The 122865-nt window shown below is 42.2% G+C and overlaps 2 protein-coding genes and 1 non-coding gene across 14 annotated transcripts in view; 1 reads left to right on the top strand and 2 right to left on the bottom strand.

Annotated features, from left to right (window-relative positions):
- Positions 1 to 36707: 36707 nt before the first annotated feature.
- On the bottom strand, positions 36708 to 47050 carry LOC109022628. The gene is made up of 2 exons (XR_004497238.1): positions 46661 to 47050; positions 36708 to 46289 (listed from the first exon to the last, which is right to left on the bottom strand). It is a non-coding gene; the product is annotated as an uncharacterized LOC109022628 (transcript).
- Positions 47051 to 47149: 99 nt separating this feature from the next.
- PASD1 (PAS domain containing repressor 1) lies at positions 47150 to 98653 on the top strand. 7 transcript variants are annotated; one of them, XM_015626192.3, is made up of 22 exons: positions 47150 to 47554; positions 70297 to 70387; positions 71767 to 71823; positions 73154 to 73308; positions 74052 to 74143; positions 75933 to 76022; positions 77088 to 77208; positions 78389 to 78499; positions 79176 to 79294; positions 80101 to 80183; positions 83848 to 83954; positions 88255 to 88402; positions 90486 to 90567; positions 92057 to 92180; positions 92978 to 93087; positions 93559 to 93645; positions 94580 to 94738; positions 95218 to 95421; positions 96229 to 96431; positions 97009 to 97101; positions 97564 to 97771; positions 98437 to 98653. In XM_015626192.3, exons 3-22 carry the CDS (start codon positions 71792 to 71794, stop codon positions 98605 to 98607), a joined length of 2499 nt encoding a protein of 832 aa, XP_015481678.1. In that variant the 5' UTR covers positions 47150 to 47554; positions 70297 to 70387; positions 71767 to 71791; the 3' UTR covers positions 98608 to 98653. The 7 variants fall into 7 exon arrangements, with proteins under 7 accessions (XP_015481678.1, XP_015481677.1, XP_015481676.1 ...); XM_015626191.3 differs by having other exon boundaries at positions 47151 to 47374; positions 78386 to 78499; XM_015626190.3 differs by having other exon boundaries at positions 47151 to 47554; positions 78386 to 78499.
- A 7952-nt stretch (positions 98654 to 106605) lies between these two features.
- TBC1D8B (TBC1 domain family member 8B) overlaps positions 106606 to 122865 on the bottom strand; it is a 32956-nt gene continuing 16696 nt past the window's right edge. For 3 of the 6 annotated variants that reach the window (XM_015626188.2, XM_015626187.3, XM_033514038.1), the window contains 16 exons: positions 122091 to 122298; positions 120306 to 120473; positions 119601 to 119750; positions 118315 to 118465; positions 117871 to 118085; positions 117305 to 117422; positions 116315 to 116600; positions 114956 to 115085; positions 111401 to 111499; positions 110176 to 110244; positions 109732 to 109972; positions 109019 to 109084; positions 108816 to 108899; positions 107925 to 107981; positions 107520 to 107614; positions 106775 to 107185 (listed from right to left, as the gene is read on the bottom strand). In XM_015626188.2, coding sequence (XP_015481674.1) covers positions 106775 to 107185; positions 107520 to 107614; positions 107925 to 107981; positions 108816 to 108899; positions 109019 to 109084; positions 109732 to 109972; positions 110176 to 110244; positions 111401 to 111499; positions 114956 to 115085; positions 116315 to 116600; positions 117305 to 117422; positions 117871 to 118085; positions 118315 to 118465; positions 119601 to 119750; positions 120306 to 120473; positions 122091 to 122298 — 2548 coding nt within the window. Of the gene's footprint in view, positions 107186 to 107519; positions 107615 to 107924; positions 107982 to 108815; positions 108900 to 109018; positions 109085 to 109731; positions 109973 to 110175; positions 110245 to 111400; positions 111500 to 114955; positions 115086 to 116314; positions 116601 to 117304; positions 117423 to 117870; positions 118086 to 118314; positions 118466 to 119600; positions 119751 to 120305; positions 120474 to 122090; positions 122299 to 122865 lie in introns of all 6 variants that reach the window. The other 3 variants (XM_015626184.3, XM_015626186.3, XM_015626189.3) reach the window with 3 other exon arrangements.

Raw genomic sequence — 122865 nt, 5'->3', positions numbered from 1 at the left:
ATAGATAAGGGATGAAAAGGTTTTTCTAGAAGTTTATTCTGGTGTTCTTATTCTTGTTGTTTGTCAATAAACTTTCTTTATTCCTTTTAAGTTTTATGCCTGTTTTGCCCTTATTCTAATCCATATCTCACAGCAAGAAATAAGTAATTTTCTTAGTTATTGGTTTTAAACCACGACAGAAGGCTAATCCACCTTAGGGCTCTATCCAAAGTGAAATTTGGAGTCTGCTTTTCTCAAGAACACAGTTATCCCTTGGAAACTGTTGTCTCAGAAGCACAGAGAAAGCAAAGAACCTGAACAGGTATCAATTTAGCTGAATAAACTCCATCTGTGTGTCTGCTCCAGGTCTGCTAGACCCTCATTCCTGAGCAGTGATAAAATAAGACTTCTGAGGAACAGAAGTAACATGGAATTTGTCAGAAAACATGTCCTTGCACATTGCTTAAAAATGCAGCACAGATTTGGAAGCAAATCTGAGGATTTTCTTACATAGAAAATGTAATGAGGAATGAGACCTGGTCAGCAGTACTGGACGCTCAGTAAAGCTTTCATGGGTGGGAGCTGAGGAAGTTGCACACAAAGAAGCTCTTGGTTATCTCTTTCTGTTTTCAGTGCAGCCAGATGCCAGTTCCTAACCTAGAGACCCCACTGGGGTCTCTGCAGTGTGAGTGGAGTCCATGGACACTGTGATGGGTCTGTGATGGGTTTGGAGAGGCGGGAAGGGGTACAGCACCCAGTTCTGCTGACAACCTTCCTGCACCACCTCCCGGTAATGCTCAGCCCTAGGTTGTTCTTCCATGTTGCTGCATTAGGCATGACTGTCTCTTCATGCTTCTGTGGTAGGAAAGTAGTGTATTTCTCCCAGGTTTCTCTCTCTATTTTTACAACTGAGACTTCACCTGTCCACAGGATGTTTTTCAGAAACAATCCCCAATTTTGGCCTCATTTGGCCAAAGTGCATAGCAGTTCCTTGAATTTGAGTAGATAAATAATCACGTTGATGGAGTTGCTGCTTAATATTAAACTAAGTCTGTTGCTGAATCAGGTCCTTGATCTTTGGCAACCTTTGTGCTACAAAAGTATTTATACATGTAAACATTATATTGTAGATGCAGTTTCTTCAGATAACACTGCAGCATATGGGGCACAGGGCTGAATTTTATGGGGCAATAAAGTTAGTGCTGAACACTGAAAATTGTTTCCTCTTCACAGGCCTTTATAGTCACTTTTAACAACTGTTCCTCCATGGCACTTAGTAGTTTTTAAGAATATCTTCGTTCCCCTAAAACTGTCGTGTCACCTATGCAGTGCTCCACATGCAGAAGGTGTTTTCTGGTATTAAGTGTCTTTCCTGTGGTTGCATGAGAAGTTCCATATGAGATTGAAATACTGTATTAAACTGGAACAGTAGATCATGCGTAGGATTTGAAGGCTGTCGATTGCCTTAGGCATTTTGCAATGATGAGGCTGTTCAAAATATGCTTGCAGTGAGCTTCAGGAGATCCCCAACTTTGTGGTTCCCCACAAGGAGATCCACTACAGTCAGAAGTAGAGAGGTGCCTACATGACTTTACAGTTTAAGTAATTTCATCTTGGGAAAACAAGACAGGAAAGTAAGTTTAAATGCTATCAGAAATAGGAGATGGGAGATAAACTAAAATGGCTTATTAAAATCATTCAGTGGCAGTGGCAGGGATTCAGTGTAGAATTCCTGGCTGTCAGCCCACCAATGAGCTAACAATAATCACAAACCTCCAAGATACAGAGCTGAGGTCCCTCCATTTCCTGCAGATACTAGGGACCATGTGAGACTCATTGATGGCCATCACAGGCAATAGGTTGTGCCACCAAGGATAACAATTGTCTTGGGGTGACTATATGATACAGTATTCCCCTATCATGTGTTTTATGCCCAGACATGGGTCCTGTAACTTGAAGCTAGGGCCGGGAGAACTGAGGGGCAGGGGAAGCCGGAGGAAAACACCTCCCCTGATTTCATACATCTCCCCCATATTCGGCTCTGCAGGAAGGGAGTATATGCTTTGCCTTTAGCTAGCTTCTTGTTTGTCAGCTGAGGCAAGAAGTTTCTCAGGACTGCATACAGCTTCTCCAATAATTTCTATGACTTCTTCTGGAACTGTTCAGCTTAGCTCCGGTCCAAAGCACCAAACCTTCACTGGAGGCCTCGGCAAGGGAGGCTGCAGGCTCACCACATCCTCAGGACCTCAGGAAAAGCCAAGTAGGACTCTAATATCCATCAGCTTTCTCCGCAGTGAGAAGATTTTAATATCTAACATTATTAATTCATTTTCCCGTGCCTGTGTGCACTCTTTGTGTTAAATAAACATGTTTTTTCACTGCCCTCCAAGAAATTACTTTCATTTGGTGGGAGAAGGAAGTGCTGGAACCTGCCCCTTTTGGTAGGAGACATTCATTTCAGGACATTTCCTCCTAACTTGTCTCAAACCGACACAAATTCATGAGTAGCTGGTTTAAGACTAAAGAAGGCAGTTCTGTCTTCTGCTCCCTGCAATGTCTGTTGCATTGGCACAATAGAGGCAAAGTACTTGAAAGTTGATCTTTATAAAATGTCTCTCCAAGCATTAGCTTTCAACCATGCAAACCTGATTTTTCATGCAGAGGAGGAGGTTGCGAGTGGAAAATCTCACACCTTTCCAAGGGCGAGATTTGCTTGAGCTGAAACTCATGAACATCATGAAACTGCACCTTGAGGACTGCTGAATCAGGTTGCTTGTAAAAGTTAAGAGCATTTTGATGTACAAGATATTTGTGTTCCCTCTTGAAGTGTTATAACAAGGATACAGTGATAGCATCAGGGAAATGGGGGTCACAGAACAGCGCCTGTCAAAGCGTATGCTTGGCTTCTCTGGTGCTTACCTGAGTATGCATTTTAGTTACCGACTGCTAAACATAGCAAAGCTGGAGCTGCATTATCATTCTACTGAATGTCAAAAAGTCTGCTGCATCTTACTGGAGAGCACATCATTGTAGCCTTAACAAGATGTAATACAGAGGCTGTTGAGAAGTGCAGCTGTTACCATCAGAGAACTTTTATTTAATTTTACCTTCAGGAGGAAGTATTTGTTGAAACTAGGTTTTAGTTACCAAAGATGAAGATGTTTCTAGCTGGAACAGTGTCTATGAGTATACATAATTTTCTTTGGAGGGTAGAAAAATGTTTTCTGGTAGGGTTGTACATTTGGTTTGTATGTTCTCTGCAGTCTTCACCACCACAGAATTGGGGGAGGGGTTTTGGATAATTTTAGCAATTACTTCGGAGGTAATGGACAGTCTAAGGTTTTGAACACTCTTTAGATGATGCTTTGGTATGAGGCTTATGAGGATGAGAATGCTGCACTACTGCCAGAGAGATCCAATGAGGCCTTTATGCCTGAAAAAAACTCTCTAAATTTATCCATCTACCAGATAGGGGTTCCACCTTGAAGGCATTATTGGGAAACCCATGAAAAGCACTGGAGAGCACCCCAAACAAGTGATTTCTTGGAAACTGAACCCTTTTCAGGCATTTTAGCTTGGATGTCCTGAGCCGTTTGTCAGAAGTTTAATAGTATTTGTCTCAAGTTCATCTGGCTGTGGGTGTTGGGGTTTTTTTGAGGAATTTAGTTTTAAATAACATTTCCTCTGTCTAGATCTCTATCATTGTTAGAGGAGATCTCACTTTGCTTGTCAGTTATTGCTGGATCTCACAGGCATGGCTGTTTTTACACAAGTCAGGATTTTTTTCCTGGAAGGTGGAAATATTGGCATAGCTCCCACTGCACATTATGGGGAACGGTTCTGCAGCCTGACTTCATCTTGCTCGCTTACCTGTAAGTTCTCATTGAGCTCTGCTAGAAAGTATTTCTGCAGTTCTGACAGTCTGACATCCTCTATGTGAGGGTAAAGCTGTTAATTTTATTTGGGGTGGTTTTGTTTTGTTTGGTTTTGGGGAGGAGATCCTGGGGCAGGTTTGATCTTTTTGAGCTTGACACTGGGGCTTCTTCCTAAAGGTGCTAACCAAGGAATCTGAGCTATGTTAGAAAAAACACGGGTACCATTTGCAGTCTTGCTTCTGGTAAGGGATAACTACTGGAACACAAAACCTGTGATAGAATTTTTCAGTTGTGCAGCAGCACTTTGTTTGAACAGGGATGAACCTAAGCATGAGTTTAGTTTTACTACAGCACTTGCTGAATAAGGGTCTAAGTCAATTAAGTAGTAGCTGGTGCCAGAACTGCCTTCAGCTGTGTAGGAAATTCAAGGCTATATTTCTCAAACACACAAGCCAATTGTACTGCAATGCCAAGAGGAAGAATTCACTTTGCATTTGCCAAAGCTGAAATTTTGTGATTGTGATGGGTCTGCTTTGCAGTAACAATGCACTGGGTGGCAGTGCTGTTGGAACAGAAGCTACCATTGGTGTTTGGAAACAGCTCTTGTATGAAAGAAAAAAAAAAAAGGCAATTAGACATGCTTCTGTGAAATAGCTCCAGACAAAGCACTGAGTGTACAGTGGTGTGTAGGAGAAGAAAAATGTGCATTGTCTTCTTTATCTGTTTCATGAGTAATTAAAACTTATGTTAATATGCTTTCTTATAAACTGTATTTATCTTATTCTAATAGAGGAAGCAATGGTAATGCCTCTGTCTTTCAAATGTAGGTATATAAATAAGTAGCATTACATATCCATTATCCCTGTGGCTCCTGGAAGAAAAGAAACCAACTAAAAGCAACTTCCTATGACCGTTACTTGGAAACTTTAACAAAGTCCCAGACCCTGTAATCCAGGATGGTAATGCTATCAAGTCTGTATTTGAAAGACAGGTATGAGAGTGTGAATAACCTGTCAGTTTAAGATGACCTTTTTTTTTTTTTCTTTTTTTTTTTTTTTTTCTGGTACATTCTGCATATACTTCAATAGGGAGATGATGTTAGGGTTAGGAGGCTTTGCTAGTATAGTTGCCATTTTCTTGAAATGTATCTAAATGTATCTGAACTGACAAGTGAGAAAAGGATCTCACATTATGTTGGTTCAAATTCAGGAAAGTGCTGTGACAGCCTACCAGCATGAGTCATGTATTTTGGGAGTATTTGTACTTCATAGACTGTTCCCCAAAAGAAAACACTTCTCTTTTGGAAAACTTTAAGCCTTGTGCAATCAGTCCATCTGCTTTAAAGACAAATATATGTATATTAGTAATGAGAGGGATACTAACAAATTTACATTTCATAGAATTTTAGGGATGAACCTGTCTGCTGAAGTCAAAGGCAGCTTTGCCATTTACAAGTGTGTTTGGTCACTGCATAGTATAACAGTGAAATTGCCTTTATAGACTAGAGTTATCTAAAGGCATTCTGTAAATGTCAAACAATATTTGACTAGGGTTCCTTGTGCATTATTTTGGGAGTTACTAGGTTTGGAAACTAGATTTTAGAAATCTATCCATATGGGGAATACTTTAGAAATTAATGAGTAACAGACCAAATATTCCTAGATTTCCAGTGCCTGGATTTTGAGAGCTGCAGTCTTTTAAAGGGCTGGTGTCTCCAAAGAAAAGAGGATTTTTGCTGTCATGTACATTGAGGTTTGGAGATGGTTTTGTATTTGGACCATCCTTTCAACCACTGACATACCCCTATGCTACAACCTGTTAATCGCACAGGGAAAAGCATGACGTCTTTGATGTTGTGCAAAAGTTCTCTGGTGCCATAGAGCTCTGGTTCCACAGAGGCTGGCATCAGGCTTCTGAGTTTTATCCCAGCTGTCTCCTTCCTGGTGTGTTTGCCTGATGTTTGAACACTGCGTAAGTTGACTCAGAGGATCCTGGAGTTTCAGCTCTGGAGCCCAGGAGAGCAGGAAGGATCCCTACCTGGCTTGTCCTTTGTCTAGGACAGTGCAAGTTATTATTTCCAAGCAAATATTTACTAAGTAAACAGCAGGGAACAGTTTGTATATAATTTGTTGGCATTACGTCAATAAAGATTTATTCTGTTGTGTGTTTTAGATGTTTAATTAACATGAGCTTTGCAATCTGTGCTGGAAAGTAAATAACAGGCACATCTTTATTTACTTGGCAGAAGAGTAATGCTTCTTTAGAGAAATATATAAAAGCTTTTCCTAGTGCATGCAACTGTTCACTGGTACCATGCAGACAATTTCTCAGTGCATGTACTTCTTAAATCCCCTGTATATCAGGCTTAGGGGAGACTAAAGGTCTGTCTGTACAGATCTCACAGTGAGCCTTTGCACCGGGAATGAATTCTATCCCACTATCCAAATACCATGCAAACAAGCAGTGAGACCTGAGACTGAAGGAGATTATCAACTCCATCAGTTTGACTGTTGTGCAGAGCTGTTTATGGAAAACATATCAGATTCACAGGCTGATATAACTTTGCAGATTTTATCATGTTAGCTATCAAAAATATCCAACATAAGCAGAATCCCCACAGCTGAGCTGTTTTCATTTAGAAGGACTTCTTGGCTGAGAACTTGGCTGTCCACTGAATTATAAATCCCAGCCAGCAGCATTTTACAATAGAATCTTGATATAACCTTTAGCAGAGAACCACAGATGGCAAGCATGTGAGAAGGTTACTGTGCTTTTGATGCTGTCTTACCTGTAATTGCCACATAACTGATGTGTTGCATCCTGTAAGTGCTACATCATTCCCTGATGTCTCATCCATTGTCTGGTTCTGGGGCCTTGCAGATTATTTACATGTGAAGTTTCCATTGGGGATTCCAAGGTACAGTGAAGTCACTGCAGTAATGGGAGCTCTAGTTAGAGTTAAGAAATCACACTTTACTGGAGTTGTCAGCCCTTTGAACATTGCCCTATGAACTTTTAACTATCTGACCAAGGAACCTTTATTAGATTCCCTGGAATTGCCTGCATACTCCAAGCCAGTTATAGCTGTACATGTCTTCAGGACTTGGGTTCAGCTGTAAAGGGGGAAAGTCCAGTCCTGGCAGAGGTCTCTCCAACATGATCATATTCTGGGCTCACAGAGAAGGTCTCTTTTTACTAGACTGCATCCCCCAGTCTACTGGAAATGTTCTCATGCTTCTTCTGGTCCTTTTGATGTAAAATTTCACATCTGGGATAAGGATATCTTTGAACTCTCTTTTTTCCAAGACAACTTTTGTCATTTCAAATGCATAGGTACTAACTTCACTATTAACACAACATTTACGACAGGCTTGTCAACAAGGAACAGATTTCTTGTTCCTGGTCAGCCCTGTTTGGCTGAACTGAACACAAAAGTCAAACTTCTCTTACTTTTCTCAATACTACTATTAGTGTGTAACTGACCTTTCTTCCTCTTTCATTCCTATGCCTCTTCCTGTTTTGTTCTTAAAATATCATTTAAATTATATTTGATGCAAATTAAATTCTATAGAAACACTATTAATTGCTCTTCTGTTCAGATTTGTCCACTCTGTTATTATAAGACATCAGATTGATAAACAGGTTTCTAACACACTGATGCAATGACTGTTTTTCCAGGCTGACATTGCAGAAGAGTGGAATAGAAGTGTATTTTTTCCAAAGTTGTGCAAGAATAAGCACAGTATTTGTTAATTGTCCCGTCTCCCCATACATCTTTATTGCTCTCCCACTGTGACTAGGTTGTTCCTGGTTAGTTTGTTTGTAGCCATGCCCTGCACTTTGATAGAGAAATTGCAGTGGGTTTTTTCTCTGGACCTCTTTAAAAGACTTCTTTCATCTGCCTCCTGATTTTGCTCTGCCTATTGGAATTGCATGTATTCTGGGGGTCTGGCAGTCCAGATGTTTTCATGACAATGGTGTCTTTATCATCAGGATTTCATAATTAGGCAATTATTTTTTTACAATACAGTCATTCTAAGATTTTTGTGTAATAAGCAGTTGGATACTATAATTTGCTAGAAATTCCTTTTTTGTGTAAGTATGGATTAGAATAGATTTTAATTTTACAATTTCAGAGATCTAAATTAGACATTGTTGTAAAGAAAAATTACTTCATATGTCTATTAGAACATTTATGTTTGTGTTATGCCAGCCAGAGTAAAATAGTTCCATATGTTTTCAATCTTAGGTTAAGTTAAAACTGCTGTGAAAGAGATGGTGAGAAAATGGATTGTGATGATGTAAGAAAATGTAGCTAGAATTTCTAAGGTACTGCAGTGCCCTGTCCCCTCCTGCTCTACAAGTGTCAATAGAAATAAAATCATAATTAGTTTGAGCCAGCTGGAAGGTGGAATAACTTCAAGACACTTTTTTCTGATTATTTCAGCCACTTCTTTTTTGCATGGAGCTGAAATATTCAACCAAAAGTAATTTCATTTCTACCTCTTCCTATTTTGTGTGTGTGTATTTCAGCTGAGAGATGCAGTGGAAGTAATTCCCTGCAAAAATGGACATATTTTGGTAAAGAATAATTTCCCTGAGGAGCTCCCTTTGTAATGCATCTCACTCTGTCTTATCACTCTTGTTTCTTTTCCTTGTTGTGTAGTAAAATATTAATCCTTTCAAATGCTAAGCCTGAGTTTAGTCTTAATTTATCTTTTACTTCTCAATACCAAGTGTTAAAACACTGATTTCTAAGGATGTTCACAGTGACAGAGTTGCAAAGAATACTAGATGCATATGATTTCTGTTTCTGTGCTTTTTTTTCTTTGTAGTAAAGAACTGCCTGAAAACTTTATTTCTAGTCCATCTCCATTTGTGTTTTGATGGGAAAACTCTGGATGGCTTTAGGCAAACAAAATGCTCTGAAGATGTAGACATTTTGCTGAACTGAAGCAACTCTTAAGCTTAACTCTTAAGCTTAACCATTTCTTAAGCATCCACTGTCTGAGGATGTCAATTGCCACAGGTTTCTTCTCTGCAGGCTAGAAACACTCTGTCCAGGTGCATTTCAACCAGTGATGCCGCTCCTGTCACTAAAAAAGAAAGAAGATAAACTATAAGTTGCAGCAGACAATCCCTAGCAGCCCTTGAGTTGTCCTGGAGAAAAGGGATGCTGTACATCCTTGAGAAAATATCTTTTTCTGCCATATTTAGCATTCCCCAAAATCCTTTACTAACTTCATCAGAGGTAAAAAAGTATGTGAGCCTGTGGTTGGCTTTGCTGATTGAAAGAAAAACTGATGGGGGAAAAATCTGGGGCAGCAAAGAATGGAAGGGGAAGACAGATGCCATCCCAGAGGTAGTGGGTGTTAGTGGCTGCTGTTGTTGCCCTGTTGAAGGGATAACAGGCATAGAGAACAGTTTTGGCTGGTCACAGAGGTCCTTAAGTCTTTTCTGCCTTTAAAAACTAAGCTGTGTGCTCTCTGAACACATCAGTCAGACTGAGGGAGTTGGAATGAAAACAGCTAAAGCAGCACCACAGAGGTAAAACAGGGGTCGTTAATGAAGGGTTCCCTTGGACAGTTTCTTTGCCTGTGGCTATGAAGCTGATGGTGGCAACTAGTGCCGTAGACAAAATTTAAAGTTGCTTCATGTGGCAGCATGATGGACTCCACAGTCCAAACTCTGCTGCATGAAATGTGTGTTCAGATGGTGGCTGTGAATGACTTGAGGTTTGAAACCACTCACTCTGTGTCTTCCTGTCTAAACTAAACAGATCTTTGTGGTCAGCATGAAGTAAATTATGACTGTGTCTCACCTAACTCTTTCCACCCAGGCCCACTGTTTGCCTCTAAGAATTTAAGTAAGAGGTGACGTCACAGTCTGAGCTAGGGGTGGCTTTTATGTTACGTGGTGCTCAAAAAGTAGGTTACTGGGTCAGGAATAGCAAGTTCTGACTGTTTGCCAGCTCAGCCTTTTTTTTTTCCCCATGATGTTTATACTGCTGTGACCTGCCACACTGAAATGAGTCTAAAATGAACAGGAGCAATGCTTCAGACCAGCAAGATGGATTTGATTGAACTTGTCCTTCTGTCCCTGCATCTGATTATGTCTGCAGGATGCTTGCTGTATGGGGGCTCCCTTTTTGAAAAGAAAAGTAAATCCAGTGGCTAGGAAAAAAGACAGAAATTTTTAAATTATTAGCTTGAAGCCAAAAACTTTCTAAACTCACTGGAGAGTGAAGAGACATGGGCTCACAAATTCATTACTAGGAAAATTTACTCCCAGGGAAGAGAAGATCCCTTGGGAAATCTGGAAAATTTGAATCTACCTCACAACAGTGAATTTTGGGATAACTGAGTTTTGATTCCAGTTGTGATCAGTCTGAAATACCTCTGGCTGTTTGCACTACTTTGTCCAAAACTGGTTACTCCCTCCCCTCCATGTTCTGTCCTTTTACGCCTCCACAAACCCAGAGCTCAACCTGCTGCAGGGCATGGGGATGGAGGGCAGCTGCTGCCAGGATCAAGTCCCTGCAAGGGAGTGGAGTGCCAGGCTGAGGATGGGAAAGCTGACAAAGAATTGCAGCCTCCTTCCCATACAGAGCACAGGAGCAGGAGGGTAATGGTTGGCCTTAATAATGGTGATCTCATCTTGATAATGGTGATCTTAAAAGTCTAAAAGTCTGGAGCAGCATCCTAAATGCTGCTATGATTTTGAATTTCTATGACTGCAGAGATGAAGCTGACTCAGGCTACATGTGGGCGTGTACCTGTCCCAAGCATTGGAACTCCCCCCACAGCCTCTGCTGTGCTGGGTGATAGCAGCCTGGAGCAGATCACTCATCCTGCTGCTGCCATAGGCTTCATCACTCCATGAGTGGAGCATGAAGGAGCAGCAGTGGCTCCTTCATTTGTAAGGCTGGAACGAGCCCTTTCTAGTGCTGGTCACATCCAGTTGCCATTAACACCAGCTGCACTGTCCCACTGCATGCAGCTGGACATACAATATTATATCCAAAGGGAAATTCCTTTGGGTTGGAGGCAAGTTTTCCACTTGCTCAGGGCCTTTGTGCCCAGACTTCTAGAGCATGATACTGCAACTCTTCTCCCCCTGGTTAAATGCAAAGAGTAGAGTACACAAGGAATGGGTGGCCTGGCTTCAAATATTTGAATAATCTCACCAATAAAAATATTACTCAAAACAAAGCCTTGAGATGTGTTCAGTGGCTCATTGCCAAAGATGATTTCAGAGGAAACTATGTGGGCCATTCAGTCAAGTGATTCATCAAGTGCATTTCAGTGCTTCCAAAAATTCATTTAGAAGAAATTAAAGTTAAAAAAAAAAAAAAGCAGGAAACAAAAAGAGATTGCACCTCACAAAGTCTCTGTCTTAAGTCACAGATAGCTTTCTGCTGCCGGACCAGATGTAGCAGGACAGAGAAAGAACAGCATCTATTAATGCTTACTGACAAGTTAAAATGGCATCTAATCACTATGCATCAGCAGCACTCCCAGAAAATGGTCTGTGCAGCCTGCAAAAGCTACCCTCAGAACTATGGTTTGTACATACCTCTTTGTGTTCCTTGTCCATAAATTGAAAACATCTGCAACTGGAGGAAAACTGTAATGGACAAGGTGGGTAATGCAGCTAAAAAACACACAAATCTCCATATTAAAGACAAGGATCAGCTCATCTCCTTACTTTTTAATGAAAATGCAGTCAGACTGCAGTAACTCATAGAAGACCTTTTATTTATAAGACTGTCAAACTCTCAGAGCTGCAAAGGTTCCCCACTGGTGACGGCTCAGCAGGGCCCTGGTTATCACCGCTGACTTTCAGTTCCGTCTCTGCTGGCAATCGGTTCAGCCACTACCAGAGAATATATGTTAAGCCTTACCCCAAAGACCCCAGTCCTGTGAGGTGCCAAGTGTTTGGTATGGGAAGCAGCATTACAAGAGGCAGGAAGGAGGTGAACGTCTCACCCCCTACATGCCCCCTCTTTCTTTAGAAGGCTGGATCAGATTCTTAGCTGATAAAAGTAGACATGGCCCTGTTGCCTTCAGCAGAGATGCACTCATGTATGTTATTGTAGAATTGTTGCAGTCAGCAACCTCAGGATCTCGTCCAGGGAAGCAGCAGGATTCTGGGGACCAGCATGAAACACCAATGAGACGGGCTCCTATTCATTAAACCATTTATTCAGCATGGGAACAAAGTCAGGTCCAGAACAGAGAGCCCCGAATGGAGGCCGAGCAGGGGTTTTTGAGGGACAGAACCCCCGAGGGTCTCCACCTTTGAGGGTGGAGTTCAGGGTCAGGGACCAGTAGAAGCACACCAAGGGAGAACCCCCCAGGGACTCAAACCCAATCAGAACACCTGGGCCGCCCTTCACAAGGGGTTTGGGGTGTGACAATGTAACTCTTTGTCTCCCCTGAGGCAGCTGCCACACAGAATATGGCTAGGTGTCTGTTTAGAAGATAAAGGTTTAAGGAGAGGCGTGCATTTAAAATGGAAATTAAGTCATCGCTGGCCTTGTTTCTTAGGGGATTGTGTTGATATTAAAATGTCCTGGAAGTTGACCTGTATGAAAATCCACATCTTTCTCTGGTGTGCCATCCTTAGTGGGTTTGCAGGCACTGCACAGCTCAATCCTGCTTTACACTTCCCGGTGCAGGGTTAGCAAAGGAAGTGATGGTCTTTGCTAGAGAGAGCTGCCACACCACATGTGCTCACTTCTGCTTCTGCCCTTGCACCACTTCGGGTGTGATATTATACAAAGACTGTAGCTGTGCCTGGCCTTGATTTCTCTCTCTCAGAAAAACAATGATGGCAGCAATATCTGAATGCTTTTACCTATCCTTTTTTTGGGATGTAAAGTGACACAAAGGACCAGAAATCTGTGTCTTCCCTTCATTCCCTGCTGCACAAATAGCTTTCCAGCCCAGCTTTGTCACTTCAACAGCTGTAGCATTAAAGCAAAAATAAAGCCTGATATTGGGCTTCTGCTTTGGAACTCACAAACCATTACTACAGCAATGGAATGTCCTAATAATACTCTGCTTCCAGTCAAAGAACTGATGGAACTTGATGATCTTCAAGGTTCCTTCCAACCCAAACTGTTCTATGTGTAACAGTCCAGTCCCAACCCAGATAGTTGGACCGGCTGCTACTGTCATTGGGATTGTCAGCCATCGGCAACTTTGGTGAGAGAGATGAGTCTGATCCAGTTATCTAGAAACAGAACTTTAATAAAGCAAAAATAACAAACAGGATGCCATGCACTTGATATGGTATGGACTAGAAAGGACTAGGGTCCAGGGTCATGGCAGTTACTTATACATTTGAGAACAGGGAGGAGTTAAGACACGGTCTGAAGGAAGGATCCAATAGGGAAAGAGGATTAGGAATATTACAATCACTGAAGCAAAAAGTAGCCAATTGTAATAGGAAGAACAGGGATTTTTCTGATAACAATTTGTATAGAATAATTAGGGGAATCCCAAGGGTGAGCTTATAGCTCACCCAACTTAAAAGTGTTTTCCCACAGCCTTGAGCCAGGCTCTTCTATTTCACATAGGTCAATCCCAACATCTGTGGTTCCATTATATTCTCCAAGTATGGGGATTCTGATCTATGAACCTACAGTTACACTTAGTAAGATGTAACAGTTGCTCGGGGACTGATAATAGGATACAGAGTCCTTTATCTCTGTGTCATGTGTTGAAATCCAGACCAGGCCATTAGCAATTAAAAGATCTTACCATCTGATATCTGTCCAGTGACCTGTACAATATGAACCTCCACTCAACAGTGAGTTGTACTTGTTATTCAGTGCATAAACTCCTTTAGTTTAGGTTTTAGATTGCTGGATTTTTTTCTTTTTTTTTTTTTTTTTTTTTTTTTTTTTTTTTTTTTCTTTTTCTTTTGAAGGGAGGAAAGTGTATTTTTCAATCCTATCCCTGCCTTCTTTAGCACCATGACCAGCTGTTTGTAGGCAGGCAGGCATCCAGGCAGACATGGGGCTGTCATGTTTTCCCTCCCTAAAGATGGTTTTCCAAACCAAAGCTGAAGTATGTTAGACCAAGAATCTTGGGAGAGCAACCAGCACTGGCTCTAATAATAGCTCATAAAGTAAGATTCATGGGTTTCCTGTCTGTCTAGATGAAAAATATGCCAAACATTTATTTTCAAGAGTATCTGAAAAATGGAAAAGAAAGATGAAAACCTTTACTTATTTGCTGCATTTTCATTCAGACACAGACATGCTTGTATTCCATTAATTTATGGTGAGACTTTATGTTATATATTTATATCCTTCCCATTTATTTATACCTGCTAAGATATTTTTTCCATCTGAAAACTGACAACAAGCATGAAAGATTCCATAGTTACCATTCATTGTAACAAGTGTAGTGGGAAAGGAGGTATTTTCTTTTTGTGTCCTCAAAACAAGGCCATGCTAATGTTCATACAGAGATGTTTGTTTTTGAGAGAGTTTTATAGCAAGAAAGATTATTGTTACAATGGGTGGCCAAGCACAGAATTCAAATTCTCTGTGAGCTGAACCCAGATCTGTGATTTGCAGCTGGGGTTTGAGCAGTCCCCTCTAAGTGATGGGAGCTGGGGCTTCTCAGGGGCTGGGCAGCCATGGTGCTCATGTGTGACCAAGTTAAACTGGCTGGTTCCTCTGCCACCTTCCTTCACGCTTCTGGGAGCACAGAGGATTCAAACCCTTCCCTGTAGGACTCAGAGCCTGTCAGTGACCTCCCCAGACCACAGCCACCCAGGAAATAGCCTCTGCCATGGTCCCCACCAGGAAGGTCGACCCCCCACCTTCAGGTTCTTGTGAAACATCAACAGTTTTGGGGGAAAATGGAAAACAGAGGAGAGGACACGAGTGAACCCTACTTGCCTGGGATATTTTAGCAAACACTGCCACTTCCAAGCTGCTCTTGAGCCATGTCTTTCCTGGTGGAGATCTGAGTCCTGGAAGATTCCCTCCAATGGGAAATATTGCAGTGATAGGACATTGCTCCTTTTTCCTCTCATCTGAAAGTGCACCTACTCCCAAATACAGGTCCTAAGGAACACCTGCCAAATGGCATGCCAGAAGAGCAGGGGTAGGAATCTTCCACTTCCTTTTCTCATTATGTCTGAGAGCTTTGAATTCTTTCCTCAGAGTTTAACCCTCTTCGACAACCACCGACATATCCGTCAGCACAGCCTTTATCTCACAGGAAGGAAATGCAAACAGACTCAGTGAGCTGGGCTGCTGGCTGATGTGTATTGCTGTAGGTCTGCTCTGGTGCTTCACACCAATTGAAATCATGGCACAGCAGTCTCTGCAGCAGTCCAGTATTATTTACATATTACCTTTTAGCCATCTCAGCATCTAAAATTTTGGCCCAGAACCTTTAGTTTAATGAAAACCAAGTAGGAAAATTGGGGATTTCTACCTTTCCCATGCATGTATAATTACATTATGATGTTCCAAAAATTGGAAAGTGTTTTCTTTCTATGTTAGTATGGAGGACCTCTGTTAAACTAAGAGAAAGCTGGTAGTACAATCTCCCTAAGTTTGTAGAAGGCAGTTTGAAAAAAATTCCTTCAGGTTATCTCTTAATGAAAGTTCTGACCTGGTGCACCTTCCTGAGCTCCCAGATCCAGGTGGAAAGACTAGCTCATGTGCAGAGCATGGTGACTGCTGGAGCTACGTGAGCCGCTCTCACATGAAGAATTCCTGCCCAACATTAGGCTCCCAGAAGGAATCATGGACTCACTTGGAAACTTTTGCAGAAATCAAGGTTGGATCCAGCCTTGCTTATCAAGCTCAATGGTGGCCACACTAAATGCTGTTTCTATGCCCAGCACCTCCCTTATCTCTGCACTGTACCCACTCACTGGTCTTGTTCCACCTCTCTCTCTGTTCCCCAGGACTCTGCACTTGGTATAGGTAAACTCTTCAAAGAAGCTAAGTTGAACCTGAACCAAATATCTCAAGCAGACACCAGTTCTGTTGCCTCCATCACCATGGCATGGTGTCTTGGTTTTGGAAGACAGGTGTCTGCTAGGGAGGGCAGGAGCCTCCCTTGGAATGAAAATGTAGACACCCTCTCTCTGAAATACTATAATTTTGAAATCAAGGGGCTCTCAGGCAGAGATCTGGGGATAGGAATAACAGCTCTTTACTAGTATGTATAACAAGGCAAACAAACAACAATAACTACAGCATTAACAACAAAACAGAACCAGGGACCCTGTGACAGCCTTCTCAGCCGAGACAGGAAAGGATGGAGGAGAGGCTTTGCATCACAAACCCCTTCAGGCAGTTTTCCTTCCCGGTGCTCCTGCAGAGCTCTGAGGAACACTCAGCTGGAACACTCAGCTGGAACAGCAGGGATGAGCTGAGATCCTGGCCTGGTGGCTGAGGTGTATCAGCAGCTCCGTGGCGGTGCCTGGCACTGCCACACGTCCCGGCAGGACAGGGGGTGCGAGCCCACCAACGAAGAGGGAAGAAGGAGAAGAAGCAGCAGCTCCGTCTGGGTGATGGCGAATTCCCATCCCTCGGCAGCAACACCTCCCAGCAAAGTGTCCCTCTCTCAAACCGAAGAAACCAGCAAGCTGCCCCCGCCCTCCCTTTTTCCTGCCCCCTTTCCCCTTGGGCCCAGACGAACTCTGTCTTTTCTCAAGCACCCACCAAGTACCAGCAGTCAGGTTTTCCCTGCAACTAATGGGTAAAAATTCCACAGGTGAACCAGAACTAAAAGAACACCTAACCCCCAACACATCCCAAACCTGAAGGCACCTGAGGTGATACTGAGCAATGCTCCTGGAAGCAGGAATGGTGCTGATAGACTTCCTTATTGAGAGCCCAGGGGTGTCAGTATTGCCACTATGTCCATTCCCTCTCTGGTGTTTGAAATGCAAGTCAGCTAACACCTGGAATACCAGGTGACATGATCCACCATGAATGTCTGTGACCTGGGAAGTGGTTTGCAGAATTTACATTAGGGTATGATTAATATATTTGTGGGGAAAATTCCTTGAAGAATTTTTGTTTCACATTTTAGAACTTGTCAAAGGAGAGGCAAAGGAGAATCTCTACTTGAATGAACTAGAAATTTGAATTTTCTTCCTCTGTGGCTTTGCTATCCACCCATCCATACAGACTCGTCTTAGACTGTTCTTGTGTTTTTCCTTTTTTGTATTCAACAGCCTGGGCTGATGATGGACAGAGAAGCCATGTACTGTACACAGCAGGATCACAAGCATTGCCTTGAACGCCCTTAACAAAATGTGAAGCTCTTTCAAGGTTGAAGAAGGCTGTGATACAGATCAAATCCTTAGATCAGCTCTTGGCATGCTCACTTCTTAGCAGCTTCCCAAATGCTCAGTGGTGCTCCTCCAGGTGAATTAAGTGGCAAAGTCAAGCTTAAGCATTAGCCACCTTTTCTTAATTGCAGCAAAATATGATGGGTTCGTGTTTTTGGTTTTTTTTTTGTGAATAGGAACTAATAAAGGCAAATTAATTCTAGGGAAGGCTTTTTTTTTTTTTTCATTTTTCTCCACCACAGGGAGTAATTAACCTTTTAAATACTAGACTCACAGAAAAGTCCTAAGAGCTCACATCAAGCTATCTTCAAGCCTGTTGCTTCTGGCTATTTAATTGTCACCAATAAGCACCATGTTAGGTAGGTTAGCTGGAAATTGGGAAAATCAGACATTTTCAGGGAGAGTTTGAGCATGGTTGCAGCATTCAGTCACCTTGCCCCCAGATTTGCCAAAGCCCACAGTGAAGACGTAGTGGACAAGTGAGCACAGTGAGCCCTGAACAGCCTCTTCCCCAGGCTGTGTGGCAACAAAAATCAGTTTTATCTATATTTCACCTGAAATTACATGAATCATTCTCTTTTCTGCTCCTAGTTCTCACCCCTTTCAACTTTGTGTTACCTGATAACAAGGCTTGAAATGGGACTGGCATTACAGGGGGTATGTCCAAGGTAGGCTGCCCAGCTCTGGGAACTAGTTTTGGAGCTGCAGCCAAGCTGACATGCAGCAGCTCAGGGCTCTCTGACTGTTTGCAGCATTTGATGGCTGAGGAAGGGGCACTAATTCCAGCTCTGTGTCTGAATCCCAATAGGAATAATTGCACGACAGCTACATGTAGAGCCCCCTGTGATTTTGGTGGGCTCTCCTGCACTTCCTACCCTAGGTCAGTGTATCCTGCACTTCTGCTACTTCCCTGCTGCCTTTTGCCCCAGGCTTGGTTGGGCTTATCCTAGATGTGTGGTTGTCTGTCCATCCAGATTTTTCATTGCCTTCTGACAAAAGGCTCTGCTTCAGTCTTTTAGGTCTTTATTTCATTCCTCTATGGCTTGGGGCTTTTTGCAGGTAGGGCACTTGCCACTTGTGCTCTGACAGAAGTAGGCAGGGGTTACTTAACTACTCACATCCTCTCAAAGTAGAAGTTCACAGCCCTGCAGTACTTTAGACACATTTTCATTAGTGTATACAGTGAACTTTCTTCCAGCTATCCCAGTCTATTAATAACAGCTCCAAACCTTTTGTTTGCCCAGGCATTTAGGAAACTTCACTTTTTCCAGACAGGGGCTGTTGTATTTCTGTACTCTGAGATCAGAGATGCCATCCTGTTCAAATGCTTGGTGATGGAGAGAAGGGTACATGGCTCACTCACCCAGTTCTTTCTTTCCTATGATCTGCTCTTTTCCAAAGAAGATAATCTTTTACTTATCCTTTAACTAAGTTCTGACCACAAAGAAGGGGACAGAGAGGAAAATTTGGATATACATTCAAGTGTAGGAAATGGCAGGGAGATAGAAAAAATAGCAGAGAGACAAAAAGGTGGAAAGAAGGTGTCTTTTTGTTGTGAAGGGATTAGCTGAGAGTCAGCTTTTCAGATGCTTTTGAAATAAGGCATTCTCCTGGAAAATAAAGATCCTGATTGATTCCAAAAGAGAGGAACTCTGAGATTTTTGAGGTCAGAGGACCCCAGGAAAGGGGGCAAATTAAACTGAGCAGCAGTGCCATTTGCAAATGTACTTACTACTTTTCACTGAGAAATGCAACCTAAAGGTTTCATAGAGTTCAACTTGAAGTTTCAAGTAAAAATGTTCTTTTCTTATTTGTCCCATGGCAAAGGAGAGGTTCTTCAAGGTGGATAAAGAGGCATGCCTTGGACTGTTAATACAAGGAGAAATGAATGGATGATTCAGGGAGGACCAGCTCTGCAGGGAGTGTGATTCACATGGACCCTTCTGCTCCACACTGACAAGGGGCTATTCTGAGCATCCTGTGGCCCCATGGTACCTATGGGTCATTTGTCCCCTTTGCCTTTCCATGAAGTTCAGGCCACGAGCAGGGAACTTTTTAATTTCTCTGTTGTTTCACTGACACTTTCATAGAATCACAGAGTGGTTTGGATTCTAAGACACCTCAAAGACCACTTTGTTCTAACCCCCCAGCCACCTTCCACTAGACCAGGCTGCTCAGGGTCTCATCCAACCTGGCCTTGAACACCTTGAGGGATGGGGCAGCCACAGCTTTTCTGGGCAACTTGTTCCAGTGCCTTACCACCCTCACAGGAAAGAAATTCTTCCAATAGCAAATCTAATCCTGCTCTTTTTCAGTTTCAAGCCATTCCCCCTTGCCCAGACACTCCATGCCCCTTTCAAAAGTTCCTGTTCAGCTCTCTTCAATGACTACTGGAAGGTTCTATATTTCCTCTGTATGCTTCCTAGCACTTGCCATAACCCAGCCCTGAGATGTTTAAAGCCATGAAGTTCCCTCCCTCTCTGACCTTTCTTTTTTCTTTACTCACAGCTGGAAAAGTTTAGTTGACACACAGGCTGATTCCTGACAATCCAAGAAAAAGCTTCCTTATCCATTTGTCTCAAGGTCACAGTGCAGCCCCTGATCTAGCTTGGTGGTCCCGCTGCTTATTTGTATTTTTCTGTACATGGTTTTTCCATTTCCACACGTTAATCTTTCTTTGTTAAGACTCTACCCCATGCTGAACAGAGGCGGGGTAGATGGCTTGATGCAGGTTTAGTTTTCTACTCTAATTTCTGCAGTCCATTGAACAGGAGCAAAATTTAAGTTACATAAATATTAAGTATATTATTTTTAATGGAAAGTGCACCTACTTAGTCTAACCCTCCCTAGCCTAACCCTAACTACTTGTCTAGTGCTTAAGAATATTTCACCTTTATTTTCAGGTGTAGCAGTTGATTATGCTGAGGAAGGGATGGTGCTCCTTCTCTGCTATGGAAATCACCTCAGGCTGCTTGGTTCATTTCAGTTGGTTCCCCTGAGCATAATTTTAGGAGAGCCTTTGAAAGTCCTTTCTCCTTGGTACTTATTTAAAGAGCCTTCATGCCACCAGAGATGAACTTCAGTGTCTGCTACAGACTCTGTGTTTCAGTCTTTTAATGTTTAGTCAGTGGAGATACTCTGTGTACCTTTGATCTATAGGTGAACACTTAAATTAGCATATAGAGTATGTGCTTTGAGTGTATTTTGTGTCTTTGTTACTAAGCAGCCCTGGGCTAATGATTCTTTCAGGCTTTGAACAGAAGATGCCCAAAGCCTCACCACACTCTGGATCTGGGCCAGTGCCCCAAGGGAGGATCCCTTTGCAGGCTTGCATGGGTCATCCCTGACAGGTGACCACAGATGAGAGGAGATAGCCTGGCCACTTACACCTTCGCATTGAGGGATGGATTGTCTCCTCCATTTCAAACCCAAGACATGGCTTAGCCACATGCTGCTCACGAGCTGGGGCAGCATGTTTCAGAGATGGACCCAGTTTTGGGAATGCTCCTTGTGAGAACTTAGAGAACAGAGTTTAAATTTCCTCAGGCACTTTATTACTTGCCTGGTTGCAGTTTTCTCCTGTGGTGGGTAAGACAGGTAGTGACATTGTTCTTTCAGGGGGCAGCTGCTCAGGGCTGTTTTTTGCAGTACTCTGGTATGGTACCCCCCACCCCCATCCCACTCCCTGCTCACTGAGCTGCCACTGGCAATTGGGCCTGTTCCATAATATTTTAAAAAGCTGGTTAGAGTCCTGATTTATAAACCACTAATCTGTCACACTGACAATATAGATTTTTAATGTGCTCAAGTTCTGAAATAGTCTGTTTTGACTTTTTCCAAAGTTTTCTTTTTGGCAGCTCAATTGCAGTCCTCCTTACTGGGACTAATGGGGAAGTAAGGACACAATGTACTTACAAGTGTAAATGGTGTATGTTTATTCCCCTGAATGGAATAAGTGGCAACCCCAGAGATCGAGTAAGTTCATCAGCTATGTACTTGTAACTTTCTTTACATCAATTATGAAGTTTTGTACTTTTGTGTCAGTTCTGACGTATAATAATAGTGAGTAGTCATGCAGCTTTTAAACTAACAGCAGAGAGTATGGGCACTTATCCCAGCTCTGAAATACAGAGTTCATTAAAATGGGATTAAAGGCATTTAATATCAATTGTTGTATTTTCTAGTTGTATTCAAAATGGCCAGCTTCATTATATGCGGCAAATTCAAAATAGTTCTGCTGAAGTCACAAAGCCCAAATTTACACCTTTAGAAACACAAAATCAATCTTTCTGAAATGTTCTTGAAAAACTTGAGTTTCTTGTTTCTAAATGAGGTCATTTACATTATTTCAGAATATTTTTTTTACAAATACAGAAAAAGAGAGAGAGGGAAGGAGAGTTCGTCTTTCCTACCTCATAACTCCAAGAGAGTAAGTGCGAGCTGGATACAGCCCACAGTACATGGGATGGGTCAGGATGCAGAAAGGTATGGGGATTGGACACTGGCATGGCCCAAGATCACAGTGGAAGTCCCAGTGCCAGCTTGATCAGCCCCTCCATGCTGCTCATCCATCTGTCTAAGCCAGCGCAGTGTCCTGCCCACTGCTCCTATCTCCAGCTCTGCAGAGAGTTTTCAAGGAAAGCCAGCTGTTTTAGCCACTGCCTGCTTCTCTGGCCACTGCAAGGCTGCTCTGGCTCCATCCCATCTTCCATTCATTCATCCTCGTGCTCATCTTAGCTGTTGTGACATAGTCTCTTGTCATCTTGAACTCTGCTTGTACCTCTTCACTTCTGAGATTAGAGATCCATGTTTTGGCACATGCTCTTGAACAACTTCAACCAAGCATGAAGGGAGGCATGGTGTTGCTCTGCAGCGCAGCAGTGCCAAGGGACTCATGGCAGCAGACATGACCCTGCAGGGTCCCATACAGTTGGGTTTGCATCAGCTCTTCAATTTGCCCTTCTGCTAAGCATTGGAGTCCATCTTCTGCTGGGAGATGCTGACTGTGTGTAGTCCAGGCTTGTCTGGGACATGATGAACTTCTGTCCTCCTCAGTTCATTTGTAACTGGTCACTAAGATCTACACTCTCTTCTGGCAGTTTGCAGGTGGTTGTTTCTTAGCTCAGTGACCAGCTTATGGACGCTCTTATATGGGGAATTAAACAGAGAGCACAATGGAACTGATAAAGGAGCCTAGTATCTTAGGCCTAATCAAACAGAAACCGTGGGGGAGAGAGACACAGATAACTGATTCCTGGGCAATAAGTGACTAAGAGATATGTTGTGAAACTTCATGATAATATAATGTTACCAGGTGATGTCATGAAGAATATGTAACCAGTTGAAATTGCTACCAAAATAGAGCCCTGTATAAGTGCCATACAAGTAAAACCCTATATAAACACCTTGTATAATCAATAAAATTGGCTTCTTATCTCAACTTTTACGTCCCTGTCTCTCAATCACTGATACTCTTGGCTGGCTTTGGTTTTAGTGCTGAAGGCTTCACATCAGTCCCCTGTTATAGGAATTACAGTCATCAGGTGTCACACTATATTAGGAACAGCGAGGTAGTAACGACACAGACTCTCTTGTGAGTTAAACAGGTGAGCAAGGTTTATTACCCCAGATCTTCTTTTATAGACAGATACGGGAAAGTCTGGAAAGGTAAAACTCTTACTGGTCAGTAAACTAACAAATCACCATCATTGTTCAGTGGGGTACACCACCCGTCGACCTTCCCTTGCAAGAAAACAAGAAACAAGAAACCAAGAAACCACGACAACAAGAAACTGACAAATCTGCAAGGCTGTCTTCTGTCTCTAAGGATTATTTTGATTCCTCCTTATAATTTCCCAGGCTAGTCTGAGAAAGTTATGTGACTTGCTTTTCCACAGACACTGGGCTCCCTGCTTGCTGCTTGCATTTAGCATCCATAATCAGGCTCAGGGCTGTATTTTCCCTTCTGCCCTGCCATGAACACAGAAAATGTGGTTCCAGGGCACAGAGAAGGTGATTACACTTAATCCACAAAGTGCATCCTGCTCCCCTTCCCTGACCTGTCCCAGATAGTCTGTGCAAGAGCAGGAGTTGCTGGGTGCAAGTAGCTGGCAGAAGGGACTGGATCCATGAAGCACAGGGGGACATTCCTCTGAATTCCTCAGCATGAGATTTAACCCTGAGCCCAGCAGTGATATAACTCCAGTCCTTACAGCTCTCACACTGCTGGAAGAAGTCACAGTTATGGTTATAATTAAAAGGCTCCCGACCTTGAAGTCAATGCTGGCAGAGTTTGGGTGTCCCTCCAAAGGATGCTCTTGAATCTGGCGGCCTGCCATCAGCATGATGCCACTCATCCAGCCCTCAGGTGGATTAACCATCAAAAATAATAATAGAAAAGGCTTCTATAGCCTTTATAGGTACAGTCCCAAGGGTGGCACAGGGATGCTCAGGAATAGCTTCTGCTCCCATTTACAACTCCATGGAATATTTAGGTTGGTTGTTTCTATCAGCAGCTGAGAAAAATCTGCAGTCTCACTTGAGGCTTCTTTCATCTTCATGGTTGCAGCTAATACACACTTTTGTCCCTGTATCATTCACTGAGAATTTGATTAACTGAAGACATACTTTGCTGCCAGACCATCAGAATGAAACAAAAATTAGGATGTTACCAGTATACTCATTTCTTGTCTCTATGACACTGAATACCTGTGCTATGCTGAAGCCCACACACTCCTTCATTCTTTTACCTACCTGCCTGAAAACCTGTCTCTACTCCAGAAAAACAACCCCGAAGAAGGACACAAATTGTCCTTCTGCCTGCTCAAGCCCAATGACGCTGCTCTGCACTGGAACTCCAGCTAGCTCTATGGTGTTCTTTCGCATTCTGGCACAGACAAGCACCAAGAGTGGGGAATCACTAGGAATTTAGTTTTTCCCACAGTGAAACCTCCAGACTTGGACTGCCCCTAGCTCTGTGGTGCACAGTGTCAAGGGCAGAGGTAATAAAGCAGAGGAGCCTGTCTGGATCCAAGTTCCTAGCAATAGTTTATTGAGGACAAGGAAATTAGGGATCCACGTTGGATGGGGTCAGGTCCAAGAGAGCTCTGAGCACTGCTCTGCAAAGAGTTAAATAAAACCCCATCTCCAGGTAAGGGTACGAACAAATGGACTAATAGGGAACCCCGAGGGGAGGAGTTAGGGGAGGGGATCACAAGTTCAGACCCAATAAGGATATGCAGAGGGAGGGAACAAGATGCAATAACCAGTGGGACCTCAAGGGGCAAATGATTGTAAGGGAAGGATCTGGAAGATGGGGTGGGGCTTACAATGATGGACAGGGGAGTAGGGGCTGGACTGGGATGACAGACAAGGAACTTTTGAGAAGGAGGGGAGGCGTTTACTTTGACAGACAGGGTATGGGAAGGATAACAGCAGGTAGAAACCAATACATTTAACCCGGGGGGAAAAAGGAACATACCAATGAACAATTCAAACCTATTAACTTTTACAAAATTAAATAAACACACTGCAACAGACCAGCAACAGTCTTGTCCTCTGGGGAAGAATACTTGAGAGGTACAAAGGTCTGCATGCAAACTCCTTTGAAATTACTGGACTTAAAAGTTCATGAACAGGAATTCAGTTCTTTCCTCACTTTGTTCTTTATAATTTCCTCACTTTATAATTTATGTTATGTGAACATAGAGAATTGTGCTTAAAAACATATCTTAAACACCAAAAATCAAAGAGATGTAGCCTAAAAATGAAAGATCACAGCATTCAGCTGGGGCTGACTCATGTCCCATTTCCATTTCCCAGTTGCATTTTTAAGTCACCAACAAAATACTAGGCTATTCATTAGTTAGATGGCTTCTCTTTTTCTAGGAAGGAAATGCAGAAAAATAAGATGTTTATTCCTTTTCCAAATTACAGAAGAAAAACATGCTGCCTTTATGCAACCTGACTAGTAAAGTTTTGCAAGGCTGCTACTGCTCAAAAAGGGTACTCACAGCTTTGGTTGTATATGTATATGTATGTATATACGTACACGTATATGTATAGTACATGTATACATATATGTTTTATGTTCATTACCATTTAAAAACACAAGTGCAATATGCATTTTAAAATAAAATGCACCATCAAAGAACAATTTCCTGTCCATTCTGGAGGGTCTGCCGAGATAATGAGATAAACCCACTTGCAATGGTTGTTTTTCAGCAAGTGCTGGTACATTTTTTTAGCTACTGACAAGCCTGTTAAATAACTGGCCACCTTTTAAGCTCAGGCACCCTGGAGTGTAGGAGGCGAATAATTCTCAGGGGGGATTTAACACAGTTATGTAAAATAATCTGAAGCCATCCTGGTTGCTCCAGAAAGATTATAATTAAATATGGGGTTGTTTTTTAAATGTCTGCTATCAGTTGATTTTTCTTTGAAACAAAGCAGAACAAAAGTATTTTTCTCACTTGTTTGAGAAGCGGTTTCTGTTCCTCTCCTAAAGAGGAAGATGATTCGGACATGTTGCTGAATTCCCTGCTGTCAGTCTGGGTATTTATGTCACAGAATATCTTTTGAATAGTAATTTTTAACATCTGATTAATCTTCCATTCTGTTTGAGCAGAGAAGCTCTGCCATGCTGTGCTAGATGCAGAAGGCTCTCGGCACTGACCATTGTCATCCTCTGTAAGGGCTTGCAAGCAAAATCCCTGGGGTTGGTGTTCAGCCTTGCCAGTCAGGAGCTTGGCAGCTGCTTAGTTTAAAGTTGGGGGAACAGAGTTTTTTCCATAGGAGCCTATGACAAATAGGCAATCCTCTGGTATCTTAATATGTACCTAGGATATACACAGAGAGCAACCTGTGTACCCTTATGTGCTGTGTTCCTGTGCAGGGTGAGGAGGGGACCCCTGGACCAAGTTGTACCTTGTGCATTTTGTTACCTGCTGATTTAACCCATTTCTCTCCTGTGTCCCCTCAGTATGTGTCTTCTGCTTCCTTGTTCACATTACCCTGCCTTCCATATTACAAGTTTTTTTATATCCTGGATAAAATATCTTCTGAATTAACCTGGACGGGTAATGATTTAAAGAGAAAATCCATCTCCATGACAGCTGGCTGGACTGGGAGTTTGGCTATCTGTGCCATTGCATCAGCTGCCACCTGGGCCACACATCTGAGAAGGAAACCCTCAGCTTGTGTTTGATAAGCTCCTAGCCAAGGCAGATAAGCCACTGTGCTGCTGACAGTCTCCCACAGCTGCATGGTTTAACCGCAGTGGCCAGAGTGGAGGGAGAATTGTGGAAGTTATTAACTGGTACCCATTCTTTTTTAATGATGCTGTCATTTTTAATTTCACTACAACTAAAGCAGAACTTCTCACAGATGACTTGGTTTAGAGTCATTTGGGTGCCCTGCAATATGTTCACATATTTTCCACTGCTGAATGAAAAGGAGAAAAAGAGTGTGATACTTGTCAGTGTCTGTCTTGCTTGTGGATGGTCTAGATTTCTGCACAGCTCCTTCTCTGTTACGTGGGGCTTTCAGATTTCTATTGATTAGAGTGGTTTATTTGCTAATTAAGAGAATTCCCAAGTCTAGCTATTGACTTGAACAGTAAATGTGCTGGGTTATTAAAGATAAGAGGCTTTAGTCAGAAAATATTGTACCCTCTCTCACAAAAGAGGTCAGTGTAACTCGAGCAAAAGAGTGTCCTAAAAATCAGAAAACAAGCAAAGAAAATGAGAAAGTAGGAGCCAGGCAAAAGCTGCTTATGTAATCACAGTAAAGCAAGTAGGACAGAGGAGAGAGTGGGCAGCCAAACTCAGCTTTCGCCTGCCTGCTGCTCAGGGCAAGGCACGATTGCATGTGTGACTGGTGTTCCTTTTACAAAGCAGACTCACCCAGAGAGCCTGCATGGCTAAACAGAGAGTGGATCAGGTGAAAGGACAGTGATGGGAAATTTCATCTTTTAGGGATGAACTTTCACAGGGCCTCAGTATACAGCTGCTTGTGGTAGGTCCATGGGGTTTTGAAGGTACATTTCAACCCTTTTGTAAAATATTCCTTCTCAGCAATTTACAAAACTCCCCAAAATATTACAACAGCATAACCATTTACAGAAAACAGAATTTCCTGCAATGAGGTTAAAGTCTCCCATACCTTGCCCAACAAACTGCTATGGCAAGAGAAGTCGCATGCAATGTTTATGCCTTTGAGTCAAAGTCTTTGAAAGAGCCTTTCTCCCTCCACTGTTTCTAGAAGCAAGCCAGCACAATTAATTGGGAGTAAGAATTGAGTTCTTAAATAATTCAGTTTGGTTGAGATGAATCCTGCCCGGGGGAGCCTGAATTCCTTGAGGTAATGCATGACTATCCTTGTTGGAAGTTATTCACACCTCTGGGCATAGGTCTTGTATGTGGTTGTCGTGATAGTTACAGGAGTTGCAACATTTTATTTGTATACTCACATCCATTACCTGGAGACATGAAATTCCTTCTTATAAGGGTCCATAGACAGGTATTTGCTGCTGGGCAAACAGAAATGTGTGCAGTCAGCAATGATGATTCTAAGACCCAGCCTTGGCACTGGGGGTGTGATTTGTAGCTCTGCAGCAGGCAGGACCCACAGGAGTGTCAAGTGTAGGATGGTGCTGGAGGCAGTGGTAAGCAATGGGAGAAAAGTGGGATGACCAGAAGGTGTTGCCAGGGTGGCTCTGAAGGGTGTCTGAGCTTTTGTGATGCAGCTGCTTCTGAAATACTCATTCATAGTGACAGCAGGGTTGCAAATAGTAAGGTTTTAGTAAACACACACCCGTACATGTAAGAACCAAATGTGGTTTTGGTCCTTCTCTTGTCACATCATTAAGTGGTCTTTCCATTTTCCTCCTCAAATTTTTCAATTTCCATATGCTTTGAGAGAGCGTTACCTTACATCTGATGTTTTTTCCTACTTTCTTGTATAAATTTTACCCTTGTCTCCAGTCCTGAAGTATTTATAGCTCAATGGTACACATAACCATTTGGCACACAGTAATTTCTCTTTGAATACTTTCCATATCTCTCCTGTGTGTTTTTCCTCCCACACATGTTCCATTGCCTTATCCCAAAGGATGTCTTTATTCTTCCTTTGTGCTTCTGGTATCTCTATTGTTTTTTCATGTCTTTCTTCTTGATGGGTTGCGTGTTTTTGCACATCACACAGCTTGAAAAAAAATTCCCTTCAGACTCTTAAATTGGACAAAATCTTACATATCTGATATGCACATAGACTTAAATTCAGTCCTAAGTCAAAGAGCAACCTAGCTGCTGCAGAGAACCTATTTTTGAACAATTTTTGTGACAAAGGCTTCAGACTGGCCTCCTCACAGGGAATAACTTCACCCACAAGAATCCCACTGGCTACAGTACTGTTGTGACCTCGAGGTTCATTTAAAAAATTGTACCAAATTTTCTTGTAGGCATTTTCTTTCCTATGGATTTTTGTACCAAAGCAGAATTATTTATTTATTTTATTTATTTATTTTTAATGTTGACGATTTTTTTCTCATGGCAAAGCAAGTATAATGGTGATTCAAATTGTGCAGTTATTCTTTTGTTTTTATTTAGCCCTGTAAGGTAATACATAGGGACTATGTGGGCTGATAGAGAATCATGCATCTAAAGACACAGATGTGTCGGCAGGATCACAGGATTGAAAGTAATGACTCTGAATGAGACTTTAAGAGACATAGTTAAATAGTCACAGTGCATTAGGTAGAAGAACTACAGTCAGGGATACTAAGTTATATTATTTCTGTTCATACAAGCCTTCCTTTAATTCAAGGATGATGAAAGTCTGCAGAGGAACAAGAATGACAGAAAGATTGGAAAATGAGTAAGTTGGTAAAGTGTCCACAACTTCCACCAGCTATGCTTGCCAAAGCTTAGGGCTTAGGGCTGATTTGACTACAGTCTAGATAGTGCTAATATTCCCTACAAGGAACACATCTGAGTAGTGAGTCCTCCTATTTAGCACATGAAGTCATTGTGAGAGTCAGTGTCTGGAAGTTGGAGCTCTCAATTCAGTTTGCACAGATCATTGTGGCTCATCAGAGATCAGATCCTCTTGTGCAGGGCAGTTCCAAGTGCAGGCAGACTTTTTAATGTGCTTGTGGTCAGGTCAAATGTGCTCCAGCCAGGGACACTGGCAGCACTTCCTTGGGTACCTTCACATAAGGACAACATAGAGTGACCAGCAGTCACAGGCCACAGAAGCATATCTAATGGTCTGTGCTCAAGCACTAGTTCAAGGAGGAGTTACTGCAGATGTTGTATGTGCTGCATCAATGCCTAGAGCCCTGATGAGATGGTCAAGATAGATTTAGCTTTTAAGAGCAATAGTCTCTTTATAAAGAAATGCTGCGAGGAATATAACACTGTCTGGCCTTATTTTTCAAAGATAAAGACTGCAAAGAATGAGTTGAAATTTCCTTAGCATTTCTGAAAATCAAGCCATAACTAATTAACCCCTGTATGCCATTTGGCTTAATTATTTTTTTCCACTTGATTTAAGAGAGAAAAAGAGAAACTTTGGACTTCTCAGAACTTTGCAGCAAGTTTGTGGTCAGAACTTGGAAGATCTTGAATTATCACTCCATCACTACTTCTTCCCCCTTTCTAATTGAATGAGCTTTTACCATCACCAGTGCAACCGATTGTGTAGCACAGACCATATAAGCTACAGGACAAACTGCAGGAATACCCCTGACTGCATTCCCTTTGAGAGCTGGGATATGCCAGCCAGGAGCACATTCTGCCTTTAATTACACTGAAGAGGTCTTGGTGATTTGGTGTCCTACATCAGTATTAAGAAGCTTGGACACTGAATTGCTATGTCAGGAGCTTTGCTGCTCTCACAACAAGCCCAGTGGGAGCCTGACTTTCTCAAAGAGCTTAATAAAAGAGTGCTTATTGTCAGCTCACCCCTGTAGCCCATTAGAGCTCCACAGAGATTTCTGTTCTCTAACATCATTGTGAAAAGTGGGACAGTCCTTGCTTCTGAGGAAGCTCTGTGTTCATAATCACTACCTCACATGTCAATACAGTCCCGGTGATCTAATAGTCATGTTGCAATTAGTTGGTGATAGGTGTGAACAGAACATATCTGAATGTTTATGGAGATCCTATTAACTAGACAGTTATTCAACAGAGTAATTTTTATCTCCTAGTTAGTATTTTCTCTGGCTGTATCTCAGTGTGCTTGAAAAAGCAAAAGTAATGTGTGACATTTCCAAAAAAGCAAAAATTTTCTTTCTTTGGGAGCACATACAACCCTGCCCTCTGAAGGACACAGCCCCTTGTGATTTACAGAGAGAACCTAAGTTCCCCTGTCATTAAGGCCCTTCAAAACATTACTTACTTCTGGCTTGAAATCCATTATCATGGTAGAGTTGCACTGCAGTTAAATGACTTATTCAGACTGTAACCTCTGCTGCTTGGTAAAACCAGCTTGAGTTTTTTCTGTGCATAGGGCTAGTGTACTTGTGCCCCCATCAGTCTCATCCACCTTCCACGGGTTATTTATATGTGCTGTATTATTGAAAAAACAGCTGCTGTCAGACATCAGGATGCACAATTGCACAGTCAGAAGAATGGGTGAGAAGAGAGGGGTCATGTTACACCACACATGGTGCAAGGCCTCTTGTGGGTCAGTTCCTTCCTGGGCTTGTCCCACCAGCTTTCCAAGTTGAAGCCATCAGGCATAATCATCATCATGTGTATCCCAGGAGTGCTGAGAAGGAGTTTTTAAATTTGATTCAGAATAGGCACTTCTCCCCACTGCACAGGCACGAACAGCCACCTCCCTGCATGCTGGACTTGGGCAGTATTGCAGCCAGGCAATTCAACGATTGCACAATTTCTGGCTCTGCGGGCTAACCCACATCCCAAAGGAGCTGAGAGGACACATTGATTCAGGTTTGTCCATTACTAAGTATTATTTCCCAATGCATTTATGGAGCCATCCTACCTCCAAATTTCAGCCTGGAGAGGTCAGAGATATTAGGAGGGTTTAAAAGAAACTTTGGACAGCAAAAAATTAGAGGAAATTTCATGGATCTAGATTTTGCAAGTAGTTCTTAAAACTTTCACATCCTTCATGACTGCAGCTATAAATAGGTCTAGTATTAATTAAACCATGGCAAACTAAATGTGCCAATAATATTAAGGAGCAAAGTTCAGGCTGTCATCCTGCCAGTGGCTATTCCCAGTGCAAAACCAACTTTAACAGAGCCATCTGAGAGACCAGATTTTTGCAGTGATACAAGGAACTGACTGTGTGTTCTTTGTTGTTTCAAACTTGCTGAGTTCTTGTGTCCTTCACTCTGTGCTAAGCAAACCCTAAATTGTTTTCATTATATTGTGTCATTGTTGTCTTTCTAGTGTCTGCTTGCCCACCCAGGAAGTGTTTACAGAATCCTCATGGAGGAGTTTATCCTAGAGAATAAGTGACCCTGCTACAGAAGTTTTACTTGTCAGTAGGTGATATATTGTAATATGTAAAGCTGGCAGCCACTTGCTTATAGCTCATAGTTTGTCCATAGTCCCTCACCCTGCTGTTTCATCGCAATGTCTTCTGTGCAGATATAGATCTGTCCAAACACAAACTCTTCAACTGCCTTTTGGCACAAGTGAAGCACTGCAAACCCCACTTGCACACCATGCCTATTTCTGGCATGAAGCAAACCCTTTCCTTCTCTGGCACTCTGCAAACAGCAGATGCTGTGCCACAGGCTTCAGGTGGCAGCTGCAGCGAGCCAGATTTGGGAACCACCTCACCCTGGGCAGGGACACCTGTCTGTGTCAGAGGCAATGCCTAAGCAGGAACACTCAGTGAGGCAGGATTTCTCATGCAGCATAATCATTTTTCTCAGTGGAACTGTGGAGCAAGTTTGACTTACCAGGCACAGTGAGATGGAGACCCCCAGAGCCCTGGCAAAGGGAAAAGAAATGCAGATCCAGTCCTCCTGGTGCGAAAGTGGTCTAGTTTTACAAAAGAGGTGGGCTCCTGGCTTTGGAGAAGTGATGTGAAGCAGCAGAAGTTCCTGAGATGGGTCTGGTGGAGTATTCCCTGGGATGGTACTCAGTGACTGAAGGGAGCAACTTCTGAGTGATGCATGTAATGAGTGATGAAAATATAATTGTCAGCAGACTTGGGCATAATAATATATTTAGATAAAGAGCCAGCCAAACCAAGCCAGCCCGTTTTATCAGGCCAAACCTCACCCTATTCTCTGTTACCAGATGAAAGTATGTTCCTCTGCTTAGTTTTTAAATGTTCAGTGGTGCTTATTCTCTGCCAGATCCTACTGTTCTGATTTGCCATTGTGCTGCCTGCTCCATGGCACTTTTGTATTGGGTCTATTAATTTTACTCTGTAATGGAGTCACCAAGAAACTAAAAAATGTGTTCTGTTCTGAATATATGCTATGCTGCCAAAAGATGTTGTGATGTCTACTTTTCTGATACTCAAAACCTTCCTGGATGCAACCCTGTGCAAACCACTCTGGATGAACCTACTTTAGCAGAGGAGATGGACTCTATGATCTCCAAAGGTCCCTTTCTCCCCAGCCATTCCATGATTCTGTGATTTACTTTGCTCTAGTATCTTCTGCACTTCATCATTTTCATCAGATGAATTTAGGACTCAACTTGTCCTTTTGGAGAAGGATAAAGACAGGCTACTCAAGGCTGTCTACATTACACTTCTCAAACTAGGACAGTTGTGTCCTATATTAAAGGATATTGATAAATTTTGATGGTGCCTGAAATATGTTCCTGCATTAGCAATGATCTACATACTTTGCAAACTTGTGGTGCTGTAGTAACACCTGGAAGTGTGTTCTTAAGAAAAGCCCTCCATTTGGTGTGGTGGTAACAGCAGGCACCAGTAGTGTGGTACATGTGAAGCAATGTAAGGAGTTGATGGGCACACACCAATATCCTGACAGCACTGATGGCAACACTCTGCATAAGTGTATCTGCTGGTATGAGCTTAGGGAGACTCTCCCTTCCCTCCTTAGTATGGATCTTCTAAAGTCTCCAGAGATCTCTCTCTTTTACATGCAATTTTTCACACACTTATGTAGTTCCTTCAAACAAAACAATGAACCCTCTGAAGCTTTAGGTATCACCTTTCACTGAAAATTAACACCTGATAATTTTCACTGAAAATTCTACCTGATTAACTAATTGAAGAAGTTTCAAACTGCTGAAGTTAGACTGTTCCCTTCCCCCAAAAATGGTTAACACTAAAAGCTCTGCTTGATTTATTAACCATTGAACCAGAAACTAAGATCTAAAAGTCTGAGTACACTATATGTCACAATACTTCCTATGAATGCACACTCAGATCTACTCCTTCATCCTCACTTTAAACAGATTATCTGTGATAATAAGTAGGACAAAAATTTCCTCCTTATTTAATAAAATAATACTGGAAAGGAAAACGTATTTTGCATGATCACTTCTCAGTCTGGAACACTTGTAGACTAAATATATTCATCTACGATACATACTTCGGGTATCTGTTTTCAAGCTGCATTCTTCCTGCAAGCAGCACAGAAGATGCTGTTCTTTGCCATCACTGTGTACAGCCTAGGTAGATCTAAGGAGAATTCTGCATGAAGATTTCTGTTGTCTTTTTGTTCAATCAGAGGATATAGCCCTATTTACTCCCATTTTAAATTGCACATAAAATGCAGTCATACACCTGGCTAAAAACCTTGGTTATACTTTCCAAGCTAATCTTAAAATAAAGCTCAGGTCCTGAAGTCCCAAAAAATAAAATCCAGTCCTCCAACATGCAGGGGAGCCTAAGCAACAGAGTTCCTTCACAGCACATAGTTATCTCTCCCAGAAGAGAATTGATATTCAAATGCTTATTTCCCTTTAAAATTTTGCCCATTATATGTTTTATGAGGACACAGAAGCAAAGGTCCCTTTTTATTACCATTCTGAGAGGGTTTTAAAAAAAATGTGATTAAGTTCTCTCTCCACCAGACTTCATGAAAGAAGAGACACCTCACCCTCTGGGAAGTGTAAGCAATACCATTTTTGTAGTAACTGCCTGGTTGTTCAGCCTTATTTTTACATATGTCAGATTTACGCAAAGTTCATCTTTACTGGGCCACAGTGCATATTATTCCAAAACACTCTCCAAGGCAACTCTTTTCAGCTTTAGAGGCCATGTTGAAATAAGCAACCATGATGAGGTTGAGTTCCACCCAGGCAGTTTTGTTCTGTGAAAAAATCTGTATTTGTTTCTAGAATTTGAATCTGGGCTCTTGTTTGTTAGGTCAAGCAAAGTGATACAGAGACATTAAATCATAGGATCACAGAATCATGGAATAGTTTGGGTTGAAGAAGACTTTTAAAGGTCATGGGAAATACCCATATTCAAAAGAATGGTCTCTACCTTCTGGTCCAGAAAAGCAGCCCAAAAAAAAGTAAACAGACCATCTCTCATTCTTCTCAAAATTAATTCATGGGCAGAAGCCAGTACACTAAGGTCTCTGGGTCTGGAAATCTGAACAATAAAAAGCAAGCTATTGTCATAGAAAGCAGAAGTTCTCCCAGCTCCCTCTCTTCCCCAACTTGTCAGCACAACCTTAGACTTATCTGGGCTGGGTCACAGCCAGCTTGCCCTCATTCAAGCCCTGATCCTGGCAAGACAGTAGGTAAACTGGCAACTGCTCCACCCAGCTCCAGCAGCCGAGACCTGAAATAGAAACGTGAAGCTGAATGTTGGCCATGCACAGGGAGATCTCCAGGCCTTCATGGAGGAAGGAGGAGCTGTTCCTCAGAGCACATTTCACTGGTCCCTAGCCCCTGTGTGTTTTGTGTTTGTGCTTTGTGATAGCAAAGCCCCTGATGTTCATGTGGACATTGGGTTTTGCCTGTGACTAGCAGGAAATTACAAAATCCATTGGTTCAGTACCTCAAACTGTAAGTCGTTATTTTAGAGGAAACCTGTTGAAAAGTTGAGGCTTGCCCATATTCACCAGCAGCTGTAACTCTAACCTGTACTGAGTATACATTAAAAAAAAAAACAAAAAAACAAACCCAAAGCTGTAGTCTTACAGTAACTAATCGGTGATGAAAGCTACTTTTCAAAGAGGACTGATCTGACTTCTATGAAATGAAGAAATGCTCTCCTAGCTCTTAGGGGCTGTGATGAAACCCTGAGACATGTGATGAGAAGTGCAGGAGCTGCATGAGACCATGTGCTGCGTCTTCCCACCAGGAGGGCAGGAGCCACAGGCCTGGATGAATCAGGACAGCTTTTGCTCCAGTCCAGGCAGGAGTAGTGAGTCCCAGGCATACACAGGCAGAAAGTAAAAAAAAGGTCATGTTTTTAATCTCTCTCCTTCTTTGGTCCCATCACTGAGGCCCCTGAGCTCTCAGCACCATCACCAGATGCACTGAGCAGCTACTGCAGTGCCCATGCAGCACCCCATCTGAGAGAACCCAGAAACACAGGGTGGTGAGAAACAGAGACTGTGCTTGCTGAGGGTTTATGAAGGGCACATGCAAAAGCAACAGCCTGTTCCTTTCTCACCTTATAAATGAAAGTGTAATCTGGCCCCTAGAATGAAATAATGATTTTTAGTGAAAAAAATCATTGGGGCTTCTTATCACTTTAAGTATTTCAACCTGTCTGCAGCTTTTTTTGTACTAGTTCTCATAGCTCAACCATTCTTAAGAGGCTTCTTCAATCTGATAAGACTTTGTTCACAAGAAGCTACATGTTTATTTACTGAGAAGAACACAGCTAGAAAGGTTTCTGAGCAGATACAAATACATGAACAGTTAGGCAGAGACTCTGAGAACTTCTTGTGTAACACCATGACTGATGGACAAGTAAAATTTAGACAGCCTCTTGCTTAGGGAGTTGGGATGAAGAGCGCTTCTGAGGCATGGAAACCACACAGGCTGCTCCTACCAGGGTTTATGGGTGCCTAAAAGTACTTCTCCTGTCATCTTTCCTCTTTAGTGCAAAGCTGGTCTGTCCAGGAAATACGAGTTGAAGAAAATACATGGAGTTGGTGGGCAGCCATTATGTAAAAGTGCTCAGCGTGGAGATGGAAAAAACCCAACCCTTCCATGTGACCAAAAGCCTGAAGTCACTGTTAATTCTTTCCAAAATTTACCACCCACATAAGCAGGAAAGGTTAAAGATATCAGTCAGGCAAAACTTTCTTGGCCATCAAGGCCACCATAATCAACCATCAATCATATCCAGGAGATACATATGGTCCTGTTACTCATTCAGGGCTGCACATGAGCAGTGTTTCCTAAGATGCCATTAAGGGATATGTTGGCTCCTTGTAGTACGTATTGGAGCCCCATCTTAAGATGTTACAGTGTGTGCTGCAACAAGATCCCAGAGAGTGACCTGCATCTCTGAGCCCAGAGATACAGCCCTGAGCACACCATAGAAAATGCTGAAAATTTAAAACAAAGGAATAGGTTTTCATTTGGTACTCCAACAACTAGTTTATTGAACACAGCCACAAAAAGGTTCAGGGATGAGAACAAGAACTGGTCTGAGGACTCAGGGTTCAATAGGTGGAAAAAGGAGTGGCTCTGAGGTTCGAGGTCAAATAGGGACAAGGGAAAGTGGTGCAGGGGAGTGGCCAGAGACCAGGAGAACCAATGGGATAACAGGGGTGGAACAATGCGGCAAAACAGAGCCAATAGGGGTTAAGGGAAGGAAGAACATTCTAGGAAGGGTACATAAATGGCAAACGGAGGCTGAACAAGGGTGACACCAATATCCACAAACCACTAGAACACCAGCCCAGAAGGCACCAGTATGTGGCTGCAAAAGACTATGGGAATGAAGTTTTCCCTATCCTAATCTAGAAGGGTGTCTGCCCTCTACTGTGCCACCCCCTCCAGAGTCGAGGCACCCCAGCAACAGGCCCCTGGGCCTCTATATTAAGAAACAATTTAAAGTAAATTAAAAAAAAAATAAAAATTGGAAAGTAAATTATTGTCTCCATTTGCAAATGGAAATTAATTTAATTATGAAACATAACTTCTATTCAGCACTGCCAAAAGGGCAAACAACTGAGAACTTAACTAAAAGGAGAAAATTGTCAGTCTTTCAGCACATAACCATTTTTATCTGAACAGCAATAATTATGAAAATGGGCAGAAGACTGTTTCACTGATGATAAGTTTACAACATGTCAAGCAATATTTGAAGATTCATATTTAATTACTGTGACTACACAAATTTAACAGTGGAAAAAAGTTGTCAATATGTTTTTTAAAGTAGGGAAATAGACCCAAAGTCAAAAGCAACATCATTAACATTGGTAACTCAAATAGAGAGAGTTTCCCTCTAGGCTAAATCTTGTGATAAAGGAGAGATGACCCTTATTATGCAACTTTGAATGTGTCTGGCAAGGTTAAGAAGTAAATAGCAAGATTAATCATCATCTGGGTTGGTAATGGTTTTCTCAGTCACATATTTACTCCAGGCACATTTTTGGTGTTCCACATTAGGGATAATTCTTGAACAAAATTTGTTGTTTTCCTTATTTTTTCCTCTAGACATTACTTCAAGGCAAATAATTTTAGAAAACATCATGCTTCACTAGTGGACCATGCAGGGCAGGCCTTCAATGAGTTCTTAGGATGAAGTAAGTGCAACCTGGCCACCCAAACTAGTGGTGTTTGCTTGCCAGTGTCACCGGCTGTGCCTGTTGGGGAGCAGCATGAGGTTTGGCATGAGGAAGCCCATCTGCCAAAGGGCAGTGCAAGTTTCCAGGATGCTTGGAGCTGTAGGTTGACCAAGATGAACACAGTGAAGACAGTGTGTGCTTTATTTTAGTGTGCACAGCTCTGATCAGCAGCACCATGCACAGCTCCTCTATGTGAATGGGGAAAGATGTTTTCAGAAGCATCTTCTGGAAAAAAATGCTACAGGGAATACAATACTTTCTCTGCAGTGGTCTGGCTGGCATAGAGCTCCTTCCTCCATGCCCAAACTGCCTAGAGTGTCCAGCAGTCATGCAGCTAACGCGGTGCACCCCAAACCAGGTCAAGAAGATCACTGTGGCATGTTGTTCCTGTCTGATGGGAAGTACAGATGCACTGGGCTCACTGAAGTTTTCCCAACAGATGTTCTGCCCTGATGGTGCAGATTTTGGCTGGAGAATTCTTTCCACCTTCTTGCAATGAGAACCATGCTCCTATTTCAGACCCAAGTGATGAGGGTGCAAACACCAGTCCTGATCCTGCTGTTCTCTGGGAACTCATGAATTTTTTTTGCCTGAATTCCTCATCTGTAAAATAAACTGAGAAATTTTTTGTAAAGATTACCTTTGCAAAGTGCTTTCAGATGTATTACTGAAAGGGGTATGTAAGAACCAAGTAATAAATAATATTATAATTATATAATATTACAAGGAAATATGCCACAGTACAGATTAACCACTGTGCCTGAAAAATACACATTGAATTGCTGTCAAAGATGCAGAATTTTGTAGGATGTATGAATGGGAGTGGTTGCTTTGGAAGATGCTCTTTGTGAAGAGGATTATGTGCCATGTCCTGCTGCAGTTGTCATGGCAAGTATTCATATTTCCCATGGCAACAGAACCATCAACTTTTTATGCAGTGTAGCATATGTATGTAGCATAAAAAGCTATATTTAGTGACCAGGGCACAAGTTAATTATCTCACCAACGTCCTTAACTTTGGCTCTTGTATGGAGATTAAACATTCCACTGAAAAGCGTTTCCTTTGGCTTGTGACAGGTTTCCATTTCATAGTTTCATTATGATTCACCCACCAGTTGCTGTGCTAGTGACACTATCTGTGCTGGGTATGTGGTACTGCATGGTGTCTGAATTCACTGAAGGAGATGATGATAGGGCAGCAAACCCACAGTGAGTTCTGCTTTTGTAGTGCAAGTGCTGTCTAATGCAGGTCACCCAAACGGAGTGTTGCCACTGAAATGACTGAAACTCTAGAATGCACTTTAAAAAAAAATAAAATAAAAAAAAATGGAGTCTCTTCCTCATGTTTTTCCTCAGCTGAAATGACTTATTCTGAAAACTAGCACAGCAACTGGTGGGTGAATGTATTAAATAGACAAGGGAAGGATGAAAACTCAGGGAAACTAGATGTCACTATAACAGCAGTGATGGTCCAAAGAAGGACAGCCTTCTGCTTTATTAAAATGAAGTTTGTTGTAAACTAGCATTTTCCTAAAAGTGGTTTCCAGTGCTCTGAGAACCCTCAGGCTCTATTCTGCAGAACTATATTGTTTGCATACTGTACTGAAACTAAAAAAAACAGATCCACACCACAGACCTCACCAAGCTCATCTGGCTGCCTGCAAATGTGCTGGGAAGGTGCTGCTTGGCTTGCCAAAGATGGGTGTTCTTCTGGAATTAGCAAGAGTGGGTTTCTTAATGAGGAGAGAACCAGAAACTGTTTCTAAAACAGTCAGGGCAGTGAAGGCTTGGGATCAGGATGAGAAGTGTGGCAGCACATAACTGCCCTCATGATCACCACAGTATATGGGACAGTAAAGAGCTGAGTCCAAAAATGCAGTCCTTTTTTCATGGGTCTTACTTCTGCAAAATACTTCCTGAGTTTCATGAAAACATGCTCACTAGATAGCTCTACTCTTCAATCCCAGTCTCTCTTTTACAAACCCTGAGCAAAACAGATCTCGATATTCCTATTTAGATGAGGAAATTCCAATTGTCTCGTATACTCATTTTCTATAGACATACAAAAATGCCATCACTTAGAGCTGCATAATGAACCTGATTTCTCCAAGTTAGTCAGAGATTAATTTCCTCTTATTGGAGATGGCTTTTTGCAACACTGTTTATAAACAAAATCTGTCACATAATACTAGTTTCCAGTACTATAATCAATTCACTGATGGTGTTCAGCACCTCCCCTGTGCCCAGAAAAACCATGGGCTTTTCTGTGAGTAGAGAGTGCAGTACATCCCACACAATTCTGAATATTTTTTGCACATTCCAGTATCATTTTGTCATAAAACAGTAATAAAATCTCATAGACTTGCAATTTAACTTGCTTTTGTTTAGGTATGAGCAGAGTGGCACAGCCTCAGCAACACGTGAGGCTTTCAGTCCATCCTGCACTCAGGGCAAAGTGTCTGTTGAGTATCAGTCCACCTGTTTTATGCATTCAGGAAATTATTTAAAAAGCTTCAGTGATTTAAAGAAAGGCAGAAGGAAAACAGTGGAAATTACCCAAGAACCCTGTTGACTTTGGTGCACCTGGGTTGAAGGACACACAATTTCTTTTCTGTGTATCCTAAAAGACATTAAGGGAGGTATTTGGAGAGCTCTGTCCTGGGGCTTGTGCTTCAGGTTTCCGTCCTTGCCAGTGTCTGGGCTGTGTTGTCAGTGGTCTCTCAAGACCATCAGGCTGCTTAGTTCTAAAGAACCACTGGTATAGCTTATGCCTAAAAAGCCACTGCTTGACATTTATAATCTGATTGTCAAGCTATGCCTGGCCTTTAGTGGTTGTTTGAGGTGAGTGAGTATGCATGGTTTTAGGTGCATATACAAATATATTTGTATTGTTTTTTAGGTGTTTGCCAATCATGGTGTGGTAGAAGTGTCAACCCCACTGTCTTCTCCCCGCATATTCCCTGTCTGCTTTCTGCTACATCCTTATCCATCTTAAATAGTCTTGATTTTAATGTCTTCTTGTACAGAACTGGGAAAGGGCCACAAAGGTCACTTAGTCATGAAAAGGAAGATTTTGCTTCCCTTACAAAGTGAAATCAGCAGCAGCTTATCTCAGCACCCCACTGTAGAGGTCCTGCAGAGGTAAGGTTTTCCCACCAGCAAGGCTGCACAGGGGGAAAGTGGGGCCTCTGGAACTGCCTGCAAGTCACAGCCACCGTAATGCCACTTTCTGACCCAGTGACCCAGTTTTGGGAGGAGATTAGGATATAGCTGGGAGCCCTTGGTCATAGTTCAGTCCAGCAGAACAGAGGAGGAGAATGACAGTAGATGTGAGAGAGATGGGGAGGTATGGATGGAGGCAGCTCCTGTACCAGCACAGCCTTCCCAGCAAGCGTGTCCTTTGTCACCCACATGTATATCCTGGGTGTCTGGTCAGACCCTGGGTTGTTGTAGGAAGTCCAGGTGACAAGGGGAGCTTTCCATCTGGTATGTTTGGCCAGAAGGTCATTGGGTTTTGCCTTGGAGTCAGCAGTTGCTACTCTAATCCAGGATGTTGAAAACTGTAAGATGATGATGTTACCTTTGCATGTGCCCTAAATAAAGGCCCAAGAGGGAAAGTGGAAACCTTCATTGCAAGGAATAGTTGAACTGCACAATTTCCAGCTGTGTATCAAGTGGGATCAAGTAACAGATCAAGTAATCAAGTAATGGACAAGTACCAGAATAAAGCTCAGCATGAGTATTAATAGGAAACATCCATGTTTATCAATGTGGATTTAATGTGCTAAGTAGTAACCACTATTATTTATTAGGAAGGATGCACTTGCAGATGATGGACAGTAATTCTGCACTGACTTGTCTGTTCTTCCTCTGTGCTTCATCCAAGGGCAATGCTGCAGCTGCTGCTGTTTCCTGGTGCTGCCTCTGCTCATTTGTCCCCTCTCTGCTGAATTCATGGGGATTTGTGCCTTTAACATAATTATTATTACTAAGTTTCTATTTTATGTCTCAGTTCAAGAGGCTCCTTGGTAGCTGATTATACTAAGTCTCTATGACTAAGTCAGAGGTGACTTAACCCATATGCAGCAGTCTGAATTTTCCTTCAGCACAGTCTCCAGAAGATACCAACCAAACATCAAAGAAAATTAATTCATAGGTACATTATCCTGTGGGATCAAGCTAAAATGTGGTCAAAGAGCTTTAGCTTGTATGCTCTCATGTAAGGATATGGGCAGGAGAAGGGAGCCATGCTCTCGTTTGTGCAAGTTTCCCCCCTCCCTTCTTTGAGTTAGGCAGAGTAACAGGTCACAAGAATACTTATCAGAGAATATTTTACTGTAGTTAAGACAGAACACTTTTTTCCTTTACTAAAATAATATTTTTTTTGGAAGTACAATCAGCCACATGAAAAGTATTCTTTGATCTTTTTCAGGACCAAAAATATGACTTGGGAACTTCTTAGCTTTTCAAATAAATACATTCATTTATCTGGCCAAGGTATTACTCCAGAACAAGGCAATACAGAGCGTTAAATACATACCAAATTTGGGTACCACTGTTGCCTCTATAAGAACCATCTTAAACCATTTTCTACAAAATAAGGTCCTGGGTGATGAAAATGAAAATACTCCTGTTGGTTCTCAAAAGCTTAGGTGGACTTTTGTCCTAAATGGTGATTAACTCACTCATGTATGTTTATAATCCTTTTAAGCAGTTGCATAAATATTCCAAGTGGTCCTTGAAGATGCTGGGTAGGACAGTGAGTAGCTCATTTCAGCCCACAGGAATGTAAGATCTCGTGCTAGGGGGGAAATCCTGTTCACACTGGAGTAAATGTGTTTTTTGTTCTGCCTTTAATGGCATTTCTGTTCCTTTTTCTAAACTTAACTGAGAATGGGATTTTACCCATCTCCTCACATGATTCTAGCTCAAACCTAAATTCTAGCTTTGAGTCTTTTTAAATGGGGAAAACTAAGGTGAAACTAAATAAATCCAGAGAATAAATCCAACCTCAGTTGGAGAAGGACTCTGGTAATTTTCCTGAAGCAGACATGCTCTAAGCAAACAGTCTGTGCAGTGTCAGCAGTGCTCCAGGTGCTGGGCAAGCAGCTGTGTCACCTGCCTGCACTGCTCTTACAGGTGGGCAGTGTTGTCCCTGGCCAAAGGGCCCTTCCTTCTCCCACAGCAAACGCAGGGGATGTTTGGGATGAGAAGGTCATAATACCACAGAAGGAAAAATGCATTATATTTCCAGGAACTTTCAGTGAAACTTCAGACTTCACAAAGATAAGGCTAGGTAAGGAATTTCAGGGACAGAGTTCACACAGGTAAATTCTCAGGCAGTCTATTTTTATGTTTCAAGTAAGTGGGCCTAAAATATTCCGTAAACTTTCACTGTATTCTTTACATTAAATCAAATAATTAGTTATTCATCTCCCACTTCTGATTTTGTTAAATAACAAATGCCCTAATTCAGAGGCAAGAATTTAACCCATAGAAAATTCTATCCTGGGAGAAGATCAAAGTCAGTCCCGTGGTGTTAAGCACACACCTACAGCACATGATCCTGAAAAAAAAAATTAGGTGCATGTTTCAGTCAGCCTGTCCCTTCTTACTGCTTCCCATGCATTAACCTAAGCCTCTGTTGGAGCATTTGTGGTGCCAGGATCAAGGACCTGTGGAGATACGCTGGGAGAGCAGGGCTATGAAAACGTTGCAAGCAAACCGGTGAGAACCCCAGCAGGCTGTGATGGCAATGCCTCCTCATTCCTCTGCATCAACCAACACTACAGGAAGAGATTGAAAGTCTCTTGGGCTACATAAATACACACAATAAGGGCATACAGAAAAAGGTGAAATGGCCCTGCTTATCAGGTACAATTAAAATGAATAGAGGATGACTAATAAAGAGGCAGTTTAAAATCTTTACATGACACAGTGTCAAGGCAACAGTGTTGTGCAATAGCGCTGACACAATTAACACTGTGTCCCTGCCTTGGGCAGAGCCGGGAACGGGGCTCCCGCTGGCCTCGCCCACACCCTCCCATGGCGAGGGCTGGGTGGGCTTCGCCGCTCCAGCTCTCCGCTCTTTGATGCATCCCAGAGCCACTACAGAACCCGCGCAGAAACAGCCACTTCAGACCAAGGCAAGAATGCTTTTTCCTCTTTGTCATCTCTGTTCCTCTCTTTCCTTTTCGTTTGCATGATCCCAAGCCTCACGGTTACTACTGTGTGAAAAGGGAAAAACATCACGTTGAATTTCTGGGCACACTTTAAAGGGAAACTAGGCTTCAGGAGGTGCCTGATTCTGAACCGGGGCTGGTTAGTGACTTAGCACTAAGCAATGCAAGCATTTCCTGTGCTGGAATTTTTGCAGTGTGTAATTTAAAAGCTAGCTTTGAAAACCCTTTGCTGAGGATGATAGACGGTGAATGGGAGTGTGATCTTCCAAAATACAGCCCAAGGTATCCTTCTAGTTCTATATTTAATTATGTTGCTCCTTAGTGGTGCCTGTCAGGCTACAGGATCTCCCAGTCCACTGGGCGAGTGCAGCAGGGGCAGGCTGGATTTTAGATACATATCTATAATGTGTATGTCTAATGTGTATATACGTGTGTACATATTTATATATATATACACAGATACTATATATATATACACTTCTATCCACACACAAGAGCATATATAAAAACATACACAAGACTATATATAAGAACAACAAAGATAATTTTTTTCTTTGATGTTCATGTTTTCTGGCCAAAACCAGCTCTCTCTTGGTTTTATTGCTGCTGTCATGTCTTTGCAATGCAGCACTGTCAAAAAATAATAATATAAACAAATTTGAGGCTATGCGAAACATCCAAACAAGCACAGCCAAAGCTGCCCAATGCCACAACTTGCTGAACAATGTGTGAATTCTGAAGTGGCAGAAATGTCTGTTCCCCTATTCTTTCTTAACTTTTATAAAGATCTTGGCAGAAAGTGTGTTCAACTCCTTCACCATTGCTGTAGGAGGATTGGCCCCTGTATTTCCCCAGTCTGCTAGCTCTACCTGCCAGGGGCTGCAGGAATGTTGACTGGAACACTTCAAATAAAACATGATTTCTGGTCAGCAAATAGTTTTTTAATGAGGCAAAGTGGTATTTCTGAACAGTTTGCTTTATTAGAAGGCAGTGTTGATGCTGTTTCCTGTGCCTGTCAAGCTGTGGGAAGGGGTGGTGGCCATGGAAGGGTCCCAGCATTGCCAGCACCCCTGGCCAGCTCCTAGCACAACTCAGGGCAATGGCTGTGGCACTTGTACCTTGAGGAGAAACCTACCTTCAGGGCCACATCCTGCCTACCCTGTGCTTCCACCCATCCATCTGTGGGTGCTTAATCTTAAAGTGCATCAGTCACACAGTTCGATGTTCTCATGATTCCTCATCTACTTCCTCAAATGTGTATCTGCATGCCAATGTAGGGAGGCAGTGACATCCCAGTGGTGATGATCACTGCTGTGACAGGGCTGCTCTTCAGGCTGCAGAGACACACCTTAACCCAAGTAAAAGTGGAGAGAAACGCTGCATTTGATATCTGTTCATATCTCGCCTGAAAGTGAGCAAGAAGGATTTTTACCACATGAATGAGGGGAGGGTTGCTGTGTTTTGCAAGATGAGGCCACATGCCTCAAAAACCCATTCTTAAGGGAGAAAAAGATATTTGCCACTTGTGGTAGGCATCACAACCAAGCTATTTTCCTTGCCTCCAATAGGAAAGTAAATATTAAATATTAACTGCATGCAAATGTGCCCTTTTACTTGTCCTCATCAATAACAGTTGATGTTCCTCAGGATTATTGCTGTAACAACGTCACTTCCCTTTCTTCACTGGCATCAGGTTCACATTAAAAACCTCATAGCAAAGTCTTTTGTCCACTGTCCCATTTGTGGTTCTGCTTTTGTCCCCCATGCTGTGCTTTGGGGCACTGGCATATGTGGAGATGTGGCCGTGCAGGCTGCCTGTATGCTTGCCCCTTTCCTCCAGCAGAACAAGGGCTGGGAGAGGAACAGAAATTTTGGTTGAACAAAGAAAGCCAGTGGTAAGGATGCCAGCTGTGGCAAAGACCTACTAGGCAGCAGTGTGCTCCCAGACAGAGCAGATCTTCCAGCATTGCATAGGTTAAGGAGCAGCTTTCCAAGAGGAGCTGGAGAGGGGAAAAAAGCACCCCAAAAATTAACTTGTTTGTAAGGGAGTGAACTCAGTTTTGGAAGCTGCTTGGAGCAGCCTGGGTCCAGAGTCAGGGACCCAGCAATGTTCTCCCGAGGCGTCCCAGTTGTGCCGTCAACCAGTGGCTTCCCACTGCAGCGCTGGTCCCCATCTGGTAGTGCCTTGAGAAGAGAGAAGAGATTTCAGAACAGTCTTAATGCCTCAGCTTTGGTACCTACTGTTTCCAGATACAAGAGGAACATAAACCAGACTCTGGTGATGGGCAGGACCACATGGCACGACTGAGCAGCGGCCCCCGCCCTACTGTCCGGCAGCACCGTGGCAACGCCGGTGGGACCCGCCGCTCCTACCGCTGCCGGCTGCGGCTCCGCGCCCGCAGCAACGCACGGCTGTAGTCGCGGGCAGGGGAAAGGAGCTGCCCGCTGTCTTTGGAGAGGAGGGTAAATAGTTACAGTGGAGAAAGGGAATTTAAAAAATAAACAAAAAAAAAACTATGAGGAAGGAAGCGGCAAATGTTAAATGGGTGACTCACGGTACAGGATGACTAATCCCGTCAGGGCACAGCTCATGCTGCTGAGGGAACCGGTGCCGCGAGCCTGGCGGGAAGCGTAGAACGGCTGCGGGGTCCGTCGGGGCAGCCGGGGCCCGGCATTGCTCCGCTGCCATCGGCGAGAGCCGCGCACGGAGGGAGGACGGGCCGGTCCCGGTAGGACTCCTCGGCCGGGCCCACCTCGCGGCCGGTACCCGCGGATCGGCGGCAGTGACCTACTTTTCGCCGGCTCCTTCCGGCATACGACACCGCCGCTGCCCGCGCCACCTGCCTGGCCCTGTCCGGGCCCCGCGCCCGCGGAGGTGGACTGCTCCCCGCGCGTACCTCCCGTAAGCTCCGCTCCGCGCTCTGCCCCACGGGCGACGGCGGCTAGTGCCGGCGGCTGCGCGGCGGGAAAGCAGCGCGCCTGTGCAGTGCCGGGGGGCCGGGCCCAGCCTGCCGCGTTACACAACCGGTCGCCGCCACAGCCGAGTTTCACAGGTCCCGCCGCGGCTGCCCGCAGCCTGTGCCCCCCCGTGCGCTCACCCCCACGTAGCGCATTTCCCGCACTGCCCCCTGCCCTGCCCGCGCTCATGCCATGTCACCGCCGGCCAGCGGGACCCCGCGGCGAGCGGTAACCCCTGTCGCTGGGGGAGCACCGCGCCGGGACTGGGCATGGCACTGAGAGCGGCTCCAGAACGCTCATCTTCCTAGACGGTACGTACGGCCCCGAGGGACGCGAACCCTACTGGGGTGAGGCGTGCAGGAGGGAGGGTCCTCGCAGCCCTCAAGGAGCGGCGGCAGCCCTGGAAAAGTGCCGGCTTACCGCTGCAGGGCCGGTACGCGGCACCCGCCGCTCCGCCCTACCTCCATCGGACCCTGCCGGTACGGTCGCAGGTAAGTTATGAAAAGGAAAACAGCCGCAAGTCCTCTGATTTTTTCCTTAAAAAATCCGTATCGGTCAAGACAGGGCAGGGGACGCACCGCAGGGTGTCCGGGGCCGACACTGTAGAGGGGACGCCGGGATCGGGATGCAGGAGCGCGGTGCATCCGGCTGGGCACCGACATCCCCGTCCCTCAGTACCTACGGACCTCGGCGCTCCGAGGAGCCGCTCGGGAGTAGCCACGGGCTACTGAGCGCAGCTGAGAGTTGTGGTGATTTGAGATTGAGGGAAACAGATTTTCAGGAGACTGAAACGGGTCTGATCGCAGGCTTCTCGTTCTGTCATTCAAGTTCGTCATTCAAGGAATGTGTTTGACTGAAAACAGTGTGGAGAAAAATCTCCGAAATGAGTCTTACACCTAAAAACAACATCTAAAATACAGGTTGAAAAGTCATTCTTCCCACCAGGATTGTTGCATCATTTGATTTTACAGAATGTTTACAGTATAAGTGGGGAATTAAGAATGTTCCAGACATGAATTTGTGAATGATAACTCCACGCCTTGGTCCTTAGCGGCGGAAGTTGTGAAGTGATTGCTCGCATTGGGTAGCTCGCATTGGAAGCACAGGTCGGAGCTGAGCCCCGTGTGATTCATCAGTGAGTTGTCACACGCAGTTTGGACAGCTGTAGTCCTCTGTGAACTGTCGCAGTCCCCGAAGGCAGGAGGCTCCTGAGCCATCGCGGAGCAGGTCCCTGGTCGGTGGATTTTGGGGAAGTCCAGTACATCAGTCCCTTTTTGGGGAACAGAACTGGCACCCAAGTGCCAACTACCCCTGATCTCTGAATGAAGTTGTCTCCTAGAGCAGTGGAGTGGCCCCGGAAATAATGTCCCTGAAATCAAAGGTGTTAAAATGCCCTATGCTTTACCTGCCTGGGGAGGGTAGGGTTATTTATTAGCAGAAGTTTACTTTGTTGTGTGCAGTGAAAGTTGTGGTGCTGATTTCACTAGAGGGATGAGATATTCTGGTATATACATGAGAAAATCTTAGGAGTCACTTCCTTCATTTTTGAACAGAGTGCCAGTACTCCCCTGTCCTTATTTTTCTGGATCACTCCTGGCTAATCCCTAGCTCTGGAAATGTGAATTTGGCTTAAAGAGACAGCTGGATCTTCATGGGTTTGATATGTAGTCCTTATAGTCCTCACAGATTTAACGGATGTTGTTTGAAGCAGCAGACACTTTAAAGAGTATGCAATGTGAAGCCCTGGTACTGAATGTCTGACAATATGGTGTTTTGGTTGGGAATTTGTGTAATTTTTATAAACTTCCTAGGCTGCAGTCCCTCACCATAGTTATACAGACAGAAAGATGCATTTGCATTTTGGGTTTTTTAGAAACTGTATTTTAAAATAAAAGAGATCATTCTCCTGTAATGTGCTAATCAGAGTAAGTCAGTATGTCAGCGCTGCACCAGGGAGGACCAGAACAACAGCACTTGGAGCTCTGCAGCTGACAGAGCCCTGACAAATGCAGCAGGCACTAATGAGGACAGGAAGCTCCAGAGAAAGCCAGAAGTTGAAATTTGTGTGGAAGGGAGGCATTCGTATCTCTTGGGCTAAACATGTGTAAACAATATTTAGAATTTTTCTGGAAGAGGTAGTAGGAAGAATGAAAATGGATTTAGGAGTGGTTGCTTGCTGCTCACTTATCCTGATCATTCCAAGCTGTGGATTACAGTTACTTGATTAGAGGAAAAAGTAAAATTGGTTTGAAATGCTTTTATAAACTGCAAACTTAAGTAAGATATGTGATGGTTCCTGGGTTTTAGCCACTGAGACTATATATTATATTATATTATATTATATTATATTATATTATATTATATTATATTATATTATATTATATTATATTATATTATATTATATTATAATCTTTCTGGTTTAAGACATACATCAACTACACAAAAATAGCTCAAAGATTAAAATTAGCAAATGAGTAGTTCATAATTAAAGTCTCATGATAGAGGAAGTGGCATTATATTGTGGAGATACTGATATCAAATCCAACTTCTGCTCATTAGTAGTATCAAAATATTGGTAGGATGTCTTTATAGTTTGGAGCCAGGGCTTGTCTATGCACAGAAGTTGATTTGTTTTATCCTAAATTACTCAGCCTCCCAAGATTTACATGTAACAGTTAAAGGTTTTAATGCCAACTCAGATCACTCTTTCAAGACTGAAAAAATAAGGTGTGTGCCTATATCAGAACAAGTGTATTAGGGCTTGTACTGGAACAGTTACAGATCCTAGTGAAATAATATGGCTTTAAGCAGAACAATAAAACTTCAAAATACCAAAATAATATGAGAAATTCAGGGAAATGTGATATGATCATTGTTCAAATCATCATACAAGATACAAAATACAAAAGCTCCACATTGCTTTTGCAGTGGTTTACTGATGTTTTGCTTAATTCTGGGCATTCCCATTAAGAAATGTTAAATTACAGCAGTAGGAGGGCTAGAGATATGGTTACACAAACAGACCATCTGTTGTACAAAGTGATGTTAAAGAGCGTCAGTTATTTAGCTCAGGCCAGGTGAACCAATGAAGGAACAGGCTATATTGGGGTATTTTACACACACTTGATACTATATAGCAAGAGGGCAGAAAAGAATAAGCTAAAAGATAGCATCTGCACTAGGTCAAATTTTATAAATTGGCCATGAATGAATTTGGATGGGGAATTAGAAGAAAGTTTGTAGCTGCCCAAGGACTGAAGTTGCATAAGAGTCTTTCAATTAGGGTAGTTTTGAGATAGATCTTGATAATCTTATGAAAGAGATTATACAATTAAATTAGAGAGTTCCTGGAGATAGGAAATTACATTTGCAGAATTAGTTCTTTGGTCTGCAGAGTAGTCATATTTTTAACGTATGCTTGAAAAGAGAATAGATCTTGTTTGCTTGCAAACAAATACTGTTATTATTTAAATTTTAGTTTTTAATTAACTTTAGTTATTTATTAAATTAAAGTTATTTAAACCCCATGTATCAAGTCTTCTGCTGTTTTCTTGGGAGATGAGGCAAGAAATAATTTTCTCTGTTGCTGCAGGTTTGAATCTTTTTTCTCCCACATCTGAATTCCTCTCAAGCACTAGACATTGAAAATGTACAGTGCAGACTCCTTGTAGCATTTGACAGGCACAATTGCCTGCAGATTTTTCTGGCATGCTCCCTGATTCAACCTGTTCATCAGATTTTGGGCCAAAGTCTTTCAGACTGTGTTTTCAGTAACCATATTATAATTCATTGTATATTTTCTGGGATCTGATGCTGGCATAAATGCGTGGCTCCATGGACTTGCAGTACTAGCAGTGATCTTCACCTGCCCTTTGCTGTGTCACAGAACAGTTTAATCTTACATGAATCTTATGTGTATCATAAGTTTATTGTATGATGTGAAGATATGTTCTCAGGCATAACATATATAGCAACATATATGCAACATATATAACATATATAACATATATAACATATATAACATATATAGCAACAGAAGTTGCTTCTTGGCAGGTTGACGAGATGCTGTTGTTTTCCAGCATTGTTTTCCAAGACTGGAGGGCGGGGTTGGTGTTCCCTTTTAACCTGATATTCCTAAAAATAAGTTGGACACCTGGACTTAGTATCAGCTCTGCTCTGGTGCTGATCAGAGCAAAATTCTCTAAATCATGCAGGATAAAATCTAGAAGAAAGAAGTGACTGCTGACCATTAATGATGAATTAGTAACTTTTAAAGCACAGTGTGGTTAAAGTTGAATATATGATGTCCATTTATTACAAGAAAGAGAGAAGGAAGTTGATAAAAAAAGACAGAAATGAAGCAGGCAAGGAAGAAGGAAAGCAGCTCAATTTAGCCTGTAGCAGAGGTTGCCTACCTGCCAACCTGCCGGTAGAGGGAAATTGAAATATTGAAAAATGTCAGCACTGATGAGTATAACACTGAGATGGTAGAAGAAGAAGTGTGTTAACCGAACGCCATGAAACTGTTGAAATACATTGAATCATCTGGCTGACTTGTATTCTTAGGCAGACACAATTGTACAATTGCTTAATTTGTTGACATTCCTTTAGCGGATAACACTATGGTGTATCCAAGAAGCTCGCTAAACATTGCCACTGAGAACACTGCAAAACATACCTTTCTTTGGGAGAGAGAGAGGGAGGCAGAGCAAGACCTTGGAACTCTGACTTTGGAGGACTGGTGCTCACACACAAATACACACACCTGTGCAGTTGGAATTAGGCTCCTGTTGCAGGTGGTGGAAGGTGAGCATCAAATGGTTTGCAGGCCATGCACATGTTCCATGCATGATCAAAGAAGTGACCCTGGCTAACAACTGCCTTCAACACATTTTCTACCTGATCTTTGCAGAGCTGACAGACTGGGACAACTATACCACCCTCGTGCTGGATGCCTGTCACCTGGTGTCCCAAGCAGGCAGGGACAGCAAAGGATTTGGTCTTCCCTGCACCACTCTCCCATTGCATGGAGAGCTCTGCCACCCTGCAAATCACCTTCTATCAGCTTCTGGGACCTCAGTTCTTCCTGTCTGCTCTGCAGAGGCCTGTTGAGTCAAATAGAAGTGTGTTTTCAGAGTTTTACACCGAGTTTCCTGGGTTTTGGCTGGCTGCTGGGTGGCACCTGCACTTGTACCTGCACTGTTCTCTGTGCCTGGCTCTGGGCAGAAGCTTCACTCCTCTATCCAATGACAGCATCACAGCTCAGCAGAGACCTGCACTGGCCCTCTGTCTCCCCATGATTATGGAATATTCTGAGTTGGAAGGATCATCAAGGTGTTACCCCTTATCTATAAGTAAATGTGAGGTGCTTCATTTAGTGTTAGTTATAGACAGATTGATTAACTGATTGACTAATAGATAAATGCAGATATATTTGTAGGTGTGTTTATTCTTGTTTACAAACTGCCCAAGCCTAGGCAAGCTTTTCAAGTATGTAGCAATGTCAGGAATCATAACTATAAAAATGCTAATCTCCTCTCTTGCTTCATCTGTTCAGCCCACAAACACAGGCATACACACATGCTTTAAAGACATTAATAAGGTTTGTTGGTTCTCTTCTGGGCTCAGCCTACTTTGATCTTGGTTTAATGCACAGCACAGTGCAGTGCATTGCTTCTGGACAGTAAAGTTTTCACCATAGCATACTAAGTAAACCATTTTTTGAATAATTAATGAGCAATAGATGAGCTGATAAGAGCTCCCATTGGCAGTAGGTATTTTGCATAGACGTGGCAGCATTATAGGAAGATTTTCAAGCCAATGCAGAGTCTTTATCTGAAGGGAGTGAGATAAACCCCTGGCCCTGATGAAGACAGAGGTTGAACTTCCACCAGTTTCTTTGTGGGAACCTCTCCCGAAGTATCAGCTGAAGAGAAAAATGGATTTCCCTGGGGATCAGTCCTTGGGTTTAGGCTGTGCAAAGCTCCACTGCTCAAACTTCAAATAGGTAGTTATGTATAGAGGAGGATGCTGTGTGTTTGGTCCACTGTTGGCTTGTCACAGCAAAGGGAACAATTAGGGAGGCTCTAATAGCTGGGGAGGGTTACACCCCTTGCTGAAGAGGTTTGACCATAAACCTGTTCTGAGTGCAATGTACACTGGCTCAACTTACAGTAACTTGAAAACATTTACTCTGATAAAACTGTTTCAAATCTGATTTTATTAAGTGATGTATTAAGTATGTGTGTTAAATGAGTCACATGAGACAAAAAGGTAGGACTTGGGTTGACTCTGCTACTGATGTGTATATTAAAGATGAGTATTAATAGTTTGCCTTTTCTCTTGAATAATTCTAATGGCTTCCTTTTGGAGCAGGCTTTCCATGGAAAGGGCACAGCAGGAAATATTACTAAAACAAACTCTGCTAATCTTAACACCTACATTTTCTGTTTAATTTTGCTTATGCAGAGGGCTGAGCCTTCTCATTAGTCGAGACAATGTGTCAACATAGGAAAAGTGAATTACTGTATTTTCTTTCCGTCATAAACTGGGTTTAACCTCCCACACAGCAGCAGTGATGTGTAGTTGCACAGGGAGTTTACACTTGCCCTTGAGTGCCAGTCCTGACAAATTGGGATAGACAATTCTTATTGCTAAGTCTGCTGCAGCATGGACTTCTGAGAAAGCACTTGCTTATCTGAGCCATCTTGGCATCTCATGGGACTTGGCCTTTCAACAGCAAGCTGCTGGTATCTATGTCTCACTGGGACTGGAGCTGAAGTCCATTATTAGGGGAAGTTTGTACAACTTAGGAACCCTTGCTGGAAATTATTTTACATGGGAAAATTGGTTTTCGACTTTCTGGAAATAATTCAGAATATGGAAAGAGAGGCTCCCAGAAGAAGGCTGTTAAAAGGAAAGTGTATATGATTCTGCAATAGTCCTGGTGTATTGTCTGGAAAGGGCAAAGATCCATTGCCTAAAATGGGAGAAGAATAACTCCAAAAAAATTGACTAAAATTGCAACTAAGCCATTTGTAAACCTGAAATGAGGCTGAGTCAGAACTTTGTCTTATCCAGGGCACATGTTTTGAATCTGGAGCTGAATTCCTTATATTGGACAGATTCATAGTTAAAAGGGCAAGGGGTGTTCAAATGGAGTCTGAAGTGTTAGAATGATGAGTTTGTTGGTAGTACACTGTTGTGACTAGAGCAGAATTTGTTTTCATTTGGGGGGTGAAAAAAAAGACTAACACCAACAAGAAAAAATTCTGTCTTTTGATTTATTTTTTTTTTTAAGGGAAGAGTGTGAATATTAATAAATTATCCAGCTGGGATAGCATCTTTCTCTAAAAGTGTGCTAGAGATAGTGTATTATATTAACAAACATGAATTTAGTTGTATAGTAAGTAAAATTTTATAAATATAAATCATCCACTTTTGAAATAAGTTGCAGTGCCAAGGGGTTTTTTTCTGGGATTTTCTAATAGAGTCTGGTTTGAATTGTTTGAATAAGAAGACATATTGGTGAATAAATCAGATAATGATCTGCTTTACATAGAAGGCATAATGCCTATCTATGATGTATAGAAGTCCTAAGAGAGATGAATTGACAGTTTAATCTTTGGATTGTGTTTGAAATCTACTTTTATGCAGCATTTTTGACTGTTTCAGAGATTACTCTTCAGACACTTACATAGACTTCATTTCTATTTGAATTATAGCTCTACAAGGTTATTTGCGGGCAAATGTTCATTTATTTCACTTTTTTGGTCCTTTGACCTTGAGGTAAAACCTGGTAAGTGTTGCCAAAAGTTTTCTTCTGACCTAGTTGTTCTTGTCAGAATTTAGGAAGCTCAGTTATCACCTTTACCAGAAGGAGTAATAGAGACCAACTTTTTTGTCATTGGAATCTTTGGCACAAGGTGGCTGAGCTTTGCAGTTGACCTAAGAGGAATGAAGATTTCTCCCTTGCTCTTGCAAAATTAAGGAGCATATTGAGATAAATACTTCTTTTTCCTATTTTTTCTTTTTTTTTGGCAAGTTCTTTTGGTAAATTTCTTGTGGAAAAGAGGAATTCTGGGTGAATTAGATTAACTAAACATTAGCTTTCTCTAATAGTGTGTTGGCATTGACTCTTTACCCATGAAACAGCTTTTATTTGAGAAAATACTTGGAATTAATTTTTGTCTTTCCTGACATGAACATCATGCTTTATAAGGGTATAATGTCAATCAGATTTATTAGCAGCTGATTTTTCTCATAACCTTGCAACACTTGCAGCAGCTTCTATCAAAGGGCCCTGATGGGGAAACATTGGTGAAAAAATGACATGCAATGCTGCAGTATGGTGGAGCAGGATTGCTACTCTGCATGAAGAAAGCAAACATCTGGGAGATATTAACAACTTCTGACTGGGATAGGAAGATAATTCTCAAGAGAATTCTGCATTGAGTTTTACTCTAGCTTCTGTCTCTTGCCAGGCTTCCGAAGCCCTGGGTCACAAGGTTAGAGAAAGCTGTGGGCTGATTGCATCATTCTTCAACTGCAGATGCAGCAGAGATTCCCCTTTGCAGTAAACCACCACCAGACACAGAGAGTCTGTCTTCACCCTCCTATTGAGGATGACAGTTTCTAAAACATTAACATTCATGTCAGGTCTGGACAGGGATCAGCAGAGGCTTAAACCATTGTCAGAAACAGATGTGAGATACCTAATCAGTTATTTCCTAAGAAAAATGAGTTTGATTGCATGAGTAGTTGTAAATATTTCATTCAGCAGTTCAGCTACTACAGCAAGGGTAAACAAGCATCTGAGGCTAAAGGTAAGGAAGCATTTTGTGGCACTGTACTTGATTTCTTATTCATTTTAACTTAAGCTTAGAAGAAATAAGTTTAGGTACTTTGGACTACATTTTGTGACAACACTGATCATAACCAGGGGCTCACTTTGAAGACAGCCAAAGAGAATCACTGAAAGGTTTGGCTTGGAAGGGGCCTTAAAAATCATCTAATTCCAACCCCTCTGCCATGGGCAGGGACACCTTCCACCAGACCAGGTTGCTCAGGGCCACACCCAACCTCGCACTGAACACTTCCAGGTGTAAGTATCCATGGTCTCTCTGAGAAAACTGTGTCAAGGCTCCACCACCCTCACAGTGAACCTCCTGTTGTGGTTTAGGTTTGCCAATTTGTGTTTCCCAGCCAACGCATCAAATCATGTGGCAGGTTTAGCAGGGGCTAAAATCACCAGTGTATGTACTAGAATTATTTACTCATTTCCTGCTGTGAGATATGAATTAGGAGGAAGACAAAACAGGCTCAAAACTTAAAAGGTATAAAGAAAACTTCATTAACAGAACTAAAAGAATAGTAAGAATCAGAACACTCCCGTCCTCACAACCTCTTTTCTTTCTTATGGATAAAGTAGAGACAAAACCTGACATTTTCAATCAGTTACCACTTCTACAATAGTCTTTCATCAGTTCTAGTAGGGAGTTTCTCTCACCATTCCATGGAGGCTTCTCCACAAGGGGGAATTCTCTTGTGGCTTCAATGTCACAGCGAATCAACTGTCCAGGAAAGGAAAATCTGTTTGCATTGTGAAAGTCCCTCCCATGCCTTGCAGCTTTCCCAAAGCTGCATTCATGGGCCATGTCAACTTATGGGGTACTATTTTAAGGATGAGCTGTTCTAGAATAAAAAAACCAAAAGTTCTCTACTTTTATCTTTGGGAACAGAGGATTTTCTACTATCTCTGGAGCAGAGTTTCTCATCTCTCTCTCTCTGTTCAAGCTTCTCATTAGATTACAGCTTTTCAGCATCCACACGCTCCAGCACGAGTGCCCTTTCCTCATGGGCTGCGGGTAAATGCTGCATCCCCCCCATGTGCTTCATGAATTACAGGGAAAAACCGAAGACTTATATATCAAACATATATCTTCACCATAGCCTTACAAAGTTATTTTCAGCCCAAGACCAAGGCATCTCCTCAATTTCCTCCTAACTAGAATTTGACTCCTCCTGACCTCTGTGTCCCATGTTGTTTCCCCCTTCAAAGTGTCTTCACCCTTTCCTTTTCCTGATTCGGGAGAGAATTGGTGTTCGTAGGTTCGTTTGTTCTCGAGCTTTATCATCTGAAGCAGTTTTTACGGAGTTTTGCGGCGCTGAAAAGTTGATCTCATCCGGGCTGTGCATCAAGGAGATCGCTTGCCGTGCCTCTCGCTGCTGCTCACGGGGTCTCTGCCGACACCGTGTGAGCCGTGCCGACCGCCGGCTTCACTCAGCGCTTTTCTTCATGCGGAGCGCCGAAAACAAGCAAAGCTGCTGCTGCCGTTTTTGTCCTTCTGTCCGCACCATGGCTGGCTAAAAGCGGCTAAACAAACGAAGTTCATTGCGAGCCATGCTGAAGCAGCCACGGCCGCACGCTGCTGTTCTGGTTGCGTTGATTTTTCAGCCCTTGCTGTCCCGGCCCTGGCCGCTCCTGGCCTCGGGGCCGCTTCCAGCGCCGATACAGCCTCCGGCTGGCATGGCCCGGCAGTGCTGCAGGAAAAAGGACCGGCGGGCTCTGCCGAGAAGGGGCTCGGCAGCCCGCTCACCACCCCTCAGGGAGCAGAAAATCTCGGCCGGGCCGCGTGGCAGCTCTCTCAGAAAAATCATTTCTGTGGGTGGCTTTTTCCCTCCTCACCAAATGTCAATTAATGCAAAACCGACACACTTCCTAACATCTAATCTAAATCTAATCTCATTTAGTTTAAAACCATTCCCCCTTATACTATAAATACCTACCTATGTAAATGCATGTCTTCCTCTTTTTTATAAAATGCCTTTAGTCTTTGAATGCCACAATGAGGTTTCCCCAGAGTCATCTCTTCTCCAGCCTCCTCATAATTTTTGTGGATCTTCTCTGGACTTTCTGCAGCAGGTCCACGTCTTTCTCTGCTGGAGACCCCATAGCTGCTTGCAGAACACTAGGTCCGCTCTCATGAGGGCAGAGCAGAGGGCGAGAAGCACAATCCTGAATACCACTAACCCTGATAAACGTGGCCAGCTCAGTCCTGGTTTACAGTGTGCAGTACTTGTCCTCAGGATGAGTGCAAAACTGGAGATTCTGCTACTGGGAGATGTTCATAGCACCACAGTAAATTCTGGCTTTGAAAGGAAGATGACAGCCTGAGCACCCATCCTCTTTTTGGCTTTGCATTGCCCAGTTGTGCCAAACTATGGTGGTGGGCACAGCCCTTGTGTGGTGGCTGAGCCAGGATTCGGTGCTCTATGCCTCTTCAGGCAGTGGCTGCCTCATATCTCTGCTGGCTCTTTGAAGTACTTGCTCTACTTAAGCAGTAATTAAGGATATAGCTTTAATTTCTTGTTTGTTTTGCACTTCTCACTTGTTAAAACAGAATTAAATTAGAAGAAACGTCAAGATCAAATCAGGGTGGGTGTAATAACAGTTTTGAAGTAGATAAGAGTTTCACTACTGATCTCTTGCAGAAAGGCTGCTGAGAGGAAGGAAAGGAAGGAGGAAGTTAGGTTTTCTCTCTGCCTAATTTAATGTTTTCCCTGTTTGAGTTTCAGTTAAACTACTGTGTAGTTTGCTTATGATTTTTAGAAGATGTGTACATAAGCAGTGCACTAAGGAAGGAGGCTGGGAGTGCAGATGATGTTCACCTCTCAAGCATGGTGTGGAATTCTAAGGAAACTGGGACTACCAGGTGAAGGTTGTAGGTATTTTTTACTTCTTTGGCTTTGTGCTCCTGTGTAGATGTTTGTCAGGAATCTTGCTGGCGTTGGTGGTATTCCATAGTTAGATTATCACAGAAATAAGCTCTATGTGTTTTTTATACATGTACATTACCGGATAGATCCCTATAGTAGCAGTAGCAGTGAAAGATAACTTTCATCAGCTGATTTTAATGTGGATTTTCTCAGTCAGCCTAATTTTGTTCTGTTAAATACAGTAGCAGACATCATTAATATATGGTTATATAGTTTAAGGTGCTTTAGTCAGGAAAGCCCTAAGTAAAAAACTCATATTTACACTAATTCTTGAAAACAGAAATATATCCTGCTGTTTTCACCCAAAAATTACACAGATGATTAAAAATAGAGACATGTGCCAATGGATCTGGCTAAATGAAGGACCAAGCTCTAAATGCTCTTTTCACTCTGTCCCAGGTGAAATATGTTCTCACACTGCAACATTTTCAGCTGGGCTAGTCTCTTACTTGATAACGAGAGGTGTTGAACATTCAGATCCACCATCTTTCTCAGTCACATCCATACAGCCAGGATTGTTCAGCAGGATGGCAATGTCTATTGCTACTGCTATTAACTTACTAAAGTAGAGGAGAGTTATCCTTTGAGAGAGAGGGACCCATGTATTTCATTTAGTAGTCATACTGGAGTGTTGATTTTGACTCATACTAGGAGGATTCTTAGTACTGGACTATTGCAGATGTGAAATAAATCATATTGTAAAATGTTCGGTATGCTTGCACAATTGTAGTAACCCATAGACAGAATTTAGATGTCCAGAAAAACACATATGTCCTTAATACCAAGGATGCCCATCCTTGAGGAACATGACCAGTTCTCTGTCCTGCATCCCCACCCTGAGGAGGGGATTTTGTGAGAAATCCTTCTGTTCATGCTGCAGTGAGGGGCAAGGGACCCTGCAGCACTGGTCACAGCAGCTGAAGAGGCCAGAGCCTCTTTGAGGGCATGGCAGTAGAAGTGTTGCTGTTTGATCTGTTCCCTTTCACTGACCTCTGTGTTTAATCAAATCTTTTTTACATTAATATCTGGGAGGGACACATATTTTCTGGTCTTCAATAGTTTAAAACAAAAAAAGCCTCCAAGAAAATCTCCAAAGTGAATTGGACATTCAGCCATGCTGAGACATATTTAATTATTATAACTGATTATCCAGCCAGCCATGCAAATAAACTATAAGGGGGGAAAAAAAGGATGTGTGTGAATAATTTATCTAGGACAGAATGAGGCCTTGGGTCTTTGTGCATATGTGTAACAGTAACAGCCTACTATGAAAGTGTTTCAGTGACTGACATATTTGCAGTCTAAAAAAAGATAAGAAAGTAATGAGAGATCTGTGGATGTTTATCTTCTCTTTTTCCTGAAGGGAAGTTCTACTTTCTCATTATATTTCTAGTGCATATCCATGGTACCATGCAGGATGATGAGTATGATTGTAGCTAATTGTTTTAATTTTCCTTTATTCCCAAAGCTTTCAAAACAAATAACCATCTTTTGAGGAGCTAATTGAGAAGCGATGTGGGCAAGATAGTGCAAAAGAGAATATTGGATGAGAAGTTAAAAGTGCCTCAGAAGAGAAAGAAAAGCTTGTGGATGTGTTTTAAAAAAAGGAGAAAATACCTCAGTTACATGGCACTACCTGGATAAGTGGCAACAATTCTTCTTGAAAAAAGCTTGTAAACTTCAATAGTTCATCCTTGGTGTACCAGAGAAAGAATTACAGTTGGGCCAACATCTTCTCTAGTGCATTAATCTACTAGTGTTACTTAATGCAAATAGTACAAATGAGTACAACTTTGTCTATATTTATCTTTGACTATATTTATCATCTGTCTTTTTCATCGTAAACAAGAAGAGACATCTGTGGAGAAGGTCTGGTAGTCACAGAAAATATTTTTCATCATGGTCTCTAAGTGGTGCCATTATGAGCTATTCTCAGCTCAAAGAGCCGTTCTCTAGGGCAGGTGAAACACAGACAGATATTTGGTGTTTGTGCGTCTTTGCGACTGTTTTATATATTTGCAATGCAAGGAGTAAAACACTGGATGGAAAAGTGCCACTTCAAGACACCTGTGGGTGATTTTGGAAATTGCAAGTAATGAAGTGGGTTTTCTCACTATAATGCTCAAGTCTAGCCCTTAACCGTGCACTTGAAACAAGTCAGCTCAGACCTTATGAAAGGTGTTTACTTACTCAGCTTTAAGGCACAGGCCAAGAAATAGTTTGATCAGATTAGCCGAGTTTGAATAGGAACAGCAGCAAATAGAATCAAATCAGTGTGAATGATGCTGCTGTGCTCTGTATTAGAAAAATATCTACCAACTGCCATTGCAGAGAATAATCCTGGAAGATGCTGACACCTCCAGTCTGCTTTGCCCAAGGGAACTGGACCAGGGCACTTCAGGCATGCAGTTCCCATTACTCACCTTATCTGAACAGTGTCTTTTCTCTGAAGTCCTACTTTTCCCTATGATATAAAGGCTAGATTTTTTTTTCTGCCTCCTCTATCTTGAAAGGCTCTTGATGCTTACAGGGACTGAGTGCATTGCTGGTTATTCTCACCTGCAAGATTACAGAGATGGCAGTGGTCAGGTCAGTGGGGCATGAACATGGCTCAGTTGGAGAGCAGATGTGAGCAGACCTTTTAAGGAAAGCAGCTGGAATTCTGAGAGCCAAATGAGGATAAGACAAATTTTGAAATGTAAATGCTTTGTTTAAATGCCTTTTGACTTAGGTGCAGATTATACCTGGAATGCTTCAGAATTAAACAAATTAAACCAAGAGGGTAAGGAAGTTTCTTATGCTTGAACTTGAATGCATAAAACCAAAGACGTAAAATAAGATCAGTTAGTTCAGCTGCAGTGAATCCTTTGATATTCATTTAATGGATAAGTAGAAATAACTCTAAGCTTGCAGGGAAGATTTTGAATTTTAACTACTAAAGCTCTTTATAGTTTTCTCACAGGTCTTTTACATAAACTGGACATAGGGAAGCCTGTCTTTAAGGAGAGGGTGGTCAAAAACTGAAACAGGCTTCCTAGAGAGGTGGTCAATTCCCCAAGCCTGACAGCATTTGAAGGCATTTGGACAATGCTTATAGTACCACACTTTAAGTTTTGGTCAGCTGTGAAGTGGTCAGGCAGATGGACCTGCTGGTCATTGTAGGTCCCTTCCAACTGAAATAGTCTGTTTTATTCTATTCTGCTGAGCAGTTAAACTGTACAGACAGGTAGTACTGTTCCACTTCTGCTGCAATACTGCACAGGTCTCCTCAACTTGTTCCCACTTTTCTTCTGCCTCTGAACCAGAGGTGAGAGGTCATTTGGCTCTGGAAGACCCATTGAGTTTGCAGTGTTTGGTTTGAGATACTGGTTGAAATGGAAAAGCTGAACTCTGGATAAGGAACTGGATTCTTCTCTGTTACATGGAGTCTTGCAGTCTGGTTCAGACCTATCTCTAATCCTTTTGTCATAGTATTTCCTTTTATTGAATAGCTTCCTTATGTATTGAGTTCCAGAAATTCCAGGTTGGTGATACACATGGGAAACAGATTGCAACAGAGCAGATTTAATTACTCAGGTCTAGAATTACTGAGGCAGAACATTTTTTGTCGTGTTATTTGAAAAGGGAGAAGCATCTTCCCTTTTTTATTTATAGGAATAAGTTTGAAATCAAATGACTGAGCTGCCCTTTCGTTGATCATTCAGTGATCACTTGAGGAAAAAATAATGAACTGGGTTTTTCCTGGGTTTTTCCCCCCTTCTTCATTTGGAAATCAGGTCTTATCAGTGCTATGTGTTTAAGGGACTTCTAAGACTATAGTCTTAGATGCTTCAGGAAGCTTATTTTAGGAGGGAGGACTTGACTGCATGCCAATAGACAGAGCTAATCGTTGGGACATCTGGATTTACTCTTAACTCGGCTGCGTGACCTTGGGTCAGTGCTTTAGGTTGAGTTTTTCCAAAAAGTTCAGTATTTGGAGGTGCTTATGCTGGATTTCAGCATTACTGAAAATTAGTCTGTAACTGCATTCACTGTTTCAAATTCAGCTTCCTAAAGCTGGGACACTTGTAAAAAGGAGTACAAATGTCTCCTCATTTGTACAACAAGGATGGATAACTGTTTGTAGAGCATGCTGAGACTTCCTGAGTTAAAAGTATTAGACGGGGGAACGGATGGCAGCAAGCTGCTTGCAAAGTGTCAGAAAAGTAGACATTGTTTAGTAGAAATCAAAGAATGCTGAACAAGGACCAAACTTCCAAGAGTTCACCAGCCAAAGGGCTCCCTAGACTGTGTAGGGGAGGACCAAGCAGATCTAAGGAAATGCAGAAATGATGAGGCCAAAGATTGCTGACTGTGTGCAGACAGACTGTGCAGCATCCAGCCCATTCAGCTGCCTTTCCACCTGTACCCAACAGCAGCAAAAGAGCAGCTGAATTGCCCTTTCTTGGAAGGGGGATCCAGAGACATAGGTGTGATCACAGTCAAGGTGATGCAGGTGTAGCAAGCTGTGTGCTTCTAACAGACACTGATTTGTGTCATACACAGTCAATCTGAGCATTCCAGAGAGGGGAAGACCTGTTGTACAGGTGTGGAACAGTTTTGCTAAACATCTGCTTAGATAGTGGAAGTCCTCAAGCTCCCTTCCTGAATGGGGCTGGGAGCTGCTAGACTCTTCCTGCTTTCACAGGCGGCGAGTACATCACTTTCATGGCTGCATCCTGACTCCAGTGTCAACCATGGCTGCTGTCAGGTTTTAAAATGAGCTGAAGCACATTTATGGAGCGATGACCAGGGAGTAATGCTTGTAGGCAGAAGATACCTTTGAAAGAGAATCCTCCAGTCCACAAGTAGCTCCTTCCATCTGCTGGTCCTGCAGACTGGGAGTAGATACAACATGAAGCCAAGTCATACACAGTGTTTTTGCCCCACTGAAGCAGAGCACTTCTGCAGGGTGGTCCTGAAACCACCTAGAACCCGCTTTTGATGCAGTTGAAGGCCCCTGCTTTTAGCGTACAGAGCAAGCAGCCCCTCAGGCCTCACATTTTATTTTTGTTGTATGAGTTCAACCTCCAGCATAAGCAAACACAAAGCACAAGTTCTCATCTCCTTATCTGTACCATACTCATATATCTGAAATGCATTTTACATACAAGATAGAGAAAGACAAGAAACAAAGCAAAAGAATTATTGTTTGAAGAGAAAAAGAGAATAGCTAAGGACATGAACGCTACTATTGCCTCTTAAAATGAACTCGTAGTTGCTGGGGATGTTCTCTTACTCAGAAAAGTAGAAGAGATGTATTTAGTTTAATTAGATCACTGATTTTCTTTGCTATCTAATGGTTACATTTATTCTGTGTGCAGGGAGAGCTCAAGGCATAAAAGTAAGCAGTTTAATGACACATAGACTTTATGTAGCTCTCTGCTTAGGCTGAGTTTCACCTGTAGTAAATAGAGGAGGAATTACAAGAGGGATTTCAGGGTGATGCATCCAAACAGGCAGCTTTGATGTGTTTGTCCTTATACCTACCTTGTAGCCAAAATGAAATCCAAAGCCAAAAAAGGACCCAATGACCTCACTTAATGCCACCAATGCAGTTGATGTGAGCTGTCTCCTCTTGGTGGGAATAATGCATAGCACCTACCAGGGAGTCTGGTGATCCCTGCTCCAAGCTGTCAATCCCTGAAAATGGAGCAGGAGGGGTCAGAGTGCCCAACACCAGCTTCACAGGCAGTTCTGCAGAAGATAACACTGCCGACAGAGTAGAGTGCTGGTTTATTTTAAAACTGTCCCTTGCTGGTTGGCTCTAAAGTGTTAAAACTCTTCTGAATGAAACCCTGAAGTGAGACAGAATTTCAACACCAGGTTTATGATCAGATGGTGCTCAAATTTTTTAAGCTGGAGAGTCAATACCTTGGGAGGAAGTTTTTTAGCTTGTTAAGTCACTGTTTTCATTGCTGAATTTTATTGGGTTAACCTTCCCACCTCCCTCACTCCTTTGTGATTTGCCAGAGAAGGGAATATGATAGGAAGTGGCCTGAGGCAGGAGTAAGGGCTCTCTGCTCACTTCCCTTCCCATGCACCTAGCAGCAATGGTTACTTAACTCCCAACATCAGGAGATGAGCACTGCAGGTGTCATCCTGAATGTCACCACTGCTTTCCTGGTAGAAATTGCTCTTGGTATTTTTTTGCAAATTGCTCTGAGATAAAATATGTGTTTATGCACTCACCCCCACACACATGCATTTGGATGTGCGGATTGGATCATCCAGAAACAGAGCTTTAAGGGCTGAAAGTTTCGGAGAACATTCTGTCCAAAAGACTTTTCACCATTCACTTTCAATATTCCTGCCTTCTCTTTAGCACTATGTACCTTTCCTGGAAGTAGTCCCCTGAAAACATAAAATCTCAACTGGTGCTGAAGTATTGACTGTAAACAACTACCTTTGCTCTCATCCTACATAAGGGCAAGTCATGTTATTATTTGAGGATTATTTGGCTCTTTGTTTGAGTCAGGTATGGTAAAGAATTGTTTATAGGTGGGATATCTTCATTTCATACTACAACACACATTTATTTACCTTTACTATAGTAATCGAATGACAAGAAATGAAAATGGGTATTCACCCAAGACTGCAGAAGAAATACTATTTGCATATGCATTCTTTTCCTACCCTTCTTGTGCCAAAAGTACAGTTTTATATATCTTAGGATTGTGAATCAGCATTCTGCTTTTTGCCATGCTTTGGGAATTTTAAGGGGCCATTAGACAAATCAGTAGAATTAGTTAGATGCATGCTCTTCTTGTTACAGAAACCCCAGAGTTTATTATATTATTGTCCCCAGAATAATATTATACAGTGTTGTATTTTTACTATGCAAAGTTCAGCAATTTGCTAGAACAGAGCAAACTTGGCCAGGTATTTTCTCCAGCATCTGATAAAAATCCTAGGGAACAAAATGTGGTAGTAATCATATTTTCTTTTCAAGTATCTGTTAGTTTTTAATCCTTTTCTGCCTTTCTTTTTTCAGAAGCACCATATATTGGTTAGAAAAAACATACAAACAAAAAACTAACCAAACAAACAAAAAACAAACAAAAACCTCAAACAAAAACAAAAAAAGCCTAACACATCACCATTGTTTCTGCCTGTATCTTTCATTTCACTTTTGTGTTGAATCAGTGTTCTCTTACAGCCTTTTTAAGAGTGTAATTGTTTTGTATGATCCTGACACTTTTTAGCTTCTGTCTGTAGCTGTTATCGCTATAATGAATGTAGTCATAAATTTGTCACAGGTAACAAGCTAAATTTAGAGCTCAATAAACCGGGGGAGATTATGCTGTAGATAAGTGAGTGTGCTGAGATGCAACAGTTACAATTAGTAGCACAAGAAGTCCACTTCTGTCAGGTTAACAAAGGGGAAACACAGAACATTTGGTTCCCTCCCCTACTGACCACCATCATCCACGTTCTAGCAAACAAAGATGGTGTATGAAAGTACAGGTACAGTCACAATACCCCAAAAGAATTCCAGAGTGTGTTGCTGCTGTGGATGGGTGTGCTATGCCTGGATCATGTCCCTCAGCCTGTGGATGTAGAGTGGTGTTCTGTAAAGCTTGGAGCTGCACAGCTCTACCACTGACCTGAGGGAGATCCCAGTTCCCCTAAAGAGGGTCTAAAACTGGGATTTGGAGCTGTCAGGCAGGACAGGACACAGTGCTCCTGAAGCTGGACCAAGGTGTCATGGGAGCCAAAAACCATGAGCTCCCCACCAGCATGATTCCTTAGGCATTGTGTCCTTAAAGAGAACCTGGCAGTCATGTCTGCCTCAGACCTGGGCAAGCCGAGTTCCCACAGTCAAAAGTCAAAGTACATTTTTTCTATTTTGAGAAGAGGAAAGTGAAGAACATGGAGAAGAAAAAGCAATAGAAAGATGAAGGCAGGTGGTATAAGAAACAAGACGGAGAAAACCATGTTCAAGAGAGATCCAATTCTCTAAAATTTGATCCAGTGGATATTAAGTACGAAGGGTTAAGTGAGGGAAGGGCAGAAAAGAATGAAGAACAACAGAAGGCAAGGCATGTCTAGGAAAGGAGAGGGTGAGATAGAGGTAGAAAAAAACAAGCAGATCAAATAACACAGATATGCAACTCCTTTGCTACACCTGGTTTAGCCTTTGTGTTTCTGTGTGATACCTTCATGTTGGGCTGTGACACAGTAGTGGTGAGATGCCCTGTGGGGTGCTCTGGCAGATGGGAATGCCACAGCTGTGCCGAGCTGCTGCTGCTCTGGCCCACTCGCTGTGACACTGGGGAAAACATCTGTCTCTGTGTGACAGGAGGATGGCTGGGAGTACAGGGTGAGTGGCACAGCACCGGCACCAGGGCTTGGACTTCAGGGCTGCTGGGCATGAGCAGAGATGCTGATCCTTCCTGTGCTAAACAACCATAGAGATTCAGCTACACTGTTTGGTTTTTCAAATGCCATTTACATAAGCATCTTGTAGTTGAACCAGCAGCACTTAACTGAAGAGGTTACGTTCTGCCTCTAAAAATGAAATAAGCTGTTTTGCTGCCAACCACAGTCATGCCCTCTTGTTGCCTCAAGAATAATGAAACATAGGCATACTGACATATAAATCATATTGCTGGAGAATTCATTATCTCTCTTATTTGTGACTGCATTGTGCCACAAAGTGCTGCATCTTGTAATTGAGGGCTCTCTGATGACTTCATTGTATGCGAAGTCTGTAGAAATTATTAGCACAGCACATTTCCATAATTAAAATGTTACATATTTTATATATGCTTCTGGTATAGATTTATGTATATCTACAGTATAGATGTGAAGACTCCCTAACTGCCATATGTTACTTTAGTGCAAAATTCTTTGAAAACTTAAATACAAGAAAACAAAGTTTTTATGCATAGAGAATGTTTTCCATTAGACCAGTTGTTATAGCTGGGAAAAGCAATCAAATCATCTGGATTCAGGGACATTTTTAGGTGACGGATGAAGGCTTTATTCATTGCTGATCACAAAGAAATGGGCAGAATCTCTCATAGAAATATCTTTTCCTTGCCATGAGTGACATAACCAAATAATTAAAATTTAATCTATAATGAAACATTCATAGGATCTGTTGGTTTCGGGACACAATTCTGACTGTTCCATTAAGAATTATCCTAAGGTAATGTTAATATTTTGATGGTTTGAAGCAAGTCAATAAATAAACATTTTCTTTACTCACGGGTTTGCAGTTTTAGATAGCTTCTGAAGACAGATGGTTCTTCAAAACAGAAAGTTCCTTCTGCCGTTCTCTCTTTAGTAAAAAATGTACCAGAATATAGCAGATAACATGAAATAATGCTTTAACTATTAGTTGTTTTCTGTGAAGTCCGTTTGTCATTTAGCTACATTGCCCTTTCCATAACCCTGGAAGCAACTTCAAATACTCTGATATTTGAAAAGTTTGAAATATAATGTACACTTAAAATGCTATGAATGGTTTCTGAGACTTCCTGTACAAAGGAAGAAAAAAATAATTTCTCTTTACAGAGGACATTAAGCAATGATGGATGTACATTGCTTTGTGAGAAAGCTGATCCTCACCTGTTGTAGGTGGGATGAGAAACAATGCCAGCAGCACTGACAAGTTTCCCCTTTACATGCCCCCAGAATTCAGGAATCCCTCTCTCAAGGTGTTACAGAAGGAGATTTTCAGGAGGCAAGAAATAAATTTTGATCCCTCTGGTTAATGCAGTTAAGGTCAAAGAGATTCTATCTAGATCTATTTAAAATACTCTTAACCTGCAGACATACTGCTGTCAGTAGTGCTAAGTGCCTTAACTGGCTGAGGAGTGTATACAACCCTTATGAAACTATTCTTAAGTATTCTGGTTACTATATTTAGATCTGTCTTATAACAAGACAAAAAGCACTTAGCTAAATGCAGTCCTGATGTGCTTAATCCAGTTAAGATTATTTTGTCCTTAGGTGTCTTCTACTAAGACTTTCTAGCTTACCGTCCTGCTGCATCATGCAAAAAGCTGCTCAGTGTGGTTGGGCCTGTGAATTCTTTTATAGCCATTTATTCTGTGAGCTCCTCCAAGTCTGGTGTTGGCTGAGGGCCTTGCTCACATTCATTAGAAAGCCTCATTCCCCTGCCCCTGGCAGCTCACATCTGCTGTACTGCAGCAGAGGGACAGCTCCTTCTGGAGACTGGAGAATCAAGGCTTCATTTTCCAGTTTAGGCTCAGTTAGCATTATCTGGATTGTTGACTCTCCTGGTGACCAAACAGCTTCTGTAAGCTTGCTGCTATTCCAGCTGGGTGGGAGGCTAACCATTCTAATGAGGCAGAAAACCCTCCAGGCTTCTTGGGAGCTTTCAGTTGTTTGACAACCTGTGGGCAGGGTTTCCATAAAATACAGTTTTATATAAAATAATGCTTTGCACTCTAAGCTTGGGAAAAATCCTTTCCTTTAGATGAATTTTTGCATGGTCAAATCTTCATACAAAGAACATTCCCTGAAAAATTTTGATATTTCTGTGTATCCACAAGCATTTTTTATAATTTAACCCATTGCTTTAAAAATACTTTTTTTATACCTGTTTATCTCTGAACCAAAGTCACCAAATCCCTAGTCACTAAATCTTCTGTAGAAGTCATTCCTCTAGAGAAGAAACAACTCTGTGATTTTGATAGAACAGTACTGAGGGATGAGCAGCAGTGGTAAGAGCCTCAGCTCAACAGCGTAACAAATAAGATCACATGCTCCTTTTGAACTGGAATAAAAGCATATCTCTTGACCACGATTCCACCGCTGTGAGAATAGAGACATAGCATATCTACTGAGTTTAAGTTTGCTACACCGTTGCTGTTTCCAGTTGCAGCTTCACTGAAGGTGCCAGGAGTTAACATGATATTTTCTCTAGATTTTGTGTGTCCCATGAGTAGGAAGTATTAAGGGGAGGCCTTGAGTCCATTCACAGGTGGGTGATTGTGGCTTGTGCTGACTTTTGCTGATCATGTTTGTCTTGAAGGAGGTTTTGGCTGCAAAATTTGATAGATGAGGTACAGGTCATACTTCTGATTTTCACAGCACATCAGGTAAAATGTCATACCTTGGAAGAACTCCAGCTGATCCTCAGTGGCTCCAAGCCAGTAGGGCCATTCTGCCACCGTGCTGGATCGCACAGCTTTTTGGACAGAAGAGGTCACATTGGCCTTCCCAGGCTGCTTCTATGGCAGTAGGTGGTACCCACAGAGCCAGGAGGCCAAGAACTTAGTCCAGCTCCCATTACTGGAGGCTTTGCTGAGCTTTCATCAGTCATACTTGAGAATGCTTCTAATTTGTGGTGGTAGACTTTTCTCAGCTTGAAGTGACTGCAGCTGTCTAGGCTAAGTCTTGCCTGCAACTGTGTTTTAACTGGACTTGCTTTTCCTTCCAGGATTAATTTTTCTCCGTCTTATTTACATGGTGATAAGAAGTGCTAATCCCACTCTGTCAGTCTGGACTGATGAATCTGAGGAATAGAACAGGTAATTTCTAATTTGGCTTGTAGCTTGTGGTGACTCAGGCAGTGAGAATCACTCCCTCTCTATGGAGTGCATTCATAACAAAAGAATTCATACAGTTTCTTTTGCCCAGGTCATCTGCAGCAAGGGAGATCCTTGTCCTGGAGCAGGGACAGAAGGATAAAATTTTGTAGCTATTGCTATGAGGAGCATCTTTTACTTCCTGACAATTGCAGGTGGTTCTGTTTTGTGTTATTTTCATAGCGACCAAGTTGTTTGAGCTTGGAGTAGTCTCTAACAGAGAAAATCTTTTGGATGTACCAATGGAAAAATGTCCCTTGAGTTCTGGACAGCATGGGGTGTTTTGCAGGGAAAGTGCTCACCAGAGATAGGGGCAGATTGGTTCTAATTATGGGGGTGGGTGTGATTTTGTCTTTGGAAGTGTCTGAGGGGATGCAATCCAGCAGAGCTGTCCCAGGCATCATGGTGTGGTGACAGCAGCTGCCTCACCTACACCTCCCTGGCTTTCTGCCCCTCAGACTCAGCCCATCTGAGTCACAGAAAGCAAGGCACCAGCAAAGAAGTTACCCTTGTGTTGAATTTTCCATCATTTAATAGGGCTTGAGAGTACTGTGTCCTTACTGGGAGTTGTTGCCAACTGTTCTTCCCTGGTTAGTGCCAGGTGAGGATATTTTAAATTGAAGCCTTGGCTGTGAATCCCAGGACACAGCTCAGATGATGTGGGAGAAGTCCACCAGTGCAAGCAGCAGTCATTGGCTGCAGGATGTTCTGGATGAACCTGTCTATCAAATCATGTCTTAAATATCCTGATAATATGCTGCTGTTGCCTAATAATAATCCTTTGGGGGATTAGAACAGTTTCTTTCTTTCTCTTATGTCTTTCCATTGGAAAAGAAATCTCAGATATGTTTCAAGCAGGGTGGGCAGTGATTGAAATCAACCAGTAACCTATCTGTTTTCCCAGAACAGGAGCAGCTGTGGTGCTGCCTGGTGCAGTCACCAGGTCAGATTTCTCTCTTTTTTGCTCTTGCATTTGCCAGGAAGTTGGTGATTTCTGTTCAGAGATGGGTGCTTCAATAGGATTCCCTATCCTGGTTCAGAGGGCAGGACAAAGGCAGGGTGAGGGACTGCTAGCTTTAAGCTCTTTCCCTTTAAAGCCCTGTTATCGTAGCTGGATGTTTGGGCATGTAGCTGAGTTCTCACTTCTCATGAACAAGCAAGGAAAGACATACCTTGCAAGGAAAGAAAGAGTAGAATTTGGGAAAGGGATGATTGAAACATCCAGGAAGTCTTTAAGTATAAACCACTACACTCCATCTTTTGACATTCCTAGCAAGATCAGGGAATATGTCTCAGTAAGTACTTCTGTCTTTTTCTTGCAGAGCCCTGTGTTGTGTAAACGAACTGATGGATGAAGATGAGAAGGACAGGGCAAAGAGGTATGACAGGATGCACTTCTGGAGGAGAATTGTAAATGCTGTGTTGTCCAGTGCTTGATGATGAACTTGATCCCACTGATGTTAGAGGCAAAACTCCACAGTTTATAGGTTGTGTATAGCTGACCACAAGCAGCATAATTTAAGTCACCATTCAGGCTTGTCACAGAGTTTGGTTACCCCTACAATGGGTTATTTGGCTGAGTGGTCCTTAAATTATATTGCTGTGCCCTCAGGATCTCATGCTATCCCATGGCTATTTATTATCTTGAAGTAGGATTCCTGACCGGTGATCTTATTGGCATCAAGCAGTACTATCCACCTGGGGTAGAGTTCCCATAGCAGTCCTGCTTTAACACAGGTCTGAGTTAGTCTCCTGTCAGAGAAGCACTTGGCTCAGTTCTGTTTAGTCATTGTACTCAAGTGCCAAAACAGAGATGGCTGTGAACATTAATGCTGGATCAGAAAACATCCAAATGCCAACCTGAATATGATTTGAAATGCTTTCTGCATACCACCCTCAGTCTAGATCACAGGAAGTATGTATCATCATGAATACACTTGTAAAGCAAATTAATTACTACTGGAAGAGGTTGTATGAAAAACGTTATTTCAGATATGAGCACTGAAAAGTACACTTTGGAAGAAACTGAATGGATTTGCTTTCTCCTTTATTGTTTTTAATGGAGGGGGAAAGCCTATTAAATATTCTTAATTTGTGGGCTGAAAACTAGTTGTAGTTCTACAGACAGACTCTTAACATTCCCAGTTTCATATATCACAGCAGTAGATTTTCAAGATGACATACAAGATTTTATTCTGCAGTTCAATTGCCTCTGCACAGCGCTGTCTCTTGTTGAGCTCCTTTTGCAAGTAAAAATCAGAGAAATTCTTCACATTTTGACATTTATGTGTGCGTGTACTAACTGTAAAACAAAAGTTCATAATAATTAAGTAAACAAAACATGAATATGCATGAACATACTTTTCTTTTACTGGAGGAATTTCTCTCATAGCACCTTCACTATCACTGCTTTTGAAACAGTGGGAACTGCTGCTGAAATTTATGTAAGGCTATGGTTTTTCCCAAATGAACCCAAATATGTTTTATCTCCAGGTGTTCCTTGATGCCAGTGAGTTCAGTCTTGCTACAGGGCTCTAAGTACCAGCAAAATCCTTGTGTGCAAGCCCAGTTTTAAACAAATAAACATTCCCAGCAGAGTTTAGATTCTTGTATTTAAAGTGTTTTAGTGGGGCAGGGTAGATGACCTCACTCTGGTTTTGCTTTAGGTCCTTCATTCTGCATAGGGGTATTTATGTTTTTGTTGCCCAGGGCATCACGCAACAAATCTGAGAAGAAGAGGAGAGACCAGTTCAATGTCCTCATTAAAGAGCTTTGCACAATGCTGCAGGGCCACGGCCACCCTCTCAAGATGGACAAGTCCACAATACTGCAGAGGACCATCGACTTCCTACAGAAACAGAAAGGTACTGGAGGGTCCTGGCTCTGCATCTGCCCAGCAGCCGGTTTCCACTCAGAAAATGCAAACTCTTTTTCCCAAGCATCTTAGCCACTCATATGAGCTTAAGTGAGGGGCAGAATAAGGCACAGTCGTTGGCCTCAGGAGATGGGCTAGAGCTGAATACACTGCTGACCAGTTAAACATAGATTTGAAAAGTTGCAGTGCTGTATGCTTTTTACTGTGGATATCTCATTACCCTCACTGGCCTCCACATACTCTGGCCTGCTTTGTGCACTCTCAATCAGAACATGAGGAGGGAACAGCTGAGGAACAGCACCCATTGCAAAAGTCAGGGGAGAGGGGATTCTATGCCATCTTCCTAGGTCTCTTGGATTAGGAGATTATAAACCTGTCCTGCTACCTGGGAACTCATAAGAGCAGCTTGTGAAAGAGCTCCAGAATTGAAAGAAACAGCTACAGAATTGCAGATACCCTTTGCTCACAGGGATGCTCTACTAATGTAAAATTAGCCTTTGATGTTAATTTTTTAAGGTTATCTTCAGGATACCTAAAATGTCTCCATTTCCCTTTCTTGATTTCTAATGTATTTGTATCATGATGGCATGGAAAATGTCTGTTACATGTAAGAAGGCTTTATGTGAAGATGAGGATGATTCCTCTAACAGCCTCTTTAAAGATATCTAGTGTTACTTGAAAAAAATTCAAGTAGCATGAGTCATGTTGCTTTTTTGACATTTTCTCTTTAAGAAATCACAGCACAGACAGAAGCCTGTCAGATTAGACAAGACTGGAAGCCTTCATTTCTTAGCAACGAGGAGTTCACTCAGTTGATGTTAGAGGTAAGAAGAAATTAAATAGATTAGTGAGAAATAATCAGTTCAGTAGAGTAGTTCAGGGATATACAGTTCTTTTTCACCTGTAGGTCCTGATATTAATGATTTCTACTCTGCTGGCATATACAGTACAAACCTGACAGAGAACAATGTTGTACTAAATGCTTTGCTGACACAGAATTAAACGTAAGATTGCTTCCCCTTAAAGGTAAATGGCTTTTCGTTTGGGAATGAAGGGTGATTTGGCCTGGTGAGAGAAGAAAAAAACTATTTCCTTTTCTCAGAATAGCCACTAGAGCTGGCTTTTTTTAGAAAAAAATTTGAAAGGACCTTAAAAAAGCAGAGCAGCTCTCTTCCTCCCATATCACATTAGCCAGGAAGCACTGCTTGTGCTGTCTTTGCAGCGGCTGTGCACTGCTGTCCTCTTGATGGGAGTGCTGCCTTTTCTGCTTGAATTGCCTTTAAGTGCAGTCAGGAAAACAGCTCCTATACTCCCACCTCTAAAATGCTTTACCAATCTAGAAACATCCCCCAAGCCTACATTTCTCCCCTTTTAAGAATGTGGCTCTGGGTTTGTGCTGCATGCTCCTCTGGCAGGGACATCTCCTACCCTGCGTGGGCAGCTGCTGCTCTTTGCCCCACCAAAATAAGGGTGTATGCTGGGCTGAGCTGGGAGGTGCTGCTGTGTCTTAGTTATTCCTTTTCATCAGGATGTCATGACTCACCTCTCTGGAAAAGTCTGTTCATTCTTTCTTGGAATCTCTCTTGCCAAACAAGCTAGCTTGTTCCAGCTGAATCAAAACAAATTCCCCCCTTAGACTGGAAGTGATAGGGGACAGCAAGCCCTGTAATAACTCCTGGCTTGCTGGATTCTGGTAGGCCATTAAACAGTTTACTTAAAATCAGTGGGTTTTTCCCAGAGAGGACTCAATCTGAGCAAAAGAAGTCTGGAAGTGAGGTGGGGGAGATGGTGAATATAGCATTTTTGGCTCCCTGCTAAACTGTAGAACAGCCTAACAGTGTCTTTAGAAGAGCTGGCTTTGTACACAGTGCTGACCACCTATTAAACCTCCCAGATATTGATGTTAGAGAAGAATAAGGATGGATGCTGGGTAAACAGTACAAGGAGATATTGTGAAGGACAGGGAGAACACAACATCCAAGGAGAAAAGCACAGGCAGTGACTTAAAAGGGACAGAGAGCTTTAACTCTGGAATGGAAACCACTGCAAATGAGAAAGGGGAAGCAAATCAAACCTTAAAATTGTTTTGTCACTCGCCTTACAAATCAGTGTTTTAAGCAAAATAAATAAGGCTTTAGAACTTCTGCATATTGTCCATAAACTACTAAAAATACATAATTGTATAATTTTTCTGTCCCTGCTTATCCATTCATCTGTGCTGGATTTGCTGTAACATCTCCTTATGCACCAAGTTTGTTAACTATTGTGTAATTCAGAACACATAATAAAGTGACTGAAGTCAGTAAGATTGTGTGGGTGTTGAAATTCTAAGCATCACTGTCTTACTTGATGTTAAATTTCACTGGGTGAAAAATACAAGTAAATTTAATAATAATGAGAATGAGAAAATAAGAATATAAAAAGAATGTTGAATTAGACAGCATGTGTAATTTTTACTTTTCCACATTGAACTGTCATTTCTTTGATTCATTTCTGCTAGGTTTAAGCTGTAGAAGCGTCACTAAAGAATCAATTAGTCTAAAATATTGTAAGTTTTTCCCTTGCATAATTTTGTTTTTCTTCTTTTTTTTTTTTTCTGCCTATTATCATTAGGCACTAGATGGCTTTCTCATTGCTCTTACCACTGATGGGATTATTATTTATGTATCTGATAGTGTTTCATCTCTGCTAGGACACTTGCCGGTAAGTTCTGACCATGCAATACATTGAAGGCTCATTTCCCTCCTTAATGTAAATCAGTCAGTGCAGGATCCAACCAAAGAGGCAACTGACTGCGGGTGGGAGTCAGCCAACAAACTCTTGTGGAGTTTCTCAAGTTCCTGTGAATAACTGACTCTCTCCCAAGGTCTATGAGTTAGCTTTAAAAAACCTCAACTATGTAAAATCACGGTATTTATAGCTCATCACCTGACTATACATCTAAAGATCTGGGAGGTGTTTGCCCCAGCAGGTTAATAGAGAATCTTATGGTTGTGAATCCATGCTGAAGCTCTTCTTAGATAATGTAAATATTATCTAAGAACTGAATCTATGCTCTTCAAATGACACTGGATTTTTCTACTTTGAGCTCATAGTCTTTAGTAACAAATGTGTGGCCTCAGGGTTTTCTGGGAGAACTTCTAGAAACCAGTTAGTTGTCAGGTGCAGAAATTTCATCTTGGCCCCTCAAAAACATTTTTCTCTTTATTTTGTGCCAAGCACAAAGCACCAAGGTGGCTCTATATGAGGGCAAATTTGAGCACACAGTTACCTGAATGTTACGTGTGCAAAGAACAAATCTGTGCTGACATTTTGGTAGAACTGCTTTAGTCAGGATATGTGGGTTGATGAGCACTGAATCACTTACAGATCAAGCTGATTTTGCCAGATGTTTAACCTGAAGACAAATGGAGGATGTAAGGAGGAGCTCTCTCCCTCTTCTGTGTCATGCTTTCAAAAAAAAATATTTCACTTCTCATCATGGTATATTCCTGTTGTACCAGGATTTCTTTTCCAGCCAATAACTGTCTGAACTGAAGGGCAACCTCTGGGAATCATTAAATCTTTTGCAAATAGATAGTAATCCTGGGGTAAAATAGTCTGAAGGTAATATTCTGCCCTAGATCTGTCTGCAGATTGGCTAGGCTTCTTTGTCTTAGGCATTCATGCCAGACCGGCAGCTGAGGGATGCTGAGGGATGAAAAGGCATGTGGTTGTGTCAGGCTGAACATGTACTGCTGAACATGACAAAGCATTCTTTTGTATCAGTCAGATTTGGTGGACCAAAATATATTAAACTTTCTGCCTGAGGGGGAGCAGAGTGAGGTGTACAAGCTCCTTTCTCCACATGTGCTCATGACAGATCCTGTTGCAGCTGATTTTCTAAATGGTAAGCTCTGCTCTTGTCTGTCAGTTAGAGAAGTTTGCCAAAAGCAAACAGCTCTCGGGGAAGTCTGTACAGAGCTCTCCAGCTGTTTAATGCTCTTGCCTGCCACTTCTGTTTTGATTCATTTGTGGGTCTTAGTGCATCACGTCTAATAATCCTATGTGCTCCCAGTACTTGCTCTTTGATTAGGACAGTCTTTGTTTTGCCATCTGCTTTGCCCCTTGGATGGTAGGTGCTTTTCTCCAGGTGGGATGCTAGACTAAGCCTGAGAAAGGAGTGAGGGCTCAAGGGAAAAAAGTTTGGAGAAATCCCAAACAGTTTTGGCAGCGCTGTTATTCCGTAAGGTTGCATGTCTCAGGATACAAGAGAAGCCCTAATGTAACTTAAGCAACAGCCTTTCTGTCTGAACAGTCCGTCTGGATTTGTACTGCTGGTTGCCGCCCCATATCCCTTTCCCACAGAAAATGTCCCCAGGACCAGAGCAGGCAGCAGCATCTTCCCAGCACCTGTGTTTCATTAAGCCTGTGCTGAGCCCCAACCCACTTCCCAGTGGGTTTGGCAAGGCCACCGAGCATTGGGCTTCCCTCCCTGCTGCCCCATAAGCATCAGTGGGAGCTGAGCAGCCTGATGATGCTCTGAGCAGCCTGATGATGCTCTAAGCAGCCTGATGATGCTCTGCCCGGGGAGTCGTTTCCCTCTGGCTGAAGGCTGTGTGGTCTAATCTGTAGAGTTCAGACTTGGGGCAGAAAACTGGATTAGAGCTTGGCACAGTGCCCTTCACTGTAAATGGAAAGGCTTAGGGTTCAGTGCTCTATGGGTCTAGGTTCTGCTGAGCAGTGCCAGAGCAGAATACTGCAGTACCATGTAACTGCTTTGCATGAAATCCTACATTCACAAAGTCAGGGGAAAATCCTGCTGACCAGTACAGCTAGGGCTTCACACTCAGTTTACTGAGGTGACTGCAAAGACAAGAAAAAAGGGTGAGAATACATTTTCTTAAGCAGAAACAGCTGATAATTGCTCCTAGTAGTTACATATTTGCTTCTGGGTATCAGAAGTTTCCCAGCAGGGTGTGCTCAGATACTACAGCAACAGGGTTGGTAGATAAATTAAGTGTGTGAGCTAGCTAAAGTGCAAACTTCTAATAACATTGTCTGTGTCTCCCTCTCTTGCATTTCAGCAGAAAAACAAATAGAGTTTTGTTGCCATTTAGCAAGAGGCAGCTTAGATCCAAATGAACCCCTGATGTACGAATATGTGAAATTTGTAGTGGATTTTAAATATTTTACTGATGGTAAGTTACTGTTCCAGCCTATCTTTGCCTCTCTGCCTGTCTTCTTTAAATTGTCTTGATCTGTAGCATCTTAAAGGCTCTGTTTCTGCTGAAAATGCCCCGTAATTGTCAGGGATGGAATGAGCTGTGCATACATTGGATATATTTTTCATACAAAAGTGGTGGTGAGTCTGTTGTTTAGAAGAGTGCACTCTCCTGCATGTTGTGCCTAAAGCTGATATCAGACTGAAAATGCCTCTCTGACCAACTGCTAATTGTAAAGCAGCCCACTTCTTCAAATAGCCAGTAAAATATGGTATTCTGTTTCACTTGTGGCAGTGAAACAACACTTTGCAGAGATTAAGTACTTTGAGGTGCCTGTAAAATCCTGAATCTTGCAAATGTTTGCCTAGAGAAAGGCTGACAAGGAGACTGCAGCTGCACACTGTGAGCTGCTCAGAGCTGTCTTACAAAGTGGGGTACGTGATTACAGCTGTGAAAATTGGAACCTAAAGTGTTGTGCTTTAAATAAAATTAAATTTTTTTTTTAAATAAAATCAGTGTGGATCAGTGTGGCATCACCCTGTGGGTAGGAGGAGTTTGTTGCTTGGATTTCATCAGTTGCTGTACCTGTCTCAACATGAGAAGAAAGCTCTCCTTCCTTTTCTTCTTAAATAAATTGTCTGGTTGTTTCTAGTGCCTACACCTTCCTGTAACGGCTTTGAGTCAGCTATTGCACGAGCTTTCAGGTCAGCCACAGAGGAGCAGATTTGCCTGGTAGCGACTGTTCGTCTTGTCATGCCTCAGTTCTTAAAGGTGAGCTCTGTGCAGCTGCCTCTGCCCTGGGGCGCGGAAGCTGCAGTGGATGCTGTGGCACTGCCGAAAGCAGCATCAGCAGCACAGGTTGCATGTGCACAGAGTTAGTAGAGGAGAGAGCACATGGCTGTGGCTGGGAATGGAAGATGACATAAGTATGCATTTTGGAAAGGTAAAGGTATAAAGCAGGAGCTGCTTTTGAGAAGAAATGGTTTTGTGATGGGGTGTCTTGGAGGGGGCAGCCTGGGAAGCTCCAAGACAAAGTGGTCAGCTGCACCACTTGGGAATTTGCTGCCTTCAAATATGTGCATCCACCACTCCTTTGTGTAAGGACACCATCTGCATCTCAAAACATTGAAAACGTGTGTCATGGCCTCTTCCTGCAGGTCTGTAAATGTCCCATGGCACTGTGCACTGATGACAGGGATAACAACCAGGTGCTGCTTGCTCAAGAGGGCATTAGCCAGCCCAGTTAGAGGCTAGACCTGGATCTGTCATCCATATTCAAATACCAGTATTTGAAAAAACCTTGAGAATTTTGCTTAGAGTGCAAGACAAGAGTCTTTGACTATTTATCCTAGCTCTGAAATTCAGCTCAAGGTAAACTATTCAGCCATTTTTCATCAGTTCATGCATCTATAAAATAAATCTTACACGTTCCTTAAAGCAAAATAAGTCAAGTGCTTTAAAAGTACTGTATTTTGCTATGGTTTATTATATCAACAAGATGCATCCTAGATTTTGATAGTGGACTCCTTTTGTCATTTCTTAGAATTAAATGTCTGAATGTGCCCATTTCTTTGCAGGAGCTCTGCAACACTGAAGAGCCATGTGAAGAATTTACATCACGGCATAGTTTAGAATGGAAGTTTTTATTCTTGGACCACAGGTAAGAGATTTGGGTTTAGTCACTGAAGAATAAATAAAATGTAAAGTTTAAAAACAAAACTTTGTATACCTGCTGCCTGAGATCCCAAATGCAATAGTTCTAATTAAATGCAATTTGGTAAATAGCAGTACTCTGAACTTAGCTATTAGGTATCCTTAAATGCTTCACTATTTTCCATATTTTAGGCAAGTAAGAAACCATGGAAAATGTCTAGGAAAATGTCTAATCTCCTAACCAAGCTAATAAATCATTGAAAGTGAGCAGTGTGGGTCTCAATACATTCCCTGTATTGATTTAGCTCCTCTGTTTTACAACTACAGCTTCCAGGAGTCCCTCTAAATCTTTTGCTGTGTCAATAAACTTTTGACTTTCACCTTGATAAATTATAGTATTTCTAAAACTAATAAAAAACAGTGGATTTTATTATTTAATTGTATAGATTAGCTTTTGACAATGCAATATGGTGGGCTAGAATTCGGCTTGGAGAATGAAACAGACTGGAATCAGTTTATTAAGCTGCTTAATTTAGGATTAATTTTTATCAAAAGAAGCTGAAGGATTTATTCACTCTTTTACTTCTCTGTATTTGACATACGTGCATAAGCACATTGCAAAATCCTGCCCTTTTCATTATCCCTCCCTTTGTGAGCTTTGTAAAGGTAGTCATTACTAAAAACAGAAGACTAGTAAATAAGGTTCTAAGGAAAATAAAATATTGGTGAGGAAAAAAATCTAAATACCTAACTCTAAATATCTAAATCTTAATCTAAAAATCTAAATATCTAAATACCTAAATCTGTATATTTAGAGCAAGAAGGAGAGAGAGCAAATAAAAATTAATAATAAATTTCATTTATATATAACACAAGGTGTGTGCCTCACATCATACCTTGAATCATGGAGGAACTGAGCCTGCAACAGTCCTACAGTTGATTATGAATGGTTTGGGACAGTCAGATAATTATTTATTCAGATGAGATCTTGCTGGAGTGGCTTTATTAGACTTTAATTGGCCTGTCTGTTAATGCACACTTTTAGAATCAGCTGATTAATATTAAGTTTTGTAAAAGAGCACTAAGCCCCTCACATCGCTAATGAAATGAGCTGCTTTTCCACAGGGCTTTTTCCCAGCAGCTCCTGTGAAAAAGTGAGTAGGAGCTTCTTTGAAACTTTTCAGAGTCTTTTGATTAATCTGCGTTATGACTCAGAGGAATCTCTGTGCTGGGTGTTTGCAGACACTCCAGTCCCACTGATGGCAAGGAAGCCATTGTTACTGAGAGGAAATTAAGATGATACAGATGCTGAGACAGAGTTTGTGACAGCCCCAGATTCAAGCAGTGAGCTCAGACCCCAGAATAAGCAGGAGATTGTGGGAGTTGTCTTATTTAATCACTGATTCCAAGCTCTCTTCACTACAATCTGCAGGACACTGAGAAATGTTGCTGTTTCTTGCTGATTTACGTCACGACATGCTGCCTGACAGTGAAATGTGCCATCAGCAGGGGTGGACTGTATCCAGCAAGAGCTGGAATCAGGGCCTTTGCTGTCATAATCACAATTCAAATCAGAGTAAAGACAGGTGCAATAAAAGCATTCCATAGATCTGGATAAACATGAGAAAAATAGGAAAAATCTGTATTCTGGGTCTATATGTAAATATATGTAGAGGAAGAAAACCCCATCAACTTTGAAAATTATCTGTTTCTCTTCAGCACTGTGGTACTGTTATTTTCCCTTCATTTATTAAAAGACTGCACCCAAAAAGCTCTCTAAAGACTGTGCATTCCCATTTGCATAGCAGGTTGCAGATCTCAGAACTGGAACTTAAACTGACAAGACAGTTTTTAATTGCTCCACAAAGCATCTCCTTGTTAAATGACAGATGAGGAGCATTTTGTGGTTGCTTTCTCCTATGAAGAGTTCTGGTGATATTCAGGAAAGCATTATACTGATCAGCTTAAATATTTATCTCATGTGCATCTGAAAGACATTATTGTCTTGAAAATAAACATGTCATTAAAAATAGAAGAAACAGTGATGCATTCTGTCAAAGAGACAGCCAGGAAGGACACTTTAATAAATACACATATTATTATCATTAACAGAAATCTGGGTCACATGAGGAAAAGGAACAGAGTGCTATGAAAAGTTACTTGACTAAATAAAGCTGTATTGTGGCAGAGACCACTGTGTGCTCAGTGCACTCCGTTTCAAGGGATTTGCTGTCAAGTGGAGACCCGGCTGTCCCAGCTAACCCCTTGTGCTGGGACTCAGGAGCTCCTGCCCACACACTGCTCCTCCTGGGACTGCTGTTGAACAGATCCCTAGATCATCCTTCTCCCTTCATTTCCCATTTGGTGCCAGACTGCCCACAGCTGTGGTGAAGAGGAGGAGGTTATAGACCTGCCTGGGCTCTCTGTGACTAAATAACCACTGTGTCTTTCAAGAGGACAAATGTGGAGCTGAGTAGCTCAGCCAAGAGAGAACTTCACACAGTAATAACCAAGAAACTCAGGATGACCGAGCCATCAAAACCCATGTGTAATACGCTGAAATATTTTTTTCCTCATGGTTTTGGCCACTTTATGGCCTTCTTCCTTAAGAGCACTCAGCTTACCAGGAGAGGGGCAGCAGGAAAGGCAGGTTTGATAGGCAACATTGTCTTCAGCCTGCCCCATTTTGAGCTATTTACCATTTTGCCCTGTTCCTGAGAAACACACTGAACTTGGCAAGTGAATACTATCAGCACATCCTGCAGCCAGAACAAACAGGTAGAGCCACATTAGCACATATTCTGCCTCACTGGGTGCTTGAGTTGGTGCAGGCAGGATTGTACCTGAGTGCTGGGAGATGGATAGTAACATGCTGATACAGGGAACAGAGACAAAAACAGTGGTTATCTCCCCACATTTCAGTGTTGTTTCACAATCATAAGCTATCAGGCTTTGGTGAAGGCTGTGTTAGGATACCTGCTTTTAAAAAACCTCATGTTTTGCCTAGAGAAAGGAAAATCTAGAATTGATAGCAGAGTAGGGAGGTAAGTCATTGCAATGTACCTATCTAAATACTTCATCAATTCCTTCTCTACCAACCAAAGCAAAAACAGCCCTAAAACAGCCCCATGCCTTATTGCTATCTGTCCTACCAGCACCGAAAGTTTTGTTTACTATAGTTTCCCAAGGTTTTCCAGGGGAGAAATTACTTTTTCCCAAGCTGGTCCTGACACACACTGCAGCTTCCCACTTACTCTCTCTTCTACAGTTACTACCCAGATGATACTTATATCCAACCTACTGGATAATTTTACTCTAGCTCCAAGTTGTTGTGTTCAGGATCAGCCATAGAGTTTCTCAAGCTGTATCTCACAAGCATCCTTAATGAATTGAGTCACTCACATACGTACAGTCCTTTTTCTACACCCACATAATGAATAGGCTGTGAAACATTAAATAATCATCTTTTCATTCTCTCAATTTTTACCTCTCCCTTGCTGTATTTTTTTTTGTTTTATATTAAAACACATCACTACCTATATGAAAATCCACTCCAGATTTCCCTGCCAAGTGAACAAACCAGGTGTTTATTGCTGGTATCACAGCTTATCTGTCAGGATGTCAAAGCATCAAGATTTGTGCTCACTCCCTGCCCTTTGCTTCCTTTCTAGGGCTCCACCTATTATAGGATATTTACCCTTTGAAGTTCTGGGAACATCAGGGTATGATTACTACCATGCAGATGACCTGGAGCTTCTTGCTAGGTGCCATGAACACTGTAAGTTTCCCTGCCTTTGCAGTGTGTCTGTCTCTGATCTCCTTTGTCACTTGTGCAAAACCTTTTACTGTCATTGCAAAAGGCTTTTTCTTCAGAGGCATGCAGGAACTCTCCCTTCCCATGATAGACTGTCACAGTTGACACTTACCTGGGAGGTTGAAATCTGCAGAAGTCAGTCAGATCGGGAACTGTTTGTGTAGGTTTTTTGAATTGCAAGATAACTTGTTTGAGCATAGGTTGTCTCAGAGTGAAATGAGATTAAAAGGTTGGAAGTCAGAACTATCCCGCCTCTGCCCTGCGAGTTTTGTTGATTTGTCACAGTTCATGGGGTCTTGCCATTCCCCTGGGCTACAGAGTTAGCCAGGAGGCTCAGCTCACCAAAACACCTTTGGAGAGCATCATTTGGATCACCTGTCTGTGCAGTTAGGTGTTGTGAACCTCACATAATCATTAGTAAAATTCTTCTATAGATTCAGAATTATTTTACATACAAAAGTACTGAACACAGTTCCCCTGTGGGTGAAGATGGCTCATGTTTTGCTGACCTGAAAGGAAAACAACAAAGCAGAAGAGTCAAGTTCAGGCTAATGTGTGAACACCAAAGAAGGTCCATGAAGTTTATTTTTGTGCAAGGATAAATAGTGTGGCCTGTCACAGACAGAGCAGAAGAACTTGTGTGATTCCCACAGCAGTGCACTCAATGCTGAAGAACCATGTCCTGCTGAAGGCTGGAGCTAACATGAGGAAGGGCAGATGTCTGCAGGTGTGATCTGCTCTTAAGCAGTGTGCAGTTCCTACCAGATGTGAGATGCTTTATTCCCAGACCCAGATTTTTCCATTTTACTGGGTGCATTTCAGACTGAGATACTGAGCCAGAGTTCCCGTGTGTCCTGTGGTGGTTTTGCATTACCAAGCACTGCAATGAAACATAACTAAATACTTTGTAAAATGCATCTAGGTAATCAGGTATTTTGCTAAGAAATATTATTTACAGATTTCTTGTTTGGGACACTGTCTCTGCTATCTCCACTTGAAAGGAGTGTTTTGTCAAAAGGAAACAAGACACCCCAGAGAGTGGAGCAAGTGGGATGCTGTAATTTCTCTAAGATGCAGAACAACATGATGCTGGGACCAAGAAACTCCACCAATAAGCCCCACAACCCACTGAAGAAAACCTATCTCTGAGCTGCAAACCACCCTCATCTCTACCACAAACTCTCTACCATTTACAGATATGAGCTGAGGGACCTAGAAGAGTATGGGGAAAAATACTTCTCTGCATGTCAGGTTTCCCTACATCACTTCCCTGCTGGCTGCTCTGCCCTGTCCAGGCAAAGCACTGGTACAGAAGTTGCCAGGGAAGTGGGTTGCCTGGCTGAGCACAAAGAGGAAGCTGTGACAGGGGGACACACAAATTGTGTCAAATGCAACAAAAGTGTAGATGGGAATACTAACAGAATATTTTAGCTGCTCTCAAGTACAGTACTTCTTAGTGCTGTTCGCTAAGAAGATGATTCAGATACAAGTGAAATATTTAACCAGACAGTGGCCTTTTGGTAATGCATGTGCAGTTTGGTATAGACACAAACTGTATTGGGAGTGGGTCAGATCATTAAGTAGAGAATTGATCTGATGATTTATATTCTACATCTCTATCATCCAGGCATTTGTCTTGCCTATTAGAAGAATATTTGAACAACACATCTGTACGAAAGGGTCTTTTCATTTTACTGCACAAAGTAAAGTGCTGACAAAGTGACATAGAGAAGCTGCTTCAGGACATGTCTGCCAGGACTAGGAACTGAGGGATCCCCAGCATGTCATGTTAGCTATCTCTGAAAATCTCTGCTAAGTGCTTCATTGTAGTGGGTTTAGCACTTGTTAAAATCACCAGTGCACCTACTAGAATTATTACTCATTTCCTGCTGTGAGCTATAAATTAGGAGGGTAAAGCAGGCTCAAAACTTAAAAGGTATAAAGAAAACTTTATTAACAGAACTAAAATAATAAGAAGAATCAGAATAAAACCTTCAGATTCATTTCTTCTCCCCCTACCCAACTTCCTTTTCCAACTGACAACAGAGACAAAACCTGGGATTTTAAATCAGTTACCACCTCTACAATAGTCTTTCATCAGTTCTCATAAGGAGAGGAGTTTCTCTTGCCATGCCATGGAGACTTCTCCACAAGAAACAGTTCTCCTGTGGCTTTTAATTTCCACAAATAGCAGCTGCCCAGAAAATCTGCAATCATGAAGTTCCTCCCACGCCTTAAAACCTTCCCACAGCTGCGTCCATGGGCCATGTCAAACTTATGGGGCACTATTTTAAGAATAAGCTGTTCAAAAGTAAAGGTTCCCTTCATGTGTCTCTAAGATCATCTTCATTTCTGGGAACAGAGGTCCTCTTCTTCTTTCCCTGGGGGGCAAAGAGTCTTCATCATTCTCATCTCTCTCTGTTCAAGCTTCTCATGGGATCACAGCTACTTAAACATCTGCTTTGCTTCATTATGGATGCCTCTTCTCAGGTCTAATTTGAACACTCCATCCCCCCAAACTTTTTCATGATTTAAAGGGGATATTCTAGTGTACCATAGTCCACCTCCATGGCCTTACCAAAAGAATTCCAGCCTAAGACTAAGGAATCTCCTCATTCTCCTCCCATCTGAGATTTGACTCTTTCTTTACTGACCTTAGTTTCTACATGTCTTCACACTGTCGTTTTCTCTCACTTGAACGAGGATCAGTGTTTTGCAAGTTTCATCTGTGGAGTGGAAGAGTTAATATCTCGCCCAGGCCTGCAGATGGTCACGATGGTTTCTGCCGGGCGGTAGCTGAAGCAGTCACAGTGAGAGATTTCAGGTCGCGCTGGGGGCTGTGCCAAGATCTCAGGGGGCCCAGTCAGAACGGTAGCGGCCGTATGGCTGCTCTCCGGCCCCTGCTTCCTTCAATTCCAGCTGCGGGCCGATGGCTTCCCCTGCCCGGCAGCCACGCGGCGGAGGGGGTCTGGCCCGGCCCGGAGCCGCTCCCGGGGCCCGGCGGATCCCGGCAGTGCGTGGGCCAGCAGTGGGGCAGGGCTTAGTTGTCAGCAAGATGTCAGCAGCCACTGCCCGGCCCAGCCCCGGCCGGGGCCCCGCAGTCTTCCGTTCTCCGCGCGACTAGCACTGGAGTTCGGCTCGGCCCCGCCAGGCCCCGAGGGCCGCAGCGGAGCGGGGCCAGCCCGACTGGTGCCCAGTTACCGCTTCAAAGCCGTAAGCAAGAGAGAGATTGCCCATCTTTAAAATGTGAATTTCACATCACACAGAGGCGGGTCTGGCTTTTTTATGTGTTATTAAGTTATCAATTCTCAGAGCTAGCCAGCTATTGGTTTTTGTCAGGCACAGAGTAAGCTCTTAGCAGCTTCTCTCAGAAAAATCATTTCTGTGAGTAGCTTCTTCTCTCCTCATCAAATATAAATCAATGCAAAACCAGCACATTCATCTAAAACTCATCACTGTTAATGGGATCGCTAAAGAAGTCAGTCCTGATATTTTAACAAAATAGAGGTGTGCAGGTGAGTAAAAAACCACCTGGGTTAGTGTGATTTGCTAAGTTCCTGTTTGTCACATTGACACTTTGAGCAGACATCTTGCCTACTGTCAAGTGAAATGGGTTTGTTTAAACCATATTTGTATTTTATATTGCATTAATTGTGGGTACTTGTTTTAAGTGAGCATGTTTCATTTTGTACTCACAACAGTCTGGAACAATTAGTGTGGTTATTTAACATAGTTCCCCTCATTTTCCAGTTGTGCTACACTTACCTGAGATTTTTCTGGTCATAGCCTGATAATACATACCAGGTTGAAGTAGGCCAGGTCTTGGAAGAAAACTCAGTTTTCTTGGAAGAAAACTTTGAGTAAAAACTCTACTATCTTGTTGTTTTGTGCCATTATTAGGATTCTTACTTCACATTTTCAGTCTTTGAAATGCATTCTCAGGTTCTTACAAAAGATAAGTAATTTGTTTAATTAATGTTATTTATGCTTAAATAACAGGGAGCCCAGAATGTAGCTAGTTATATAGTTATACCAGTTATAAGAGAAATCTCAAAATAGCTAAGGGCACTCCTGTCAGCAGGAATGACCCCAAACAAGAGCTGAGTGCATGGTTGTATATCATCTGTCTTGTTTATAAAGCTCAAAAACCATTTTAGCACTGCCCCAGTCTGGGAGAGGGTGTGGGATTGAATGGTTTTTCTAATCGCCTTTGCACCATAAAATCCCTGTTTGCTATAAATTGCTTTCTCTTTTTGTTAAACAGTGATGCAGTTTGGAAAAGGAAAGTCCTGTTACTATCGGTTCCTGACCAAAGGGCAGCAGTGGATATGGCTGCAGACACACTACTACATCACCTACCACCAGTGGAACTCCAAGCCTGAGTTCATTGTTTGCACTCATCTGGTAGTTAGGTAGGAACAAGAACCAAACTCTTCAAAGTCTATGTTATGTCTCAGTGTCCAGGCATTGCTTTTTCTAGTTCTGTTTCATGTTAACCAAATACTTGCTATGCCTACTGACACACTAAAATGATATATAATTCCATGAAACTATTCTGATAGGGTATATGTGACTTGTTTACTTATCTACTTTTTCTTAGCCAAAAGCCTGAAAGCCACCTTTAGCCAAATCTATTAGTGTGTTACGTTCCCCTTTTGTCCCTAGTGATGACATAGCTATAGAAAGAATTAAAGCTGTTGGAAATCAGACATCTTTCTGGGCATGAATGAGATCATATAACTCCTACAAAACCTTTTGATCAGAGTTTTAAATATTTATGACTTGAAGTTAGCTGCTGTCTTACTGGCCTTATTCCTCACCCATATCAAGCCCTGGATCCCCCTCTAGTGGGAAAGCTGCTTGTGCTGAGTTGCAGCCCGTGCTGAAAGGCAGTTAATGTCTGTGAATGCACCTTCTGGAGGGGAATCTGCTGGATTACCACAGCCATCTCAAAAAAGACTATATGAAGAGTAAGAATGTATTTTCTGAAGGGCTTGAAAAAATAGCAACGCACTGGTTTGCTCTGTTAATTTGAGTAAATTTATTGCTCACTATGTATTTTTTTTCTGTCAGGAAACAATTTTTTTCTGGTCCCCCTCTTTTTCTGTCAAACATCTGGAAGAGTAAACACTAATAAATGTCAAATATATGGGTCTGTTGGAGTGAGCCAGAGGAGGGCCATGAAGATGCTCAGAGGGCTGGAGCACCTCTCCTGTGAAGACAGGAAGAGACAGCTGGCGTTATTCAGTCTGGAGAAGAGAAGACTCCAGAGAGACCTTAGAGCCTCTTCCAGTGCCTAAGGGAACTCCAGGAGAGCTGGAGAAGGAATTATGGAGTTCTAGAACAAGGGGGAATGGATAAACTGTCAGGGATAGGTTTAGATTAGGTAGAAATTCTTCCCTGTGAGGGTGGTGAGGCACTGGAAGCCCAGAAAAGCTTGGCTGCCCCATCCCTGGAAGTATTCAAGGCCAGGTTCGCTGGGGCCCTGAACAACCTGGTATAGTGGAAGGTGTTCTGCCCACAGTAGAGGGCTTGGAACCAGATAATTTTAAGGTCCTTTTCAAGCCAAATTCTATTGATTCTGATTCTATGATTTGTGGTATAAATGACATATGAAGTGCTAACATAAGCAAATGTTACACAGACAGATTGCTTCTCAGTTGTCTTGGTTCTGCCGTCCTTCAGGGAATTCAGCTTCACTTTAAGGACTGAATCTATAGTGCATGAATTTGTTTCTTCTTTATGCTTCCAGTGCTTCTTAGACCTAATGATGTAGTCCTAAATAGATTTTGTTCAATTCTGTCTCAGATAGTTAAGGCTTAAAATATGTTACTGAAGCACACAAGTTAAAATGTTGTTTCTGGAAAATTCATTCCCACAATGATATAAGTGAGGTCAGTTCAGCAACTTCGCTTGCCTCCCACAAAGGTTGCAGCTCATTAATATTTCATCACCCTAAAGCCTGGCACCTCTCAGTACCCATGACCCATGAGCACTCAGAGAGTCTTTGAAACATCCTCTCCAATTTATCCTAGTGGTGAATCACGTGGCATTTGATACTGGAAATATTTCATTATTTCAGAGAGAGAAAAGTAAGGAAAGAAAATATACACTTTCCGAGGCACCTTACAGGGGTTCTGGCACTTCACATTATTGCACATGTGTAGCTGCTTGTTGGTCTTTGGAGTTTCCACTGGAGCATAACTCTGATGCATGCACAGTTCTGTGCACCCTCAGAAGGAGGGACCTGACCTCGTCCTGCCCAAGGCACTGGCATAGGGATCACTGAACTACCATGCAAAAACAAGGATTCTTGTTCAAGGTTAGAAAATGAGTGTACACTTGGCAGTTTACCTGAACAGAAACTGTAAAATCTTTCTTTTTTGTTTGTTTGGTTGGTTTGGCTTTTGTTTTGTTGTTGTTGTTAGGGGTTATTTTGTTTTTTACTTTTTTGTTTTTGTTTGTTTAATTGGTTTTTGTTTTGGGTTTTTTTAGTTATGCAGAAGTTCGGGCTGAGAGAAGGCGAGATCTTGGCCTTGAGGAGTCATCAATTGAACTGGCATCCTCTTCTCTAAAGGTACCGTGTTCCTTCACAGTTGAATGAGATGTTTAAACCAAACTGAGTTACAGCTTACCAATCTTAGGGAAATATCTGTTCTTTCTTCTCCATTTTCTTTACTCCCATCTCATTCCAAGCCTTCAACTGGGTCATGACTTAGGCAGGCCCTAAGAAGCTTTTCTGTGCATGGCTCCAAATTGTCCATGTTGGTTCAGGACAGGCTGGATGAGCTTTGAACTGCCTGATCTAGTGGAAGATGTCCCTGCCCGTGGCAGGGGATTGGAACTAGATGATCTTTAACACCAAGTACTCTCTGATTCTGCAATAACTGTGAATTCAGCAGTTGCATTACTCTGTTCAGGTCCCTGTAATCTTTATGAGACCATGATGCAAATGACAGGTTAAACCACCTCAGCTCAGAAGCAGAGAAGTAGAGCTGGAGCCAGAGGCCAGATTGCTGTACCTGTCACCCTTAGTAAGGCACAGAGGATCCAAGATTAGGGCAGCACCACAGGGTACCTGTTTTGCTTGTGCCAGCTCATCACTGATACTCAGATGAAGATGGGAAGGCAAGGTAAAACACATAAGGGAAAACAGCTCAGTTACTGGATCACATCAAATGTAGGATTGTGACCTATAACTTCCATGAGCAGTAACTTCCATGGCTTGAGTCAGTCTGGCATCGCCACACATCAGCCCAAGTAACAGCGTAATTTTCACTACTTTTAAATTTCTCCTCTGTAAGCTTGGTAGTTTACAAATAAGATCAGCAATCAAAGTAATTTCAAGTGGGTTGTGGTATAGTTGTCATTCCATCAGTCTCATTGCCTTTCAGACATTATTTTTATGGGAGCTCAGGCTGTTCCCCTCTGCTGCCCAGGTCTTTCCCAGAACAGGCTGCTGCTCCCCAGGGAACAGTGAGTGGAATTGAAGCTCTCAGCACTTCCCAGCATTTATACTCCTCAGGAGACATTTGCTGTAGATCCTCTTGGGGCTCTAGGTGATGTCTCCATGGCACTGCTCCCTGTCCAGTCATCTCTCTCCATCTCTTTTATGGGTAAAACTATTCCCCAGGTAGCACCTCCTGCCACCTTCATTCATTCCCCCTGCCACCACTCCCCAGTGCACCACAGCCAACCAGCTGTGACATCCCTGAAGATATCGGGCAGAAAGAGGCTGACTACAAAACCTGTTGCCCACAGCTCTGTGAGGGGAGAAGGACATTGGGACACCAGAGTGCAGGCAATGGGCAGCAATCCACATGGAGGAGAAATCCTTCACTGCTGCTCACTGCAATCAGATGGGTGCCCAGGGCATGAGTGTGAGGGTCCTGTGTGCCAGAAGGCTTTTGGTTGAACACAGAGGGATGGAGTGAACGGGGTTTGGTGGTGTGGTGCTGCAAACCTGCTGGGTTTGTCTACAAACAAGGGCTCAAAGAGGTGGAGGTCCCTTCCAGGGCCATTCCCTTCTGCTGACAATCTCACCACTTGTGCTTTGCTCCTCCCAGAGCCACAGCAGCTACCTGGACGTGGGGCAGTGCGGCAGCAGCCAGGATGCCAGCCGAGAGGGAGTGTCGCTGTCATCACACAGCTCCCAGCACTCCTCGCATACCACCCTCTCCAACTCCACCTGTAGGTGCTGGGGCAGCCCAGCTTGGGTGCAGGCAGTGGGCTGGAGGGCAGAGCAGCCTCTAAAATACTGGTGTTTGGCCGGAAGTGACCAAGTCGGGGTGGGAGAGGAATGGTCAGCATTGGGACCTACATACCATGTCATGACAAGTCACACAGCAGCAACAGAGCCATGGCCACCTGATGCTTCCTTCCTCTAAACCCACCACCTCCTGAGAGCAGATTTACCCTGGCTTGTCACCAGCTGAGGGTTGTGACTGTTTGCTGTGGTTCTGAGGACAAGAGGTGACTTGCTAGCTTGATTGAGTCAACCTCACTGACAAATGTTTTATGTTGGGATAATACAATTTTATTATGACATCTGTCTTGTGAAATCCCTGCAGAAGGAGCACAGAAGGATGCCTGCCTTGCTGGCAGCTTCATCCCAGCTCCCATCAGTGCCCTTCTTGCCCTGGGGGAGGCAACAAGATGACTGCCGTGCCCTGTGTGGGTCCATGGGTAGGAAACTCAGGGGACTTTTCTTGAGATACTTGCCGTGGGGAGAGTGGGGATCTCATCTGGATAAAGCCATGGAGGGCAGGCTGAATAGGGGGTTAGCATCAGGAGGGACGTGAGCAAGTCAGGTGGGGAGCCAGAGGGACACCATAGAGGGGCAGAGAGCCAAACTGCCTGTAGAGGGGTAGTTTGAGGACCCACTTTGGCACTATTTGGGTACTGCCCATCTGCATATGTGGATTTCAGGCTTAGCCAGGGTACCCAGGTACAGGTCTGCTGTACCACAGTGAATGTCTCTTTTGCAGCCACATCATCCTTGCGGCGCACAGACACCAGCACTCCCACCCGGCCGTCAGTGCCGGGGGTTTCAGGGGAGAAGACAGCCCTGCGGCTGGCAACGGTCAGGAGCACTCAGGTCAGTGGTCCTGAGGAGCAAGAGCCTTTCTGAGACTGTAGTGAAATGAGCAAAACAAGCATTGATCTTACCCTCAGAGATGCTGGATCCCAGACTCTGAGTGTGCTGTGACTTCCTGGGGAGTGCCACTGGCTAGCAGAGCCAGTGGAGAGATGCTAGGGGCTCCTCTGCTGCTTTCTTTCAGGATTCAGTTTGCTCCTCCAGGCCAAATGCCTTTTCACACCACCAACCCTCTTTTCTTGAGGTTTGTATACATAAGATAGCCTTTAACCAAAATGAATGCTGACACCAAGGACTTGAAATTATCAGGCCCATTCAGGAGCCTAAATTCTCCCTTCAGACTTATCCTCAGATCTCAAATCTCAGTTGTCCAATTCCCTGCACTTGTTCATTCCTGGTAGAGCTGGTAAAGAACCAGCTCTGCACGAGAGGTGCTATGGACCTACAGTAAGGCAAAGTTTTCATTCCTAGGCCATAGCCATTCCTCAAGCTCCTGGTGAACACCTCTGTCAGCACCCTGTGGCTCAGCTGGCAGGGCCTTCCCAGAACCCTCTGATGGTATGTGGTTTATTTTTGTTAAGTGCATTAGTGTGTCCTGTCAGCAGGGCAGCCTAGGTGGCTTTGGTTCACTGCCCTCATGTCCTTGCTGGCTCATCCCAGAGTGGGGACAAGGTTTATGTGCCCTTTCTGTTGCTGAGATTTACCTGCAACAACCTTATTGCAACCACTTATTTCAGGAAGCAGAGAGAGCAGGTAGGACACTCAAAGAAATAGCATAGGAGAATGTTTACACTTGTCAAAAGTGTTATGGGCTGCTGAAGGCTTCTCCCTGGATCTCTAGCAGCTGTCTACAGGCTGGTACAATGCTGAAGAGTTCTAGTAGAGGAAAGGGATGTCATGGAAGGTTTGAGTTAGGCCAGGAAAGGAAAAGAAAACAAAAACCCCAAGAAAAAGGAGCCATAAAACCGTTATGACAAGGTCTGTCCTTACAGGGCTTTGATGTCAGTGCAGTAAATGTTCAGACTATAAAACAGAGATTGAAAATGGCCAATGTGGGTGCAAAGGATGGATCCCCAGGTGGGATTTCAGCCTAACTTGGGCTTGGCACCTGCCAAATATTAGCAGCAGAACTGGAAGCTCAGCCAGGAGGTGTGGCAAGGGTTTGGATGCAGTGTCTTCCGCAAAATATTAGTGGGCTCTAACCAGAAGGGTGTTATCCTGGGGGACAGGAGAGTCCCATGTATAGACACTTCATCTATGCAGAAATTATAAAGAAAACACCTGGAGGGAGGCACTGTGTGTGAGCCAGATGTGGTGCTGCTCTGAAACTACAGTGGCACTTTGGTTAAATATGCAATTGCCATTTTTTGTCAGCATTGTATTTTTTATGGCAAAAGCTGAAAAGCAGTCATTTTTCTGAATCAAGCATTGCTATGGATGTGAGTAACAGGACTGGTCCTACCCCATGGTCCTCTTTCTCTGTTCTTTGCAGCCAATGTACCATTTCCCCACCCAGCTGGGGATGATGCACCAGCTGAAAGAGCAGCTGGAGGAAAGGACTCGCATACTGCAAGCTGACATCAAGACACAGCAAGAGGAGCTCCATGTCATCAAGGAGCAGCTCCAGCTTGTGCAGGACTCAAACATGCAGGTACCTGCTGCACCTGGTGCTCCCAAACTCACCAGCCATTTGCTTTTCCTTTGAGCACACGGAATAGTAACAAAATTGTCTGTGGCAAAAGCATTGGGGAATGAACTCTTGACAAATTGGTAACTTGGTTTCAGATGTGGAAGTGGTGTTTCCCAGGAGGTGAGGTCAATATCTGTCTGGGTAATTAATCAGTAATTTTGGTGATTTAGAAAAAAGCAATCCCAAATTAATCCAAAGTCTCCCATGCACAAAAAGTTTGGTGGTTCTGTGTCTGATTAGTGCTCTGTCACTCTGCAAAACACAGCAGGCACAATGGAGCTTGAACAGCCCTGGCTCCAAATAATATTTGACACGAGTTAACATTTGATTTTCTGTTACTTGGTTCATTTTGCTCCTGGGTTTAGAGATACTGCTGCTGCTGTAGTGTTATTTCTGCCAGGCAGTACTACCAACAACTCCTGTGCTTCTTTTACTTAAAGATGCTGATGCAGCAGCCGATCCCTGTCATCTTAAACACTGTGCAGCAGCCGAGCCCCCGGAGGCCGCCGCCGCAGGGGACACCCAGGCAGACCACAGCCAAGAAGTCACAGCAGCCAGTCCTCATGGGGACAAAGCACTACTGCAGCACCCACCTGCTGTCACCGCACCCATTCCTCAGGGACCCCTGTGGCACAGTCCCCCAGGTCACTGGCTGCTTCATTGTCATTATCCCCTTTCCCAGCTTCTAAAAACTTGTCTGCCATGTCACTCCTCCCCATGGTCCCATACATTTCCTCTGTGTTGGTTTTACTGCATAGCTGGCATTGAGGAATTTGAGTCAGGAGTCAGTTGTGAACAATGTCTCTCAACTGTAAAAATAAAAACCAGGAAGCCAAAAGGCATTTAAGCCCAAAGGCTGCTGGAGCCCTCCTGGTGACTGGGGAGGAAGTCAATGGGAGGTCTGAGCTCTCATCAACATGGTATTCATTCATAGTCAGTGAGAGCTGTGGTTTCATAACACAGGAGTAAGTATCATTTTAAAAGATTAATTTTGTTCTACCTGAAGAGTCTTGGAAGGCAGCTTTGAAAAAACAATTTTGTCATCACTAGATTAAAATCCACTATTAAAATAGGAAAGATGGGTTCAAAACCAAAAAAGACCAAAACTGCTGCTTTAATTACATATGATTTCCTTGGAGACTTCAGATTTGCACTTCCCCTCTTAAGCTGTTCTCTTCCTCCTCAAGCCTTTTGTGCCCTTATCCTTGTAGTCTAATTTCTCAAAAGACTATCTGGGGATGCCAACACGTGCCCTGCAGGCACTATAAATGCTGATGGATTGAATAGATATGATATGATGGTCTTGAATAGATATCTGTTCCTACTGCTGTGTTCAGGAGCAATATCCTATTGTTCCTTCTCCTTTTCCCATCTGCCCACTGTAAGTGGTTATTTTGTCCTTCCACTAGGGAGCTTTAAAACTTACGTGAGTACCTATGTCTTCATTTCAGGTACAGCAGCAGAAGCAGCAGCATCCAAGAGGAAGCCAAGGCCAGCAATTATGTGTGCCAGGGCAGGCAAGCATTTCAGTGCCCTTCTACAACAACCCCATGGTGTTCTCCCAAACACACCCTATCACTGTGGCTGCACAGGTGCTGACTGACAGCAGTGAGAGGCAACCACCAGCTGACTACAGCCAGGACAGGAGCCTCAGGTACCCACAGCCCTGCTGGGACCATCCCAGGAGCAGTGACAGAACAGCAGTACTTGGGCAGCAAGGAGGGAAGGTGTGGCTGGGCTCAGGGCAATGGGCTTGGGATGCCACAGCCAGCGTAAGGATGCTCCCTCTGCAGGGGTGAGCCTAGTGTGCTGGCAGTCAGGGTGCTATGCACATCATGCTGTATTATCAGAGGCCTTAAATCCTCTTCTCTCCCTATTTCCATAAATTAACACTGCCCTCTGTCAGTTTAAAGTCATTCTGCCTTGTCTCGTTGCTCCATGCCCTTGTCAAAAGTCCCTCTCCTGCTCTCTTTTAGCCTCTTTAGGTACTGGAAAGTACTATAAATTGTCCCTAGAGCGTTCTCTTCTTCAGTCTCAACAATCCCAATCTTCTTAGCATGTATTCACAGGAGAAATGTGACATGATAAGAAGCATCCTATTTCATTACCTTGTTTAGAAGGTAGTTGTTTACCTGCTTTCATGGACGATTTTCAAGGAGTTGTTTCTAGAGACTGACAGGACCTTGTCCCTCTCCCTTCCCTGACCAACCTCTTTGTTCCTTCCACCACAGGATGCTGTTGGATCAGTCCATCCAAGCCATGATGCCCACAGCCAACAGGAATTGTCAGCCATTGCAGAGCAGCACCAGCAGGCAGCAAGGAAAGTGAGTCTCTGCTTGCCCTTATTTTTCTGCAGTGTCTTAGCAGGACACTTTAAGGCGCTGAAAAAGACATGGAAAAACTTGAACCTGGTCACACAAACACAAACAGTCTCAGTCTGAAATGAAACAAAATTTCAGCCAGTTAGGAGAAAAATGAGAATATTTTTTAATTACAAAGAGCTTTATAAATAAAGTGTGTTGAAAAAAAAATTATCGATTTTCTGGCTTTTGCAAAGTATCAAATGCTTGACCAAGACATAGAGAAAATGTACAACCTTAAAAACCTTAATTTTCAGCAGTTCTAGTCCATGCTTTGTGGGCAGAGGGGAATCAGGGGCTGCCTGTCAGCAAGGCCTGCACCAGCTCTTCTCCAGGCTGGTTCCTGCAGCAGCTGGGCTCCCACTGCCCATTCTGAGGGTGGGTTTTGGTGTGGGTTCTCATGACTGGTTTTCCTCCTTGTGGCAGGCTTGTTGCAGAGCAGCAGACCCTGCCTCCCCCAGCACAGGTGCAGCCAGTCACCTGCAGCACCATCAGACCTCCAGCCCCACCACCCATCTTCTCCCCGTCTCTAATGATCCCACACTCCAGCTTCACATCCCACCAGGCCAGCACACCAGTTCATCTGCACCAGTGGCCACAGCAGCAAGTTCAGCAGCACCACCTCTACCTTCAGGTATTGGAGCAGGCAAAGATAGTAGAAAAGGAAGTGAGAGGAGTAGGTATAGCTGAAAAGCAGCCACACAGCAAGACTGGATTTAGAGTGAGAATTAATTGCTGTTGTCGGCAAATGTGGGCATGAACTGTCCCTGCTTTGGGTATGTGTCCTCATGGGCTGCCTTGTGGTCCTGATTACCAGCAGTGTGGACAGCAGAATGATGATGCTGGAACAGATACATAGCTCCAGGTCCACAGTAAACCAGAGTTTGATGACACAGTGCCTTTAGCAGGAGGCAAGTCCAGGTCTTTGAGGTACCAGTCATGGGTGGATACATGATTGCTCTAGGATCTCTTCCTTGGTTGTCTGAATGTCTTTTCCATGAAAGATGAAAGTTGCACATCCTGCAGATTGTACCTCACATACAGCTTTTGGAGGTCTCTATTCTTGCTGGGCTCCCCATGAGCCTGTTAGGACAGATGAGTCCTGATTCCCCTCTGTGCTCTCCAGGCATTGTTGGTTGTGCTGACAGCAACAGCATTCTGAGGAGCACAGCTCATACCCTCAAGTTTAGGACTTGGTGCACACACTCCTGGGCATGAGTCTCAGCATCAGCCCTGCAGCACAAGAGGGACAGCTGGGTGATGGGGCAGATTTGTGCTCAGATTTGTGTCTCCCAACAGATGCAAGGTCCTGAGCTGGTGCCTGGGGCTCCGATACAACGCATTTTCCAGCCATCCCACACTCCACAGCAGAACCCCTTGAGCTACTTCCTCCATCCGCAGCAGCAGAGCCACCACACACAGGGCCAGCCCTGCAACTTGCCTGACCTGCCCGAGATGCAGCTGCCATGAAGATTGGTTCTGGGAGACAAGGCTGTGGCTGCTGTGCCCAGGCACATACAGGAGAGCAGGACACCAGCACAACACAGCACAGGAAGAGGTTGGGCTCCATGGGGAGATGATGGCTGGAGGGATGATCTCTGACAGGGATGCATGGCTGCAAGAGCCTCGTTTGTTGGGCTTTCCATGTAGCCAGCCCATGATGCTGTTCCAGCAGCAGGGTGTGCCTGGCACTGTGGTGCCACTGAAAGTGGTGGCTTTCTTGCTGCAGGGGGGTGTGGTATCAGGCTGTCATGAAGCTCAGTTTGCAATGGAAAAAAAGCTTTTCCATTCAGAATTTCAATGCTGAAAGTCACTGTGAATTTAAGCCCAGCATTTGGAGCACACAGACTGTACCAGTCTGCAGGACACCATTGGATTACCATGTACATAACTCGTTTTGCTGTAGTAGGTCCATTGTGAATTCTTTTTCCTTTTTCTATACCTCAGTTCCACAGGTTTTTTTTCCAGGAGTTTGGATAATGCTGCTAATCTACATAACACCACTTTTGCCTGAATTTCTTACTGTTGTTATACCAGCTCACATCGCAGCTAGTACAATATTTGTCATGTTTTACTTTTGGTTAACCAGCAAAACATAAAAACATACAAATTTATATGTTTTTATGTTTTTTACTCCCTGTAGCCAGATATTTTTTGGTTACAGAAAAAGAATCTTTTTTGTTTGTTAGTTTGTTTCAAGTGAGGTAGTTGTATATGTTTCTATACATGAAAACAAGCAAACATGCATAGAACAACATATGACAGCAAACTTTGTGGTTTTGCTAGGTCATGTTTCAGTTTGGCAAACCCAAAATGTATAATCAAACACATGATTTTTACAAGCCCATAGGGTCAGCAATAAATCGTATTTTTGTAAATTGTCACTTTTTAATGGTAAGTTTATATTTATGAATTGAAAAAGTTTATTCGTCAGTGGGTGTATAGTTAAGTGTCCCTACTGTTTGTGTCTTTCCAAAGGAAAAATTAAAAAGTACATATTTGAAGTGTTAGTAGCTGAATACTAACTTTGGGCATTTTTAGAGCCCAAATGTAGACGGGTTTGGCCATTACTATAAACTTCTCAATGCAATGGTTAGTTAGGACCAGGTGCATCACCAGTAAAGCTCCAGCTGGCAGACAGCAAGGTTTAGAGAGGAGTTAGTTCCTAATGTTTAGTTCCTAATATCTGTTGAAATCAAGCAAAGAATGCTTGGTTTTGCCTTTTTTTTTTTTTTCCCCTTTAAACGGTGTTTTTGGGGTTTTTTTGTTTCCTTCTTTTCTTTCTACAAACCACTTTCTGGGCCCCTTACAGCACTGCAGCAGCTGGTGTTCCTGATGTTACTGGTGGAGCAGCTTTTGGCACAAGCAGCTGCAAGCAGCCCTGTGTTTCAAGAAAAGGGTGCAGCGGGGTTCCTCCAGCCCTGGAACACCAGGGGCTCTTTCCCAGCAGTTGTTCCTGGGGAAGGGGATGGGTTTTTGCTGTGCCACATTGTATGGGGGAGTCACAGTGGGAGGACAGGCTGCTGGAGCTGGGATCAGGCAGGAGCTTTCAGGGACTGGTGCAAGGCCCTAGGGTGCTTTGGTGTTTTGGCCAGGTTAGAGGTGGATATGTGAGCAAAAGCTGTGCCAACCTGTGGCTATTCTTGGGTGCCCTCCCTTGGGCAAAGCAGCCGCATGGGTTAGCTTTGACTGGGACATTGAATGCACAGCTCCCAGGGGTACCAGACATGATGGATCAAGGGTGGTGGAGCTGGCCACATGCAGCATTTTGGGGAATACAGTTCGCCACAGAATGGAGCCAATGAGATGCCCAGCAGCCTGGGGTCCAAAATCAAGGCTCATGCCCTGTCAGCACAGTCCCTGGCTGGGCCCCAACCCACACAGCACATACAGCCCCTGGGTGCTGGGCTTGCTTGTACAAGCTGCTCTTGTACACATTCTGAGCCAGCCCCTCCATTTCAAACCATGACAAGAAATCATGACTACCACAGAGTCATGGGCCAGGGCCACCTCACTGCTGGTAGTGGGATTTGGAACACCTGCCTTTATGGGGCAATCTGTAGCTGAAATAATAACACCCGGGGCTTTCCTGCTCTGCATGTTTGTTCTGCAGTAAGTGCAAGAACAGAGCCTTCAGAGTAGGAAACTTACGTTTCTAAAGCACTATTAGTTTTAGGGTCTCCCTCTCCCCATTCTAAGGCAGCAGGGTTGCTCATGAGGATGCGGTAGGAAGGAGTTGTATTTTTAGGAGTTGGTTGTGGGATTTTTTTCCACCATAGCCTTGGCACATAACATTAGAAGGAAAGCAAACATATCTGTGTTAGGGCTCCAGCATTGCAGTTTGTAGCTCAAGGTGTCTGGCTGGAGGGAAAGAACATGATTTCCCTGGCTTCCCCATTAAACCTGCATCACCCCAACACATCCCCATGGCTGCTCTGCAGTGTCCCATCACCACAGCGCCCAGCAGGTGGCAATCAAATGGATCTTAGAGGTCGTGGTGTTTGGGGCCAGGGGCTAGAGGGTTTTATTTTTTTAACAGAGCTTCGTAGGGAGGCAGCCGAGGCAGAGCAGTTTTCTGGCTTTGCTGTGGCTTTGACAGCAAGTCCAAAAAAAATAGGGTTGGGAAGGGGTTCGGGGGGAGGGTGGGGGGTGTGCCAGATGGGTCTGTACCCTGGGCAGAGCCTTGCTGATGGCAGCCCTGGTCTGCAGGACAGAGGGCTGGGGGCAGAGCCCCTGCTCACAGCTCCAAGCAAAGAGCACAGCAGCTTGGTGAGGATGTTCATACATTAGAACAGCCTTGTTAAAACCAGAGACAAAAAAAATGCACTTTATCATGGCCCCCCCAAACTCTCAGAGCCCTCCCAGCCACTGGCCTCGCTGCTGGTGCATGGGGGCTGCACAGTCCCAGGCACTGCCTCACAGGTTTTCTCAACATACTCCAAAGGACAAAATCCCACCGACCCTTTCTGGGGCTTGCTTGGTCTTTGCACAGTCTGCCTCCAGCCAAGGGCAAGTCTAAATCAGGGCCAGGGGGGTTTTGCCTTATATTGTCACTCTCAAAAAAACAGATGGATAAAAAAATATCTTTGTTCAGGTTGAATTGTATTTGTTTACCTTGGTGTTAGCTATGACCTGTGTTTTTATGACTCATTTCAAATTGGGGGTTGCTGGTGGGTTTGGTTCATAACCCCCCAGCTGCCTACAAGAAAACATAAGTGTGATTTGTTGGTGATAAGCAGAGGGCAGGGATGTAACTGATAGCAGCAGGGCTAGCCTCCAGTATCAGTGTTGACCTATCAGTCATAATGTTCTGAGGTTTTCTAGTACACAAGTACCTATATAACTATATATAGATATACATATTTTTAATATACATTTATATGTATGCAGATGTATATCTATATATAAATAGAGATAAGTCACACAATTCCAGATGTCTGAAAACATAGGCAGCTTTAAATAATAAAGTCTTGCACTTTTAGCATATTTGTACATATAAGCTAATGCCTGGTGGGTATAATCAGGCTGATTTGACAAACACAATGAGAAGTTACTGTATATATTGTATATAGTCCAAGCAAGAAAAAAAATAAAAAGTCTAGAATTGAGTATAAGTCTTGGTTTATTTTATATGATGTTGAATATAAATACATTTATAAATGGTACTGTTCTTAAAATTATTTTGTAATGGGAAAAAGTGTCTTATGAGGATGAACAGTAAAGATTTTATTCTTGTTTTGAATCTATGTCCCTGCACAGCTCCACTAGATGGGAGCCCACGTATTATGACGAGCTTTAAACAGATTGTATATAGTATTTAAAAAAAAATTAAGATGAAATAAAATAATACTTGTAGGACCTCTTTCACACTATTGTACTCACGTTATTCCCTGGGTGGTGTGGATCTGTTGGGGATCAGGATCTCATCTCTACTCTCCAGGACAGGAGCAGCAGCCATTGGGTCCATGTGCATGGGCAGCTGAAGGAACAGGGCTTAGGAAAAGGACTGGGATTTCTGTAACCAGTGCCAGAGGCAATAGGAGCAATGTATAAATTAGAAACAAGAAATACAAGGCCTCAGGGTCAGCACACTGTTTGAATTTGGATGCAAAACACAAGTGCCAGTGCTCACCAGTTCAGCACTGAAGCCAGCTCAGGCTTCAAAATCCAAGTCTCCATTTTTCCTCCACTTCTGGGAGGCTGCTGTCCCAGCAGGGGGTTTGGATTGTTCTTTATTTTGCAAAGCACTGACTAAATGTGGCTTTAGCATGACCAACACTCTTGAAGGAACTTCCACAGGAAATAACAGTGCCCCAAGGGTTTTTTTCTTAAGGGAAACAATAATTAACACCCCATCTATCTTACAGTACCTCTGTGTACAAAACATTGTATAAAAGCCAATCTACCAACACAAACATGTGCTGCTGTCTTGGTAAAGTGACAAAGCTATAGCAAAAAAGACAAAATAGCCTATTTTTCTGGAAACAAATCAGAGTACTTCTTTCTGTTTTAGTCCAGATAACAACAGTAATCAAAATCAAGAACCTTGTATAGTACAATTGGATGAGAAACTTTTGATAAAATCAACATACAGCTATTTCTTAGTCACTATGGTAGGAAACTCTTCTAAAATTACATAATTATTCAGCCATTAGAGTGATGAACAAGTGGTTTGTTTTAGGAATGGATGGAAACAGAAAGTGATTTTTCTGTATCGCATAGCAGCAGCCACTTTCATGTCCTGGAAAATGCTACTGGTTTAATTACCATCAGTTGTCCCCCATGGTGGAAAGAACTGGTATTTTTATTGAGCTATTCCCTCCCCTCACATGCCCAAGCCCTGAGCTGGGCCCCTAGAGGCCAAGCAGCCAGTTCCTTGTGAGGATCACAACTGCCACTGATCACCCAGAGCACAGGGAGCAGCACATTCCATATGGCAAAACCAGGAGCTTCACAGCTTTGTTGGCTGTGTCCCCAGGTTACTAATTACATCTGACAAAAGACATCTTAGTACACAGCAAAAATGGCCCAGCCACGAGAAAGGACTGTGCAGTGTCCCCTATAGCCACTGTCAGTGTTGCGGGGTAACCATGGCACAGCTGCCAAGTTACACTGCAGCAGGCACTGCAATTGTCAAACTGGACAAACATTATCAGTAGTTGTAGCAATCTACAGCCTACCTACTACAGTTGTCTATTTTGTACTGAATGATGCATCTTCATTTATTTCCTATGACTGAACCTGAAAATAAAGGCAGAAAACTTAATGGAAACTTACAGAAAAGTAACACAGGTGAGTGATGTGACAAAATAGAATTCACTTAACAAAGCTGCTTCCTGTTCGTGTGCACACCCAGCACCCTCAGATGGTGATGGGAGGCTGGGACCATCTCTGTATCACCAACTTCATCTGGCCAAGAAGCAGCACAACACAGGGATCTCTGTCCCTGACTCTGCAGGGCTTAGAAATCAAGGCATCACTCTTCAGGAGTGAAGGAAAGGAACGAGCTGCTGTTGCTTCAGCTCTGCCAGTCCCAGCTAAACCTGCACCTATTTGTGAGACAGCCCGTCTGGAATAGGGAGAGAAGGAGCTGGAATAGGAAAGGGAAGGAAAGAAGCTAGACACTAACTCCAGAGTTCCTCTGTCACAATCAGAGCTCAACTTACATTACACTGAGGTAGTAGCTCAGCAAACATACCTCTAAGCTACACTTCTCAGAAATCGCTGGCACTTGCTACATCTACATCTCCCCAAACAATCAGCTTATGATCAAGAGGTTCCAAAGGGAAGAGCCTGCCAGCTGGGCCATTGCCTGAGTGCTGGCAGCCTATTGGAAGTGACCTTGCTCCACCCTCCATCCTGCTGAGACTGGATGCTTGGTCACTGTGACTAGTCTTCCTGGATCAGCCTGCAGGTGTATTACAGGAACAATTTAAAGACAACACCCTTTTTGGGAAAAGATAGAAACAAACTGAACAAAAAATCAATACAGTTAATAAAAGTCAGTGTTCCCCTGCATGTCCTAACCACTTACCTTAAATCTATTTTGATACCTATATGCTCTTTATACATAGATATGACATCTGACAAGAGCTACTACACAGCTGGCAAAGGGTCTACAGTCTCTTGGATGGGCACTTATAGAAAACGGTATCATACAAACTAAGCACCTTTTTTCAACCAGGTAGCAACAGAAGGTTGTTGTACTTTGCAAGTTCCCTCACCTTCTTCTGCACTTAGATCTTCACATCTTGGCTCTCTATCAAAAAAGTCCTTGAGTTTTTAGACTTTTATCTCTCTGTTACCTTGATTAGAAAACAGTTCATAGCTTTGACTACTTGTTAACATAAACAGTATCTCTCATAAACCTACAAAAGGTTTTGGTATGGGCAGCTGTATCTCTTCTCACGAGGCTCCATTAATTTCATCATGGCTATTTGCAGAATTACTCACTGATCAAACCTTATCTGGGTACATCCTGGACATTACCATCTGCTTCATACTTCTAAACAATTTTGTGAAAACATTTTTAAAATGTAATACATTGTGTCCCTATTCATATCCACATAAATGGACAAAATAGTTTTTATGTTTTATACATAAAAATACAAATCAGCACTATATTGTATCAAATGAAATGACTTTGTGTGGGCTTCTGAAAAAAGCTTCCTCATTCTCCACATACATGATATATGAACTTTTGGGCTTCTTCAGTAAAACTTTATTTTATATTAATACCTGGGAGTATTGAGGAGAGTGTAAGACATAATTCATAAATTTACCACCAACTGCAATGATGGCATTTCGCATGTGCCTGTAACACAAGTCAGAAATTCTTTTTATTCCTCATTCACACTAGTATTGCAAGGAAAGCCTCAGAAAGATACCATCTCCATTCTACTTCTTTAAAAAAACATGCACAGTAAAAAAGTAATACTGCTCTGCAGCACTTTGCTATTGTTGTTAAAATACAAGCTCTTATCCTCCTCCTCTAAATGCATTCTAGCACCAGCTACCAAAGATTCAATGTCAACATTTCTCAGCTTTTACAGTGGCAGAGCTTTCCTCCACAGGATCTCTACTGTATCATATTTATATACTAAAAATTTCAAGTCAGATTCAAGGGGATCTTCTTGTTGCCTTGAATCCCAACAGATGGAAAATATTACAGCAGCAATAATCCAGAGTGCTATAGAAAATCAATAGTAATTACTGGGTTGAGATATGGACTCAGGGTAGGCAAAGAAGCAACTGCAATCTGTCTCTAAGCAGCTCAATAGTCAACACTCAGCTGCAGATGGCCTGTGCTTGAGTTTTCTAAACACCAACAAAACCCTACATTTCATCAACATGCTCCTAAGAAGCCAACAATGGCTCCTCTTGCCAGATAAAGTACAACCACCATGTGGTCAGACAGATTTAGTCACTGCCCCTTGATTTTAAACAATCAGTAGTATTAGTTTCTGCATCCTTGTGCTGCCTGGATGACCAAATAAGCTTCCATCCTTTTCACCTTTTCTTTGTAGGAGGATTTGGTATAAAAATGGGAAAGAGAGGCTGGAATCTGTTAGAGTCCAGACCCATGGACAACACCAAAGCAGAGGAATTGTGAGCATAGAACTTCCTTTTCTAACATCATGATCTTCTGCTACCACAACCTCTGTGCTTAGTCTTCACCCTGCTTTGACCCCAGTCCAAAAGCAATTTGGAAATAATTAATTAATGTGGAAGACAACCTCCAAGCTGCTGACACTCCTTTAAAGTGAAAAAGGGAAGGAGTCATTCCTTTTATCACAGTAATAGAAAAGAACCTTGAGAACACCTACTCTAACAACAGTCATTCAGACGGGTTTGTAACAGGTACACATCCAGTATCTCTAAGCAATGCTGCATGTTTTAATAACACAGTAAAGAACTTAATTAATATTCAGTCCCTTTTTTTTGAGTGAAACTTAGAACGCAAAAAAGTGACTGTGCTTCAAACTATTTTTATTTACTTTACATACCAATAATCTGATACTTAAAGCTAATTCTTCAGACTTCATTCCCTATGTCAACACCAGACCTGATTTCCATAGTTACAGGCTTCATTTGTAAGCACTTTACATTATTAATTCAGAGTCAAATGTAAAGAAAATTACACTCTGATTCTTGCTTTAAGTTGCAAATTCTTAGCACTCCCTATTTTAGCTTTTATGTCATGAGGTTTTTCAAAAAATCTCACAAAGGCTGGCTCATTTAATAAGGATGCCAGAATCTGTTCAAAGGCAAAAGACCATTCATGGTTCCCTTCCAAAGTCTGTGCTCTACTGCTTTCAGTCTGCTCAGAGCTCCTTTCCTCCTGCCTCTCTCCAGGCACTTCAGCAGCCATTTCTGTAACATTAACTGGACTTTTGACAGGTGATATGGGACTCTGCAGTCTTCTGCCAACTTCTTCCATTTTCAACAGGAGGCTGGTCACTGCTGCGATAGTCTGATACAACAGTTCCTCCTCAGGATCCCCACGGAACAGATTGTAGAGAGTTTTAGAGAACTGGATGAACTGAGACTGAGGAGAGATATAGAGGACACTGTTCAGAGAAGAGCAATACAACTGTACTGTTTCACTACCTGTTGTATTCTCAGTCCAGTGCCTGCTGCTGCCTGGCACCTGTTGCAGCTGCTTTAATGACAGCATGGACTAGCCCTGAGAAACCTATGTGTGTCTCAAAGTCCCTCTCTTGATACAGTACAGCAGTTTTAAAAAGCTATAGTCTAATGATTGATGTGAAGACTTGAAATTAAAGGGATACTACAAATCCTTCAGATTTAAGTCCTGTAACAGGACTTAAAGGGTAAACTTTCAAGACAAAATAGACTTAAATAAGACTCAGGCAGTTTACCTGATTCATTCTTGGCAAATCCTTGATGCTTTCTTTTTTAAGAAGTTCATCTTGCCATTGTTTCAGATACATCTGAATATCAACCTTCCCCTTCCCTTTTTGAAGGGGAAGAAGTGGGAAAAAAAAAAGTAAAAAAAAAAAGTCAACAAACAAACAAAGAGCTTCCCATGAGGGATGATAAGCAAAAGAACTGCCATCTTCAATGTCATTCCTTCTCAAGAGTGATGGGGCCAAGAACTACACAGGATCAGAGTTTACTTTTGCCCTTTTGCTCCCACAACTACACTTATGTAAAAGGATAGAATGTTAACAGTGTATTGTGGTTGATGTTATTTACTACGTCACCACACACTGTCCCAGCTCTACTCTCCCAAGTTACCAAATGTGCTATCAGGATTCTTTTACCTTTTTCTGGGCTGGTCTTCAAAGAATCACTTTCAAGATTATCCCCAACAGATGAAACTACAATTTAGGGGGGAAAAAAATATTTCAGAAAAAGGAACAATATTTTATTTCCCTTATCAAAAATTTCCCTTCCTTAAGGGGCAAGACACAATGTTCTCAGCACAGATGACATCAAGAAGAAACTACATGGTAAAATCTGCATAGTTTCTATAAAAATAGAAGCCACTGTGAGGCAGAAGATCACAAATGAAACTGCTATCAGTGACATAATTCTTATAATCTTCACGGTTCATTGAAGAGTAGCAGGAACAGTACCTAAATATCATCTACTTTGGGCAGATTTTAAAAACAAAAAAAAGGATCTATCTTCCCTATAAAAATCCCACAGATTTCAAGAGTATTTGAAACAGATTATTTTATCAACTCCATAAATTTACTAAACCTTTTTTAGCTCACTTGGTCTAAAATGAAAGCAAAGAATTTTTAAAAACTTGCTTATGTGCCTCAAAGTAAGTATGGATTTGGTATTTTCATTCTTGAAGCAGGAAATGCCATTCCATTATGCCTAGGATGCAAAAATGAAACAGCCACCACTTCAACACCACAATAGACTGCCTACAATGCTGAAAAATGTCCACCAAATACATTCCCCTATTTCCAGGTAAACACCCACAGGCCTTTGAATTCAACCATCAGATGAGGTCCATAAATTCTCCACAATTTTATTAAATTTTAACTACCTACAGAAGATCTTCACAAGGGATTCTGTTAACAGGGATATGATTTACTGGACTTAATTAGTTTTCAGAAGAGAGCTCCCCATTTTTCACAGGATAATTAATAGATTCTTTCTAGTATTCTACAGGCAAAACCTCACACTCTGCAGCTTACCACTGAGCTGGCTGAAGTAGATCAGTTCTTCTTTTGAAAGCTCATCCCCTTTGGAAGGATTTAGAGATTCTACTTCAGTAAAAGCTGCAATAAATGATTGAATAATGTGAGTTCATGGTTAATGCCCAGGCATTACCAAAGCAGTGATAATGATGACAAAAACCAGAGGCAGCTCTCCCCAAATGCCACTGTTTCTCACTTACCTGGAGGGATGTGCAACTTAAAAAGAAGCTTGAGTTTGTCAGTGAAGCTTCCATTATACATCATATCTGTTAGGGGAAAGGACAGTCTATTCAACTGGACCAAACTTTAAAACACCCTTTTAACCTAAACAAATACAACCTAGGGAGGTTGGAACTGGACATGTGCCCTGCCTTACAGGGAATATAATTAGATACGAAGATTCATGAGCATACTGTCACCTGTGGCTGAGCTTGGGGTTAGCCTACACTGACGAAAGAACACTATTAATGTCTATGACTTACTAAAATAAAACCACAGCACCAAACAAATACAGCACTAATGTCTTAGCATTTCCCTTAAAGTTTTGTTTCCTGAACAATACCACTTTGAAAACAAGATGAAAGAAACAGAGCAGTAAGTCAAGAAAACTTTCAGTTCCCCAGAGGTATAAGGCATTGGTCATCCTGCACAATCTGTGTATAAGATTACTTAGTATGAAAATTTATCATAAACCAAACAGGCTGGACAGTGAGATCAGACCATTCTTAATTTCTGGATATTTTGATGGCCAAGCCATATTTAAACTTAATCTCCAAGAGGGAATTATTCTGTCTAATAAGAATCACACTATTTGACACTGTGTTAAGAGACTAAGTCTCCTCAGCTTTCTGTGTAAGTGTATGGAAGGTGATATACCCTAGGACTAGTGCTCATGTATGTTTTGTTGCCATACCAAGAACACAGGCAAATTGTTTGAAGTTTATAAGGCAGTTGGAGCTCTCATCCATCAGTCGGAATGTCCACAGGGCCAGGGAGTCTCTGTTTGCACAGTGTGACCAGGGGCTCAAGAGATGGCAGAGAAGCCTGAACTGCTCACAATCAATCCGGTACTGGTCAAGGTAGGGAAGACTAGCATCGTGATGTTGTAGGACAGGACTATTTGCACTCCAGTAACAGGAAAGAAAATGCTCCTTCTGCAAAGCAAAGGTAAAACATTAGATTTTAGGAAAAAACAAGTCTCTCTGGGGGAAAGGTATGAGGAGCTAACTATATAAGCAATAGTACAGCTGGCATGTAAAACATATATTGAGTCTAACCTTCATCTCTATTTATTAAAACCATTTCAAAGCTTACCGTTAAGATGGCTGTTTAGTAAGTGCAGAAAATGGCAAATTACCTTGAATAATTCATAAAGCTCTTCAAGATCACTAGGACTGAATTTTACTTCTTGAGACACAACACGTAGCTGAAACAAAATTAAGAAAAAATTAATTTATGTGTCTCCCCTTCTTGGAATAAAGCCTGTAGAATAAAATTATGGAAGACTTAACATTACATTCAGAGACACTGTTTGCATACTCCAGGTTTTGGCATGTTACAAGTAAGAATAGCACTTCTTCTAAAAAATAATCAGAAGATTATAGATTAAAATAAATAATTTCTCAAAAAAGAGAAAAGCTTAAGCCTAGTCATGTTACTAACATACATGGAGCGTACACTATGAAACCCAGGAGATAAAACTCAATTATTTATAACTACATAACACATAGCTTCTTTTAAATGGACAAATGCATGTTGAGCTCTCAACAGTGAAGATGAATCCTCATTTTTTTTAAATTATAAAAAAATTGTTCACAGCTTTTAAAAAGCAAAGTTTGGTATAAGACCAGCTTCCTACTTCACAATATATATGTATTGTAAAATTAATTACAACAATATCACCTTAGCATAGCCACCAGCAATTAGTTTCTGTTGCTATAAGCCACATATACTACAGAAAGAAGCACTGGGTGGTGGACAGACAAGTATTATCATAAAGTATAGGAAATGAGCCACTGTAGAAAATAGGCAAACAAAGGAAGCTACTCATAACCTACACCTTCATTGGTGTAGAGCAGTCTGAACTGAAAGGGAGACAGGCAGATGGAGAAGTGCCACATTACCAGACATTCACACACAACATAAAAAAAAGCAACCCCTGTTGAATGCACTACAATAACCTCTTCAGTGCTGCTTCCCAGAGCAAAAATGCATGTGCTTGATTGTTTTAGTGTATGACGCTCGATGCCTCTAATAGAAAAGTATTAACATCAGCAGACAGAAATACAGGTCAGCCTGTTCCAAGCCACACAAAGTGTCAGAGGTACGCCAGCCTTTACAAGTGGTTTGCAATGGTATTACTTGTAACAAGACCAGGAGATCGTGATGTGATTTACAGACTGAAAATATCACAGGCCAAGCCTCAGTTAACAGACACCCTGCAGACATGGGGGAGTTCTATATAAATTAATATATAAATTTTATATAAAATCATATATTTGGCCCTGGAAACTGCAGGACTTTTCAGAACCTTACAAAAGTGAATGAATTTTATCAAGCTGACACTCTTCCAAGTCACTCACCACATTCTGCTTGGTCATAGTTTCCAAGGTCTGGATCACATAAAGCCTGTTCCTGCAGCGCAAGCTCTCAACATCCTCATAGCGAATATCACCGTATCTCTAAGAAGAAAAGCATCATTCGATGCAATCAACTGTTGGGAGACACATCTAAACAAGTATTTTTGTCTTTCTTGCATCTAAGCACAACACAGGCATGGACACAAAGGAAGATCACAGAAACTCTGAGGAAAAAATAATTTATTAGAGCACTAACACTCTCCTTAACCAGTGTAATTTTTAAAAGTGTTTCAGAGAGCAACGGAGAAAGAAGAAAATGGAGTAGGTCCCTGTGTGGGAGGACAAAGAAAGGGATTTTACTGTGTGTTGGCTCTCTACCCAACTCTGCTATCACATGGTGACTACTACTGCAAGGCAGGAAAGTCTAAGATGTGCATGTTGTCAGGGACTGAAGTTCACTCCAGTGTAATTAAGAAATCAGCTAAGTAATTTCTGAATCATTCCTGGCTTCCTCTGTAATTTCTAAAGGACATGAAAGGTGTCTGCACATTGGAGTGAATAAATGCATTTACCTTTAAGGAAAAGTGGGATAGGGAGGAAAAACTAGAAACAAATTACCAGAGAAATCTAAACAATTAAAATCTAAATAGAAACTAGGAGATCAAAACAGAACAACATTCTTTATCAAGACCACATCAAATTTATTAAATTTCCTTTTATGAAGAAATTCAGTAGATTCAACTTCTCTTCTGTAAGTTTTTTGACACTTTTTAGCAGCCCAGGCAATCAGGAAGACATGGTCTAACCACGACCACCATGCACCACGGGCAAAACTGCTTCTAATAAGAAGCTTTGAGAACAAATGAGTGATAAACAACCAAATCAGGCAGGACTTCCAGAAGCTTTTCTACAGTGTGTTTGTCCCCTTACAAGCAATGTCCTTTAAACAAGATACGAAAAACTGCAACACAGGCAGAAGAGTTTGAGCACATTAACTTTGAAGAAAGGTTAAAGGAACTGGTTTTTTAAATCTAGAAAAAGAATAGATCTGGAAATTCCCTTTTGGGTGAGCAATCTGTTAAGACTCATTCTTCTCACTTAGTCATGATAAGGCTGGACTCCAACTGAGCAGCCTCATCTGGCTGTCCCTGCTCACTGGGACATCATCAAGGGGGTTGGATTAGATGGTCTTTAAAGGCCCCTGCCACTCCAAACTATTCTATAATTGATTCTGTGACCAGACTTGAAAGGGTAAATGATGAACAACCATCTAATAGTAACAAGGAACTATGGAGAAACCACAGCCAACTCTCCTCAGTAGTGCTTTATGAACATCCAAGAGAAATTATACTAGATATTTTCCCATGTGGGCAGAGAAATCCTTTGATTGACTAAAGTTTTTACACATTTTCTTTTGTGGAACTGTTTTAACAACACTAGACTTTTTAAAGGGTGATCTGGGTGGATGCTGGACAGGAAGCTGAACAGGACAACCTGCTGAGTTTTCTTCTACAACTGTATTTCTATGTTCCTGTGGAGACCGCCACTAGTATATTTCTCACTTGAAACACAGTAGAAGCAGAGAGAAAGTGCATCTCTCAATTGTAATTCATTCACTGGTCTGGCTTCTGAGCACTGATATTGGGCAATGGCCTTAGTAAGAATATAAAAGCAATATATAATGAAAATCTGAATTAATTTAATGTCATAAAATGTTATACAGTCTTGCATTTAAAAATGTAGTTCAGTTTCATTCCTTTAACTCAAGCACACATGCAGATTCTCTGGTAGTCTAATCATGCCTGATCTGCATGTGTGCGTGAGTTAAACGAATGAAACATTTTAAAATTCAACTCCATACCTTTTCGCTTAAACTTGTTTCTTGTGAACACCTGTATAAACAATAATATTACAGGGAGTATCTCTGTTCACATCTTTATAATTTGTAACCCATTTGAAGAATGACAACTCTCCATTGAAGCAATCTTCCCATTTCAATTTTTTTTTTTATTTTATTACCACAGTGCTATGAAAATAAAACCCTTCACCAGACCGCAACTGTGGTGAGATTAACTGTCTGGTCAAAATGGAAAGCAGGAAATTGACTCTTACTTCGTATGAGCAGTTCTCAAATATGAAACACTTGCCAGCACTGAAGAAACCCAGTTTCAACTGATGGCAATAATTTCCATGAGAAAAAAGGGGCTGTGAGATAGAAACTGGGATATGGGCCTAGGAACAGGGCTGTGGAAGATTCAAATTCAAAGATCTGCCCAAAACAATGTTCAAAACTCTTATCAGTGACTATTGATTTGGTGCAGTCTCCTGCAGAAGAAAGTGAGTTTTTGTTTTTCAGTCATGATCCCACCTCTATAAAAGCTTCAACTAACACTTTCGAATGCAATATACAGCACTTCATTATTTACCATTTCTGGTCTCTATTCTGCAAGTATTCATCCTCACCTTGAGCTTTCAACTTTTTTTTCAAGAATCTTACAGCATTTTCCAAATATGACTCTTCAGTATAACATTCTTGTAAAACAATACTATAGTAGAACAGACTTTTGTATGATTAACCCAGTGCTACAGAGACAGTTGCAAGCAAAACTGAGTTTCTGTTTCTTGATATTGTTCACCCCATTAAAAGCAGCACCCTCTTCTTAGGAAAAAAATCAAAGAAGACAGTTTTTAAATTTTACAAATTACAGTTAGTTAATCTTTTCTGAGTGTCAAGGTCAGGACACTTTTTCTAAAGAGATGTACTTTTTTTACTAAACACATGACTGGGAATCAGAAAACAAAAGAAGTATCACACAGATAAAAGAAACCAGTTAACAGAAAAAGCAAACTGTGAACTTATCTTTTCTCTCAGCTTGCCTTTCACTTCCAGTGGTCTGAACAGAAACCTATTTACAAATAGATTAATACTCTGATTCACATGATGGGAAGAGAAAAAAATGTCTCATAGAAATCTGGGGACAAAAATGAGAAACTAGATTTCCTCCCCAGTGCAGAGCTCCAAAGCTTAATATTGCAGAAAATAAACTAGCAAATTGAAAGAAAATACTACATGAGCATACCTGGTCGTCTTCATACAACACATCTCTAGATGCCATTTAACTCATACCATAAACTACTCAGATACACAGCTTCCCATATATATTATGTCAAAAGTTACCAGTATCTGCAATGTGCAGTAGTCAATCTCCAATTAGTATAACACAAAGGCTGTCTCTGTATTTTGTCATTTACTTAATATACTAATAATAGGGAAGAGGGATGGTAAAACATGACCTGTGATGAATCTTGGGAACTCTACTCAGGACAGACTAGAAAGCACCTTCCTGGCACTTGAAAACCCAAAACAACAGAAAAGCAAACCTATCTCACAACCTGTAAGATTTTCAGTGAGGGTCAACAAAATACAGAGCCAAATTTCTACTATTACAGACAGCCTTTTCTACCCTAGTTTGTACAATGCAACTACACTGTTTCAAAGTAGCCCATGAAACATTAAAACTGCACACGATGCAAAAACATGCCCACAAGAACACATACTTCATTTGATTCTTGGATCAAATCAGTGATGTCCACTTTTGGATGGTCACTCTTTGTATCACTGAGATTGGAGCCCTGCTGCACAGCTGGAGGTAAAGGACTGTCTTTGTTAGTGACACTGTCAAAAAATCTGCACAAAGCAAACATATAAGAAATTAGCAAGAACCAGTTTATCACAAACATTACAGTATATATAATAACAGTAACATTGGTATCTACTGAAGAAAAAGCCTGCAGACAATGGGAAAGAACAGTATCAGTCAGCAGCATGTGCTGTAATAGTAACAAAGATACACAAACATGGGAACTGCCCACCCAGAGAAGGTTGTAGAGCTTCTAGCTTTGGGAGTTTTTAAGACTGAGCTTATGTCATCTAATGGTAGCAGGAAATTAAACCAGACTCTTTCCAAGGTCCCTTCCACTTGGCATTCCCCTGGTTTTCTAATCCATATAGCAAGGTTGTGCTAACTGGCACAGAGAAAAAAGCTGGTCCTGAACTGTGAACAAGACAATCTTAATTCCCCCAGATGTATAAGCCAAAGACATGCCTGATCTGTACCTGCTTATCACACCTACATAACCAGCCTAAAAAGATCCAGTGGGGATGCCAGATTTTACAATAACACCAGACTGCATGATCTCGTAACAAAAACTACATTTTCTACAATAATTCTGTAGCTCCTACCCCATTCAAACATGCAACATATAAAAGCCTCACTAAACAGAAATTCTTATTATCAGTTATTAACAGTCACAACTCATTAAGTCCTATAGCAAAGTCCATGATACACAACCACAGCATCAACAAAAGAATTTAGTTAATGAAGAAAAAACTGTACAAGTTTTTTTTTGCAGTATGTCATTTTAAAGCACACATCATGTTGCTAACAGAACAAACATCTTGTCATGATTGAGGTCATCACATTTTTTTTGTCTTATTTCTGTTTTAAGCCATTAACAGCAGAGGATTCAGCAGCCTAAACTACAAGAACTATGCTGAAGAACTTGCTGCCTGTAAGTTGATGTCTGGAACAGTCAAAATGTGCTTTAGATCATCTCATGAAGGGAAGCTGCCTTCTAGACATGATATAAATTCAAGGTAAAAAACACATTGCTTTTTCTTTAAAATTCATGAAAAAGTTATGGTTTTAGAAGAACTTGAATATAGGATGGGATTTTCAGAGGATCCAAGCCCACTTTCCAGCCACCTCTTCCAGAATTTCAGCCTGAGATGAACACTAGCCCCTTTGAAGCCTTTGTCAGTCTTGAGATGTCTCCTCAGCTACGTCAGAATGACTTATCTAAATGCAATTATAGCAGCTGCTATGTAGCCTGAAAGAGTAACAGTTACACTAATACCTGTTGAGAATAGTGACTGCTTCTGCATCATCCTTACAAGTGAGCAACTTCCCCATGTTGTATTCCAGCACTGCAAGGCCCAGCTGCAAGATTGCCTTTATTCCATCATAGAAGAAACAGTCCATCACATTGACTGCACTTTCAATTGGCAGCACACTGATAAAAAGGGTAAGGAACCAGGAGAGAGAGACCGAGGAGAAAAAAGTCATGTCCGTCATGTGGTCTGTCAACTGAGGCAGGTGAACCCTGATGAGCTCCTCAAACACTGCCTGATCTACCAAGGCACCTGCAGGGAAAGGATAACAAAACCACCACCCAAATCTTAACATAGAGAAGCACACTTCTCATAGCACCAGCCAGAAGCAAAGTTCCTGTTCTAGTGCAGCTTTGTTGTACAAGCACACACAGGCCCAGTTGCATAGAACCATTGGCTCCTTCCCCCATGCTGGAAGCTGTGCTTTCCATGCATGGGGCCAGAGCCTTGAGCATGCTTGAAGTGTGTTTGCACTTTGGTGACTGCATGGTTGCTTCCACTAACTCTCCTGACAGCCAATACATTCCCTCTGTAACAGGAGAGACTTCACACCCCATTTTCTTCTAACATATACACCTATAAAGACTGCATATGAGATCAAAGTCCAATCTGGACCTGAAGTAACTCCTTTTCTCTTATCTAAACTGGCTAAGTTTCAAATAAATAGTATGAATTGCAGTTATAATTCCATAAGAACAGTATAAAAGTCTAGAAATATTCTATTCTTAGAACACCAACAATATCTGAAAATCACATCCATGTCTATTTAAGGAAGAGTCACAGGACGTTCTCTGTAACCTCCATTTTCTACTCCACAACCAAAACAAATGCAATGGTTTCTCTCCACTTGTCAGTCTTCAGCTCATTCCTTACATTTGTTCTTAATGAAGAATCACTGGCATTCAGTATAGCTAGACATTCAATTCAAGATAGATAAAGAAGCAAATGGATGTTACCAATGATTCGGCGATTGAAATAATCAGGAAGCATCCTTTCACACACAGCAACCAAAAGCCAGAATGCTTCCTCCTCTTTAGCATACAGCAGAAGCACTGATGTCAGAATATTCATTGCCTGCAACATTCAAACAGGAGAGGAAACATTTAAGAGAAAAGACAGTGAAAACACAACTGGTATTATTTCTTAGAATTTGTATTTCTGAAAGAACTTTACAGCACATTTTTAAAGTGCTGGGATAACCTACAGCCATATCCAGGACAAGAGTTTTACTTCTATGTTATTAAATACAGAACAGAGTATGTAAAGTTCATAAAAATATTTTTAAGTGCTATATGTCTGGTTAGAATGCAAATGCACATATTAAGTGGACGACAGCATTTATAAATTAACTCAAGTATAATGTAAAAACTCATTTTACACAATGGCATGAAATAAGCAAAGTAAGTGAACTACTAAGCATGAAACTATTCCACATTTCTGTGACAGATTTTATGAGGTACTACCAGCCTGCCAACATAAGCTAGTATTTCAACAACCAAACTAAGACTCTAAACTGCTATACCTGACAATACCCAATTTGTGGATTCCTGAACGCATAAGCTGTAAGAACTCTCCTGAGAGCAGAAATTCCTGTGTCACTTTGAAAAGCAGGATGTTCAGGTAGGGAGCGACGTAAATCTCGTTCAATTTCGTCAGTAGCCAAAGTGCATGTTCCTAAGGATTTTTCCACCAACTCAGTGTAATAACCAGGGTTGGATGCCATATCATTTACAGCACCTGTAAATAAAAACATTGCATTGCACAGTATTAGAGGAAAACAGTAAAGCAGTAATTTGTTTGCAATTTGTGTAAAAATTTTGGTGATTACTAAGGTACCTCATGAATTTCCAGATATTACTGAAGTAATGTGTCAGAGTAATTCTACTGAAATGAATGGAATCACTCAGCAATGAAAGTTGCTGACTCCCAAATGATGACTCCCAAAATGAAACTTGTTATGAAATACCTGAGAAGAGTAGCCATAGTTCTCCTCTCAATGCCTCTGGGATGCCTCTTACAACTAGGTCTCGAGTCCTCTTTGTTCGAAACATACTGACTCCATGGCCCAGTTCTGCAAACAGGATGTTCCACGACTGTTCCTTCATTTTTTCTTTCAACTACAAAAAGCAGAAGATAACAAGCATTAAGTATACTGGTAGATTCTCCTCAGGATTCAGAGAACAAAAGTAAATTTTGCTCACAGTTATATTCATATAAACTGTAAACTGAGGCTTTGGCATCCATATTGATGTGTGAAATGAGTGCTGAAGCAAATCAGAGCAAAATCCAGCCTATGCAGAGCACAAATTCAGCATAAAATGCCATCTTACACATGACCTACTATTCTTCAAAGTACGTTCATACAAGATGAGACAGAAGGTAGGTCTAATCCAGTATCCCATCTGACAGAAACCAACAACTGCTACAGCACAGGAAGTGTGGGTGTGTCAAACAGACATTTCTCTGAAGCAAAGCAACTGTTGATCAGGTGCTAAAGCCCATGTGAGGCTCCAGGGCAGAGACAGGGTGAATGTCACCACAACAATTTCTGTGCATGCACCACTAAGATTTAACATTGTTAAAGTGATTAAAGGTGCTGAAAGGAAAAGTAGATTTTGTTCACTTTTGTTCAACATACTATAAAAAGCAGGATTTAAAAATCTGGACTCCCTTTTGTCCTGCTCAAAGGTTATTTATTTTCTGGTATTTCTAATATAAATAATTTTAAGTTACTCAGTTCTACTGAAAGACTTATTTTGAAATAAAACCTGTCTTTTTGCACATACTATGGAAAAGCAAAAATTGGATGTTCTGCTGCAAAAACAATCACATAAATATCTCCAGAGCATAACTTTGTTAGACAGTGGTGCAGAAGAAGAAAACAAGTTAAGTCAATTTCTTAGAACACTCTCCTTGCTCCCAGAGAGTTTGTAGTGATTTCGTATCTTGAAAATTCGATGGAAATGCAACATGATCATTATCATAAAACAAACAGCCAACTCTTCCCTGAAGGGTGGAAGAGCAGGAGAAATTAACTCCATGAAGATAAGGCATATCATTATTAGACAAGATGAGCAGAAAATTGAATGGAGCTATGAAGAAGCACCCTGTGGACTCCAAATACAAAAAATGCAGATGCAAGAAGCCTGGCAAAGCCCCCAAGGAAATCAGCAGCCTGGCTGGAATTCATTTTTATATACTTCACTCCTTTCCAATTTGATTCCAAAAACTGTTGGCCATTTCATCCCTTACCATTTTAGAGTCAAGGTTCTCAGCATCCTGAGTATGGTAGACAGTCATTAGTGCTTCTGTACTGACAGTTTTACTGTTATCTTTCTGGCCCATCTTTGACTGTCCTGCACCAAAATCCTTTGGACTGTCAGCCGCAGAACCAGCTGCAACCTTGAAAAAAATTTAACAATGGTACTCATAATTAACAAACAATTCTCCAAGAAGCAGCACTGATACCAGACCATCATTGTTCCTTATATTAAGTTACAAGTGCCAGATACAGACTTCTAAAATAAATTAAAAACAGCAGTCCCTGCTCTGCACAGCTGGGCTTTCAGGAGGCTGCACTTAGGAAAAAAGCCATCTCTCAGGCAAAAAACGAAATTATGAAAGGAAAAATATTCATAAAGAGAAGTGAGAATATGAGACAAAGGCCTGACCATCCATCACCACCAAAAAAAACCCCATTCATACAGTGAACTATATAGAAAACCCAACAGCATTTAAAAAACAGCATTACAGCTGGAGTTGTTTTTCAAAACCTGATGAAAAACACGGTAAAAGAACCCAAACCAGAATGCATTCACAACAGCACCATTGTCCAACTCATTCTCTTTCACATGGGCAGAGTTATTTACTTTTTTAAACCTTAAAACCAGACTGAATGAGTACATGACTCATTCCTGTGAACACATTCTAAGAAATTAGAATTGCCAGAGCAGTTACCTCAGTACTTATGACATGTTGTGGACTCACAGTTGCATTGCATTTCATTCTGAGCTTTGCCACAAGCAGTCCAAAATCTCTCACCTCTGTGAAACGAAAAGCTGTTTTCCCTTTGGTACTAATGCTGACTCCTCTATTGGCTTGATCTGCTTTATTTACCCCTGTGACCTATGGAACCAAGGACACATAGCATAAATTAAGCAAGGAATTTTACCTGCTTATTTATAAGAGAGAAAACCTGTTAAGAACACATATGTAAATGAAACAGCATATGAAACACACAAGGAGACTAGGTAATACAAGTTACAAGTTGAAAGCTCAATTGTCTGTAGCTATTTTAGCAAAATGCACTAAGTATTATGTAACAGATTTTTGACAGAGCACCAGAAATTTTCAAAAAAGGTTTTCCCAGCAGTGAGTGCTCAGCTTATTTGAAAACCTGGGGTCCTACCTGCTGAAGCAGATGCTTTTTTCTTACCATACAAAAGCAGAGAAAACATGATTTTTGTAAGTAATCAAATTAAACAAGTTTTACAAGACTGAACTTCCCCTGAGAATACCCTGTCAAAACATCTGTCATAACACATAACAGCTGATTTTATTGTCATGATGGAACACTTACAGCTTAGAGCAGTTAAAACAGTTTAATCATGGAAGTTCAAGTGACAATCATGAGAATCTAGACTGACTGGCATTGCTGATGTATTCATATTTTTAAAGGTAAAGAACAGAAAACCACTGAGAACATTGTTATAGGTAAAGAAGGAAAGACCACTGAAATGAGGTAACTGCAGACCTGTAGAACAAATAGTGAGGGTTTGACAGTCCATAAGAATAAATTTAGAGCCAGCTCCTTTAACACCGCCTCTTATGATATGGAAGTCTATTATTTGCAGCACTCTTTATAGATAATCAAATAAACTGCTTTATGTAGGTGAGGAACACCAAGTGTATTGCTGAAATTAGTACAGCTCACCCCCTATGTCAGGTGTCTTATGTTAGGCAGTATGTACACACGGCATGTAAAGCAATTAAGGAGCAATTATAGAACATGGTTTATTTGTAGGCTGTTGTAAAATGTGTCTGGTGTTGATGAAAAGCTTTTAACACTGGAAGACTGAAATGTGGCAATGTCCTAGATCACATGAAGCCAAGACAGGAAATGAAGAGGGTTGGCTGTTTTTTCCCCAGAATTTATTCTGCAGTCAACTAGAGCACTCTACAGAAATTCCAAAGCTGTGTCCTTTGCTATATGTCTTTATTCTGTCCTTACAGTCTGTTGAGATTGTCAGATGTAATGGCATTGCTACTTACTCACTTAACAACTGGATTTTCCCCCAGACTTTTGAACAGTCAGCACTGCTCAACTACTGCAAAAAAATTGCACTACTGAGCTGAGAAACCCATCAGTGTGATTACTAACCTTCAAAATCCTCTACCCACTACAATTCTTCTTACCTTGAGAACGTATCATTAACTCACCTACGAGTTTTTTCATTTAATAAAAAAAAGGATTCTGATTTTTTAATAAAAAATTTGGATTCTGTACTAAGCTACAGAAATAAGAGTAAATAGAAAAGAGAAGTAAGATAGAGAAACAAATCTAAAACATGAAAGTGGTTCCAGAAACCTACAAACAGAATTCCTACATGTAGTATCCAGGGTAGGGGGAAATACATGACATCACATAAAACAAGGAAATTCTAATGAAAATCTGCTAAAGTGGCATTAAACTGTACAACTGCAAAACTGGTATAACTGACTCTGATTTGTAGTTTGCATTACCTCTCTCAATGGAATGATCACACTGCACAGGCTGCCATCCTGGCTAGCAAAGCAGATGTAGTTTTCTGAAATGCACATTTTCCCAAGGGTGTTACAATGACTGAAAGGAACCCATAAGAAGCACTCATGAACTTCCTTCAAGGACTCTTCTTTAGGTAACCTGAAAAATGCACTAAACTGCTCACTGTGGGCATGGCTCTCCAGGCCTCTGGATTAAAAACAAAACACATTGGTAGAAAAGGGAAAACAAAAATTAAATCAGTTTTAAATGTCTTTACAAATACGAAAGTCACAAGTATTTGGGAAAAGACAGTAAAACATCATGCTCTCCTCTCCCATAATCTATGAGGTCAGTCTGGAGGGTTCAATGCTTTTCTTGAAGAGGCAACAAAGGGCAGAACTACACCTACCTGTACATCCACTTAACAAAGTATTTAAATATGTCACCACATAAGACCAGATTCAATAATGTTCTTATACAGTAGAGCAATACAGGACCTAAAGGTAGTGCAGAAAAGATACTAAGAGCATAATATGCTCTGTTTCCCCACACATCAGAATAATCATTTAAAACTAGAACAAGTTTTGGCTTGAACAGAGGGTTAATTAGCTAGAAATGGAACACATGTGTCGCCCTGAAAACTCAGCTTCTGAGCTTGCTGACATGGTTTTCTAAGGACTTTCCCAGGACAGTAACTGTAAACATAGATATGTGTGCATTCTTTCTGTTACACGTCTTCTGATGGGCATTTCTTATGGCCAGTGCAGTGAGAAA

This window comes from Parus major, chromosome 4A (assembly GCF_001522545.3).
Source record: "Parus major isolate Abel chromosome 4A, Parus_major1.1, whole genome shotgun sequence".
Lineage (NCBI taxonomy): Eukaryota > Metazoa > Chordata > Aves > Passeriformes > Paridae > Parus > Parus major.
This window is presented reverse-complemented; position numbering and strand designations above follow the sequence as displayed.

Coding starts and splice junctions, on each gene's coding strand:
- PASD1 (XM_015626191.3), top strand. CDS start 71,792: ATGGATGAAGATGAGAAGGACAGGGCAAAGAG. Junction 90,568..92,056: donor TGGCATCCTCTTCTCTAAAG/GTACCGTGTTCC, acceptor TGCTCCTCCCAG/AGCCACAGCAGCTACCTGGA. Junction 97,772..98,436: donor AGCACCACCTCTACCTTCAG/GTATTGGAGCAG, acceptor GTCTCCCAACAG/ATGCAAGGTCCTGAGCTGGT.